The sequence below is a fragment of the Heteronotia binoei genome, chromosome 16, assembly GCF_032191835.1.
Source record: "Heteronotia binoei isolate CCM8104 ecotype False Entrance Well chromosome 16, APGP_CSIRO_Hbin_v1, whole genome shotgun sequence".
NCBI classification, from domain to species: domain Eukaryota; kingdom Metazoa; phylum Chordata; class Lepidosauria; order Squamata; family Gekkonidae; genus Heteronotia; species Heteronotia binoei.
The window spans coordinates 54599460-54733223 of NC_083238.1; the positions used below are offsets into that span (position 1 = coordinate 54599460).

General features: G+C 48.2%; 1 protein-coding gene across 1 annotated transcript; it reads right to left on the reverse strand.

Moving 5' to 3' along the window:
• Nucleotides 1–19239: 19239 nt before the first annotated feature.
• Nucleotides 19240–95005, reverse strand: LOC132585255 (nuclear envelope integral membrane protein 2-like). Its single transcript, XM_060257058.1, has 10 exons — nucleotides 94896–95005; nucleotides 32616–32812; nucleotides 31011–31126; nucleotides 29327–29555; nucleotides 28647–28719; nucleotides 25811–25904; nucleotides 24702–24816; nucleotides 22317–22542; nucleotides 21403–21579; nucleotides 19240–19563 (listed from the first exon to the last, which is right to left on the reverse strand). Exons 1-10 carry the CDS (start codon nucleotides 95003–95005, stop codon nucleotides 19335–19337), a joined length of 1566 nt encoding a protein of 521 aa, XP_060113041.1. The 3' UTR covers nucleotides 19240–19334.
• Between the last annotated feature and the right edge of the window lie 38759 nt (nucleotides 95006–133764).

Genomic DNA, 133764 nt, shown 5'->3' on the forward strand with positions numbered 1-133764 from the left:
CAGCCCTCGTTATATTTGTTTAGCGAGGGAGAGGCTGCTTTATCTTTGGCTGGAGCTAACGTGGAGGCCGGTTTTGAGCAGTCTCCAGGGGCAGCCAGGTGGGTGTCGGAAGGTGTGTCATTCGTGGGAGGTGGACGTCAAAAGGAACTGGGCTTGACTTGGAGAGGCAGGGTGGGTTTTCTTTTTGTCATACAGGTACTCAATATCTGGTTTCCTGAAAAAGAAAGACCAGCACGGATGGCTGTTCTGTTTTTAGCTGGCCCTCTCGCCTTGAAAATGGCACAGTATCTGCACACACTTAGTCAAGCTCCAATCTCTTTCTATTTGTTCTTCAGCTCTTTTGTCTGCAGACGTGAGCTAGTGGGTGGGGGGGTAGGTGGGTGGATGGATGGTTGGATGGATGAGTAGATGGATGGATAGGTAGATGGATAAATAGGTAAGTAGATAGAGAGGTGATGCATGTAGAGATGGATGACTAGAGAGATGGATGATAGATGGATGGATAGAAAGATGAATGATAGAGATTCAGATGGAGAAATGGATGATAGAGAGATGGATGATAGAGAGATGGATGATGGAGAGATGAATGATAGAGATACAGATGGATGATGGATGATAGAGATATGGATGGCTAGAGAGATGGATGATAGAGAGATGGATGGATAGAGAGACGGATGATAGATGAATGGATAGAGAGATGGATGGATGACAGATAGATGAATGGAGCTAGATGATAATAGATAGATGAGAGAGAGAGAGAGAGAGAGAGAGAGAGAGATGATGGATGGCAGATATGTAAATGGAGATAGATGATAGGTAGATGGATAGTAAGACAGATGGATGCATGGATGGATGACAGATAGATGGATGGATAGATGATAGATAGGTAGACAGACAGACAAACAAACAGATGTGTGAGTGGGCAGACAGACAGACAGACAGACAGACAGACAGACAGACAGACAGACAGACAGACAGACAGACAGACAGATAGATAGATAGATAGATAGATAGATAGATAGATAGATAGATAGATAGATAGATAGATAGATAGATAGATAGATAGATAGAAAGAAGAAGGGGCCATAGGAATGAAGTGCCAATGCAACCCTTCCTGCCCTCCTTCTCATGATCTGCCAAAGTTCTAGAACCAGCATTGCTGTCAGATGGCAGAGATCAGTTCCCCTGGAGAAAATGGCTGCTTTGGAGGGTGGATGCTGTGGCATCATACCTTGCTGAGGTCCCTCCCCCAAACCCCACCCTCCCCACAGGCTCCACCTCCCAAACCCCACCCTCCCCACAGGCTCCCAGGTATTTTTCCTACCCAGAACTGTCAACCCCACAGCCCTTCAGAGCAGAGCAGCGGAAGTTCAAAAGGCAGGCCAACCCTGCCTTTAAACCATTGCACCTGTAGGGTGTATAAAGTGGGGCTGCCAGCTCCCCCCCCCCGCCCACAGCAACTGTCCTCCTGCCGCCAATAGGGCTCTTTTTCAAGCAGGAGCTCCTCTGCATATTAGGCCACGCCCCTCTGATGTAGCCAATCCTCTAAGAGCTAAGAGGGCTCTTCTTACAGGGCCTACTGTAAGCTCTTGGAGGATTGGGAACATCAGGGAGGCGTGGCCTAATATGCAGAGGAGCTCCTGCTAGAAAAAGAGCCCTGCCCGCCAATCACCTGCCTGGTGGTGGCACAAAATGCAGGAGGACGTCAACAGCATCCTGACACATTGATGTAACTCGCCATATGTCCAGAAGTGACATCAGCACATTGGCGGTGCCGAGGACGCTCTGGTCTTTGGGCAAAACTCTATGCCATTTGAGTGTGGCTCAAATGCAAGAGCATTCCCCAGCAAGTTTTCCACCAGCTCGCAGATTTCTTGAAAATTTAACGATCGGCTCTTGTGAGCTGGTAGAAGCCAGTTCCATCCCACCATAAAGGACGGTGCTTAGGAGAACACGAATCAGGAGTTTGATCTCCTCAGATATAGGAGTGTGTGAAGTTCTCGTCTGGCGGGCTATCAGTGCCTTTCCATGTAACAGCTCTGGATCTGCCAGAAACTATTCCCTCAAAAAAAAATTTTTTATGGAATTTCAAAAACCAGATGAATATTGAACAGATTCACACCTAGTTTTAATGTGAGAGAAAGGGGCAAAAAGGGTGAAGGTTTGTTAATTAGCAGCTTGGACTGAATTATCATGTGTGTGCATGTGTGCGTAAAACTTTAAAGAAACATAAAAAATATAAGGGATATAAAAAGAAAAGAGGAATTAAATAACAAATTATATGTATCAAAGGTTATTCCACATGTCAGGGTATATAGAACAGATTTCTTCCCAACATCCCCTTCATTATAATTTTTATGACATTTTCTATAGAACACAATAGTCCTTACTTCAGTCATCTTACATTTCAAATTTTACAGCTCGGGTGGCCAACGGTAGCTCTCCAGATGTTTTTTGCCTACAACTCCCATCAGCCCCAGTCATCAGCCATGCTGGCTGGGGCTGATGGGAGTTGTAGGCAAAAAACATCTGGAGAGCTACTATTGGCCACCCCTGTTATAACTGATTTATTTTGCAACTATATTATTAATTTCATCATTACTACATATTCTATTCTATGTTATATATTTCCAGGGCTTTTTTTTGGTAGAAAAAGCCCAGTAGGAAATCATTTGCATATTAGGCCACACCCACTGACACCAAGCCAGACAGAACTGCATTCCTGTGTGTTCCTGCTAAAAAAAAAGCCCTATGTATATAATCATTTCTACATACTAGCTATAGCTTTTAATATATATGTACATACATACATACATACACACCAGTTTGGTGTAGTGGTTAAGTGTGCGGACTCTTATCTAGGAGAACTGGGTTTGATTCCCCACTCCTCCACTTGCAGCTGCTGGAATGGTCTTGAGTTAGCCATAGCTCTCACAGAGCTGTCCTTGAAAGGATGAATGGAAGTACTTCTTCACCCAAAGGGTGATTAACATGTGGAATTCACTGCCACAGGAGGTGATGGCAGCTATAAGCATAGCCAGCTTCAAGAGGGGATTGCATAAATATATGGAGCAGAGGTCCATCAGCAGCTATTAGCCACAGCATTTTATTGGAACTGTCTGGGGCAGTGATGCTCTGTATTCTTGGTGCTTGGGAGGTGGGGTGGCAAAGTGGGAGGGCTTCTAGCCCCACTTGTGAATCTCCTGATGGCACTTGGGTGGTATTTTTTGGCCACTGTGTGACACAGAATGTTGGACTGGATGGGCCATTGGCCCGATCCAACATGGCTTCTCTTATGTGACACAGAGTGTTGGACTGGATGGGCCATTGGCCAGATCCAACATGGCTTCTCTTATGTCCTTATGTCTGGGGCAGTGATGTTCTGTATTCTTGGTGTTGGGGGGCAGGGCAACAGTGGGAGGGCTTCTAATGTCCTGGCCCCATTGATGGACCTCCTGATGGCACTTGGGTTTTTTTTTGGCCACTGTGTGACACAGAGTGTTGGACTGGATGGGCCATTGGCCTGATCCAACATGGCTTCTCTTATGTTCTGGGAGAGCTCTTTCAGCCCCACCTACCTCACAGGGTGTCTGTTGTTGTGCAGGAGGAAGGTAAAGGAGATTTTGCGCCGCTCTGAGACTCTGAGATTCAGAGCAAAGGGCGAGGTATAAATCCAATATCATCATCTTCTTATTCTTCTCCTTTGTCGTCGTCGTTTAAAGAAAAGTCTATTATATGGGTTGGACTGATTGACCATGATTCATGTTTAATTAACTTTACACAGAATTCTAATTGAATTTTTAACTTGCCTTTGACCTCAATTTATGCAGTGGATTCTAATGCCGAGCTGCCTCTTTTGAGAAGTGTTTCACTGTTTCTGTGCATTGTTTTTAGTTGTCACAGCAGAGCACTGGATGAGTCCTTGTTCTTTGGAACTTCCTGCACAGTAGACACAGTTTCAGGTACGAGCACCAACCCAGTTCTTGCTTTGGTGGTCAAACCCCCGCCCCCCCCCCCCCCCCAAAATCTGACACCTTCTGCTACTCATACAAAACGTGAAAGCAAAAGAGGAGGGGACGTTGTTGAACAATGCCATGATGTCACTTCTGGGCAAGTGCCTGGAAGTGACATCACCCTGTCACATGTCACTCTAGGAATTTCCTCCATCTCTATGTTAAAAATTATAAATTGCTATAGTGTTGTGCAATCTGGTAATATCCCTTGTGGGTACAAACCACAGAAATCAGGGAAATGCCTAGAGGGTTATGTAACTCGGTGACAAAACTGTTTCAATCCAGCTGTAGACAGTCAAATGTGAAAACACCTCAGAATGGTCGCATGTATACATGGAAGATGAAGAGTTTCCACTGAGCCATAAAAGAAAGATTCAGGGAAGGGGGGCAGTTATCTAGCAGCTTCTAGGCCTAGCAGAAAGGGAAACAAAAGTGGATGATCATGGCAGAAGAACTGGTCCCTCAGATACAGGGTTGCCAATCCCCAGGTGGGGGCAGGGGATCCCCTGGTTTGGAGGCCAACCCCCCTGGTTCAGGGTCATCAGAAAGTGGGGGGAGGAAATGTCTGCTGGGCATTCCGTTATTCCCTATGGCGACCGATTCCTATAAGGTATAATGGAGAATTGATCTGTGGGTATTGGGGGCTCTGGGGCAGTGTTTTTTAGAGGTAGAGGCACCAAATTTGCAGCATAGCATCCAGTGCCTCTCCCCAAAATACCCTCCAAGTTTCAAAATGATTGAACAAGGGGGTCCAATTCTATGAGCCCCCAAAGAAGGTGCCCGGAGCCTGGGCTTCTATCCTGTTCACCAGTTGTGAACAGGGAGTCCATTTGTTCCACAGACTGTTCGCCAACCTGTTTGTGGCTGTCAGGTTTCTTCAGCTTCTCCTTCCCAACAGCACAATCCGGAGCAATTTCCTTTTCACCCATGAGCAATCTCACACAGCCTGATGGAGTCCTTCTTCCCCTGCCCCCCCCCCCCATTGCAATGGTTCCACCTGGCAAAGAGTTCAGTCCTTCACAGTTAATAGAAATCAGTCATAGATAAAGACTGTTTTTTAACAAAATCCTACCGTTTAGCGTAGGGTTGCCAAGTCCAATTCAAGAAATATCTGGGGACTTTGGGGGTGGAGCCAGGAGGCATTGGGGGTGGAGTCAGGAGCAAGGGTGTGACAAGCATAATTGAACTCCAAGGGAATTCTGGCCATCACATTTAAAGGGACAGCACACCTTTTCAATGCCTTCGTTCCATAGAAAATAATGACAGCTAAGGGCACCTTCTTTTGGGGCTCATAGAATTGGACCCCCTGGTCCAATCGTTTTGAAATTTGGGGGGTATTTTGGGGAGAGGCACTAGATGCTATACTGAAAATCTGGTGCCTCTACCCCAAAATACAGCCCCCCCCCCAGTGCCCCAGATACCCGCAGATCAATTCTCCATGATTTTTTATGGGAATAAATCTCCATAGGGAATAATAGAGTTCCCAGCAGACATTTCCCTCCCCCGCCTCCCGCTTTCTGATGACCCTGAAGCAGGGGGAGGGCCTCCAAACCAGGCGATCCCCTGCCCCCACCTGGGGATTGGCAACCCTAGTTTAGTGTTCATCTCAGTCTTGGATCCCCAGCCTTTTTTGATCCTCGGGGCTCCTTTGGAATTCTGACACAGGACAGTGGGCATGACCACAAAATGGTGGCTGCAGTAGGTGGGGCCAGTTACAAAATGGCTGCTGCAAGAAGCGGAGCCAGCCACAAAACATCAGGGATCAAGGTTATATATAACAGTAAATCGCCAACATTTCAAGCACAAGCTGTATTTAACGGTATGCCTTTAATCTGCATGGGCAATCCGAAGTCCTACTGGGCAAAACCCCCACTTAGTGTGATCAGGGTGTCTTTAATTGCCAAACAGGCTTTCCAAAAAAACTCTGACTCAGCAGAATCTAGAATCCTTTGAAATAATCACTGACAAGCATCTGTCTTTTGGCTTCAGGGAGTCTAGGATTACAAACTTGCCTTTTGTCATCAGTATAGCTTTTAAGTGTTTTTTTTTAAAAAGCAATCTTCCGATAAGCAAATCCAAATCCAGATAGCCTGGAGGGAGGGATTTACCTTGTTCCCGAACCAGATGTATCTTTTCTTCTGCACACGCCCGCTTTTCTCTCTGCATTGCATCTGTATAAATGCTAGATGCTCACCGTTTTTGTGGTTGCAGCATGGGTCAAAACAGGGGGAAGATAATTGTATCGCAAAAATGTCCTTGACTTTTTTTAGAATTATAGTTTAGCCCCCCAATGTTCAGGTACCTTCATGATTAAACCTGGTGTGATGAAAGGCGGTTATCAACCTTCCTTGAATGAAAAGAGGCTGTTTTATACTCAACAGGTTCCAATAATGACTTCCCATTATCTGGAAATAATACTTCATAATTGTTGCTGGGGTCCTTGGTTCATCAAAATGCATTTTGGTGGGGAACGCCTGAAGGGAGCCATAGTAACGGTGTCGCAAGCTGGAATTATGGAGCAACTACGGACAGCGAGGAATTCTCTTTCTCACTAAAATGAAGAGTAGAGGACAGTGCCCCCTGGTGGACAGCTAAAATCTGAACAATTGGTAGGGTTGCCACCTTCCAGGTGGGGCCTGGTGTTCTCTCAGTAGGGTTGCCACTCCCCAGATCCATTTGGGGGGGTTTCTCCCCACCCCTAAACAGCAATGTCCCCTGCTTGATATCGCTGACACGATGATATCCTGAGGATATGATGTCATCACACTGGGGATGTTGCACGGGGACGCTCTGATCTGAGGGCAATTTTACCATAGAGTTTTGCCCTCAAACCAGAGTGTCCCCGCATGACACTCCCAACATGATGACATCACTTCCACATGTTGCTGCTTTGGGTCAGAGCCTCTCCCCCTCTCCTGGAAGGCTCCCTGCTTCCCCCCATCTGCAAGAGGTAAGCACCTGGCAACCCTATCTCCCAGAAAGGGAACATTGGGGCAGGGATGCTCTATATACTTGGTGCTTGGGGGGACCACAGTGGGAGGGCTTCTAGTGTCCTGGCCTCACTGGTGGACCTCCTGATGGTACCTTGGTTTTTTTGGTCATTGTGCAACCCAGAGTGTTGCACTGGATGGCCCATTGACCTGATCAATTGTGGCTTCTGTTATATCCTTATATCTGAGGCAGTGATGCTCCGTATTCTTGGTGCTTGGAGAGGCACAGTGGGAGGGCTTCTAGTGTCCTGGCCCCACTGATGGACTTCCTGATGGCACCTGGGTTTTTTGGCCACTGTGTGACACAGAGTGTTGAACTGGATGGCCCATTGGCCTGATCCAACATGGCTTCTCTTATGTTCCTCTGTCTGGGGCAGGGATGCTTTGTATTCTTGGTGCTTGGGGGACACAGTGGGAGGGCTTCTAGTGTCCTGGCCCCACTGATGGACCTCCTGATGGCACCTGGGTTTTTGGGCCACTGTGTGACACAGAGTGTTGGACTGAGTGCCCATTGGCTTGATCCATCATGGCTTCTCTTATGTCCTTATTCCCGGGGCAGTGATGTTCTGTATTCTTAGTGCTTGGGAGGGCACAGTGGGAGGGCTTCTAGTGTCCTGGTCCCACTGGTGGACCTCCTGATGGCACCTAGGTGTTTTGGCCACTGTGTGACACAGAGTGTTGGACTAGATGGGCCATTGGCCTGATCCAACAGGGCTTCTCTTATGTTCTTAATTTCAACCCATCCATTTCACTGGATAAAACGGCAGCTTCAGAGGGTGACATCACATTCCTGCTGAGCTTCCTTCCCTCCTGAAACGCCACCTTCCTGAAGCAGTGCCCCCCACATCTCCAGGAATCTCCCAAACCAGAGTTGGCAACCTTAACAATGGTGCCAGCTCCAGCTGCCATTAAGGTTTCAGCAAACTTAGGTGAACTGCATAACGTTTTCAGGAACATCCAAAATACTTTTAACAAACTAATTTTGAGATAAACCCTCCAAGAAACTTTACTTGTAATGTCTCTACATGTGCATGTATTGAGTAAAGCAAATATCTGTCCCTGAATTTTGCATGAAAAGGAGTCAGACTCTGATGGAGGAACAGATGGGAGGAGCCAGGTGGAGAAGGTTGGGGGGAATTTGGGTTGCCATGTCCCCCGCAGCCTCCATAGAGTTTTCCTCTCAAATTGCTAGAGCATCTGGGAAAACCATTGAGTTTTCCGAGAAGCTCCTAGAGTGGCTGGAGCATGACGTCACCAGAGAAATGACATCACTTACGAGTGATATCATCATGCTGGCAATGTCGGGAGGACATCCCCTACTTGGTAGCCCTGGGGGAATACTGGCATCTCTGGTTCAAAGGACCTGGCAGGAGGTAATGAGAAAGGCCTCAGTCAGAGACCTCGGAGATCAGCTGCCAGTCTAAGTTGACAATACTGCCCTTGATGGACCAAGGGTCTGATTCAGTAGAAGGCAACTTCATGTGTGAATACAACTCTCCTGGTAGAGCATCTGCTTGGCATGCAGCAGGTCCCAGGTTCAATCCTCGGCATCTCCAGTTAAAAGGACCAGGAAGGAGGTGATGGAAAAGACTTCAGCCTGAGACCCCAGCGAGCTGCTGCCAGCCCAAGTAGACAATACTTTCCTTGATGGATCAATGTTCTGATTCTGTATAAGGCTAGGTTCATGTGTGAATACGTCTCTGCTGCAGAGGGCAACAGAGGCATCTTACATCGTGGAGAACGACATCAAAAATCATTGGTAAATTGATGGTGTGGCCTGCCTTAAAGCCAACTGTTTTAAGAACGTAACATAAGAGAAGCCATGTTGGATCAGGCCAATGTCACATAGAGGCCAAGAAACCCAAGTGCCATCAAGAGGTCCATCAGTGGGGCTAGAAGCCCTCCCACTGTGCCCCCCCCCCAGCACATGAACACAGAGCATCCCTGCCCCAGACAGAGAGTTCCAACAATACACTGTGGCTAATAGCCACTCTGCTCCATATGCTTATCAATTCCCCTCTTGAAGCTGTCTATGCTTGTAGCCACCACCACCTCCTGCGGCAGTGAATTCCATGAGTTAATCACTCTTTGGGTGAAGAAGGACTTCCTTTTATCAGTTCTAATGTGAGTGCTCAGCAATTCCATTGAATGCCCACAAGTTCTTGTATTGCAAGAAAGGGAGAAAAGTACTTCTTTCTCTACCTTCTCTATCCCATGCATTTATCTACTGTGAGATGACCTCTGCTTTGTGGGGGAAGAGAAATGTTCGCTTCTGTCTCTTGAAGGGTTGACTTGGCCTTTCCTCTCGCCTCAGTTTATTTGACTGCAGCAGGGAGCTAATTGTTTTTCCTCTCGTGAGTCACAGAATCTTAACTTGGGAAAATCCATTCCTACGTCCACAAAACAGAAAGGAAGCCAGTGCAATGGACATGTTAAAGCTCACGGCTCAGTTCTGTGGTCCGGCGCAAAAGGAAGAGCAAATAAAACCCATTCCTTGATATGCATAAATATTTTGCATTTATAACTTCCACAATAGGAACTTAAGAATGGGATTCGCTTTAATTTTTTTTTTTTTAAATCTGAGACAAAAATAGGAGTATCTCAAAATAAGGTGCTTCTGAAAATGGAAATTTCCATAGGTTTAGAGAGACTGTACACTGAGAGGAAAATACCCACTTTTTTTTCTTTTTGCATATGATGCATCTGGTTTGTAAGTATCTTTAAAAACCCTGGACAAAAGCCACAACCGCTCATTAATAAGGAATTTAGGTTTAGTGAAATTTCAGGTGGAAATAAAATAGGAGCCAGATCCGAAACAAGAGAGCAAATTAGCAAAGAAAACAAGTTTGGTAATAAACCGAACTCTATGCTGTTGATCAGACAAACTAATTATCTCAATTTTTTTTTCTGTAAATGAATATGGAATACGTGGGTTGAAAACCAAGCTGTCAGAAACAAATTTGAACAGTTGTCAAGATAAACAGACCAGAGCTATATTTTAATGCACACATATATTTTTTTTGGTCAGGATGAGATGTGTCAAAGTTCTGAAGTAAATCCCAACTAAAAGTGTGTGGATGTTCTGAGGAAAATCCCAGCTAGTAGTGTGTGGATGTTCTGAGGAAAATCTCAGCTAGAAGCATGTGGAAATTCTGAAGTAAATCCTAGCTAGAAGTGTGTGGAAGTTCTGAAGTAAATCCCAGCTAGAAGCATGTGGAAGTTTTGAGGAAAATGTCAGCTAGAAGTGTGTGGAAGTTCTGAGGTAAATCCCAGCTAGACATTTATGGAAGCTCTGCAGTAAACCCCAGCTAGATGTTTTTGTGAGACAAGGAGTTCCTTATAATGGGATCTCCACAAATTCAAAAGCCTCCTCCTAAAGGAGTGCTTCAAACTTAACTGAGTGTCATCATGGTAGAAAATGAAGTTTCCCAACTTCCTGGAGGAAAAAAAAAAGTCCTGTTCTTTTGGAAGAAGAAAAAGAAGACCATAGATTTATACCCCACCCTTCTCTCTGAATCAGTCTCAGAACGGCTTACAATCTCCTTTGTCTTCTTCCCCCATAACAGACACCCATTTCTGCGCATTAAACTTCTGTTAAAGGGACTGGGCTGCCCTGATGTGAATGACTCAGTCCAGTCTGGTCTCATCAGATCTCGGAAACTAAGCAGGGTTGGCCAAGGTTGATGTTGGTGTTTGGATGGGAGACCACCAAGGAAGTCCAGGGTCATTATTTATTTCATTTAATTGATGCAGAGCCAGGCAATAGCAAACTACTTCTGAAACATCTCTTGCCTTGTAAACCCTTTGGGGGTCACCATAAGTCAGCTGTGACTTAATCATAGAATTGGAAGGGACCCCCAGGGTCATCTAGTCCAACCCCCTGCACAATGCAGGAAACTCACAAATCCCTCCCCGTAAACTCACAGGATCTGTATACCTGTCAGATGGCTATCTACCCTCTGTTTAAAAACCTCCAAGGAAGGAGAGCCCACGACCTCCTGAAGAAGCCTGTTCCACTGAGGGACCACTCTATCACAAGCTTCTTCCTAATGTTGAGCCAGAAACTCTTCTGATTTAATTTCAGCCCATTGGTTCTGGTCCTAATAGTTCTTTCTGCCGCCACAAATGGATTGGCTATGTTTTTCCAGGCCTGTTGGCAAACCCATAGAAAAGGTGCTACTGTTGAAATCATTAGTCTTCAAATGCTATTTGTGTTCTTTTTGCTATATATGCATTTTACCCTAGTAATGATTATCTGGTAAGCTTTAGACGAATATGGTTATATTTTTGGTCTCCCGCTGTGCTTCTGCAAGTATTTGGGTTAAAAGCATATTATTATTATTAAACCTTGGAGGTTTTTAAACAGGCTAGGGGGGAGGGGTTTGTGAGTTTAGAGTGGTTCCTCAGTGGAACAGGCTTCCTCCTTGAGAGGTGGTGGGCTCTCCTTCCTTGGAGGTTTTCAAACAGAGGCTAGATGGCCATCTGACAGCGATGAGGATCCTGTGAATTTAGGAGGAGGGGTTTGTGAGTTTAGAGTGGTTCCTCAGTGGAACAGGCTTCCTCCTTGGGAGGTGGTGGGCTCTCCTTCCTTGGAGGTTTTCAAACAGAGGCTAGAGGGCCATCTGACAGCAATGAGGATCCTGTGAATATAGGGGGAGGGGTTTGTGAGTTTCCTGCATTGTGCAGAGGGTTGGACTAGATGACCCTGGAGGTGCTTTCCAACTCTATGATTCTATCCTATGATTCTGCATGACAGCTTAAAAGATCAGTGATTTGTCATTGGCATTTCAGCAACTGCCTCGACAACTATTCAAGAAGAATTGCACTTTATTTTGATAAAAGTTGCCCCTCCAGATAAAATATTAGAGCCCCCTCCTAAAATACTAGAACTCGAGGGCATCCAATGAAGCTGCTGGGCTGTAGGTTCAGGACAGGGTGCAATTCCGGCAGCATATATCATCTTCTAGATAGGGAAAATAGGAGGGGCCTTCGGTGCACTCCTCTGATGGTACCTCACATGCTTATTGCTGATTACAGATCAGCAGGGGTGGGATTCTAACAGGAATTAATTAATTCTCCTTTGCATATGAAGCCACACTCCCCTGATGTAGCCAGTCCTCCAAGAGCTTACAAAAATAGAGCCTTCTAAGCTCCAGGATTGGCTATCTCAGGGGGTGTGGCCTAATAGGCCAAGCTCCTGATAGAATTCTACCCCTGGTCTTGACACAGAGAGTGAATTAAAGGTGGGATTCGCCGCCAGAGGATGTAATGATGGCTACAGGAATACACAGCTTTAAAAGGGGATGAGATAGATTCATGGAGAAGAAGTTTCTCAGTGGCAACTAGCCTTGGTGACCAAAGTGAATCTCCACAGAGGTATTTTTTTTCTTTGCCCTACCTTGACTGGCAATGCCACATGAAAATCTGAGACCCAGTCTGGTAGGGGGAATTTGGGCACACTGTCTGGCTTCTGCGCATGGATTTCCTTTGCCGAATCCAGACAGGGGCATCGCTGTTGGCTCATTTCACAGGAATTAACGTTTGTATTAGACGATAATTGTTCTTTAAACGGCGCTCGCAACTTCTGGGGAGTTGCTCTTAAAGCATATGGAATTGGCCGGTTTCCCAAATGTAATATCTTCTCTCCCTCCCCCTCAACATGGTTATTGCCAGTTGCGTAGTGTGTCTACTGAAATATTCACAGTTCTGCTCCGGAAATAGCAAACGCATTGGGATGCAAAGTGTTACACGGGGTGGGGTGGGGGGAAATATGTCAAAGAAATACACATTTGAAACAGAAAAATGGGTAATCTGAAACACGTCAACAAATAATAGGAATGTTTGGTTTCTTTCACGTGTCACAAAAAAAGAAACAGACAATTCAGTTTTTAATCATGAAATACAATGAGTTTTTCCCCCTCATGCTGCTTGCGGAAGAGTAGTTAGGAAAAGATAAGGCAGGTAAGTCGGGTCGCCTTGTTTCTGGACTTGTTGAGTGACCTCCGACGGCTTTCCCTCTCGCTTTCATGTTTGTGTGGCTGCCTCCTCGTGCGTGTACTGCTTATGAAGAACCTGCCTGGCTCTCCCGGAATGGCCCAATACCCATGTTCCCTGAGGAGAAACTTCGCTCCCCTGCCCCTTGCCAAGTGTTCGCTTGACGTGTTTTCCTTTCCCCCTCTTTCCTAGCAAGCCAACAGTAGCCCTAGCTGTGAACCCAACGATCCTTCCAACCGGTCTCTGGATCCGAGAAACAGTGACGCTTCTGGGGATACTTCGGTACCTCCGGCCCCCCTCAGCCCCCAGCCCAGCCCTGACCACCCTGCGCCAGACCTGGCTCCATCGGACGGTGAAGCAGCGTCTTTGGCGGGCGAGCACTAGATTGAATTTCCTGCACCCCACCTGCCGTCTTGAATCCTGCTGCTGGACGGAGAGCCTGAAACCGCGGTTCCCTTCATCACCACCAGTAACTTGACAAGCTTTTAAAATATTCAAGGCCTTTCCTGTGACAAAACCCGGCTGGCCTGCTTTAGGGAAGGCTGAAAGCCAGAGAGGGAACAGAGGACGAGACCACGTTATTCGTAACCAGCGACGGCCGTTTCAAGATTTCACTTGACGAATTTGAGACCAGGCCTGCTTGGTCTGTATTCCTGTGTCGGACAGAAGATTGATCTTGATCGATTTGACTTTAATTTGTCTTCTACAAAAAGGGGGCGGGGGGAAAATAAAAGTTTGCTTTAAGTTTCCCAAGAGGAAGGTTGCATTACGGTCACCCCTCGCTTGATAAAGAGAACGTTTTGTGTTAGTTGTCGAGGGAAGGGGAAATCAGCTTTTCCCTCCTCTGTCTTAAGTTTCGCAGGACAAATAACTGATTTTCTTTTGTCAAAACTGGATAAACAACCGAAACGTCCAAGAAAAATACTAGCAAGTCCCTAAACGTGGAAGCAGGATAGAAATCTGTCTTTCATAAAGACTTCTGGGAAACCACGCACAGGTTTCAGCTAGTAAGGTTTTCCGTTAAACGCACGTCGGGACCTCTTCCAACCAATGAAGTTGCTATTAAATCTTCCGCCACCATGCCAGGGACTGTCAAGAAGGGCAATTTCGGGGAGAGTGACAAGTGAGGCACTGATGCACATTTCTTTACTTAGGAGTGTGCTAGTTTTAGGCTGAAGACAGGACACCCAATAGCGAGCAGGACTGTTTAGGCTGAGAGCATTTACAGGGGATATGGTAACCCTAGTCCAGCGAGGGGGGGGTCACCTATAGAAAGTCTCTCTCTCACTTTAGAGCTTTCCTTTTACCTCTGGAAGGGATAATGGGAACAGGGGTAGACACCTCTTTCCCTGATTTTGGACTTTGCTCTGCTACTGCATTCTCAGACAGGTGGTCCAATACGGTTTGGGTTTTTGGGGTGGGTGGGTTTGAGCCTAGCCCTCACAAGATGCAGGTTGGCAGTGCCGGTGGAAGAGAAGGGAGTTATCTAATGTTCACTGGAAGTACCTAGACCAAACGCTGTTGGAGTATATCTCTTGAGGGGCCAACGGCTTGTATCTTGCAGAAGTCTTCCTCCAGCCTATGGAGGTCTTCTCCGCATAGAAGAGCCCCTTCCGTGACGTAAGCCTTCCGACTTCGCCAGACAGAGTGGTAGCCAATAGACTGTGATTTCGGGGCACGGTATAAAGTTGATTAATTTGGGGAAGCATTTAAATTCACATTTCTACATAAATAGTGCCCGGGGCTACAGAGAAGGCCTAGGTGGGAAGTCCAAACGACTTCTGGAGAAGGAAAAGATAAACAGGGTTAACACAGGAGTATAGACACGGCTATAAGGGAAATGGGCACACACTGCATTTGAGGCGGTTGTTCTACACCTTTATGTTTTTGTCAGACACTGGCAGGATCGGTCTCTCGTGCATTTCTCGGTGTCGGATGATCCTCGCTTCCGCCATTTGCAACCGTGAGCGAAAGTTCAGCTTGAAGCGAAAGTCCTTTTGCTCAGGGGGCATCTAAAGCTGGGAACTTTTTTTTGTAGGCCTCGGCTCCGCAGAGCTGCATACTGCCTTTCTCGATTGTTAACTGTAAGATCCACAATGGGGATAGCCCAAAGCTGGATGGAGGGATGAAAAGGGGGAACTCACGGACTGGAAAAGAAGTTCCTCCAGGTCCCTCACGATCCCCCATGGTATAATGTGGGGCGTCCTCTTTTCCTAAGCCTTAAGGGAAAGTTGAAGGAACTGAAGTAGAATCTATCCGGGGGGACACGAGACCAAACACCAGAGATTAGTCACTAGCTATTATTTTGCACTTCAACTTAAATGTACTGTACTGTAAATTTCTCATGACTTGTCTTAAGTGTCCTTTAAAAAAATAAATCAGAAATGTATTTATTCTGTTTGTATCTGGGGGGAGCGGGTGGGCAGAATTGGCTAGGGAGTGAAGAAGCGAGCAATTGGTGGGCTTCAACACAAAAGGGGGGGGATGTTTAAAAAAAAAAGCAACTGGTTAACTAACTTGCAACAAGCTCACCAGGTGGAAACAGAGGGCAGCGCCCATCTTGTGAAAGGTCGCTGAGGACATGTGTCACATTTACACTCCTGGATTGTCTTTTGGGTCTGTCCTTTCATTCCACGTGGGCAGAGGAACTGTACACGGGTTTTCGTATTTGTGAAATTTGTTTTAAAACGTAGTGACAAAAAAATAATAATAAAATGATTCACTGGACAGAAAGCCAGGTGTGGGCATTTCTTTCACTTTTGTTTTATGTTACAGCCTGCTGAGGGAGAATATCCTTATTGACATGGAGGGGTGGAGGGAGGGACCGTGAAAGTGGGAAGGGGAGAACTGTTTTCCCTCGCCTTTACAGAGAACACTTCAGCGCTCACTGAAAATTGGTCATTTTTATTTAAAACATTGTATTTAAAACATTCACGAGCCACCTTTCTCGCTTCCGGAACGCAAGGTGGCTTACAATGTATATAAAACAGAAACACAGTAAAAAAAAAATGTTATGAACCCCACAGAAGTCACAAGGGCTTTTTTTGTAGCAGGAACTCCTTTGCGTATTAGGCCACACACCCCTGATGTAGCCAATCCTCCTGGAGCTTCCAGTAGGCCCTGTACGAAGAGCCCTGTAAGCTCTTGGAGGATTGGCTACATTGAGGGGGGGCGTGGCCTAATAGGCAAAGGAGTTCCTGCTACAAAAAAAGCTCTGGAAGTCACAGTATAGACACTCCAACTAAAACTGCTTCATTCAGAATACTATATACAGTTCCGGTCACTGTATCTCCCAAAAGGTCACTGCAGAGCTGGGAAAAGTAGAGGGCAACAAAGATGAGGAGGGGGCTGGAGCCCCTTCCCTAGGAGGAAAGGCTGAGGGAGGGGTCTGTGAGTTTTCTGCTTAAGAGACAACAAAGGGAGGGGGGGACATGACAGAGGTTAATAAAAATATGCATGGGTTCGACAATTATGCACAGAGTTGACAAAGAGAACTTTGCACCCTCTTCTAAAGGCTAGAACTTGAGGGCATCCAATTAAACTGATAGAAGACGATGGCAGATTTATACCCCGCCCTTCTCTCTGAATCAGAGACTCAGAACGGCTTACAATCTTCTTCCCCCCCACAGCAGACACCCGGTGAGGTGGGCTCAGCGGTCCCTCTAAGCTGAGTGAGCGTGAAATCGCAGATTTTTAGCCTCCAGCTCATGCATTTTGGTCTTCGCTCAGGAAAAAGGGCCCCAGAGCACAATAATTCATGCAGCAGCTCACAACTTTAATACCAGTAGCTCACAAAGTACAATTTTTGCTCACAAGACTCTGCAGCTTAGAGGGAACACTGGTGGGGTTGAGAGGGCAGTAGATTTAGGACAGACAGAAGGAAATACTGCTTTACCCTGGGAGTGATTAAAATGTGGAACTGGCTGCCAGAGGATGTTGAGATGGCCCCAGGAATAAACATCTTAAGATTCATAGAGGATAAGTATATCAGTGGCTTACTAGCTTTGGTGACTGAGGGGGAGCCTCCGCATTGTGTCCAGCCCTCCGTTACTTAGATATTCTCCTGACATGAATGTATGACAAGAATCCTGATTAGGAAAGAATGCAAAGCGGGCACTAATAGCAAACAAAAAAAAAATATGCCCTCTCTACATACTTTTTTAGCTACCAAATACAGGAGTTCTAAGGCCTAATTCTAGATCTTTCCATCATACATTCTTGTGGTAAAATATGCCTGCTCTAAAGGAAAAGACAGCCTTCCCTTTAGTCAAAAGCAACAGGAAACATAAGCAAATAATGTCTTGAGTTGGCAATTTTGTTGTTGTTCAGTCACACAGTTGAGTCCGACTCTTTGCGACTCCATGGACCAAGTCCCTCCTGTTTTCCACCATTCTCCAAAGTCTGCTCAAATTCGTGTTAATTACATCAGTAATGCTGTCCAGCCATCGCATCTTTTGCCTTCTGTCTTTCCCAGCATCAGGGTCTTCTCCAGTGAGGGCTCCCTTCTCATTGGGTGGCCAAAGGATTTGAGCTTCAGCTTCAGCATCTGACCTTCCAGGGAACAGTCTGGGTTGATTTCCCTTAGGACTGACTGATTGGATCTTCTTGCAGTCCAAGGGACTCTCAAGAGCCTTCTCCATCATCACCGTGCAAAAGCATCTATTCTTCTGCACTTGACCTTCCTTATGGTCCAGCTCTCACAGCCATACATTACTACGGGGAATACCATCACTTTGACTATATGGACTTTTGTTGGCAGGGTGATGTCTCCACTTTTTATTATACTGCCCAGGTTAGCCATAGCTGTCCTCCCAAGGAGCAAATGTCTTTTAATTTCATGGCTACAGTCGCCATGTGCAGTGATCTTGGATCCCAGAAATGTGAAGTCTGTCACTTCCCCTTCTATTTGCCAAGGTGTGATGGGGCCGGATGCCATGATCTTAGGTTTTTTGATGTTGTGCTCTCCTCTTTCACCCTCAACAAGAGGTTTAGATCCTCTTCCCTTTCTGCCATTAGAGTGGTGTCATCTGCATATCTGAGGATGTTGAGATTATAACCCCCATGGGGTCAAGATGGTGCCAACAGATGACATAAACCAGGGTTCCCCAACGTCGTGTTCCTGGGCACCATGTCACCATGTTTTTAGAAAGTGAGTGGGGCTTCTGCCCAAGAGGCCTTCTGATTGGCCACTGGAGATCTGACTGACTGTCCAAATTTTTAAAAAACGTTGCTTTCACTGCCACCATAGCACAAGACTCTTCGCTGTATGACTGCAGATAGGCTGTGTGTATTCAAGAAAATATTTTTAAACCTGTATGTTCATTTTAAAAGGCATCCTGAAAGCTTCTGCCCAAAATGTTTAAGTATTACATCAAAGAGTTAGATTTTGCAATTGGCTCCGCCTCTTGTGGCAGCCATTTTGTGGTTGTGCCCACTATCTGTTGTTAGAATTCCAAAGGAGCCTGCAGACCTAAAAAGTCTGATGTAAGTTGTAACTATGCAACCTATTCCAAAAAAGGGACCTTTGGAATTGATCACAGCAAACACACTTAGCTACACCTTCCTCTTGAATGATCTTTTCCACAAAAGAATATAATATTTGATGTCACAAAGGCAACAATTATGAGACCTGGTCTTCATCCGCCACAGAACTGTGAAGTGGAAAATGAGCCCCCACACTTCACACCAGAGGTGAGGAGAGCTGCAATTTTAAAAAATGCTCCTCTGCCTACAAACCAGAATATGACCACTTCAGAGATATTCTGGTTTAGCCCTTGACATACTGTGCTAGTTTCCCACTCACAGGGAATTAATAAAGTTGGGGATCTTTGAAGAACGTAATTGCCTCCCCCTCAGTCAGAAGCAATGCAGACCAATCGACCAGTTCAGTACTCTGCTACTTCATGCTGGATGGCTGCAGCAGGCCCTTGGTTTTCCCTCACATCTAGCGAGGAAGAATTAAAACAGTTTACTCAAATAACTTTGCAGTGCTTAATCTCTGCTGGTCTTTTCTGCTCGGAAGTCTACCCGGCACACCCTGATCAGCACCTTGGGTGGAGTTTGTAAGCGGAGACACTGGCTGGAGGCAGATTTTCCCGGCCAGCCTCCAGAGTTTAAAAAACACCTTCAGTTCATAGAACGGTACAGCTGGTTGAGGAGGCACCTTTGGGGATCGCAGATGTTCCTTCAAACCCCCCAGCAATCGTAGCCCGTGAGGGCCTGCCGTGTGAGGATACGTCTTTCAGAGATCATGGCTGCCCTCTACAGCCCAGCTAATGGAATTTCCCACCTTTGCACTGTGTATTTTGCCCGTTTTCTTTTAACAGAGAAGAGCAGCTCAAAGAAATTCTCTGCTATGAACGGATAAGCTGTTTCGTGACTGCGGTTGTTCCCTCTCTTCCTCCTCCTCTTCAGGAAAGGGACCTGTTTGTGGGTCCAGTTCTGACTCTGTCTCTGAGGTAAAAAGCTGTTCCTCTAAGAGGGCTCCTCCGAAACCGTACTGTTCGTCGTGGGCCCTTGCTTCTTCCGGCGACACGTGGGGAAATCCCAGTACAAAGTTTGCAAATCTGAAGGGAAAGGGAACGTGAGTGGAGAGAAATGTCAGACAGGAAGAAATCTAAAAAAAATTACCTGAGAGGACCAGTGTTCCCTTTAAGCTGAGGCAGTGTGAGCCGCTCATAGTTTTTTAGCCTCCAGCTCACACATTGTTATCTTAGCTCAGGAGGGATGGCCCCAGAGCAAAACAATTTATGCAGTAGCTCAAAGTTTTAATGCCAGTAGCTCACAAAATAAAATTTTTGCTCACAAGACTCCACAGCTTAGAAGGAGTACTGGAGAAGATCTATATGTACGGACTGGTAACTTCCGTTTTAATATATCTGAAGAAGTGTGCATGCGTACAAAAGCTTATACTGTGAATAAAACTTTGCTGGTCTTAAAAGTGTCACTGCACTCAAACTTTGTCCTGAGAGGACCCTGTTAGAGACGTGATCTGCGTTGGCTGTATGTATACCAGCCATTGAAGCGCTCGGAGCACTGTAATTTGATTATCACTTGGCTTCTGTGATGCCTACTTTCAAATTGTTACCTGGCAGCTCGGCCGGTTCTGGCTGAAATCCCGCCTTTCATGACCTGGGAACCACACACCAGAAGGACCACAGTTTTGGGTAGGAAGCTGTGTTGATCTGAAGTAAGAGCCATGTTGGGCCTGAAGTAACAGCGAGATTCGAATCCAGTAACATCGTTGAAGATTGGCAAGATTTCCAGGTTCTAAGCTTATACTCTGGAAACAGGGCTTTTTTTCAGCTGGTGTTTTGAGTTCTGGCTGGCTTGGTGTTGGGGGTGTGGCCTAAGATGTAAATGAGTTCCTGCTGGGCTTTTCCTGCAAACAAATCCCTGCGCAAAACAATGGTGACATCAGGGGGTGTGACGTAATATGCAAATGAGTTGCTGCAGGGCTTTTTGGACAAAAGAAATCCCCTGTGCAAAACAATGGCGACATCAGGGGGTGTGATGTAATATACCAGGGTGGCCAAGGGTAGCTCTCCAGATGTTTTTTGCCTACAACTCCCATCAACCCCAGCCAGCATGGCCAATGGCTAGGGCTGATGGGAGTTGTAGGCAAAAAAACATCTGGAGAGCTACCGTTGGCCACCCCTGTAATATACAAATGAGTTCTTGCTCGGCTTTTCCCGCAAACAATCCCTGCGTAGAACAATGGTACCATCAGGGGGTGTGGCCTAAGATGCAAATGAGTTCCTGCTGGGCTTTATCCACAAAAATCCCTGCACAAAACAATGGTGACATCAGGGGTGTGTGGCCTAAGATGCAAAGGAGTTCCTGATGGACTCTACAAAAAAAACCCCATGCATAACAATGGTGACAGCAGGGATGTGGCCTAATATGCAAATGAGTTCCTGCTGGGCTTTCTCTACCAAAAATGCTCTGCCTGGAAATCTTGGTTGGTCTTTTCAATGCTACTGAACCCGAATGTTGTTCTGAAAGACCGTCTCTTCTGCCCTCCTGCAGCAGCTTAGCTCCTCCCAGCAGGGGGGTCTCTATGCCATCCCTTCTTGCCGGGATCCCATCAGCCACTGCTGCGTTTGTGCCTCTTCAGTTGCTCTTCCTCTCTTTCACAACAGCCTCCCAGAGGAGGCACACAAGGCCCTTATCTTAGGGCTCTTTTTCTAGCAGGAGCTCCTCTGCATATTAGGCAACGCACCCCTGGATGTAGCCAATCCTCCAAAAGCTTAGAGGACTCTTAGTACAGGACCTACTATAAGCTCCAGGAGGATTGGCTACATCAGGGGGGCGTGGCCTAATATGCAGAGGAGCTCCTGCTAGAAAAAGAGCCCTGATCTTACTAATCTTCCAGTGACTTTGAGATGTCAAGAAACAGTTCTTACTTCTGAGGCGACTGCAGCTTGACCACGGCTACCCACGAGGGGAAACTGGGACTCCTGCAGAAGGCCCGCAGCTCCTCCAAAGCTCTGATGGTTTCTGCTTCGCCTTGTTCTCGGTACTCGTCTCCGGTCAGGTACCGAAACTCTGGCTTTTCCGGTCTGAAGTACCGATGGGCTTTCCTAGAAGAGAAGCAAAACAAGACAAGTCTTTTGAAACTGCTTTGTGGATACTGAAACCGGCAATCAGAAAAATGTGTCTCAGAGTACAGGCACTATAATAAACTGTACTCCTCCCCTTACGTCTCTTCATGCAGTGACATCACAACAGTGTGCATTTCCCTGCCGCACATCTCTACGTCATCAGACTCCCCTGGCTGGGGAAGAGAAACATACAACATTGTGATGGACTGCAGTAAGATGTATTGTATAAAATATGGGGATGACATTTTCAGCAGAAACCTTGTGTCTCCTGCGATGTCTAGTGATAAGTAAGGGTGTGCAACCCTTCCCCCCCAAAACACGGCTTTTTCCAGACTCAGGTCCATTAGACCTGAAAAATATTACTATTTTCCAACATTCCCTAATCCCGATATCAGTATGATATTGGGATTTGCATAAATAATTGGGAAGCCGGAATTTATTGGGCATTTTAAAACGCCTTCCCTTTCACTATTAAAAATAATATCGGCTTTTATTCGGGTCAGCTATATTGGTAGCCGAATCACATTGTCTAATCTGCACTATCAGCTGAATAAACACCTGAAAAATACCAATAAGATATTTTCCAGGTATTTATTTGGTTTGGTTTATCCTGAACACGCACCTCTAGTGATAAGCACCTGTTTTTCTTTCTTTTTTTTGGGGGGGGGGGGACCCTTCACAATAACAGGGCACTCTGTAGTCAGAAAGATACTAACCTACTGATGCTGCAGAATACTCGGAGTGGGTAATGCGCAATTTTTGAGCAGAGTAGGGTAGCGACCGCTGCATACGCGACCTGAGGGATGGCAGTGCCCATATAAATTAAAACCAAGCCTGTCGCCTGCAGCGTCCACATCAAGAGGTTCATACTTTGATCGCTGGCAAGTGGTCCGTGCTGGTAGCAAATGGCAAAGCTGACGACTCCGGCGATCAGGACGTATCCTGCAAAAAGCAAAACAAAAACTGTCAAAGGGACAAGTGAGGTTCAAATCCCAGAGCACCTGGGAGATCAAAAAGATTTCTGGGTTATAAATTTTTGAGAGTCAAAACTCCCTTTGTCAGATTTCAGGACATTGTGGACAACGCCCTTTAAAGCAGAGGTGTCAAACATGCGACCCTGGGGCTGAATCAGGCCCCCAGAGGGATTCTATCAGGCCCCCGAGCAACTAGCTATAATCTACTTTCTTCTCCCTATCTCTTGCTTCCTTCTGCATAACAGCTTGCTTTGCAAGGCTTGCTCAATCGAACAGGAGCTACAGAGCAAAACCTCTATTTTCTCCATTGGCTGTGGCTCCTCCCTTGGGGGGAAGGCAGAATTTGTTTTTCCAGGTTCTCTCAATCACACAGCAGAGCTATTGAGCCAAGCCTCTCTTCCTTCTATTGGCTGAAGCTCCTCCCTACCCTGTCTCCTAGGAAAGAAAGGAAAGAGCCAGAGCTTTCTTTGCCCATTTCCCTGGATCTCATGGGAGAGATACAAAGAAAGCATCTTTAAGACCAATAAGTGCTAACATTTTAAGCGTGTTTTAATTTTTTTTAAAAATAGACGTTTGTGTCCTTTATAAAAATTTTATCTCTGCTACCTAATCTTAAATAGGTACACACATGGCCCGGCCCGATTTGGCTTGGCCCAACCCAACATGACCCGGCCCAGCAAGGTCTCATTTATGTCAGATCCGGCCCTCATAACAAATGAGTTCGACACCCCTGCTAAGGAAATGCTTTACAGTTAAACTCAAGGATCCTACACACATTTTACTAGGGAGTGTTGTCCAGTATGTTCAATGATGCTAATTTCAGAGTAGGAATGCGGGGGGCTGCAGGCTTAGGACAGAGCAGGGGTCCCCAATCTTTTTGAGCCAGTAGGCTCCTTTGTAATTCTGACAGTGTGATAGGCCCAGATGTAAAATGGCTGTTGCAGGAGGCAAAACCTGCCACAAAATGGCCGCTGTGACTTAGCTTCAGTCACACAGTGAAGATTCTGGTGCTGTGGCAGCAGTTGCTGCCAAACTAACATTTTTTTTAAAAAAAAAACACAGCCAATCAAATCTCCAATGGCCAGTGAGGAGACCCACCTTGCTACACCCATTTTCTAAAAAACCTTGGTGGACACCAGGAAAGGTGTCAGTGGGTGCCATGGCGACAGGGGCACTGCTTTGAGGAACCCTGGGGTAGAGTCATGCTCGCATATTCACTGCCAGAAAGCACCAGATATCTCCCTTGTATAATGAAAACAATGCAAATATCTCCAACACTTAAATAATACACAAAACACTAGTATTACTTATGAAAAAAATTCAAAATGTTGTAACATACACACTGCCCCAGCAGGAAGTATGTACCACTGAGTCGTGAATATTACAGAGGCTGTAAGGCTCCAGAGAGAAGAAAGATTAAAATAAATATTTTTGAAGCTGACATATGGTTTAGAGAGCTTCAGAGTAAAGGCTTAAGCTATTCATACGTGCATCTCTTGACAAAGATACTAATCCAGATGGGAAATATAACGATCGAAATTCCGTGGAGAACATACTTTCTGTACAGTTGGAGAATATATTTATTATCACCTTTGAGTGTTGTACAAGTCTTTACATATTCCTTGAAAGCCTGGGACTATAATGGAACTTGGTGGCTTGGTTTATGTTATTCTGGATATTGTATTTATTGGCAGCAGTGTGCGTGTTACAGCATTTTGAATTTTTCTCTTAAGTAATGCTAGTGTTTTGTCTATTATTTATGTGTTGGAGATATTTACATTGTTTTCATTATACAAGGGAGATAGCTGGCGTTTTCTGGTTGTTTAGTCTTTCGTCCTGTTCCTGTTTTTTCATTGTTGTATATTCACTGCGGCAACACTGAGCGACAAATACTTTCGAACGTGGCACACTAAGGCACTGAGAAAAGCCACAAACTAGCAGAGCACTCGTCAAAGAAATGCTTTTTCTCCTATTAATGCTGAAATCGGGTCTATCAGAATGTGAATAACTGTCATTCATTTCAGACTCGGCGTTTCATGAACGAAGACAGCTATGAAACAAGAAATGCTAATCTTCACCTCTGTGTGCTTATTCTGACAGGATGGATGTCTCTGCTCATTCCCTTACCCAGTAAGTATTGCGTAGAATCATACCAGAGTTGTTTCAAATCCTCTTTCAAAGTGTAAAGGAGATAAAGAGAACAGAACCAGCAGCCGCTCATTAAAATCCAGAAGGTGCTGAGCTGGAGGGGTAAAGGAGAGAGAGATGAGCAGCTCTGTTGTAAATTTATTTATATATCACACAAGCCCATGCATAAGCTGGGACCACCCGTCACTAGAAACGGGATCTCCCCAAATGACTGCACAGTCTGACAGCAAGTTTAATGAGTACTTGGAAAATGGAAGACGAGAGAAGTTCCAGTTGAGAAGAAGATGATGATATTGGATTTATAGCCTGTCCTTCACTCTGAATTTCAGAGTCTCAGAGCGGTCACACTCTCCTTTACCTCCCCCCCACACAACAAACATCCTGTGAGGTAGGTGGGGCTGAGAGAGCTCTCCCAGAAGCTGCCCTTCCAAGGACAACTCTGCGAGAGCTATGGCTGACCCAAGGCCATTCCAGCTTCAAGTGGAGGAGTGGGGAATCAAACCTGGTTCTCCCAGATAGGAGTCCATGCACTCAACCACTACACCAACTGGCTCTGTCATGATCCTGGGCCTAGGGAGGCCTATAGGCTCCAAAGAAGCCTGACTAGGAGTTACTAAAGAAAGCCTACATCTCCCAGGATCCCTTCTTTCCTTCTGATTGGGTGGCAAGGTTTTGGAGGGAAACTAGCCCAGAGAGGAGTGGGACCTGGGAGGAAAGCATAGACGGGGTGTGTTCTTTCCTGAAGAGGCTGGAGGCAGGGAGGTTCTCCCTGGAACGCCATGCTGGAGGCAGGCTGTAGTCTAGAGCAGGGGTGTCAATTAGTTTGAGGGCTGAATCAGGCACCCAAGCAACTGGCTGTCATCCGCTACCTAACCTTAAGTAGGTACATACATGGCCCAGCCCAACAAAAGCTCATTTATGTCAGATCTGGCCCTCGTACTGAGTTCGACACCCCTGTTGCACATTTTCTTCCGGCGTCCAACATGAGTAAGAGCTCAGTTAACACCAGAAGCCTGACTAAAAGGGCAATTAATACTGGAAGACTGATATAATCTGCTTTATTTTAATACTAGCCCTGGAACGCTTACCTTGGGAATAAATCTTTTAAGCATCAAAACGAGGAAGACCAAAGTAGCGAAAACACCAAACGCAACTCCGGCAGAATAATAGAATGTGATGCTTCTGTTTAGAAAGATCAGAGCAAAAGCTGTTAAACCTTTGGTATAGAATTGCCAAATACAAGCTACATCTCCCAGGAACCATATGAACATATGAAGCTGCCTTATACTGAATCAGACCCTTGGTCCATCAAAGTCAATATTGTCTTCTCAGACTGGCAGCGGCTCTCCAGGGTCTCAAGCTGAGGCTTTTTCACACCTATTTGCCTGGACCCTTTTTTGGAGATGCCAGGGATTGAACCTGGGACCTTCTGCTTCCCAAGCAGATGCTCTACCACTGAGCCACCGTCCCTCCTGCATATGAAGCTGCCTTCTACTGAATCAGACCCTCGGTCCATCAAAGTCAGTATTGTCTTCTCAGACTGGCAGCGGCTCTCCAGGGTCTCAAGCTGAGGTTTTTCACACCTATTTGCCTGGACCCTTTTTTGGAGATGCCAGGGATTGAACCTGGGATCTTCTGCTTCCCAAGCAGAAGCTCTACCGCTGAGCCACCGTCCCTCTGAAACACTCACTGAAGCATCACCGAAACACTCACAGATGGGCAGTGGTTCAGGATAGACAAAAGGAAGAAGACGACAACTGCAGATTTATACCCCGCCCTTCTCTCTGACTCAGAGCGGCTTACAATCTCCTTTATCTTCTCCCCCCACAGCAGAAACCCTGTCTCACTTATTGCATCAATTGAGACCTTACTGTGATACATTAGCGTCTGGTATTGTGAACACCAATCCGGTTATTGTATTGTATATCTGTATTTATGCAATTTTAAAAAATAAATAGCAGAAAGAGCATTTACATTGTTGACGGACGACCTGTGTGTTTTTGGCGTTTGCTTTGACTATTACCACACAGAGTGTCCCTTTTTTACCAAATTAACAGAAGCTAAGAGGGTCGACCCTGGCTAGTGTTTGGATGGGAAACCACCAAGGGGACCCAGGGTTGGTACGCAGAGGAAGGCAATGGAAAGCCATCTCTGAAGTCAGCAGTGACTTAATGGTACTTTCCACCACAGCACGCAAGAAGAAGACTGCAGATTTCTACCCTGCCCTTCTCTCTGAATCAGAGACTCAGAGCGGCTCACAATCTCCTATATCTTCTCCCCCCACAATAAACACCCTGTGAGGTAGGTGGGGCTGAGAGGGCTCTCACAGCAGCTGCCCTTGCAAGGACAGAGGGGTTTACAATCTCCTATCTCTTCTCCCGCACCCCACAACAGACACCCTGTGAGGCGGGTGGGGCTGAGAGGGCTCTCACAGCAGCTGCCCTTTCAAGGACAACTCCTACAAGAGCTATGGCTGACCCAAGGCCATTCCAGCAGGTGCAAGGGGAGGAGTGGGGAATCAACCCCAGTTCTCCCAGATAAGACTCCGTGCACTTAACCACTCACCAAACTGAGCGGGGTATAAATCTCTGCTCTTCTTCTTATGCTAATTTGCTCAATGGCTTTTCCAGAAAGCGACGATACATTTATTTATTTAAGCAGTTTTTATCACCATTCAAGGCAGCTTACAATTTTGCCGTGTTCCAAGATCAGCTCAGAGCCAAAAGAGCATGAACAGAACTGTGAGAATGGACCCCTTTGGAGGCAGACACAGTTAAGATCAATTAGATTTTAGGTCAGTGTTTTTGATTTTAAAAGGCCTTCGTGCGCACAGATTTGGCTTACGGAGAGAAATTATACGGGCAGAACTTATTTGCTCAAACGGTGCCTCTACCGCTTTATGTTACACCAGGGGTGGCCCACAGTAGCTCTCCAGATGTTTTTTGCCTACAACTCCCATCAGCCGCAGCCATTGGCCATGCTGGCTGAGGCTGATGGGAGTTGTAGGCAAAAAAACATCTGGAGAGCTACCGTTGGCCACCCCTGAATTACACAATCAACTTCATAGCAACTTCTTTATTGTCATTTGTTTACTGATCTGTGAGAAACCCTGCACAGAGTAAATGAAATGTAGAAAAATAAAAAATAAAAACAGCCAGGGAAGCATAACGCTTAGAAGAATGGGTGCGATCTGCTCAAATTAGTATGCAGGGCTTTTTTTGTAGCAGGAACCCCTTTGCCTATTAGGCCACACCCCCTTGAGGTAGTCAGTCCTCCTGGAGCTTCCAGCATGCCCTGTACGAAGAGCCCTGTAAGCTCTTGGAGGATTGGCTACATCAAGGGACGTGGCCTAATAAGCAAAAGAGCTCCTGCTACAGAAAAAGCTCTGTTAGTGCGGATTTCACTGTGTTGGATCAGAGTGGTTTTCGTTATGCGGAGGCAAAGAGCAAAGCCGACTGCATGCAAGATCAGCAATTCAAGGCGATCCCAGTAAAGCTGAGGTCCTCAACCTTTTTGAGTCTACAGGTGCCTTTGGAATTCTGACACAGAATGGTGGGCGCCTCCACAAAACGGCTGTCACAAAATGGTGGCTGCAGGAGGCGGAGCCACCTACAAAATGGCTGGCACAGCTTAGCTTCAATCACACAGTGAAGATCCTTGTGCTGTGCTGACAGCTGCTACCAACGGTTTTTGTTTTTTGCTGTGGTGGCAGCTGCTACCAACGTTTTTTGTTTTTGTTTTTAAATCTGCACAGTCAATCAAATCTCCAGTGGCCAATTAGAATCCCTGCCGGGCAAAAGCCTCAACTGGCCCCGCCCACTTTCTAAAAACACTCGGTGGGCACCAGAAAAGGTGCTGGCAGGCACCGTAGAGCCCATGGGCACCCTGCCACGGACTCCTAGAGTAAAGCAAACTAACACTCACCTACTTAGGTTGTGGGCAAAATGGAAAAGAAGTCCTCCAGTCACAAACGTGAGGAAAAGTTTCTTATCCAGCACTGGAAAAAATAAAACATCAGGCCGTTAAAGTCCCAGTTTGTTGTTTTGCAGACATCTTTCCACTCACACAAGCTCTTTTTAGCCAGTTTGAGAGCCAGTTTGGTGTAGTGGTTAAGCGCGCAGACTGTTATCTGGGAGAACCGGGTTTGATTCCCCACTCCTCCACTTGAGGGGCTGAAATGGCCTTGGGTCATCCATAGCTCTCGCAGAGCTGTCCTTGAAAGAGCAGTTGGTGCGAGAGCCCTCTCAGCCCCACCCATCTCACAGGGTGTCTGTTGTGGGGGGAGAAGATATAGGAGATTGTAAGCTGCTCTGAGACTCTGTCCTTGAAAGGGCAGGTGCTGCGAGAGCCCTCTCAGCCCCACCCACCTCACAGGGTGTCTGTTGTGGGGAAGGAAGGTGAAGGCGATTGTAAGGCACTCTGAGACTCTGTCCTTGAAAGGGCAGCTGCTGCGAGAGCCCTCTCAGCCCCACCCATCTCACAGGGTGTCTGTTGTGGAGGGAGAAGATATAGGCGATTGTAAGCCGCTCTGAGTCTCTGATTCAGAGAGAAGGGCGGGGTATAAATCTGCAGTCATCATCGTCTTCTTTTCAGCTTCTACTCACTGGTTTGTTGAACGGTCACGGAGTAAGGCGCTTTGTTTTCTGGTTGGACCCAGAAGCAGGTTCGCTCCCCATACTGGGCCACGGTGACGCTGGTTTCATTAGACGTCCCCGATTGCCAAAAGTTTCGAACGAGGCACTTGAAAAAGGCAAGCAGAGTTTCGGCACTTTGGCAATGACTTTCTTCGGGGATCGACACCACCTTGAACGTGCCCATGCTGTTGATTTTCACCTGCAACAGACGTTCTCTGTGTGACGGGAGGATCAGAAACGGCACCTTGATGCCCACAAGCCAGAGATATGAGACTGGCAGAAATGAGGAAAAAAGCATCACGCCACATGTGCTAGTTTAACTAGTAAAATTGTACGAGCCGACAGCGGGGTTGTACTCAACAGTCATTTCGTAGAAAAAGAGGTGCCGGTGGTGAAACTGTGGCTCTTTCACACAAATTGTGACGCTCTTGAAGCCCCCACCACCCCGCTGGCCGGGTTGCCTCTTTAAATCACTTCTTCAAGCCAAGTCAGCCAAAGAATGGATTTAAAGTTGCTTTCTTTCTACCTCTCTCCCCCCAATCTATTTTCCCCTTCCTTCCACCTTGCAGCTCTCAAACATCTGCCATTCATGACTTGCGGCTCTCAAACATCTCACATTTGTTCATGGCTCTTATATTAAGCAAGTTTGGCTACCCGTGCTTTTTGGTACCAGGGACCAGTTTTGTGGGAGACAATTTTTCCACAGACCGGGGTGGGGGGGATGGTTTTGGGGTGATACAATTGTATGCTTTTATTTTGGTGTGGTGTAAGAGCCCCGTGGCGCAGAGTGGTAAAGCTGAAGTACTGCAGCCAGAGCCCTTTGCTCACAACTTGAATTCGATCCCAGCGGAAGCTGGTTCAGGTAGCCAGCTCAAGGTTGACTCAGCCTTCCATCCTTCCAAGGTCGATAAAATCAGTCTGCAGCTTGCTGGGGGGAAAGTGTAGATGACTGGGGAAGGCAATGGCAAACCACCCCGTAAAAAGTCTGCTGTGAAAACGTTGTGAAAGCAACGTCACCCCGGAGTCGGAAACGACTGGTGCTTGCACAGGGGACTACCTTCACCTTTTTATTTTGGTGTGGTGGTTATGTGTGCAGATTCTTATCTGGGAGAACTAGGTCTGATTCCCCATTCCTCCACTTGCAGCTGCTGGAATGGGCTTGGGTCAGCCATATCTCTCGCAGAGTTATTCTTCAAAGAGCAGCTGCTTGGAGAGCTCTCTCAGCCCCACCTACCTCACAGGGTGTCTGTTGTGGGGGGAGAAGATAAAGGAGATTGTGAGCTGCTCTGAGATTCAGAGTGGAGGGCAAGATATAAATCCAATGTCTTATTATTTGTATTACTACGTTGTAATATATGAAATAATTATACAACTCAAGGCACGGTTGCTAACAGACCACGACCCGGGACCAGTCCACGGCCCAGGGGTTGGGGACCCCTGCTTATATGTTTTGGTTATTTTACCAAACATAAAAATATTAGAAAGTTTGTCAGATCTTAGAGTCCAGCAAAATTCTCACAGGGGGCTTAAACAATGGAGCCCAGAAGCAAGTATTTGGGGGTGGGGGTAAAAAAGAAAGAGCACAATAAAATGTAGAGGTTCCAGAGCTCGGCTCCTGTGAGCTCCTGCCCAAAATGAGGACTGGATGTTGTACCTGAATACTTGACCACGTGTTTTTCAAATGTATCTCCCCCTTTGGAACGTAGCAGTAACAGCTCGACTCCGACGTTTGCAAGGTATCCGTTGCCTTCAAATTTCGACAATGACCGTCTAGAGAAAGGGAAAAGGAAGAGTATAAAGAATTCTGAAAATGTGTGTAAGATGCCCGCTGTTTGACATCTTGTAAATGATTTCCAATTCTTTCTCTGATTCTGAAGGGATTGCTCTACACTGCCAGGGGTGTCAAACATACAGCCCGGGGGGGCCAAATCAGGCCCCCACAGGGTTCCTATCAAGCCCTGAGCAACTGGCTGTCATCTGCTTCCTTCTCTCTCTCTCTTGCTTCCTTCTGCATCACAGCTTGCTTTGTCAGGCTCGCTCAATCACACAGGAACTACAGAGCAAAACCTCCATTTTCTCCATTGGCTGAGGCTCCCCCCTTGAGGAGGAAGGGGGGAGGGAGAGCTTGCTTTGACAAACTCAATCGCAAAGCAGAGCTACTGAGCCAAGCCTCTCTTTCTTCTATTGGCTGAGGCTCCCCCCTGTCCCCTGGGGAAGGAAGGAAAGATCCAGAGCTTCCTTGGCCCAGTTCCCTGGATCTCATGGGAGAAACACAACGAAAGCATCTTTAAGACTAACGTGTGCTAACGTTTTAAGCTTGTTTTATTTCTTTAATCTTTAATTGTATTTGTCTGTGTCCTGTGTCTGTGTCATCTTAAAGAGGAACACACATGGCTCGGCCCAACAAGGTCTCATTTATGTCAGATCCAGCCCTCATAACAAATGAGTTCGACCCCCCCCCCCCCTGCTGTACAGTATGCTTCCACAGTTTAAAGATGAAGCGCAGTGGTGGCCAAATTGTGGCTCTTTTACACATAATATGAGGCTCTTGAAGCCCCTCACCACCCCACTGGCTAGCTTGGAAAAGGCATTTGTCTCTTTAAATCACTTCTCTAAGCCAAGCCAGCCAGAGGCTTGGCGAATGCATTTAAAGTTGATTTCTTTCAACTTCTCTCTCCATCATAAGAACATAAGAGAAGCCTTGTTGGATCAGGCCAATGGCCCATCCAGTCCAACACTCTGAGTCACATAAGAGAAGCCATGTTGGATCAGGCCAATGGCCCATCCAGTCCTACACTCTGTATCACACAGTGGCCAATATATGTGTGTGTGTATATATATACATATATATACACACATACACCCACACACACATATATACATACATACACACACACACACATATATACACACATATATACTGTGGCTAATAGCCACGGATGGACCTCTGCTCCATATGCTTATCCAATCCCCTCTTCAAGCTGGCTATGCTTACAGCCGCTGCCACCTCATGTAGCAGTGAATTCCACGGGTTAATCACCCTTTGGGTGAAGAAGGCCTGCCTTTTCTCCGTTCTAACCCGACTGCTCAGCAATTCCATGGAGTGCCCACAGAGAAAGGGAGAAAAGGACTTCTTTCTCTACTTCCTCCACCCCGGCCAGCATCTTGTCAACCTCTATCATGACACCCCGAAGCATGGAACGAGGGGCGCGTCTCCAAGGCGCGCCCCGGGCCGCCTTTTGCCTCCCTGCCGCCCTACCCGCCGCCAAGGCCAGCTCGCCGCTCGTCGCCGCCCGCCCCCCGGCCTGCAAGCCCAGCTGCAGCAGCAGCGCCACCAGCCCCGCCGCCGGACACGGCCTCGGCCAGGCCAGCCTGCGCGCAACGGAGGAGGAGCGCATGGCCACCGCGCCGGATGGATGGAGAGGCGGCGCGGCGGGGGGGACCCGCTCGCTCGGGCTGCCGCAGGAGGAGGAAGCGCTGATGGCGGCAGCAACCCGGCGGTAGCTCCTCCTTCCTTCCTTCCCGCCTCGGGAAGGAGGCTAGAGGCCGGGCCGCTGCGGAGCCGGCGGCCGCCAGGAGGCAGGCGTCGCCGCGCGTAAAGCTGAGAGCACAGGCCTTCCCAGAGCGCGCTCCGAAGCCCGCGACGGACCTAGGAGCCAGCCCGCGGCCTCGAGGAATGATTTCTAGGATTGCCAAGCCCAATTCAAGAAATATCTGGGGACTTGGGGGGGCGGAGCCAGGAGACTTTGGGGCGGAGCCAGGGGCAAGGGTGTGACACACCCGCAGCCTCGAGGAATGATTTCTAGGGTTGCCAAGCCCAATTCAAGAAATGTCTGGGGACTTTGGGTGGGTGGAGCCAGGAGACTTTGGGGGCGGAGCCAGGAGACATTGGGGCGGAGCCAGGGGCAAGGGTGTGACATGCCCGCGGCCTCGAGGAATGACTCCTAGGGTTGCCAAGCCCAATTCAAGAAATGTCTGGGGACTTTGGGTGGGTGGAGCCAGGAGACTTTGGGGGTGGAGCCAGGAGACATTGGGGGCAGAGCCAGGGGCAAGGGTGTGATGAGTGCGATTGTACTCCAAAGGGAGTGCTGGCCATGGCATTGAAAGGGACGGCGCGCCTTTTTTAAATGCCTTCATTCCATAGGAAATAATGAAGGATAGGGGCACCTTCTTGGGGGGCTCATGGAATTGGATACCCCCTCAGTCCATTCATTTGGAAACTTGGGGGGGTATTTGGGGGAGAGGCACTAGATGCTATACTGAACATTTGGTGCCTCTGCCTCAAAGAACAGCCCTCCCCCAGAGCCCCCGATACCTCCAGATCAATTCCCCATTATACCCTATGACAGAGGTGGCCAATGGTCGCTTTCCAGATGTTTTTTGCCTACAACTCCCATCAGCCCCAGCCAGCATGACCAATGGCTGGGGCTGATGGGAGTTGTAGGCAAAAAACATCTGGCGAGCGACCATTGGCCACCCCTGCCCTATGAGAATCAATTTCCACATAGGGAATAATGAAGTGCTCAGCAGACATTTCCCTCCCCCCTCCCCAATATCTGGCGACTCTGAAGTGAGGGATTGGCATCTCTACTCACGAGTTGCTGGCAACTTCTTCAGAGTAACACAGACACACCATCCCAAGAGGAAGCCTTTCCAAGCGGAGTCTGAAGCCTCCGGAGGGGGAAAGTCACATGGTGGCTGTGGGGGCGGGGCTTCCCCCGGCTGACCAGCTGACTGGGGGCGGGAAGGAGCCTGGGAAAGCAGAAGAACCCCCGCTGGGACCTGGGGGTTGGCAAGTCTAGGAATGACACCCCCCATGGGGGCTGCCTTGCTCCCGAGGAGATGCAGGCAGGGAGCCATCCATCTGGGCCGGACCAACAGAACAGAGGGGGAGTCCAGCGGTCCATTGGAGACCAGCAAAGTTTTATTCGGGGGGCGGGGGCCAACAGCTTTCCTCGGCGTGCAGTTTGGTGTGGTAGTGAAGTATGTGGACTCTTATCTGGGAGAAATGGGCTTGATTCCCCACTCCTCCACTTGCACCTGCTGGAATGGCCTTGGGTCAGCCATAGCTCTCGCAGAGTTGTCCTTGAAAGGGCAGCTTCTGGGAGAGCCTTCTCAGCCCGACCCACCTCACAGGGTGTCTGTGGTGGGGGAGGAAGGGAAAGGAGATTGTGAGCCGCTCTGAGTCTCTGATAAAGAGAGAAGAGCGAGGTATAAATCTGCAATTCTTCTTCTTCTTCTGTCAGATTGACTTATACTGGAGTGACCAAACTATGGCTCTTGCACACATATTGTGTGGGGCTCTCGAAGCCCCCACCGCCCCATCGGCCGGCTTGGAAAAGGCATTTGTCACTTCTCCAAGCCATGCCTGCCGGTGGCTTGGAGAATGCATTTAAAGTTAAAGTTGCTTTCTTTCCACCTCCCTCTCCCTCCCCTCTGTTTCCTCCTTCCTTCCTGCCTTCCTCCCTCCCTTATCTTGCAGCTAGCAAACATCTGACGTTTATTCTATGCAGCATGTTTGTCCACCCCTGGCTTATGTTGTTGTTCAGTCGCACAGTCAAGTCTGACTCTTTGCAACCCCATGGACAAGGTCACGCCAGGCCCTCCTGTCTTCCACCATCCTCCGAAGTCTGCTCAAATTTGTGTTAGTTACATCAGTAACGCTGTCCAGCCATCTCCTCTTTTGCCGCCCCCTTCTCCTTTTGCCTTCTGTCTTTCCCAGCATTAGGATCTTCTTTTATACCCTGAATTAAATGTCAGTCTGAATGGTGCCAGTGGACTCAAACTTTGTTCTGATCCATCGTCCAACATGGCTACTCACCTGGATCTCCAACAGAATAAATTGGAGTCCATCGGCACCTTGAAGACCAACATAAGAACATAAGAGAAGCCATGTTGGATCAGACCCATCCAGTCCAACACTCTGTGTCACACAGTGGCCAAAAACCCCAGGTGCCATCAGGAGGTCCATCAGTGGGACCAGGACACTAGAAGCCCTCCCACTGTGCCACACCCCCCCCCCAAAACAGCAAGAATACAAAGCATCACTTTCCAGACATAAGAACATAAGAGAAGCCATGTTGGATCAGACCAGTGGCCCATCCAGTCCAACACTCTGTGTCACACAGTGGCCAAAAACCCCAGGTGCCATCAGGAGGTCCATCAGTGGGACCAGGACACTAGAAGCCCTCCCACTGTGCCACAGCCCCCCCCAAACAGCAAGAATACAAAGCATCACTTTCCAGACATAAGAACATAAGAGAAGCCATGTTGTATCAGGCAAATAGCCCATCCAGTCCTACATTCTGTGTCACGCAGAGGCCAAAAACCCCCAGGTGCCATCAGGAGGACCACTAGTGGGCCCAGAACTCCAGAAGTCTTTCTACTGTTGCTCCCTAAACACTAAGAATACAGAGCATCACTTTCCAGACATAAGAACATAAGAGAAGCCATGTTGGATCAGGCAAATAGCCCATCCAGTCCAACACTCTGTGTCACACAGTGGGCAAAAAAACCCAGGCGCCATCAGGAGGTCCATCAGTGGGACCAGGACGCTAGAAGCCCTCCCACTGTTGCCCCTCCCAAGCACCAAGAATACAGAGTATCACTGCCCCAGACAGAGAGTTCAATTTATTCCAGCGGTGTCAAATATGCATCCTGGGGGCTGAATCAGGCCCTCAAGCAACTGGCTGTCATCTGTGACCTTCTCCCTCTCTCTTGCTTCCTTCTGCATCACAGCTTGCTTTGTAAGGCTTCCTGAGTTGCATAGGAGCTACAGAGCAAAGCCTCTATTTTCTCCATTGGCTGAGGCTCTTCCCTTGGGGAGTAAGGGAAGGGAAGCAGAACTTGCTTTGCCAGGCTCTTTCAATTGCACAGCAGAGCTACTGAGCCAAGCCTCTTTTCCTTCTATTGGCTGAGGCTTCTCCCTCTCCTGGACGTCCAATGGGAGCCAGCATTCCAGGACTCGTGGCAAGAAATATCTATGAACTGATTGAAGCAGAGCTAGCCCAATACGAATATTCGACAAGGAAGACCAGTGAAACGGCTGGCTCCAGCGTGCAGCCCCGTCATTGGAATGCGTGAGGGTCTTTTGTGACTACTTTACCCACTTGCTGTTTCTAAAATATGGACTGGATCCTGATATAAACTTTGTGAGAATTGCAGTGGGGCTTGATATATACTGGAGATTCTTGAGTCTGCTCGTTTGTGGTTTATGCACGAGCCTTGTTGAAATACGAGATTATTATACATGTGTGTTGTTGCACTTTGTGAATGTTTCAGTTTTTGTACACTTTCCCAAAAACATTTTTTGGAACACTTTCCCTATGAAGAAAGGTTGAAACACTTGGGACTCTTTAGCTTGGGGAAACGTCGACTGCGGGGTGACATGATAGAGGTTTACAAGATTATGCATGGGATGGAGAAAGTAGAGAAAGAAGTCCTTTTCTCCCTTTCTCACAATACAAGAACTCATGGACACACAATGGAATTGCTAAGCAGTCGGGTTAGAACGGATAGAAGGAAGTCCTTCTTCATCCAAAGGGTGATTAACATGCGGAATTCACTGCCACAGGAGGTGGCGGCAGCTACAAGCATAGCCAGCTTCAAGAGGGGATTGGATAAAATATGGAGCAGAGGTCCATCAGTGGCTATTAGCCACAGTGTGTGTATATATATGTGTGTGTATATATATATATACTATTTTTTTTGGCCACTGTGTGACACAGAGTGTTGGACTGGATGGCCCATTGGCCTGATCCAACATGGCTTCTCTTATGTTCTTACTACACCAATTTTCCAGTAACCTATAGCCGTGTGCCTCTGTTTTGTTTGTTGGGTATCTACTCCACGGCTTCCTCTACATGTTATTTTATTTTCTTTCAATCGCTCAGCAGAGCTACTGAGCCAAGCCTCTCTTCCTTCTATTGGTTGAGGCTCCTCCCTCTCCTGGTTCCCTGGGGAAGGCAGGAAAGAGCCAGAGCCTCCTTTACCCAGCTCCCTGGATCCCATGGGAGAAATACAAAGAAAGCACCTTTAAACCAAAGAGTGCTAATGTTTTAAGTTAAAAAAAAAGCCCAACCTTTGTGTTTGTCTGTGTCCTTTATAAAATTTATATCTGTGCTACCTAATCTTAAATAGGTACACACACAGCCCGCCCCGACATGGCCCAGCCCCGACAAGGTCTCATTTATGTCAGATCCGACCCTCATAACATATGAACATATGAAGCTGCCTTATACTGAATCAGACCCTTGGTCCATCAAAGTCAGTATTGTCTACTCAGACTGGCAGCGGCTCTCCAGGGTCTCAAGCTGAGGTTTTTCACACCTATTTGCCTGGACCCTTTTTTGGAGATGCCAGGGATTGAACCTGGGACCCTCTGCTTCCCAAGCAGATGCTCTACCACTGAGCCACCGTCCCTCCCCTTTGACACCCCTGATCTATACCCTGTGGCTAATAGCCACTGATGGACAAAGTTTAATTCTGGGTAGAAGTTTTTCTGTGCGTGCACCCAAAAGCTTCTACCCAGGATTAAACTTTGTTGGTTTTCAAGGTGCCACGATGGAAGTCAAACTTTGTCCTATTACTTCCGAGTCGATCTGCTTAGGAGCGCTTCCCGGATTCGGGACCCTAGGGCGCTTGGGCTAGGCAGCTCCTGTCTCTGATTTCAAATAAAACGAGGCATCCTTTCCCGACAAAGGAAAAGTCAGACCTACCCGAGGTCATCTCTGACAAGTCTCATTGTAAAGACCCCTCCTATTTAAGCCGTGGTGATTGCTACTAACTAGGAATGTCCCTTTAATTCTGGGTTATAAACCTTTTTGCACATATGAATGGAAGTTTTCTCCCCAGAATAAAACTTTGCAGGTCATCATCATCATCATCATCATCATCATCATCATCATCATCATCAATCATTTTATTTATATCCCGCCCTCCCCGCCGAAGCAGGCTCAGGGCGGCTAACAACATAAATCAATACATTAAATTATACAATGATATTTAAAACAAAAACTAATTTGACAATTTAATTAAAATTCTAAAATTGATAAAATTAATACGCTGGTGCTATTACAATAGATGGTAAGTTTTCTTAGCAGTCTCTCTCTTAGTCGGTGAAGGCCATCCGAAAAAGGATGGTCTTGCAGGCCCTGCGGAACTGTTCAAAATCCCGCAGGGCCCGCATATCTTCCGGAAGCTGGTTCCATAGTTGTGGAGCCACAACAGAGAAGGCCCGGGCACGGGTACTCTGTAGTTTTACCTCTTTCGGCCCGGGGATAGTCAGCAGGTTCTTCCCTGCTGACCTCAGTGCTCTCTGGGGTTCATATGGGGAGAGACGGTCCCTGAGGTAGGCAGGTCTTCGAGGTCTTGGACTCCTTTCTGTGCAAATATATATGAACTGGGAGCTTTCGTGTTCTTACTGTGAACGACCGCTTGGGGGCAATAAAGAGCTTTCTGTGACTAGATTCCATTCCTGGGTGAATCCAAACTTCAGCCTTCATAGAAGTCGCTCCATGTGAAAAACCTCCAAAGAAGCAGCGATAGAGAAATTAGATTTTAAAACAACGTGCAGAACAGTCGTTGCATTCATTTGAAGACATGGGGAACAAAAGAGATACTTTTAAAAATAAATAAATAAAGAGGGATACATCAGGGATAAAGAGCCACAGAAGAGGTGATCCTCAGCTTACCTAAAATTCAGCACGGGTATCGAAGTGTTGTCGGAGACAGTGTTGGAGAGAGCAAACTACACATTCTGTGTTGCTCCTGCAGCCTTTTGGGGGTTTTGTTTTGTTTTGTTTTTAAAAGCCAGCAGCAGAGACTTGAGCATGTACACGTTGATCGGTGATTGAGTTCTTTGTACTGTGGCTCCAGTGAAAACAGCAATGAGAGAAGGCTGACGAAGGGTGAAACCAACGAAACCGTAGGAAATCCAGGAAGTACGGTCTTTTGATCTTTTTGTGAGAAGTCGTGCAGAAGGGCGCCCCTGTCTCCACCCGGATTCTGAACTGCAAGAAGCAGCTGAAGGCGGTGCCTCTGAGACTTGACTTTAGAAAACAGTCTGGGGGAGCGTCGTGTGGCCGTTCGTTCTATTATTTTGCTGTATGAACTTATTATAAACTGTGCACTGAATGTTTGTTTACACACTTTTTGTGTCTGAGTGATAATCCAACCGGTGAGGTTTTGAAGGATATATTGTACTTAATACACCATAGAATCATAGAATTGGAAGGGACCTCCAGGGTCATCTAGTCCAACCCCCTGCACAATGCAGGAAACTCACAAACACTTCCCCCTAAATTCACAGGATCTTCATTGCTGTCAGATGGCCACCTAGCCTCTGTTTAAAAACCTCCAAGGAAGGAGAGCCCACCACCTCCCGAGGAAGCCTGTTCCACGGAGGAACCCCTCTAAACTCACAAACACCTCCCCCTAAATTTACAGGATCTTCATTGCTATCAGATGGCCATCTAGCCTCTGTTGAAAAACCTCCAAGGAAGGAGAGCCCACCACCTCCTGAAGAATCATAGAATCATAGAGCTGGAAGGGACCTCCAGGGTCATCTAGTCCAACCCCCTGCACCATGCAGGAAACTCACAAACACCTCCCCCTAAATTCACAGGATCTTCATTGCTGTCAGATGGCCATCTAGCCTCTGTTTAAAAACCTCCAAGGAAGGAGAGCCCACCACCTCCCGAGGAAGCCTGTTCCACTGAGGAATCGCTCTAACGGTCAGGAAGTTCTTCATAATGTTGAGCCGGAAACTCTTTTGATTTCATTTCAACCCATTGGTTCTGGTACTACCTTCTGGGACCACAGAAAACAATTCCACACCATCCTCTATAGGACAGCCCTTCAAGTACTTGAAGATGGTGATCATATCAGCTCTCAGCCGCCTCCTCTCCAGACTAAACATCCCCAGCTCCTTCAACCTTTTCTCATAGGACTCGGTCTCCAGACCCCTCACCATCTTCGTTGCCCTCATCTGGACCTGTTCCAGTTTGTCTATATCCTTCTTAGAATGTGGTGCCCAAAACTGAACACAATACTCCAGGTGAGGTCTTACCAGAGCAGAGTAAAGCGATACCATCACATCACTTGATCTGGACACGATACTACTGTTGATACAGCCCAAAATTGCATTTGCCTTTTTAGCCACCGCATCACACTGTGGACTCATGTTCAGCGTATGATCCACTAAGACCCCTAGATCCTTTTCACACATACTACTGCTAAGACAAGTCTCCCCCATCCTATAACCATGCATTGGATTTTTCCTACCTAAATGCAGAACTTTACATTTATTCCTGTTAAAATGCATTTTATTGGTTTTAGCCAAGTTTTGCAGCCTGTCAGGGTCTTCCTGTATCCTGTTTCTGTCTTCTTCTGTGTTTGCAACCCCTCCCAATTTAGTATCATCTGCAAATTTAATAAGCATCCCCTTATTGCACAATACCTGTGCTATTGTATTACCCCTGGAGAAGATGGCTGCTTTGAAGGGTGGGCTCTAAGGCACTGAACCGTGCTGAGGCCCCTCCCCTCCTGAAACTCCACCCTCTCCTGGCTCTACCCCCAAAGTCTCTAGGAATTTTCCACCCCAGACCTGGCAACCCTACCTGGAAATCCCCTGGAATTTCACTTCCTCTTCAGACTACAGAGATCAGTTCCCAAGGAGAAAATGGCAGATTTGGAGGGTGGACTCTGTGGCATTGTACCATGCTGAGACCCCGCCCTCTCCTGGCTCCACCCCCAAAGTCTCTTGGTCTTTTCCAACACAGACCTGGCAACCTAAAGGCTGGTTTCTAAAAGCAACAAAGGGGTTTGAACTCTAAATATCTGTGGAGTCCTCTGGGCAATCCCACACATATGCGTCCATCCTCCTCGCCATGCACATCTGGAACATGAGGGGCAGAATGCTGAGGGGGCCACTTGAAGCAGAAAGAAAATAGCAGGCAGGAACCGGGTTCAGCACCTCTGCTGTTTCTTTGGTCCAAATACGCCTACCTCTGTGTGGTTCTTTGTTCAGAAGAAAGGTGCAGTCATGGTTGGGATGTGACCAAGGAGTTATAGCTCTGCTTTTTTTGTTCTGCCGCACAGTCAAGTCTGACTCTTTGTGACCCCCTGGACAAAATCACGCCAGGCCCTCCTGCCTTCCACCATCCTCCGAAGTCCGCTCAAATTCGTGTTTGTTACGTCAGTAACGCTGTCCAGACATCTCATCTTTTGCCGCCCCCTTCTTCTTTTGTCTTCTGTCTTTCCCAGCATCAGGGTCTTCTCCAGTGAGTGCACCCTTCTCATTTAGTGGCCAAAGGATTTGAGCTTCAGCTTCAGCATCTGACCTTCCAGGGAACAGTCTGGGTTGATTTCCCTTAAGACTGACTGATTGGATCTTCTTGCAGTCCAAGGGACTCTCAAGAGTCTTCTCCAGCACCACAGCTCAAAAGCATCTATTCTTCTGCGCTTGGCCTTCCTTATGGTCCAGCTCTCGCAGCCATACATTACTACTGGGAATACCATCACCTTAACTATACGGACTTTTGTTGGCAGGGTGATGTCTTTCCCAGCATTAGGGTCTTCTCCAGGGAGTGCTCCCTTCTCATTGGGTGGCCAAAGGATTTGAGCTTCAGCCTCAGCATCTGTCCTCCCAGGGAACAGTCTGGGTTGATTTCCCTTAGGACTGATTTGATCTTCTTGTAGTCCAAGGGACTCCCAAGAGTCTTCTCCAGCACCACAGCTCGAAAGCATCTATTCTTCTGCGCTCGGCCTTCCTTATGGTCCAGCTCTCATCTGGTCTTCAACAGGAACGCACAAGGCCCAGCTCAACAGAGAGAGCCAGTTTGGTGTAGTGGTTAAGTGTGCGGACTCTTATCTGGGAGAACCGGGTTTGATTCCCCACTCTTCCACTTGTACCTGCTAGCATGGCCTTGGGTCAGCCATAGCTCTGGCAGAGGTTGTCCTTGAAAGGGCAGCTGCTGTGAGAGCCCTCTCCAGCCCCACCCACCTCACAGGCTATCCGTTGTGGGGGAGGAAGGTAAAGGAGATTGTGAGCCGCTCTGAGACTCTTCGGAGTGGAGGGCGGGATATAAATCCAATATCTTCTTCTTCCAAAACATGGCCCAGCCCGACGAGGTCTCATTTATGTCAGATCCGGCCCTCCTAACAAATGACTTTGACGCCCCTGCTTTAGACGACCCAATCTACCTGGCCATAGCTTTGTCTTTCTCTCCTGTATTCTGGAAGCGGAGCCGATTCTTCCCCAATGGTGGGGGGGAAAATAATACGTTGGATATTCTTGCTGTTTCAGAAAAAGCACGAATCCTGCTGTCTCTTTGGGCGTTTGTAGAGAAGCTCGGTAAATATCAGGAACCCCTGGGGGGGGGGGGGACATCTCGAGGGGTTGTGGATCCCCAGAGGCCAAGCATCATTTCTCTGAGCTCGGTAGAGACGTGTACTGTTTTCTCTCTCAGCAGACAGACCTCTCCTATAATAGCTCTCATGAGTCACAAAAGAAGAAGAAATCTAAAATAGACCATGTCATGCTAATGGGGTTGTAGCAGGGATGCCAACCTCCATGCGGGGCCAGGAGATCTCCCAGAATTCCAACTGATCGGTGGACTACAAAGAAGAAGAAGAAGATGATATTGAATTTGTATCCATGATACCTAGGATATCTGTATTTTAACCTATAATACACGCTGTACCATTCATGTTGTATCATCTGTTTGTTTGATGGTTTTGAACATATATGAACATATGAAGCTGCCTTCTACTGAATCTGACCCCCCTCGGTCCATCAAAGTCAGTCTTGTCTTCTCAGACTGGCAGCAGCTCTCCAGGGTCTCAAGCTGAGGTTTTTCACACCTATTTGCCTGGGCCCTTTTTTGGAGATGTCAGGGATTGAACCTGGGACCTTCTGCTTCCCAAGCAGATGCTCTACCACTGAGCCACCGTCCCTCCAGGGTCTTACCGGTGTCCTGTTGTGCAAGACCTCCACACAAAAGGACTTTGGACTCTTCTGGACTGTGGATCAATATTGGGAGCTCTACGGAGCCATTAAGAAATTGTTCACTAATTTGTGTGGGTCCTCGAGGGTCGTTGTGAAACGGAGCGTTTGCTCTTTATGAACTGCTTTAAGTCTTTTTAATGAGTCAGCCCACAGGATTAAATGCATTCAGGAATTCATACAAGTCTTTTCTATAAGTTTGTGTATATAAGTGTTTGCAGCAATACAGGTTGTGTGCCCCTTCGGGCTTTTGGTTTGTTTGTGTCTGTTGCACACGCTTCTCGTTTGTCAGGATTCACCAACCTGGGGATTGGCAACCCTATCCGATTCCCACCCGGGTGACTGCCAAATGGGGGCACCTGAATCAGAAACTGTCCCAAGCCAGATTTGATTGACAGATGTCTCTCAGAAAGCTGCTAGAAAGGGCTCAGTTGGAGTCCCCGTCTCTTGTCTTCCTTCACATTCCTTCATTCTGAATCAAGTCAGATTACATTTGGCTGAGAAAGCCCTCTGCATATTTCTGAGTCATGGGAACATCTCACAGTCTTCAGCGCCACACCTTAAGGTGCATTTTTGTTTGTGAGTCATAATGTAGCAGAAAGCCTAGTTAATATAGGCCAGGGGTGTCAAACATGCAGTCCGAGGGACGGATCAGGCCCCCGGAAGGCTCCTATCAGGCCCATGAGCCACTCACTGTCATCTGCTTCTTTCTCTCTCTCTCTTGCTTCCTTCTACATCACAGCTTGCTTTCCCAGGCTTGCTCAATCACTCAGGAGCTACAGAGCAAACCTCTATTTTCTCCAGTGGCTGAGCAGCACAGGAAGCAACTTATGTACATAAGCTCACGATGCCCAGCCATTTCATGTTTTCCCTTGGGTCTTAGGCTCAAAGCATTGACCATGAGATTTCTGTAATGAATGTCAATAAATCAGAAGTAGGTTTGCAACGTACAGACACACACCGGAGCCAGTTTAGTATGCAGACTCTTATCTGGGAGAATTGGGTTTGATTTCTCACTCCACCACTTGCAGCTGCTGGAATGGCGTTGGGTAACCCATAGCTCTTGAAAGAGTTGTCCTTGAAAGGGCAGCTTCTGGGAGGGCTCTCTCAGCCCCACCTACCTCACAAGGTGTCTGTTGTGGGGGGAAAGATAAAGGGGATTGTGACTGCTCTGAGATTCAGAGTATAGGGCAGGATATAAATTCAATATCTTCTTTTTCTACCTGAGCAAGACCTGAACAGCATACTCAGGATTGCTACAGCACAGACATTGTCTCCCGATTTTGATGCAGTAATTCAGAGCAGGAGGTGTCAGTTATCAGAAACTGTTAAATAAGCAAAAATATTGCAAGAGTGCTAATCTCCTAAGCATGTTTTAAGTTTCACAAAATCTTTAATTGTGTTTGTCCATGCCCTTTATAGAGTTTATATCTCTACTACCTGGCATTACATTTTATGACACACATGGCCCAGCCCAAGAAGGTCTAATTTATGTCAGATCCAGCCCTCATAACAAATGACTTCAACACCCCTGATTTAGACGATCACCTGATGCCCAGGGGTACGCTTTCTGGGGGCCTGGAGATCTCAAGAGGCTGGACCCTGTCTACAAGCCGGGGTTACTAACTCCGGATTGAGAAATGGCTGGAGATTTTGGGCTGGAGAAAGAGGGCAGGGTTTGCGGGGGGAAAGGGCCTTCATAGAGACATAATGCCAGTAAGCCCACCGGCCACACAGCCATTTTCTCCAGGGGAGAGCTAGTTTGGTGTAGTGGTTAAGTGCGTGGACTCTTATCTGGGAGAACCGGGTTTGATTCCCCACTCCTCCACTTGCAGCTGCTAGAATGGTCTTGCGTCAGCCATAACTTTTGTAGGAGTTGGCCTTGAAAGGGCAGCTGCTGCAAGAGCTCTCTCAGTCCCACCTACCTCACAGGGTGTCTGTTGTGGGTGGGGGGAAGGTAAAGGAGATTGTGACTGCTCTGAAATGCTGAGATTCAGAGGATAGGGTGGGATTTATTTATTTATGCCAATTTCTAGGCCGCCCTTCCCCATAATGGGCTCAGGGCGGATCTCAAGCACAATAAAACAGTAAAATCCAACAGTAAAATCATAAGGGAGGGACAGTGGCTCAGTGGTAGAGCATCTGCTTGGTAAGCAGAAGGTCCCAGGTTCAATCCAAAGGTCTGATTCAATATAAGGCAGCTTCATATGTTCATATGTTTCTTGGAATCGCTTCCTCAGGCACATACATGCTCCCAGCTACTTATTTCAGGGGACACTGCTGCTTTTATGACACTCTCATTGAGCCCAGCACGGATCACTGGCATCTCCAAGCGCTCAGCCAGTGAAATCTGATGGCCAGAACTCTGTTTGGAGTTCAATGATGCTTGTCACACCCTTGCTCCTGGCCCTACCCCCTAAGTCTCCTGGCTCCGCCCCCAAAGTCCCCAGATATTTCTTGAATTGGACTTTGCAGAGTTCAGTTGGCAAGTGCTGGAACAAGCACGGGGTCAGATACACTGACGCAGAATCCCCGGTTTCTGATTTGATTTGGGGGAATCCACCGATTTCCTCCTGATCTTCCCATGGGCTGCAAAAGGCCTTGATCCCTGCAGGGAAAAAAAGGTAGCAAAACTTAATGGGTGTGGATCACTGCGACTGGGGATGCGCGCTGTCTGATTATGGTAGCACACTATTGAAGCTGCGGCTGACTATACTCATCCTCCTTCTCCAAACTCTGTGTGTGTGTGTATGTGTGTGATGTTCCCACTGGCAACCCAGAGGGTTGGTACGTCCAATTCAAGAAGTATCTGGGGACTTTGAGGTGGAGCCCGGAAACATTGGGGTGGAGCCAGGAGACACTGGGGTGGAGTCAGGAGACTTTGGGTGGAGCCAGGAGACATTGGGGTAGAGCCAGGAGACTTTGGGGTGGAGCCAGGAGACACTGGGGTGGAGCCAGGAGACTTTAGGGTGGAGCCAGGAGACTTTGGGGTGGAGCCAGGAAACACTGGGGTGGAGCCAGGAGATGTTGGGGTGGAGCCAGGAGACACTGGGGTGGAGCCAGGAGACTTTGGGGTGGAGCCAGGAGACACTGGAGTGGAGCCAAAAGACTTTGGGGTGGAGCCAGGAGACATTGGGGTGGAGCTAGGAGACTTGAAGGTGGAGCCAGGAGACTTTGGGGTGGAGCTAGGAGATTTTGGGGTGGAGTCAGGAGACTTTGGGGTGGAGCTAGGAGATTTGAAGGTGGAGCCAGGAGACTTTGGGGTGGAGCTAGGAGATTTTGAGCTGGAGCCAGGAGATTTTGGGCTGGAGCTAGGATACTTTGGGGTGGAGCCAGGAGACTTTGGGGTGGAGCCAGGAGACTTTGGGGTGGAGCAAGGTTGTGACAAGCATAACTGAAGTTAGTGCCTCCGGATGTTGAGGTTCCCTTTGGTCACCATGGCTAGTAGCCTTTGATAGGCCTTTCCACCATCAAACCATCTGGCCTTGTGGTCAACACAGGTTCCTAAACCTGTTGAGTTAATGAATGATGTGTTAAATTGATTTAATTGGGGTTTAGAATTGCCAACTCCAGACTGGGAAATTCCTGGATATTTTGGGAGTGGAGCTTGGGAAAGGCAGGGTTTGGGACCTCAGCTGGGTATAAATGCCATACAGCCCACCTTCCAATGCAGCCATTTTCTCCAAGAAACTTGAGCTGTATAATCTGGACTGTCCAGGGCCAGTGCGGGGTTTTTGGTGCCCTAGGTGAGACCTTCACATGGCCATTTCTACTTGAGCCTTTTAGCTGGAGGTGCCAGGGACAAGACCTTCACATGGCCATTTCTACTTGAGCCTTTTAGCTGGAGGTGCCAGGGACAAGACCTTCACATGACCATTTCTACTTGAGCCTTTTAGCTGGAGGTGCCAGGGACAAGACCTTCACATGGCCATTTCTACTTGAGCCTTTTAGCTGGAGGTGCCAGGGACAAGACCTTCACATGGCCATTTCTACTTGAGCCTTTTAGCTGGAGGTGCCAGGGACAAGACCTTCACATGGCCATTTCTACTTGAGCCTTTTAGCTGGAGGTGCCAGGGACAAGACCTTCACATGACCATTTCTACTTGAGCCTTTTAGCTGGAGGTGCCAGGGACAAGACCTTCACATGACCATTTCTACTTGATCCTTTTAGCTGGAGGTGCCAGGGACAAGACCTTCACATGGCCATTTCTACTTGAGCCTTTTAGCTGGAGGTGCCAGGGACAAGACCTTCACATGGCCATTTCTACTTGAGCCTTTTAGCTGGAGGTGCCAGGGACAAGACCTTCACATGGCCATTTCTACTTGATCCTTTTAGCTGGAGGTGCCAGGGACAAGACCTTCACATGACCATTTCTACTTGATCCTTTTAGCTGGAGGTGCCAGGGACAAGACCTTCACATGACCATTTCTACTTGATCCTTTTAGCTGGAGGTGCCAGGGACAAGACCTTCACATGGCCATTTCTACTTGAGCCTTTTAGCTGGAGGTGCCAGGGACAAGACCTTCACATGGCCATTTCTACTTGAGCCTTTTAGCTGGAGGTGCCAGGGACAAGACCTTCACATGGCCATTTCTACTTGATCCTTTTAGCTGGAGGTGCCAGGGACAAGACCTTCACATGGCCATTTCTGCTTGAGCCTTTTAGCTGGAGGTGCCAGGGACAAGACCTTCACATGGCCATTTCTACTTGAGCCTTTTAGCTGGAGGTGCCAGGGACAAGACCTTCACATGGCCATTTCTACTTGATCCTTTTAGCTGGAGGTGCCAGGGACAAGACCTTCACATGGCCATTTCTACTTGAGCCTTTTAGCTGGAGATGCCAGGGACAAGACCTTCACATGACCATTTCTACTTGATCCTTTTAGCTGGAGGTGCCAGGGACAAGACCTTCACATGGCCATTTCTACTTGAGCCTTTTAGCTGGAGGTGCCAGGGACAAGACCTTCACATGGCCATTTCTACTTGAGCCTTTTAGCTGGAGGTGCCAGGGACAAGACCTTCACATGACCATTTCTACTTGATCCTTTTAGCTGGAGGTGCCAGGGACAAGACCTTCACATGACCATTTCTACTTGAGCCTTTTAGCTGGAGGTGCCAGGGACAAGACCTTCACATGGCCATTTCTACTTGAGCCTTTTAGCTGGAGGTGCCAGGGACAAGACCTTCACATGGCCATTTCTACTTGATCCTTTTAGCTGGAGGTGCCAGGGACAAGACCTTCACATGGCCATTTCTACTTGATCCTTTTAGCTGGAGGTGCCAGGGACAAGACCTTTTGCGTGCAAGAAAGATGCTCTACCACTGAGCTATGACTCCCACCCCCTGGCTCTGTTAAAGTAGAGTAGGAAGGCTGAGTGGCAGCAGACAATTTCAACAGGAGCCAATTTTTAGAAACTGCAATTGGCTCCTCTTCAGCTTTTAATTTATCCCTGGTTAATTTATCTCTGCTGCTCAGGTTCCATCTGCTTTCGTGTTTCCTGGGTCTGTAACAGGCCCTGGGAATGCAAAACTGGCTGGGCAGCGTCTGCGCTCCATGGAGCTTCCTTTCCATTGGGGAAGGCAGGTTCCAAGGAGCACACACGCTGTGTCTGGAGAGCGGGAGTGCCTGGTGGCGATCCCAGGCCAGGTGGCACCCTAGGCAGCCACCTACTTGGCCTACTCCCATGCACCCGCCAGTTGTAATTCCAAGAGATCTCCGGGTTTCACCTGGGCAGGGCTCTTTTTCTTGCAGGAGCTCCTTTGCATATTAGGCCACGCCCCGTGATGTAGCCAGTCCTCCTGGAGCTTACAGTAGACCCTGTACAAAGAGCCTTGTAAGCTCTTAGAGGATTGGCTACATCAGGGGGGCGTGGCCTAATATGCAGAGGAGCTCCCGCAAGAACAAGAGCCCTGCACCTGGGGATTTGCAACTCAACTGGAGATGAATTCCATTTAAAAAAAATTTATTCTCCTTCCATTCAAATAACTCTCCATTTTTCCCCCCATATCACCTATTGTTCTTTTTTTGAAAGCCAGTAATAAAAGATAACAAAGCAGTTTCACTTGCTGCCTAGTCTCCCAATGACTAAGGACTCCCCCCCCCCCCCTTGGTCTTTTCCTTTCCCTTTTATGTCAGCCCTCGTTATATTTGTTTAGCGAGGGAGAGGCTGCTTTATCTTTGGCTGGAGCTAACGTGGAGGCCGGTTTTGAGCAGTCTCCAGGGGCAGCCAGGTGGGTGTCGGAAGGTGTGTCATTCGTGGGAGGTGGACGTCAAAAGGAACTGGGCTTGACTTGGAGAGGCAGGGTGGGTTTTCTTTTTGTCATCCAGGTACTCAATATCTGGTTTCCTGAAAAAGAAAGACCAGCACGGATGGCTGTTCTGTTTTTAGCTGGCCCTCTCGCCTTGAAAATGGCACAGTATCTGCGCACACTTAGTCAAGCTCCAGTGCCTCTTTCTATTTGTTCTTCAGCTCTTTTGTCTGCAGACGTGAGCTAGTGGGTGGGGGGGTAGGTGGGTGGGTGGATGGTTGGATGGATGAGTAGATGGATGGATAGGTAGATGGATAAATAGGTAAGTAGATGGAGAGGTGATGCATGTAGAGATGGACTAGAGAGATGGATGATAGAGATACGGATGGATAGAGAGATGGATGATAGATGGATGGATAGAAAGATGAATGATAGAGATACAGATGGATAGAGAGATGGATGATAGAGAGACAGATGGAGAGATGGATGATAGAGATATGGATGATAGAGAGATGGATGATGGAGAGATGGATGATAGAGATATGGATGGATAGAGAGATGGATGATAGAGAGATGGATGAATAGAGAGATGGATGGATAGAGAGGCGGATGATAGAGAGATGGATGATAGAGAGATGGATGATAGAGAGATGGATGGATAGAGAGACGGATGGATAGAGAGACGGATGATAGATGAATGGATAGAGAGATGGATGAATGACAGATAGATGAATGGAGCTAGATGATAATAGATAGATGAGAGAGAGAGAGATGATGGATGGCAGATATGTAAATGGAGATAGATGATAGGTAGATGGATAGTAAGACAGATGGATGCATGGATGGATGACAGATAGATGGATGGATAGATGGATGGATGGATAGATGATAGATAGGTAGACAGACAGACAAACAAACAGATGTGTGAGTGGGTAGATAGAGAGATAGAGAGATGATAGATAGATAGATAGATAGATAGATAGATAGATAGATAGATAGATAGATAGATAGATGATAGATAGATAGATAGATAGATAGATAGATAGATAGATAGATAGATAGATAGATAGATAGATAGATAGATAGATAGATAGATAGATAGATAGATAGATAGAAGAAGGGGCCATAGGAATGAAGCGCCAATGCAACCCTTCCTGCCCTCCTTCTCATGATCTGCCAAAGTTCTAGAACTGGCATTGCTGTCAGATGGCAGAGATCAGTTCCCCTGGAGAAAATGGCTGCTTTGGAGGGTGGATGCTGTGGCATCATACGCTGCTGAGGTCCCTCCCCCAAACCCCACCCTCCCCACAGGCTCCACCTCCCAAAATCTCCAGGTATTTTCCCCACCCAGAACTGTCAACCCCACAGCCCTTCAGAGCAGAGCAGCAGAAGTTCAAAAGGTAGTCCAGCCCTGCCTTTAAACCATTGCACCTGTAGGGTGTATAAAGTGGGGCTGCCAGCTCCCCCCCCCCCCCGCCCACAGCGACTGTCCTCCTGCCGCCAATAGGGCTCTTTTTCAAGCAGGAGCTCCTCTGCATATTAGGCCACGCCCCCCTGATGTAGCCAATCCTCTAAGAGCTAAGAGGGCTCTTCTTACAGGGCCTACTGTAAGCTCTTGGAGGATTGGGAACATCAGGGAGGCGTGGCCTAATATGCAGAGGAGCCCCTGCTAGAAAAAGAGCCCTGCCCGCCAATCACCTGCCTGGTGGTGGCACAAAATGGAGGAGGACGTCAACAGCATCCTGACACATTGATGTAACTCCATATGTTCAGAAGTGACATCAGCACATTGGCGGTGCCGAGGACGCTCTGGTCTTTGGGCAAAACTCTATGCCATTTGAGTATGGCTCAAATGCAAGAGCATTCCCCAGCAAGTTTCCCACCAGCTCGCAGATTTCTTGAAAATTTAACCATCGGCTCTTGTGAGCTGGTAGAAGCCAGTTCCATCCCACCATAAAGGACGGTGCTTAGGAGAACACGAATCAGGAGTTTGATCTCCTCAGATATAGGAGTGTGTGAAGTTCTCGTCTGGCGGGCTATCAGTGCCTTTCCATGTAACAGCTCTGGATCTGCCAGAAACTATTCCCTCAAAAAAATTTTTTTTATGGAATTTCAAAAACCAGATGAATATTGAACAGATTCACACCTAGTTTTAATGTGAGAGAAAGGGGCAAAAAGGGTGAAAGTTTGTTAATTAGCAGCTTGGACTGAATTATCATGTGTGTGTAAAACTTTAAAGAAACGTAAAAAATATAAGGGATATAAAAAGAAAAGAGGAATTACATAACAAATTATATGTATCAAAGGTTATTCCACATGTCAGGGTATATAGAACAGATTTCTTCCCAACATCCCCTTCATTATAATTTTTATGACATTTTCTATAGAACACAATAGTCCTTACTTCAGTCATCTTACATTTCAAATTTTACAGCTCGGATGGCCAACAGTAGCGGATGGCCAACAGCCATGCTGGCTGGGGCTGATGGGAGTTGTAGGCAAAAAACATCTGGAGAGCTACTATTGGCCACCCCTGTTATAACTGATTTATTTTGCAACTATATTATTAATTTCATCATTACTACATATTCTATTCTATGTTATATATTTCCAGGGCTTTTTTTTTGTAGAAAAAGCCCAGTAGGAAATCATTTGCATATTAGGCCACACCCACTGACACCAAGTCAGCCAGAACTGCATTCCTGTGTGTTCCTGCTAAAAAAAAAGCCCTATGTATATAATCATTTCTACATACTAGCTATAGCTTTTAATATATATGTACATACATACATACATACACACCAGTTTGGTGTAGTGGTTAAGTGTGCGGACTCTTATCTAGGAGAACTGGGTTTGATTCCCACTCCTCCACTTGCAGCTGCTGGAATGGTCTTGAGTTAGCCATAGCTCTCACAGAGCTGTCCTTGAAAGGATGAATGGAAGTACTTCTTCACCCAAAGGGTGATTAACATGTGGAATTCACTGCCACAGGAGGTGATGGCAGCTATAAGCATAGCCAGCTTCAAGAGGGGATTGCATAAATATATGGAGCAGAGGTCCATCAGCAGCTATTAGCCACAGCATTTTATTGGAACTGTCTGGGGCAGTGATGCTCGGTATTCTTGGTGCTTGGGAGGTGGGGTGGCAAAGTGGGAGGGCTTCTAGCCCCACTTGTGAATCTCCTGATGGCACTTGGGTGGGGGTTTTTGGCCACTGTATGACACAGAATGTTGGCCTGGATGGGCCATTGGCCCGATCCAACATGGCTTCTCTTATGTGACACAGAGTGTTGGACTGGATGGGCCATTGGCCAGATCCAACATGGCTTCTCTTATGTCCTTATGTCTGGGGCAGTGATGTTCTGTATTCTTGGTGTTGGGGGGCAGGGCAACAGTGGGAGGGCTTCTAATGTCCTGGCCCCATTGATGGACTTCCTGATGGCACTTGGGGTTTTTTTTGGCCACTGTGTGACACAGAGTGTTGGACTGGATGGGCCATTGGCCTGATCCAACATGGCTTCTCTTATGTTCGTATGTTCTGAAAGAGCTCTCTCAGCCCCACCTACCTCACAGGGTGTCTGTTGTTGTGCGGGAGGAAGGTAAAGGAGATTTTGAGCCGCTCTGAGACTCTGAGATTCAGAGCGAAGGGCGAAGGGCGAGGTATAAATCCAATATCATCATCTTCTTCTTCTCCTTTGTCGTCGTTGTTTAAAGAAAAGTCTATTATATGGGTTGGACTGATTGACCATGATTCATGTTTAATTAACTTTACACAGAATTCTAATTGAATTTTTAACTTGCCTTTGACCTCAATTTATGCAGTGGATTCTAATGCCGAGCTGCCTCTTTTGAGAAGTGTTTCACCGTTTCTGTGCATTGTTTTTAGTTGTCACAGCAGAGCACTGGATGAGTCCTTGTTCTTTGGAACTTCCTGCACAGTAGACACAGTTTCAGTTACGGGCACCAACCCAGTTGCTTGCTTTGGTGGTCAAACCCCCGCCTCCCCCCCCAAAAAAAATCTGGCACCTTCTGCTACTCAGACAAAAAGTGAAAGCAAAAGAGGAGGGGACGTTGTTGAACAATGCCATGATGTCACTTCTGGGCAAGTGCCTGGAAGTGACATCACCCTGTCACATGTCACTCTAGGAATTTCCTCCATCTCTATGTTAAAAATTATAAATGGCTATAGTGTTGTGCAATCTGGTAATATCCCTTGTGGGTACAAACCACAGAAATCAGGGAAATGCCTAGAGGGTTATGTAACTCGATGACAAAACTGTTTCAGTGTTGCTAACAAAGGGCTGTGACCATAGACTTTCAATCCAGCTGTAGACAGTCAATGTGAAAACACCTCAGAATGGTCGCATGTATACATGGAAGATGAAGAGTTTCCACTGAGCCATAAAAGAAAGATTCAGGGAAGGGGGGGCAGTTATCTAGCAGCTTCTAGGCCTAGCAGAAAGGGAAACAAAAGTGGATGATCATGGTAGGAGAACTGGTCCCTCAGATACAGGGTTGCCAATCCCCAGGTGGGGGCAAGGGATCCCCTGGTTTGGAGGCCCACCCCCCTAGTTCAGGGTCATCAGAAAGTGGGGGGAGGAAATGTCTGCTGGCACTCCGTTATTCCCTATGGCAACCGATTCCTATAAGGTATAATGGGGAACTGATCTGTGGGTATTGGGGGCTCTGGGGCAGTGTTTTTTAGAGGTAGAGACACCAAATTGCAGCATAGCATCCAGTGCCTCTCCCCAAAATACCCTCCAATTTTCAAAATGATTGAACAAGGGGGTCCAATTCTATGAGCCCCCAAAGAAGGTGCCCGTAGCCTGGGCTTCTATCCTGTTCACCAGTTGTGAACAGGGAGTCCATTTGTTCCACGGACTGTTCGTCAACCTGTTTGTGGCTGTCAGGTTTCTTCAGCTTCCCAACAGCACAATCCGGAGCAATTTCCTTTTCACCCATGAGCAATCTCACACAGCCTGATGGAGTCCTTCTTCCCCTGCCCCCCCCCCCCCCATTGCAATGGTTCCACCTGGCAAAGAGTTCAGTCCTTCACAGTTAATAGAAATCAGTCATAGATAAAGACTGTTTTTTAACAAAATCCTACCGTTTAGCGTAGGGTTGCCAAGTCCAATTCAAGAAATATTTGGGGACTTTGGGGGTGGAGCCAGGAGGCATTGGGGGTGGAGTCAGGAGCAAGGGTGTGACAAGCACAATTGAACTCCAAAGGGAGTTCTGTCCATCACATTTCAAGGGACTGAACACCTTTTCAATGCCTTCCTTCCTTCCTTCCTTCCTTCCTTCCTTCCTTCCTTCCTTCCTTCCTTCCTTCTCCTTCCTTCCTTCCTTCCTTCCTTCCTTCCTTCCTTCCTATGTTCTTATTTAGCCACAGTGTGTGTGTGTATATGTGTGTGTGTGTGTGTGTGTATATATATATATATGTGTGTGTATATATATATATATATATATATATATATATATATATATATATATATATATATATATATATATATATATATATATATATATATTTGGCTGCTGTGTGACACAGAATGTTGGACTGGATGGGCCATTGGCCTGATCTAACATGGCTTCTCTTATGTTCTTCCATAGAAAATAATGACAGCTAAGGGCACCTTCTTTTGGGGCTCATAGAATTGGACCCCCTGGTCCAATCGTTTTGAAACTTGGGGGGTATTTTGGGGAGAGGCACTAGATGCTATACTGAAAATCTGGTGCCTCTACCCCAAAATACAGCCCCCCCAGTGCCCCAGATACCCGCAGATCAATTCTCCATGATTTTTATGGGAATAAATCTCCATAGGGAATAATAGAGTTCCCAGCAGACATTTCCCTCCCCTGCCTCCCGCTTTCTGACGACCCTGAAGCAGGGGGAGGGCCTCCAAACCAGGGGATCCCCTGCCCCCACCTGGGGATTGGCAACCCTAGTTTAGTGTTCATCTCAGTCTTGGATCCCCAGCCTTTTTTGATCCTCGGGGCTCCTTTGGAATTCTGACACAGGACAGTGGGCATGACCACAAAATGGTGGCTGCAGTAGGTGGGGCCAGTTACAAAATGGCTGCTGCAAGAAGCGGAGCCAGCCACAAAACACCAGGGATCAAGGTTATATATAACAGTAAATCGCCAACATTTCAAGCACAAGCTGTATTTAACTGTATGCCTTTAATCTGCATGGGCAATCCGAAGTCCTACTGGGCAAAACCCCCACTTAGTGTGATCAGGGTGTCTTTAATTGCCAAACAGGCTTTCCAAAAAAACTCTGACTCAGCAGAATCTAGAATCCTTTGAAATAATCACTGACAAGCATCTGTCTTTTGGCTTCAGGGAGTCTAGGATTACAAACTTGCCTTTTGTCATCAGTATAGCTTTTAAGTGTTTTTTTTTTTAAAAAGCAATCTTCCGATAAGCAAATCCAAATCCAGATAGCCTGGAGGGAGGGATTTACCTTGTTCCCGAACCAGATGTATCTTTTCTTCTGCACACGCCTGCTTTTCTCTCTGCATTGCATCTGTATAAATGCTAGATGCTCACCGTTTTTGTGGTTGCAGCATGGGTCAAAACAGGGGGAAGATAATTGTATCGCAAAAATGTCCTTGACTTTTTTTAGAATTATAGTTTAGCCCCCCCAATGTTCAGGTACCTTCATGATTAAACCTGGTGCGATGAAAGGCGGTTATCAACCTTCCTTGAATGAAAAGAGGCTGTTTTATACTCAACAGGTTCCAATAATGACTTCCCATTATCTGGAAATAATACTTCATAATTGTTGCTGGGGTCCTTGGTTCATCAAAATGCATTTTGGTGGGGAACGCCTGAAGGGAGCCATAGTAACGGTGTCGCAAGCTGGAATTATGGAGCAACTACGGACAGCGAGGAATTCTCTTTTTTCACTAAAATGAAGAGTAGAGGACAGTGCCCCCTGGTGGACAGCTAAAATCTGAACAATTGGTAGGGTTGCCACCTTCCAGGTGGGGCCTGGTGTTCTCTCAGTAGGGTTGCCACTCCCCAGATCCATTTGGGGGGGTTTCTCCCCACCCCTAAACAGCAATGTCCCCTGCTTGATATCGCTGACACGATGATATCCTGAGGATATGATGTCATCACACTGGGGATGTTGCACGGGGACGCTCTGATCTGAGGGCAATTTTACCATAGAGTTTTGCCCTCAAACCAGAGTGTCCCCGCATGACACTCCCAACATGATGACAGCACTTCCACACGTTGCTGCTTTGGGTCAGAGCCTCTCCCCCTCTCCTGGAAGGCTCCCTGCTTCCCCCCATCTGCAAGAGGTAAGCACCTGGCAACCCTATCTCCCAGAAAGGGATCATTGGGGCAGGGATGCTCTATATACTTGGTGCTTGGGGGGACCACAGTGGGAGGGCTTCTAGTGTCCTGGCCTCACTGGTGGACCTCCTGATGGCACCTTGGTTTTTTTTGGTCATTGTGCGACCCAGAGTGTTGCACTGGATGGCCCATTGACCTGATCAGTTGTGGCTTCTGTTATATCCTTATATCTGAGGCAGTGATGCTCCGTATTCTTGGTGCTTGGGGAGGCACAGTGGGAGAGCTTCTAGTGTCCTGGCCCCACTGATGGACTTTCTGATGGCACCTGGTTTTTTTGGCCACTGTGAGACACAAAGTGTTGAACTGGATGGCCCATTGGCCTGATCCAACATGGCTTCTCTTATGTTCCTCTGTCTGGGGCAGGGATGCTTTGTATTCTTGGTGCTTGGGGGGGCACAGTGGGAGGGCTTCTAGTGTCCTGGCCCCACTGATGGACCTCCTGATGGCACCTGGGTTTTTTGGCCACTGTGTGTCACAGAGTGTTGGACTGAGTGCCCATTGGCCTGATCCAACATGGCTTCTCTTATGTTCCTCTGTCTGGGGCAGGGATGCTTTGTATTCTTGGTGCTTGGGGGGGCACAGTGGGAGGGCTTCTAGTGTCCTGGTCCCACTGGTGGACCTCCTGATGGCACCTGGGGTTTTTGGCCACTGTGTGACACAGAGTGTTGGACTAGATGGGCCATTGGCCTGATCCAACAGGGCTTCTCTTATGTTCTTAATTGCAACCCATCCATTTCACTGGATAAAACGGCAGCTTCAGAGGGTGACATCACATTCCTGCTGAGCTTCCTTCCCTCCTGAAACGCCACCTTCCTGAAGCAGTGCCCCCCACATCTCCAGGAATCTCCCAAACCAGAGTTGGCAACCTTAACAATGGCTCCAGCTGCCATTAAGGTTTCAGCAAACTTAGGTGAACTGCATAACGTTTTCAGGACATCCAAAATACTTTTAACAAACTAATTTTGAGATAAACCCTCCAAGAAACTTTACTTGTAATGTCTCTACACGTGCATGTATTGAGTAAAGCAAATATCTGTCCCTGAATTTTGCATGAAAAGGAGTCAGACTCTGATGGAGGAACAGATGGGAGGAGCCAGGTGGAGAAGGTTGGGGGGAATTTGGGTTGCCATGTCCCCCGCAGCCTCCATAGAGTTTTCCTCTCAAATTGCTAGAGCATCTGGGAAAACCATTGAGTTTTCCGAGAAGCTCCTAGAGTGGCTGGAGCATGACGTCACCAGAGAAATGACATCACTTACGAGTGATATCATCATGCTGGCAATGTCGGGAGGACATCCCCTACTTGGTAGCCCTGGGGGAATACTGGCATCTCTGGTTCAAAGGACCTGGCAGGAGGTGATGGGAAAGGCCTCAGTCAGAGACCTCGGAGATCAGCTGCCAGTCTAAGTTGACAATACTGCCCTTGATGGACCAAGGGTCTGATTCAGTAGAAGGCAACTTCATGTGTGAATACAACTCTCCTGGTAGAGCATCTGCTTGGCATGCAGAAGGTCCCAGGTTCAATCCTCGGCATCTCCAGTTAAAAGGACCAGGAAGGAGGTGATGGAAAAGACCTCAGCCTGAGACCCCAGCGAGCTGCTGCCAGCCCAAGTAGACAATACTTTCCTTGATGGATCAATGTTCTGATTCTGTATAAGGCTAGGTTCATGTGTGAATACGTCTCTGCTGCAGAGGGCAACAGAGGCATCTTACATCGTGGAGAACGACATCAAAAATCATTGGTAAATTGATGGTGTGGCCTGCCTTAAAGCCAACTGTTTTAAGAACGTAACATAAGAGAAGCCATGTTGGATCAGGCCAATGTCACACAGTGGCCAAGTGCCATCAAGAGGTCCATCAGTGGGGCTAGAAGCCCTCCCACTGTGCCCCCCCCCCAGCACATGAACACAGAGCATCCCTGCCCCAGACAGAGAGTTCCAACAATACACTGTGGCTAATAGCCACTCTGCTCCATATGCTTATCAATTCCCCTCTTGAAGCTGTCTATGCTTGTAGCCACCACCACCTCCTGCGGCAGTGAATTCCACGAGTTAATCACTCTTTGGGTGAAGAAGGACTTCCTTTTATCAGTTCTAACCTGAGTGCTCAGCAATTCCATTGAATGCCCACAAGTTCTTGTATTGCAAGAAAGGGAGAAAAGTACTTCTTTCTCTACCTTCTCTATCCCATGCATTTATCTAGTGTGAGATGATCTCTGCTTTGTGGGGGAAGAGAAATGTTCGCTTCTGTCTCTTGAAGGGTTGACTTGCAGTTTATTTGACTGCAGCAGGGAGCTAATTGTTTTTCCTCTCGTGAGTCACAGAATCTTAACTTGGGAAAATCCATTCCTACGTCCACAAAACAGAAAGGAAGCCAGTGCAATGGACATGTTAAAGCTCAGTTCTGTGGTCTGATGCAAAAGGAAGAGCAAATAAAACTCATTCCTTGATATGCATAAATATTTTGCATTTATAACTTCCACACTAGGAACTTAAGAATGGGATTCGCTTTAAATTTTTAAAAAAAATCTGAGACAAAAATAGGAGTATCTCAAAATAAGGTGCTTCTGAAAATGGAAATTTCCATAGGTTTAGAGAGACTGTACACTGAGAGGAAAATACCCACTTTTTTTTCTTTTTGCATATGATGCATCTGGTTTGTAAGTATCTTTAAAAACCCAGGACAAAAGCCACAACCGCTCATTTATAAGGAATTTAGGTTTAGTGAAATTTCAGGTGGAAATAAAATAGGAGCCAGATCCGAAACAAGATAGCAAATTAGCAAAGAAAACAAGTTTGGTAATAAACCGAACTCTATGTTGTTGATCAGACAAACTAATTATCTCAATTTTTTTTTTTCTGTAAATGAATATGGAATACGTGGGTTGAAAACCAAGCTGTCAGAAACAAATTTGAACAGTTGTCAAGATAAACAGACCAGAGCTATATTTTAATGCACACATATATTTTTTTGGTCAGGATGAGATGTGTCAAAGTTCTGAAGTAAATCCCAACTAAAAGTGTGTGGATGTTCTGAGGAAAATCCCAGCTAGTAGTGTGTGGATGTTCTGAGGAAAATCTCAGCTAGAAGCATGTGGAAATTCTGAAGTAAATCCTAGCTAGAAGTGTGTGGAAGTTCTGAAGTAAATCCCAGCTAGAAGCATGTGGAAGTTTTGAGGAAAATGTCAGCTAGAAGTGTGTGGAAGTTCTGAGGTAAATCCCAGCTAGACATTTATGGAAGCTCTGCAGTAAACCCCAGCTAGATGTTTTTGTGAGACAAGGAGTTCCTTATAATGGGATCTCCACAAATTCAAAAGCCTCCTCCTAAAGGAGTGCTTCAAACTTAACTGAGTGTCATCATGGTAGAAAATGAAGTTTCCCAAATTCCTGGAGGAAAAAAAAAAGTCCTGTTCTTTTGGAAGAAGAAAAAGAAGACCATAGATTTATACCCCACCCTTCTCTCTGAATCAGTCTCAGAACGGCTTACAATCTCCTTTGTCTTCTTCCCCCATAACAGACACCCATTTCTGCGCATTAAACTTCTGTTAAAGGGACTGGGCTGCCCTGATGTGAATGACTCAGTCCAGTCTGGTCTCATCAGATCTCGGAAACTAAGCAGGGTTGGCCAAGATTGATGTTGGTGTTTGGATGGGAGACCACCAAGGAAGTCCAGGGTCATTATTTATTTCATTTAATTGATGCAGAGCCAGGCAATAGCAAACTACTTCTGAAACATCTCTTGCCTTGTAAACCCTTTGGGGGTCACCATAAGTCAGCTGTGACTTAATCATAGAATTGGAAGGGACCCCCAGGGTCATCTAGTCCAACCCCCTGCACAATGCAGGAAACTCACAAATCCCTCCCCGTAAACTCACAGGATCTGTATAGCTGTCAGATGGCTATCTACCCTCTGTTTAAAAACCTCCAAGGAAGGAGAGCCCACGACCTCCTGAAGAAGCCTGTTCCACTGAGGAACCACTCTATCACAAGCTTCTTCCTAACGTTGAGCCAGAAACTCTTCTGATTTAATTTCAGCCCATTGGTTCTGGTCCTAATAGTTCTTTCTGCTGCCACAAATGGATTGGCTATGTTTTTCCAGGCCTGTTGGCAAACCCATAGAAAAGGTGCTACTGTTGATATCATTAGTCTTCGAATGCTATTTGTGTTCTTTTTGCTATATATACATTTTACCCTAGTAATGATTATCTGGTAAGCTTTAGATGAATATGGTTATATTTTTGGTTACCATCCACGGGCTAATCAGTTCTGGTGGAAGACACCATCAACTCACACACAACTTTTGATGACTCCAAAAGGTTTTCAATGCAAGTAACTTTTTTTGTGTGCAACTGAACAACAAAAATGGTTGCAACTCTCTGAGGCAGTGATGCTCTGTATTCTTGGTGCTTGGCGGGGGGGGGGGCACAGTGGGAGGGCTTCTGGTGTCCTGGCCCCACTGGTGGACCTCTTGATGGCACCTGGGGGGTTTTTTGACACTGTGTGACACAGAGTGTTGTACTGGATGGGCCATTGGCCTGATCCAACATGGCTTCTCTTATGTTCTTATGTGACACAGAGTGTTGGACTGCATGGGCCATTGGCCTGATCCAACATGGCTTCTCTTATGTTCTTATGTGACACAGAGTGTTGGACTGGATGGGCCATTGGCCTGATCCAACATGGTTCTCTTATGTTCTTATGTGACACAGAGTGTTGGACTGGATGGGCCATTGGCCTGATCCAACATGGCTTCTCTTATGTTCTTATGTGACACAGAGTGTTGGACTGGATGGGCCATTGGCCTGATCTAACATGGCTTCTCTTATGTTCCTATGTGACACAGAGTGTTGGACTGGATGGGCCATTGGCCTGATCCAACATGGCTTCTCTTATGTTCTTATGTGACACAGAGTGTTGGACTGGATGGGCCATTGGCCTGATCCAACATGGTTCTCTTATGTAACCTTCAGAAGTGGTTTGTCATTGCCTGCCTCTACATAGCCATCCTTGGCTTTCCATGGTGGTCTCCCATCCAAGTACTAACCAGGGGCAGCCCCTGCTTAGCCTTCTGAGATCTGACAATCCCTGGGTCATCCAAGTCAGGAAAATCAGTTCTAGATAGAGGTTTTTAAACAATGCTGAAAAATGAGGAGAAGGATGCTGGGATACCAAGGTTGACTGACTACCCTTGAGGGCATAGTGGGATCATTGTGGTAAGAACATAAGAGAAGCCATGTTGGATCAAGCCAATGGCCCACCCAGTCCAACATTTTGCCACACAATGGCCAAAAAAACAAGGTGCCATCAGGAGGTGGTAGAGTGGTTGGACTTACATTGAGGAGACCAGGGCATCAATCCTGGTTTCAAGGTCATGAAACTCATTGGGTGACCTTGAGCCAGTTACGCACTCTCAGCTAACCTAAGAGGAGGAATATAATGGGACAATCCCATCCATGTGTGTCATGCTGAGTTCCTTGAAGGAAAGGTGTGGTACACATGACTTGTTGAAGGGATGAATCATAAGCAAGATGGTAGAAGGAAGGCTTAACCACTCCTTTGTTCAGAGAGCTCCAAAACCACAATAGCAGAAGTATCTTTGTGAAGAGGGAGGTCTCTTAAGGGTGGGCCACTTGATGTAGCCAATCCTCCAAAAGCTTACCGGGCTCTTCTTGCAGGGCCTACTGTAAGCTCCAGGAGGTTAGGCTGCATCAGGAGGGTGTGGCCAAATATGCAAAGGAGTTCCTTCTACAAAAAAGCCCAGTTGGTACCACATGGCCTCTGTAGCCTGAACATAAGAGAAGCCATGTTGGATCAGGCCAATGGCCCATCTACTCCAACACTCTGTGTCACACAGTGGCCAAGAAACCCGTGCCATCAAGAGGTCCATCAGTGTGACTAGAAGCCCTCTCACTGTGCCTCCCCCCAAGCACAAGAATACAGAGCATCACTGCCCCAGACAGAGAGTTCCAACAATACGCTGTGGCTAAGAGCCACTGATGGACTTCTGCTCCATATGCTTATCCATTCCCCTCTTGAAGCTGTCTATGCTTGTAGCCGCCACCTCCTGTGGCAGTGAATTCCGCGTGTTAATCGCACTTTGGGTGAAGAAGGACTCCCTTTTATCCGTTCTAACCCGACTGCTCAGCAATTTCATTGAGTGCCCATGAGTTCTTGTATTGTGAGAAAGGGAGCAAAGGACTTCTTTCTCTACATTCTCTGTCCCATGCATAATCTTGTAAACCTCTCTTTGTAGTTCTCTCATGAACCACTTGCCTGACAAGGAGTCTTGATAACCCAGGGACTATTCCAAGAGGGGTGGCGCCTAGTGCCGCCATAATTTTTTTAGTAACTGTGGTGGTCTTTTTCTTTTCTTTTCTTGATATTTTTGTGGAGTTGGGGGGGAGGGTTGTGTGTGTATGCACCTGGAAGTCATGGTGACTTCCGGTGCCTGACCCCTATTGGGGGCCTGGAGGAAGAGCCGTGTAAGCTCTGGGATGATTGGCTACATCAGGCGGGTGTGGTCTAATAAGCAAAGAAAGGATTGGCTACATCAGGCAGGTGTGGCCTAATAAGCAAAGGGAGGATTGGCTACATCAGGCGGGTGTGGCCTAATAAGCAAAGGGAAGACTGGCTACATCAGGCAGGTGTGGCCTAATAAGCAAAGGGAGAATTGGCTGCATCAGGCGGGTGTGGCCTAATAAGCAAAGGAGCTCCCCCCTGCTTCAGGGTCATCAGAAAGCAGGGGGTGGGGAGGAAATGTCTGCTGGGCACTCCAATATTTCCTATGAAGATCGATTCCCATAGGGAATAATGGAGAATTGATTGGCGGGTATCTGGGGATCTAGGGGGGCTGTTTTTTGAGGTAGAGGCACCAAATTTGTAGCATAGCATCCAATGCCTCTCCTCAAAAGACCCTCCAAATTTCAAAAGGATTGGGCCAGGGGGTCTAATTCTACGAGCCCCCAAAGAAGGTGCCCCTATCTGTCGTTATTTCCAGTGGAGGGAAAGCATTTTAAAGGTGAGCGGTCCTTTTCAATGTGATGGCCAGAACTCCCTTTGGAGTTCAATTATTCTTGTCACCACCTGGCTTCTGGCTCCACCCCCATGTCTCCTGGCTCCACCCCCGGTCCCCAGATATTTCTTGAATTGGACTTGGCAACCCTACATGAAATGTCACTGCCCAGCTCCGCCTCTTCTGTGTCACCTTAGGTATCAGGTGTGTCTAAAACAAAGCTCGAGTCCAGTGGCACCTTGAAGTCCAACCAAGTTTGATCCAAGGTGTGAGCTTTCGTGGTCATGCAGACTTCCACAGAGAGATAGAAATGGAAGATAACCATTCAAACGTATAGACAAGAGGCTGAGCAGCAAATTAGCATATAACAGGATGAAGATATTTTATGATATTCAGAGTCAAAACAGGAATAACAAGTTAAGGTGATAAGGTTAATAGTTTTAATTTGATTAATTAATTACGGTAAAGTTATTTCCCCCTCCCCCGACTACCTAAGTCACAAGAACAAGAGTTTATTCTTATACCCTGCTTTTCTCCACCTTGAGGAGTCCCAAAATGGCTGACAATTGCCCTCCCTTCCCCTCCCCACAACGGGCACTTTGTGAGGCAGGAGTGGCTGAGACAGTCCTGAGAGAACTGTGACTGGCCCAAGGCCACCCAGCAGGCCTCCTGTGTCTCAAAATGGCTGACAATCGCCTTCCCCTCCTCGCTTCACAAGAGGCCCCTTGTGAGGCAGGTGGAGCTGAGAGAGTCCTGAGAGAACTGTGACTGGCCCAAGGTCACCCAGCAGGCCTCAAGGGTCTCAAAATGGCTGACAATCACCTTCCCCTCCTCTCCTCACAAGAGGCCCCTTGTGAGGCAGGTGGGGCTGAGAGAGTCCTGAGAGAACCAGGACCGGCCCAAGGTCACCCAGCAGACCTCAAGTGTCTCAGAATTGCTGACCATTGCCTCCCCTTCCTTTCCCCACAACATGCGCCTTGTGAGGCAGGTGGGACTGAGAGAGTCCTGAGAGAACTGGGACTAGCCCAAGGTCACCCAGCAGGCCTCCCGTGTCTCAAAGCAGCTGAAAAATGCCTCCCCTTCCTCTCCCCACGACAGACATCTTGTGAGGCAAGTGGGGCTGAAAGAGTCCTGAGAGAACTGGGACGGGCTCAAGGTCACCCAGCAAGGAGTGGGGAAACAAATCCTGTTCTCAGAATCAGAGTCCACCTCTCCTAACCACTATACCCTGCTGGCTCATGAAGTCTGTTCCTTTGGTTGGTCCAAGCTGGAACCATCGAAACTGTTGAGCATGTTCTCCTCTCATGCCAATTTTACCAGGAGATACGGGCCAGGTTAATTAGTCCCTTAATGATCAGACTTTTCCCTGCAGCCGCTGTGGCCGGACCTGCCTGTCCCGCATTGGTCTTGTCAGCCACCAGCGAGCCTGCAGCAGACGTGGACTACTGCACCTTTCTTAAATCTTCGTTCGTGAAGTCAAGCCGAGAGAAAGTAGATTCCAGGGCCATTCCAGTCTTTCTGATTCTGAGGTGACTAGGAAGTTTCTTTTGGGCGTGAACCCACAGATTACTGGTCCATGCGCAAAGTTTTTTTTCCAATTGCATGTGAAGTTCGCAAAGAGAGAGATATGTTCTGAAGCTAAATTTTAATTGCTATTTTATATACGCTATTCCTCTATTATTATTTTAAGTGATACTCGAATTATTTATTTGAAGTATTTTGTCTGTCTGTCTGTCTGTCTGTCTGTCTGTCTGTCTGTCTATCTATCTATCTATCTATCTATCTATCTATCTATCTATCTATCTATCTATCTATCTATCTATCTATCTATCTATCAGATTTATATCCTGTCCTCCCCTCAGGGCAGCTAACAACAGTTTAAAAACATTAGCAATTAACAAACATATCATATTGAAAATAAAATATATAATAAAACATTTTCATGCATATTAAAAGTTCAAGATGGCAAGTTTCTAGTTTCCATTATATTAGGAGGTGTGACATTTATCTGATCCATGTGGAAACTCAGGTAAAAGAGGATCGATAATGGACAGTGAATTATATTGTGCTTTATTGGTTCCATTGGTTTATTGGGGAGGGACGGTGGCTCAGTGGTAGAGCATCTGCTTGGTAGGTAGAAGGTCCCAGGTTCAATCCCTGGCATCTCCAACTAAAAAGGATCCAGACAAATAGGCATGAAAAACCTCAGCTTGAGACCCTGGAGAGCCGCTGCCAGTCTGAGTAGACAATAATGACTTAGAGAAGGACGGTGATGGTAGAGATTCTGCTTGGTAAGCAGAAGGTCCCAGATTCAACTCCCAGCATCTCCAACTAAAAAGGGTCCAGGCAAGTAGGCGTGAAAAACCTCAGCTTGAGACCCTAGAGAGCTGCTGCCAGTCTGAGTAGACAATACAATACTGACTCTGATGGACCGAGGGTCTGATTCAGTAGAAGGCAGCTTCATATGTTCATATGTTCAATATATGGAGAATGTATACCCTTATAAAATGAAGTATGTGAAGTCACATACTCAGCCAAAAACCAATGATCATTTGTTTCTGACAAGTTAGGACTATGGAGCGGTTTCATTAAGACAATTTGCAAGGAGCAGGGTTGCCAGATTCGGTTGCCAGCTCACATGGGCAGTAATGTATAGTGAGATGTCTCCATCACTGTCCATGTGGCCCAGAAGTGACGTCATCACATCCATGATGTTGAGGCGATGCTCTGGTATTTGTGCAAAACCTCTATGGTAAATTTGGCATCTACCATAGAGGTTTTGCCCCGAAACCAGAGTTACCTTGACATCCTGGACATGATGATGTCACTTCATGGTCATGTGGGCAGTGACATAAACCAACACTTACTTTAAGCTGTGGAGTCTCGTGAGCAAAAATTCTACTTGGAATTAAAGTGGTGAGCTCCTGCATCAATTAGTTTGCTCTGGGGCCATTTTTCCTGAGCTAAGACAAAAATGTGTGAGCTGGGGCTAAAAAAACCGTGAGCTAGCTCACACTAACTCAGCTCAGAGGGAACGCTGACAGACTCATCACTGCATGTCAGATGGAACTCTGTCTTTTTCGGGGTAAGTTCCTCTCCAACAGCCATCTGATCAGCAATGGGGAGGTGGGGCCTGGAAGCAGGCAGCCCCCACCTCCACCCAGGGAGATCTAGCAACCCTAGCTAGGAGAGTGGATCTCCTGGAAACCTGGATAAAATTGGAATAATATACCAGGAATGAATATCCTTATAAAACGAACAGTGAATTAACACAGTCAGCCAAAGCCTAAGATCATGTCTTTCTAATGTTAGGACTATTTTTCTGTAATCGTGTTTTTGGGATCATAAAAAACTGAACGGAAACTTTGCCTCGCTGCACAGTGAAAGGCAGTGCTTAAGTCCTACCCTTCCAAGGAATAAGAGCTGATAATTAACCAATTATTCATTAGTGGCAGGAGGTAATTAAGCTGAAAACAAAGGAGCAAAAGGAAAAATGCAAGAAGTGGGTTCTCTGTTGTAAGGTTCTTACTTCTAAGCAGATGTTGCTTCAGGGATCCTTTTTTAAAATGGGAGATGTCTTTCTTTATGAAGGGTTGTGTGGGAATTGCGTTTGAATTCCACTCACAGCTGAAGTATGAAACCACCTCCTCAGAATTGTATGGGACACAGGTTGGTAGGAATCTCAGATTTATTGGCTCTTCACCATACTACAATACCCAGGATCCTCTGGGGGAAGCCTTGAGAATTAAGTAGTATAAAAACCAGTATATGGCTCTTTCCACTTGGCAAGGTGGATTCTCTGTGTCATTTCTGTCACTTTTACTTAATTCAGACAGAGAGGGGAACCTCAAAAGAAATCCCTTTTCAGTTGAATAACTGAGCAAGTTCATACTCTGGACATTGGTCCATTCTGCATAGACAGCTTCTGGTTTTCACTGAAGTCAAGATGGTTGGAGTTTACTTCGAATGCTGTGCCTGCATTCAATATCTATCTATCTATCTATCTATCTATCTATCTATCTATCTATCTATCTATCTATCTATCTATCTATCTATCTATCTATCATCTATCTATCTATCTATCTATCTATCTATCTATCTATCTATCTATCTATCTATCTATCTATCTATCTATCTATCATTTATCTCTCTCTCTCTCTCTCCCCCTCCTTCTCCAATTTCTATTGAGAATTTCAGTGTATATATTCTACATTCCAATGAGAAAACCTGGGTAATGTTCTGGGATTGGTTTCTCCTGATTGGTTAGTTTCACACTGGGTGTGCCTTTTGAAATAGGAGATTCTTCCAGCTGAATTTTCTGTGGGATTGCCATTACTGCCTCTCCCCACCCCCTTTTCAGTAGTCAAGGAGTTTGCAATAGCCCAGCATCTTAACCAACCAAGCAAATGAGTCTGACAAAGGCAATTACTTTCCTATTCTCCTGTTTCAAAAAGACATATGTGGTGTGAAACTGACTGATAAGAACAGACCAATTAGCCTGTCAGGGGAGGGGAAGAGAAAAATCCAAGGAAATGTTTCAACTTTTTAAGGCTTGGAGGCGAATTAAGAAGGGGAGGGGGAAATACTCCTCTGAAAAACCACTCTTGGAAACTACAGAGGGTGATGTCAGAGGTGTGGCCTAGTATGCAAATGATGGTGATGTCAGAGGTGTGGCCTAGTATGCAAATGATGGTGATGTCAGAGGTGCAGCCTAATATGTAACTACAGCCTGGGCTTTTTTTTTCCTAGCAGGAGCTCCTCTGCATATTAGGCCACACCCCCTGATGCAGCCAATCCTCCTGGAGCTTACGTTAGGCCCTGTACTAAGAGCCCTCTAAGCTCTTGGAGGATTTGCTACATCAGGTGGGCGTGGCCTAATATGCAGAGGAGCTCCTACTAGAAAAAGAGCCCTGGATACCGTGGAGTGACAGCAGAATGCTGGGAAAAGGATGTGGAAGGAACTGAAAAATCCGATGGGACAGTGAAGTGAGTGTGCAAGTGAATACAGAAACAATTTTGAAGCGATGGAGGTGGGAGGCGAGAGCCATAGCAAGCACAAAAGCAGAAAGGGCCATTGTGATCCTGGCTTGTGATGCATATGATTGGGGCTTTTTTTTTTTTGTAGCAGGAGCTCCTTTGCATATTAGGCCACACACCCTCTGATGTAGCCAACCCTCCAAGAGCTTCCAGGGCTGTTAGTACAGGGCCTACTGTAAGCTCCAGGAGGATCGGCTACAGCAGGGGGGTGCGGCCTAATAGGCAAAGGAGTTCCTGCCACAAAAAAAAGCCCTGAATGTGATAAATGAAAGCAACAATAAGCAGACTTCCGATCTCTTCTTTCTTTTCTCGTATGTAAGACACGGCATAGAGCAGGAGTAGCCAACCGACAGCTCAGAAGCCACATGCGGCTTTTTCATACATACTTTGCAGTTGCCGGAGGTCAAAGATGCCGGCTTACTCTCAAGTAAGCGTGCTTAGCATCGGGATCTCAGTTTGGGTTTGTCAGTGTCCTATTACTTTAAGGTGAATTGGAACTGCCAAAAGATTGTGTCATCCTTGAGTACAGGTGCTATAGTGTCATCAGGTATGAGCCTTTAGCCAATTTGGAATGGGATTGGCTAAGGCGACTTGAAATGCAGTAGCCTGCTACCTGTTCAGTGTGGGATAGGAAAGGACGGATATAGCGTGCATACTGTTGGATGGATATTGGAATTGATGACTGTGGACTGTGTATTGACTATTCCATTGGACTGTGTATCTGTACTTCTGCCTGGCTTTATTGGATGTAAGTGTATAACTATTGGACTGCTTCTTGATTCTGATATCTGCCTGAACCCAATACAGTTCGTTGAACCGGCTGTCTGTGTGAGTGTCTTCCTTAGAACTGCAACTGAGACTGGTCTGACCAGAGTTACCCAGTGGGCGCTTCTACTACTACTCTGTCAAGGTTACCAAGTCCAATTCAATAAATATCTGGGGACTTTGGGGGTGGAGCCAAGAGACTTTGGGGGTGGAGCCAAGAGACTTTGGGGGTGGAGTCAGGATCAAGGGTGTGACAAGCATCACTGAACTCCAAAGGGAGTTCTGGCCATCACATTGAAAGGGCCCGTGCACCTTTTAAATGCCTTCCTTCCACAGGAAATAATGGATAGGGGCACCTTCTTTGGGGGCTCATAGAATTGGACCCCCTGGTCCAATCTTTTAGAAACTTGGGGGGTATTTTGGGGAGAGGCACTGGAGGCTATGCTGAAAATTCGGTGCCTCTACCTCAAAAAACAGCCTCCCCAGAGCCCCAGATACTGGTAGATCAATTTTTCATTATTTCCCAGGGGAATAAGTTTCCATAGGGAATAATAAGAGTTCCAAGCAGACATTTCCCTCCCCTCCCCCCATTTTCTGATGACCCTGAAGCGGGGGGAAGGCCTCCAAACCGGGGGATCCTCTGCCCTCACCTGGGAATTGCAACCCTAACCTCAGTCAACCTCATAGCGCTGACCCATAGGTAGGCAACTATTTCTGCCTTGTGTGAAGCAGGGAAGGAGGGGGAAATAGGCAGGCTTGCAAGCTCTTCTGCTCCACCACAGAGGTCACCTGGAGACCCAAAGTGGGGAAAGAGAGTGAAAGAGCTGAGCAAACCACTGGAAGGAGCAACAAAATTAAAGAGGGCTGCGAAAGGTTCCCTCTCAGTTTCATAGCTCTTGTAGGAGCTGTATTGGTGTCAATGCAAAGAGCGATGCATAATGATGCAAATGGTGGTCACTGATTTATATGGTACACGTGTGTTTCCTTCTCCCACTGGTGCCAAAAATAATTCTCTAACCTTTCCCTATACTGGTCTTATGGGGACTGTTATTCCCAGCTTTTGTTTGTAGTTTGGTGTAGTGGTTCAATGCGTGGACTCTCATCTGGGAGAACCAGGTTTGATTCTCCACTCCTCCACATGTACCAGCTGATATGACTTTGGGTCAGCCACACCTACCTCACAGGGTGTCTGTTGTGGGGGGGGGGGGGAAGGGAAAGGAGATTGTAAACTGCTCTGAGACTCCTTCAGGTAGTGAAGGGCAGGTTATTAATCCAGTCTCCTCCTCCTCCTCCTCCTCCTCCTCCTCCTCTTCTTCTTCTTCTTCTTCTTCTTCTTCTTCTTCTTCTTCTTCTTCTTCTTCTTCTTCTTCTTCTTCTTCTTCTTCGTCCTTCCCTTCCCTAAGGACATAGGGAAGGACTCCGCCCTCTCCAGGCTCCACACCAAAAATCTCCAGGTACTTTCCTAACCAGAGCTGGCCACCCTAAACCCAACTACCTCATTTGAAAACAGCAGTGATGGAGAAATATTGCTAGAAAACCACCTGAGGGGAGGAGCAGAAGCCCTTGGTTGACTTTGTCCAGGTTCTGGACCAAACAAAGGTGAAACTTGCCTCATTTCAATATCAGAAAGAAAACCACCTTGACGAGTTCTGATCCTTGAGATGAAATGCAAAGGGAGCGGCTTACAGCTACACCCAAATGATTCAGTTGGCTCCATGCCTCAACCCGCCACCCCCGTCAAGAAAGCTGAAGGTGTCCCTGTAACATCTGGCCCTTCCTCACAGCCTTCCTTGGATTGAGTGCAAGGTTTCTCGGGATAAGCTCAGCCAGGTGTTCTTCCAGGGCGATGTGAGGCAGCCAGTGCTCGCCCAGCAAGAGATGTAGTGATGAACTTGCTTTCTGTGGCATCCAGGCATTTGCAGCTGCATGCAGACACCGGGAGAATGCCCACGCTGCCTTGCAAAGAGTGTCCCAGAGGCCTGTTTCCATCGTTGTGGGTCTTCATTCAAAAAGTGGCCATGAGAGCAGAGTCAACTGTGGTCACGCATGCTTTGAGAATATCCAGATTTTGCTATTGCATATTAATAATTTCTGCCCTCTAGGTTGGGCTACTGTAACGTGTTCTACCTGGGGCTGCCCTGGAAGGCAACTTGCAAAATTAAACTGGTGCAAAATAGAGTTCCTTGTCTTTGGACGGAAACAAGTTATTGTAAACCTGTAGTGTATTGGGAGCTTCAAATAACCGTTTGTCGGAAAAGCTCCTTGCAGCTGAAATTCGATTGGCGACCTTTGCAGAGCCAGCCAATCATAATATCCGTTTGAATGAAGCCAATTGTTGGAGAGGCTCCTTGCAGCTACATTCAGAGTGGCCGCCCTTGCTGAGCCAGCCAATCAGGTAATATCCATTTGAAGGAAGCCCATTGTTGGAGAGGCTCTTTGCAGCTACATTCAGAGTGGCTGCCCTTGCTGAGCCAGCCAATCAGGTAATATCCATCTGAATGAAGCCCATTGTTTGAGAGGCTCCTTGCAGCTCCATTCAGAGTGGCCGCCCTTGCTGAGCCAGCCGATCAGATAATATCCATTTGAAGGAAGCCCATTGTTTGAAAAGCTCCTTGCAACTATGCTCAGAGTGGCCGCCCTTGCTGAGCCAGCCAATCAGGTAATATCCATTTGAAGGAAGTCCATTGTTGGAGAGGCTCCTTGCAGCTACACTCAGAGTGGCCGCCCTTGCTGAGCTAGCCAGTCAGGTAATATCCATTTGAAGGAAGACCATTGTTGGAGAGGCTCCTTGCAAGTACACTCAGACTGGCCACCCTTGCTGAGCTAGCCAATCAGGTAATATCCATTTGAATGAAACCCATGCAAATGCACCCAAGCATCTGTTTTTCTATTGGGTTGTTTATTGATGGAGGTGTGTTTGGGTGGAGTTTCTATGTATATAGTTGCAGCTAGCTGCATGTGTTTTCAGTTGGGTTTTCACTAATAAAAGAGCTATGTTGGAATCTCTATAGAATCTGACCCACTACTTTTCATAACCTATGACTCCTGGACTAAAGGAGCTTAACAAGTTGCCTATTTGTGGACGTGATTCAAAGGGCTGGTTCTCACCTTTAAAGTCCTGGGATCCAAATACCTGAAGGACTGCCTTTCCCTCCATGAACCAATTACATTTCTCGCTTACTATTCCATCATAAGAACATAAGAGGAGCCATGTTGGATCAGGCCCATTCGACTTGGCAACCCTATGCAAGCCTACCTATTCCCCCCTCCTTCCCTACTTCACACATGGTGGAAAGAGTCACTTATCTGTGGGTCAGTGAACAGAGGCTGATTGGGGTCCCAGTGCTAAACATGCTCATTCGGGAGTGTAAGCCCGCAATAAGTTCCTCCTTGACTTCTGGGAGCCACACAATGTGTGTGAAAGAGCCGCATGTGGTTTCCAAGCCATAGTTTCCCATCCCTGCGTTACAGGACATGCTTTCTGGAGGAAAATATATACGACTCTGTCTCTGTTCATGTTAACATAGTTCATGTGTCTCAGTGCGATGTGCATGTCAGTACGGGTGCTTTTATTGTCCTATAAATTACAATGTGGCTGCCTACACCCCCCCCCCCCCGTGAACTGATTTATTGGCAGAGGAAGAGATGGCCCGGGTTTGAATCCTGCCACCTTGTCGCTACTCATTGAGTAGCAAAAGGCGAATGTTGCTTGCCTAGGGTTGCCAAGTTCAATTCAAGAAATATCTGGGGGCTTTGGGGGTGGAGCCAGGAGACTTTGGGGGTGGAGCCAGAAGCAAGAGTGTGACAAGGACCACTGAACTCAAAAGGGAGTTCTGGCCCTCACATTTCAAGGAACCACACACCTTTTAAATGCCTCCCCTCCATTGGAAATAATGAAGGATAGAGGGCACCTTCTTTTGGGGCTCATAGAATTGGACCCCCTGGTCGAATCTTTTTGAAACTTGGCAGGTATTTTGGAAAGAGGTCCCAGATGCTATGCTGCAAATTTGGTGCCTCTACCTCAAAAAACATCCCCACAGCCTGAGATACCCGCAGATCAATTCTCCATTATATCCAATGGGATCAGTTTCCATAGGGCATAATGGAGTGCCCAGCAGACCTTTCCCTCCCCCCTCCCTAGGGCTGCCAAGCCCACCCGGTACAATAGGTACCATAGAGTTTTTACCTCTCAAATGGCTAGAGTGTCTGGGGAAACCATAGAGTTTTCCCGGAAACATCTAGAGCGGCCTCGCATGCATGGCGCCATTTTGATGATGTCACTTCCGGATGATGTCATCGTGTCACGAGCGCACTTTGTGCGCGCGCAAAAGTCCTCCACTTCGGGAAGCAGGGGATTTGGCAACCCTACCCCTCCCACTTTCTGATGACCCTGGAGCGGGGGGAGGGCCTCCAAACCAGGGAATCCCCTGCCTCCACCTGGGGATTGGCAAACCTATGTTTGCCCCTCTTCTAGCAAGCTGTCCCTTTTCCAGGGGTCATTTTGTAGAAAAATAGGTGGTGGAGCTCATCCAGGGATTGTCACGCAGCTGCACCTACTATTCAATGGACAAGGTGGGAAGGAGGAGGAGGAGGAACTCTCAGAAAGGTTCAGGAGCTGTGCTCCTGTGAGCTCCCACTGAATCTGAGGCCTGCCCTTTTTTTTAAAAAAAAATGTGTGTGTTCCATAAATGTGCTTGTGCTTCCTTGCAAACCGGAGGAAAACAGGCCCACATGGAACAGGTCAGAATTCTTGAAGACTTCCCCAGCTGGGCTTCTGTCTCTGGCTCAGCGGTAGTCAGGAGGCGATCCTGCCAGAGCCTTGCCAGCCACTGTGCCCGCCTCCGCCCCCGCAGGAGCGACGCCGTTTGATCTTCCTTCCTCCTTCGCTCTCTCTGTAATTATCAGAGCATCATCTCTTATAAAAGGGATAAAACAAGATTTATGACGAAGCCCGGGCAAAGCTGGATGTCTTCTCCGGCGAATGTAGGAGGAGGCGGGTTGGCGTTGGTATGGTTCCCATCCTCAGTCGCCTGGCATGGTGCCACACAGAGTGGGAAGAAGTGCTGAATCTCATTTCTCAGCGCTTGGCACTTTCTTTAAGGCTGAGCGTATCAGTCTTCCTGCTGACTCCTCCGGTTGGCCCGATCGATAAGATAAGGCAGAGCCAACTGCTGGGTTGCCCATGGGCCAAGATCCGCGGCAAGTGGCAGGCAGGTGAGGGCGATCCACGTTGCAGAGGTCTCTGAGGCCATTTCCTGCCTCGTGCATTCTTTCCTCTCTTGGAAGGCCCCGCCCCTTCCTCCGACTGGCCCTTTCCCACAGAGATCGTGGAGGCCAGCGGTTCTAGGGTGGCCAGGTCCTCCCCCTCTGTTATGTATATGAATCTATGGCTGAGAACAGACGGGCCTTTTGGGGCGGCAGGGAGGAGTCCCGAATCAGGACGGCCCAAAAAGAGCCGTTCCGAAGCCTCCCCACGCTCACCTGCATGCCGCCGGCATTCCGTCCGTGAGGTGGCTGGGCGCCGCCACACGGGAAGGTGACCCGAAAGCTGGATTCCTTTGTTTTCCCAGGGGGAGCAAGCGCTGCTGTGCATGAGTGCACCAGCGCTCTGATTGGTTTCATTTAAAAAAAAAAACCCAGCAGAGTTTGGGGCAGCTTGACAGCTCCAGACTGCCAAGTCGCTTTGCGTGCGCCCTTCCCCGTCCAGATGGCAATCCGGCGACTGACGGACGGCTCAAATATTTGCTACCACTTTCAAAGTGGAAAGCCCGGAAGCTGTTTGCGCGTGGAGGGAGTTTTTGGGGCTGACTTCAGAGGTGTCTCTGGGTCAGCCCAAAGTGCAATCAGTGTACCAAATGGTGTTCCTGCCTGGCTCATTGGAGCCTGAAGGACTGAGTGTGGGGACTTGTGAACAATGGGCAGTAGGATCCAAATCTCAACTGCCCTGCTCCAATCACAGGCCCTCGGCTGGTTTGAATGACCCAATCACATGCTAGTGCAGGTACCCAGTGTTGTACCTAGTTGGCCCAGCAGACCCCATTTACCAGTTGAGTTAGTGCAGCTACTTACCATGCTGTACTCAATAAAGAGCTTGTTATCACTACCACCCCGCCTCTTCAATGCCTAAGAATCCACTATATCAAGGGTGGCCACCGGTAGCTCTCCAGATGTATTTTGCCTACAACTCCCATCAGCCCCAGCTAGCATGGCCTGATGGGAGTTGTAGGCAAAAAACATCTGGAGAGCTACCATTGGCCACCCCTGCACTATATAATACCCCCCCTCTGGCCACCAGTGGGGGATGGAGGGGTAAGGTTGATGGATCCAGGTTGGGAAACTGCTGGGGATTTGGGGATGGTGCTTGGGGGAAGGCAGACACCTCAGTGTGGTACATCAGCATAGAGTCCACCCTCTGAAGCATCCATTTACTCCAGGGGAACTGATCTCTGTAGCCTGGAGATGAACTGTATTTCTGGAGGATCCCCAGGTCCCACCTGGAGGCTGGCATCCCTAGGATGGATGGATAGATGATAGATAAGGACATAAGAGAAGCCATGATGGATCAGGCCAATGGCCCATCTAGTCCAACACTGTGTCACACAGTGGCCAAATAAACCAGGTGCCATCAGGAGGTCCAGCAGTGGGGCCAGGTCACTAGAAGCCCTCCCACTGTTGCCTCCCCAAGCACCCAGAATACAGAACATCACTACCCCAGATAGATGGATAGATGGATAGATAGACGGACGGATGGATGGACAGATGGCGGACGGACGGACGGACGGACGGATGGACAGATGATAGATCGATAGATGATAGAGAGGGGGGATGGAGGAAGAAGGGAGAGGTGGAAAGAAAGCAACTTTAAATGCATTCTCCAAGCTACTGGCTGACTTGGCTTGGAGAAGTGATTTAAAGACAGAAATGCCTTGTCCAAGCTGGTCAAGAGGGTGGTGGGGGCTTCAAGAGCCACACAATACGTGTGAAAGAGCCACATGTGGATCCCAAGCCACATTTTGGCCACCCCTAACCTGGACCCAGTAGGTGATGGGAAAGACATCTCTGCCTGAGCCCAAGGGTGGAATTCTAGCAGGGGCTCCTTTGCATATTAGGCCACACCCCCTGATGTAGCCAATCCTCCAAGAGCTTACAAGGCTCCTTTTTGTAAGCTCTTGAAGGATTGGCTTCATCAGGAGAGTGCGGCCTAATATCCAAAGGAGCTCCTGCTAGAATTCCACCCTCATCTGGAATGGTATTATTTTCTGACATATAATACTACAGAACCAAATAGCTACGAATTTTTCTTCATATTTTTCAAGAGTTTGACGAAATTTTACTTAAAATCAAATGATCCCACAACCAGGCTCACAAAGATTCAACGCTTGGAGGTGTTTTATCGAGCCATTTTGCCCGAATTGCAGTTTTGGCTGTTGATAACAAGATCAAAATCAGTTCAGTGTTACTGTATCTAAAAACACGATTCACCAATTATCGAAAAGTATCGCCACTGGGCCAAAAGGAAGAGTAATTAGAGTAATATGCTGTATTTGTCGAATAATATTTTTCCAGAATTGGCTAATTAGAGGACAAGACCACCAACAATGAAGACCACAATTTATTTTACAGGTGGGATCCACTGTGTGGTTAATACAATGAAGAGTGGTAGGAAGAAGGTACCATCTCATTAACAATGATGTATTAAAACCTTATTTTGAATTGATACAGAGCTCGGATAATTCCATACGTTTCCAAATGGTATTCTTAAGTCTCCTTTGACAGTCTTTCTGCCATTGGATTTGATGGTTTAAAAGATGTCCATCTCCTTTATTACTTAATATTTTGTATATTTTGGAAGTAAGCCCTGATATTTGTTTGATTGAGAAATGAGATGCTCAAATTCACTTTGAGGTCTCTTTAGACCTTCCCTTTCTAATGTGGAACTTCTACTCAAGGCCCAATAGGTCTTACCTAACTAACTACCAATTAGCATAGACAAACAAACAGATTAACCTCAGGTGTGTCATACATGTGGCCCAGGGGCTAAATCAGGCCCCCAAAAGGCTCCTATCAGGTCCCTGAGCAATTGGCTCTCGTCTGCTTCCTTCTCCCTCTCTCTTGCTCTTCCTTCTGCATCACAGCTTGCTTTGCAAGGCTTGCTCAATTGTACAGGAGCTACAGAGCAAAACCTCGATTTTCTCCATTGGTTGAGGCTCCTCCCCCTCCTGGTCCCCTGAAGAGTGAGGGATACAGCCAGAGCTTCCTTTATCTAGTTCCCTGGATCCCATGGTAGAAACACAAAGAAAGCACTTTTAAAACCAACAAGCGCTAATATTTTAAGTATGTTTTTAAATGTTTTTTTTTAGTCATGTTTGTTTGCATCCTTTTAAAAGCTTATAACTCTGCTACCTAATCTTAAATAGGTACACACATGGCCCAGCCCGACATGACCCGACCCAACAAGGTCTCATTTATGTCAGATCCGGCCCTCATAACAAATGAGTTCGACACCCCTGGATTAACTCTTTCATGACATCAGGTATGCAACTTGCAAATGCTCCACTTTCCCATCACCAATTGCCTGGTCCTTTTAACTGGAGATGCCGGGGATTGAACCTGGGACCTTCTGCATGCCAACCAGGGGCTGGGGCGGTTTCCAATATTGGAATGAAGGCAAGTGACATGAATTATGAACACCACTGTCAACCTAATGACAATGTCTCTATGCAGAAGATCAGTTCATACGGGAGATACTATTTCTCATTTCCCGTTTTTGGCAGGAGAAAATTCACTTTCAGTTTCTCGTGCAGAGATCAGTAACTGTGATCGCAAGAGCTGCGTCCCCAAACTGATGGACAGGAGTCAATAAAGAAATACAGAAGCAATGAAGCAATTCGATAGCAGTGCTGATAAGAAGAGATCGTATCGATATCATTATTATTTTCATCGGCCTGGCCAAGCATTTCCTGTTTTTTTTTCTGAACGCCAAAGAGGTTACAACTAAGAGCCTATCTGGGTGAACTTGGATAGATCAGACGTGAAATATGTCATCTAATAACCATTGATATTTCCATTACAGGTTTCCAAAATATGGCTGATTGTGTAACGGGCGGTATGAATCACCTGGCATACAGCTAGGCGAGATAAAGAGATACAAAGCATTTCTGGCATGGGAAAGCTGAGAGTTTGTGAAGGGCCAGCAAATCTGTATCAGCATAATAGGATAGCACAAACTAGGCCTTTAATTCAGCAGGAGCCTTTCTGAGAGTTCCTCCTCCTCCTCCTCCCCACCTACCTACCTCGTCTATTGAATAGTAGGTACACCTGCATAACAATCCCTGGATTAGGAGAGCGGGCAGCCAGCCAGCCACCAGGAGCTTTGCCACACCCCCAGCAGCCGTCATTAAACCCTGAAGAAGCCCGCGCCACCCTTTCTCCACTTCTGATGTGATTTTGGGCGGTACGTGGCTTGCTGGCCTTTTGACTTGTGTGGAGGCAGCCCAGGAGAGCCTCAGGTGAGTGAGACCTGCTTGGGCTGGCTGGATCTCTAGCTAGCCCAAGCAGGTCTCGCTCGCCCGGGGCTCTCCCTTCTTGCATCAGGTTGCTTTTGATTGGTGGGGGGGTGGCATATGCTAATGAGTTATGCTGATGAGCTCCACCACCTATTTTTCTACAAAACGACCCCTGGCGCAAACTCTTTCAGGAGCTACTTGAATGCTCCCTCGTAGTTGGTACTCTGTTGTTTTGAAACAAAGCCACTCGGCGACAGCGCTTCTGAGCCCTTTATTTTTAAAACTGTGTTGAAGAACATTTTCCAGTGGGCATTCTGTGGGTGGAGGACGTGAAGTTCATAAGAGAAGAGGAAGGTGCTGAATCCCAGCATGGAGTCGGCTGAGTGGAAAACAATCGTCATTTGAGTCACGAAAGAACTAATAATGATCGACAAGAGTTTGAATAAACAATTTGAGGCCTTTATTGTAGTCCCCCCACACACACGAACACAAACCTAGTTTCCCTCCCCAGTTATTGCCAATTAAGCTAGCTTGCTTCTGTCTCCGCAATAATTTGACGTGCAGAACTCACCTACAGGGACCGACGTGAAAGCTGCCAGACTTAGATAGCCCCCTTTGATGGTTTATAAGAATTGTTTTTATGTGTGCTGCATAATGCAGTTCCAATCCACTTCAGTGTCCGTTTACACCCACCTCATAGGGTGTTGCGGGGGAGTGGGGAGACAAAGGAGATTGCGAGCCACTCTGAGACTGAGATTCAGAGTGAAGGGTGGGATATAAATCCAATATCATCATCGTTTTCTTCTTTTTCCTGAGCCCTGTGGTGCAGAGTGGTAAAGCTGCAGTACTGCAGTCGGAGCCCTCTGCTCACGACCTGAGTTTGTTCCCAGCAGAAGCTGGTTTAGGTAGCCGGCTCAAGGTTGACTCAGCCTTCCATCTTTCCAAGGTGGGTACAATGAATACCCAGCTTGCTGGGGGGGAAGTGGAGATGATTGGGGAAGGCAATGGCAAACCACCCCGTAAAACGTCTGCTGTGAAAACGTTGTTAAAGCAACGTCACCCCAGAGTCGAAAACGATTGGTGCTTGCACAGGGGACTACCTTTACCTTTAAGACAAAATTGTGTGAGCTGGAATCTAAAAAACTGTGAGCTAGCTCACACTAACTCAGCTTAGAGGGAACACTGACTATATGTATGACATACAGGTTAAATTTGGGCCTTATTCTGGAGTATCTTTCAGATACTCATTCGACTTTATCTTTCAGAGCTCATTCAACTTTATTTTAAAAAATTTTTAAATGCACCTAATAAAATGTGCTCTACCACTTGTCACCAGGGGTCGGTTTGTAGAAAAATAGGTGGCAGAGCTCATTAGAATAACTCATTAGTATATGGTCAGCAGGGAAGAACATGCTGACTATCCCTGGGCCAAGGGAGGCAAAATTACAGAGCACCTGGGCACGGGCCTTCTCTGTTACAGCCCCGTGTCTCTGGAATCAGCTCCCAGAGGAGGTGCGGGCCCTGCGGAATCTGGACCAATTCCGCAGGGCCTGTAAGACCATTCTTTTCAAGCAGGCCTTTGTAGACCGCTGACAGGATGGCTGTTCAACCCACCAAACGATTTATCTAGTGATCTCTGCCATTATATAAATGCACAGAATAACATCAGGAACATCACCACCGCCGTTAAACTAAACTATGGAATGGCTTAGACAACCGGAACTGGTTTTAGATATTGTTGTTTTAAATTATTGTATAATTTAAATGCTGTTTTAAACTTACTATATATTGTATAATTTTATTGAACTTGTTGTTAGAAGAAGAAGAAGAAGAAGAGGATATTGGATTTATATCCCGCCCTCCACTCCGAAGAGTCTCAGAGCGGCTCACAATCTCCTTTACCTTCCTCCCCCACAACAAACACCCTGTGAGGTGGGTGGGGCTGGAGAGGGCTCTCACAGCAGCTGCCCTTTCAAGGACAACCGCTGTGATAACTATGGCTGACCCAAGGCCATTCCAGCAGGTGCAAGTGGAGGAGTGGGGAATCAAACCTGGTTCTTCCAGATAAGAGTCCGCACACTTAACCACTACACCAAACTAACTCTCAGGGTTAGCCGCCCTGAGCCTGCCTAGGCGGGGAGGGCGGGATACAAATAAAATTTATTATTATTATTATGCCGTTCCCCCCCCCCACCAGCCAAAAGCAACCTGATGCACGAAAGAGAGCCCCGGGCAAGCTAAGCCTGCTTTGGCTGGCTAGAGATCCAGCCAATCCTAACAGGCCTCGCTCTCCTGGGGCTCTCCTGGGCAAGTGCAACACCCCCCCCCCAGTCAAAAGTCCAGCAAGCCACCTGCTGCCGAAAATCACGTAAGAAGTGGAGAAAGGGTGGCGTGGGCTTCTTCAGGGGTGAATGAGGGCTGCTGGGGGTGTGGCAAAGCCCCTGGTGTCTGGCTGGCGGCCCGCTCTCCTAATCCAGGGATTGTTATGCAGCTGCATCTACTGCTCAGTGGAACAGGATTCAGTGGAAGAGGCTTCCTCAGGAGGTGGTGGGCTCTCCTTCCTTGGAGGTTTTTAAACAGAGGCTAGATGGCCATCTGACAGCAACGAGGATTCTGTGAATTTAAGCGGAGGTGTTTGTGAGTTTAGAGCAGTTTAGGCTTCCCAAACCTCCCGCTCTAGCGGGAGACTTCTGGGTTCACAGCCTCATCTCCCACTCTTCAAAACTCTGGAAGCGGGGGTGGGGGGTGGAGGGGGGGGGAGAACATACCTTTAGGCTTCATGTTATAGAGCTCCTGAGCCATTTGCAAAATGTCTGCCCCTTTAAGGCTGGGCAGGAAGCAGGAAGCAGAAAGGGCTTCTGAGAACGGCCCCTCCCTTTCTTTGCTTTCGTTTTCACAGGAAGTAGAGTTGTCCGGAGGAAGATCTGGTAAGTGTGTGTGTGTGAGAGGAAGGGGGCAGGGGATTCCCTAGTTTGGAGGCCCTCCCCCCCTTTAGAAAGCGTGGGGGGGGGAGGGAAATGTCTACGAGGCACTCTATTATTCCCTATGGAGAACGATTCCCATAGGGAATAATAGGAAATTGATCCGTGGGTATTGGGGGCTCTGGAGGGGCTATTTTTTGAGGTAGAGGCACCAAATTTTTAGTATAGCATCTAGTGCCTCTCCCCAAAATACCCCCCAAGTTTCAAAACGATTGGACCAGAGGGTCCAATTCTATGAGCCCCCAAATATGGTGCCCCTATCCTTAATTATTTCCTATGGAAGAAAGGCATTTTAAAAGGTGTGCTGTCTCTTTAAATGTGATGGCAAGAACTCCCTTGGAGTTCAATTATGCTTGTCACATCCTTGTTCTTGGCTCCACCCCCAATGTCTCCTGGCTCCACCCCCAAAGTCTCCTGGCTCCACCCCCAAAGTCCCCAGATTTTTCTTTAATTGGACTTGGCAACCCTAGAGCAGTTCCTCAGTGGAACAGGCTTCCTCGGGAGGTGGTGGGCTGTCCTTCCTTGGAGGTTGTTCAACAGAGGCTAGATAGCCATCTGACAGCATTGAGGATGCTGTGAATTTTGGGGGAGGTGTTTGTGAGTTTCCTGCATTGTGCAGGGGGTTGGACTAGATGACCTTGGGGGTTGGACTAGATGACCCTGGGAGGTCCCTTCCAACTCTATGATTCTATGATTCTATACTTAATGGGCAAAGTAGGTGGGGCGGAAGAGGGGGAACCCTCAGAAAGGTTCAGGAGCTGTGCTCCTGTGAGCTCCTGCTGAATCTGAGGCCTGCTAGTCACTGTATTTTTTCTTTTAAAAATGTTACACTCTTTTGTGGGATTAAAATTAAATTGTGGGGTTGCTGTTGTTGTTTTTATTGTTAAAACCTCTCGAGTGAGATTTTCTTCCCGGCATTTTTAACGGAGAGCGTTCGGGCTCTTCTGTTCCCCTCCGGAACATCCAGTAATTACATCCTGGTATATATAGCGGCATGACACACCGTGTTCTCTTGAACACCCCCTCAAAGGTTAGGCTGTGGTGTTGGGGCCTGAGAGGAAGCTATGTGGAAGCTGTGGTGAGCAACAGCCGGCAGCGAGCGCACTCCTCGGCAGTGTCGTGTCCTTCCCTGCCCACTGCCTTCGGTGGATTTAGAAGGGCATAATTCTACTTGGGAGTGCTGTGGGACAAAGCGAGGGAGATACCAGCGGTATGCTGTGGTGATATATCCTGTCAAACAGACCCATATATTATGGCTTGGCAGAAAGAGCGCAATGTTCTGTCTAATTTCTGCCCCCTACTGAGTCTAGCAGTTCACAGCCTGAGCAGAACATAACCGCTGTAATCTTAAAAAGAAGAAGAGATTGGATTTATACCCCACCCTTCATTCGGGGTCTCAGAGGGGCTTACAATCCCCTTTCCACCCCCCTCCCCACAACAGAGAGCCTGTGAGGTAGGTGGGGCTGAGAGAGCTCTGACAGAAACGGCTCTTGAGCAGAACAGCCCTGTGAGAACTGTGACTGACCCAAGGTCACTCAGCAGGCCACACGTGCCTCAAAGTGGCTTCCAATCTCCTTTCCCTTCCATTCCCCACAACAAACACACTGTGAGGTAGGTGGGGCTGAGAGAGCTCTGTGAGAACTGCTCTTGAGAGAACAGCTCTGAGAGAACTGTTGACTGACCCAAGGTTGCTCACGTGTGCCTCAAAAGTGGCTTAGAATTGCCTTCCCTTCCTCTCGCCACAACAGACACCCTGTGAAGTAGTAGGTGGGACTGAGAGAGCTCTGACAGAAACTGCTCTTCAGAGAACAGCGATGAGAGAACTGTGACTGGCCCAAGGTCACTCAATGACTGCAGGTGGAGGAGGAGCAGAGAATCAAACCTGGTCCTCCCATATCAGAGTCCACAGCTCTTAAGCTTTACACCAAAATGCTCTCAACATGGCCAATGAGTGGCGTAACAAGATCCTGAGCAGGTCCAGATTGCTGCTGAGCGAGGCTTCTGGTGTTCATGAGCGGCAGCTAACCTGCACAGCTTGGAGGGGACACCCTCTAGGAGAATAATTCTGATATTAAAAGAAGAAGATATTGCATTTATATCCCACCCTATACTCTGAATCTCAGAGTCTCAGAGCGGTCACAATCTCCTTTACACCTTCTCCCCCCATCTGTGAGGCAGGTGGGGCTGAGAGAGCTCTCCCAGAAGCTGCCCTTTCAAGGACAACTCCTAGGGGAACTGTGGCTTAAACAAGGCCATTCCAGCAGCTGTAAGTGGAGGAATGGGGAATCAGCCGCGGTTCTCCCAGATAAGAGTCCGCACGCTTAACCACTACACCAAACCGGCTACTACACCAAACTGGCTACTAGGAAAGGAGAGGTCAAGTTAGTACACATCTCAGTTTTTAACCAAGGGCTTAACTGCCCATTTGGGTTGTTAATAAGTTGGGTCAGGGGTGCCCAGGTTCAAATTGCCATTCTGTCATGAAAGCTTGCTGGGTAACACTCAACTGTGCTGCAGAAGGAAGCAAGAGAGAAAGAAGGGAGCAGATAACAGCCAGTTGCTCGAGGGGCTGATTTGGCCCCCGAACTGCACGTTTGACACCCCTGCACTAGCTCCTTTGCAGATCAGCTAACTCAACAAATCTACGTCAGACTTGCATCAGCAGCATAAATCACAATGGGTCGCCATGTTTATTTGTAGCAGTCGAAAAGAATAAGAGTCTGGGAGCCCCTTGAAGACTAACAGAACTTAGCCCTCACCCGGATAGGCCAGGCAAGCCTGGTTTTGTCAGATCTCGGACGCTGAGCAGGACTGGCCCTTGCAAGTACTTAGAAGGGAGATCTCCAAGGAATACCAGGCCTGAGACGCAGAGGTGGGCAATAGTGAAGCCAGCTCTTTGAAATGTCCAAGCCCCGCTGGAGGTGGCCAGAAGTCGCCATGACTTCTAGGCGCACAAGTGGGGTGGAATTGTTTTCTGTGACCCCAGAAGGTTGGACCAGAACCAGCGGGTTGGAATTAAATCAAAAGAGTTTCTGGCTCAACATTAGGCAGAAATTCCTGGCATAGTGGTTCCTCAGTGGAACAGGCTTCCTCAGGAGGTGGTGGGCTCTCCTTCCTTGGCTAGATGGCCATCTGACTGCAATGTAGATCCTGTGAATTTAGGGGGAGGTATTTGTGAGTTTCCTGCATTGTGCAGAGGGTTGGACTAGATGACCCTGGAGGTCCCTTCTATGATTCTAAGTGCACGTGTGCACACACACAAATACTGAAAAAGAGGGGGAAGAAAGTCTAATGAAATTTGTAGTAGGAGATGAACTTTCGTGAGGCGCCAAAGCTCAGAGCCTACCACAAATTGCTGTTAGCTCAAAAGTGATATAAGTTTCCCCGTAATCTCCAATTTGAAAGAGAGAAAAAACAAGCCAACAAAAGACTTCAGATTCCGTTTTCAAGCGCTGAACTCTGTCGATACAAAAATGTCTCAGCGCTCCAATTTTATTGTACCTCAAAGAATACCATCTCGGATGCATCCGTGTACCTTTGAATACATGTCGAATGCTTATTGATTTGTACCTCGCTACCTCAGCAATAAAACAACCATTCTCCACCAAAGTTTGATATCGGGGAAGGGGAGCAGGGGATAAATCGATGAGCTATTGACTCGATCCCGGTCTCAACACAAACACAGAGCGTTCGCCCACAGAATCACAATGGTGATTTTCTAGTTCTTTTCACAACGCCATGGGAAAGACACGAGTACCCGGTGCTGGCCTGCGGACTGCTGGAACGGTCCCTTCCCAACAATAGCCGCGCTTCAGAGAATTTGATGACTTATTTTCATTTTCTAAAATAAAATAAAAAAAAAACCCCAAAGGGAAGAGAACAAAAGGCACTGCTTAACAAAAAACAAAAAAACCCCACACACAATGTTACTTTGTAAGATGGAGTAAAACAAGGCTTGTTTTAGTCTATGCTCACCCCCCACCCCTGTTATAATGCTGGTTGGCTATATCATTTCGCCCACCGGGGGTAACCTTAAACAGTTTCTTGGGTAACCTTTGTTCTCTTCCCCATGAATTTGTTGAATGGGCCTATTAGACCACCGCAAATCTTTGCTAGCTTGCGTCTAATGGTGGGGGTGGGGGAAGAAAAGAACATTTCTATTCTTCTGTGAAATTTCAGTGGGGAACCGTCTCGTGTATCATCTCCCCTTCCCCCCCCCCCCAAGGGTCTACAAATACGAAGAAACACTTCAGCCTCACTACTCAGCGGCGTTCCCCATTCAGTGGGAGCTCACAGGAGCGTCTGAGAGTTCCTCCTCCTCCTTCTGAGAGTTCCGCCTCCTTGTCCATTAAAAAGTAGGTGCAGCTGCATAACAATCCCTGGATGAGCTCCATCACCTGTTTTTCTACAAAACGAGCACTGGATTTATCTATTGTTGATCTCTTGTTTTTCAGGAGGTCCCCCCCCCATTTGTGCCCATTTAAATTTATTCCTGTACATTTATTCCACCCCCACCCACCACCTAGAGCTCCGTGGCGCAGAGTGTTAAAGCCGCAGTGCTAAGCTCTGCTCACGACCTGAGTTCGATTCCAGCAGAAGCTGGGTTCAGGTAGCCGGATCGAGGTTGACTCAGCCTTCCATCCTTCCGAGGTCGGTCAAAGGAGTCCCCAGCTTGCTGGGGGGGACGCGTAGAAGACTGAGGAAGGCAATGGCAAACCACCCTGTAAAAAGTCTGCCTTGAAAACGTTACGAAAGCAACATCACCCCAGAGTCGGAAACGACTGGTGCTTGCACAGGGGATCTTTCCTTTCCGCCCACCCCCAAAGGCAAGGGTTCCTGCGTGCTCTAGTTGGTGGAGGGGGATGTGTTTACTAAACTTCAGAGTTTTGAAAAAAAAACTTTCTTGATGGGCAAAGCACCAGATTTCGTGGAAGTGACTCATTCCTTTGGCTTGCTCTTTGCCATCCCGGGAATCATTTTTCACTCAACATAAAAAAAAAAAAATCACGCTTGTTTTCCTTTACGAAGAGTGCCATTCCCAAGGCAACATAGATGCCAGGCAGGGATCCTGGCACAACAGCTTGCAGCAGCCAAGTCCCCTTGCTACAGAGGGGCCTTATCTACATCTTCCGGGGTTGGCAAGTCCAATTCAAGAAACATCTGGAACTTTGGGGGGTGGAGTTAGGAGACTTTAAGGGCGGAGCAAGGGTGTGGCAAACACATTTGAATGCCAAAGGGAGTTCTGGCCATCGAGGGACCGCAAGCCTTTTAGATACCGTCCCTTCGTTGGAAATAATAAAGAAGGCGGGGGGACCTTCTTTGGGGGCTTGTAGAATTGGACCCCCTGGTCCAATCTTTTTGAAACTTGGGGTGTCTTTGGAGGAGAGGCACTGGATGCTATGCTGCAAATTTGGTGCCTCTATTTCAAAAACCAGCCCCACCCCAGAAGAACCCCAGATACCCATGGATCAATTCTCCATTATGCCCTATGGGAATCGGTCTCCACAGGGAATAATGGAGTGCCCAGCAGACATGTCCCTCTCCCCACCCCCGCTTTCTGATGACCCTGAAGCAGCGGGAGGGCCTCCAAACTGGGAGATCTCCTGCCCCCATCTGGGGATTGGCAACCCTATTATCTTCCTTTTCTTACTGGATTTCAGAATGGGAGAAGGGTAGGGTCACCAACTTCCAGGTAGAACCTGGAGCTCCCCCAAAATTACAATTGATCCCCAGAGAGCAGTTCCCCTAATGAAAATGGCTGCTTGCTTTGGAGGATCGATTCTCTTGCATTATGCTCTGCTGTGGTCTGGGCCCTCCCCCTTCTTCCCCAGGCTCCACCCCCAAATCTCTGGAAATTTCCCAGCTTGGCGTAACCCTAGAGAAGATGGAATGGACCCAATGAGACTGAATACGGCCCAGGATTTTCCTGTGGCTTTCTGGCTTCCCCAGTTTGATTCATGGGCCTACAACAGCTGATTTGGGAAGAAATGAATTCTGTCAGGCGACAAAAGATTCCTCGATGGTGCTCCATAGGGTTGCCAAATCCCCTGCATCTGCAGGTGGGGGACTGTTCCTTGCGCATGCACATCATGCGCAGTGCAATGACATCACTTAGAAGTGACGTATCGTGCTGGGCACATTGCACGGGGAGCTCTAGGAATTTGCTGGAAACTCTGTGATTTTGCACAGGGACACTCTAGCAATCTGGGGAGAACTCTATGGTACCATAGAGTTCCCCCCAAAATTGTTAAGCGTGTCCCTAAGCAAAACCATAGAGTTCCCAGCAAATTCCTAGAGTGTTCCATGCGATGTGCCCAGCACGATACGTCACTTCCGGGTGACATAATCACACCACGCAGCAAAGGGCTCTTTGGCGGGTGGGGATCCACCTGGTGGCCTCCTACCTGCAGGTGAGTTGGGGCCCACCAAAATGGGGGATTCCCCTTGCCCCTCGCGGGAACTTGGGAGCCCTACACCTGAATATTCTTTACCCATTGAGAAGATCTTCTGAATATTCTTTACCCAATGAGAAGATCTTTGAGAAGATCATGCGCTCTCCACCACAGAGTCTGAGTTCTTTGATGGGTTCTTTACCACTGAAAAAGCAGCTCTGCAAATTTACTCGTGAGATGCTCAGTTCTGCTCAACGGGATCTACCTGTTCCAGTTGGCCTGCTACAGTGGATCTCCTCCAGATGTTCTATGAGACTCACTCACCCACACCCAATGTTTCTTCTAAGCTGAGGAGTCTTGTGAGCAAATAGTCAGCTTTGTGAGTTACTGGCATGAAAGTTGTGGGCGAGCAATTTGGCTACTGCATAAATTAGTTTTCTCTGGTGCTATCCTTCCAGAGCTAAGATTTTTATGTGAAAATACGTGAGCAGGAGGCTAAAAATCTGTGAGCTAGCTTGCACTAACTCAGCTTAGAGGGGATACTGCACAAACCCCTTCTGCACGCAATACACAACTGGCAGACGACAGTGAAATACGTCTGCTCTGAGCACTGCAAATTTAATTTGGTGATTTAATTTGGTGATTCTATCACTCAAAAAGATCTGTGAATTTGCATTTGGTGAACTTGTTTCGTCCTTTCCGTCTTCTGTTTTCCACTTTTCTCATCAGTAATTTACCTTTAATTTTTTTTTTAAAAAAAAAAAGCTCCAACCCAGCTCTTGTGGTGCATTTTGACTATCTAACCGGAACTGTCATCTGTCATTGATTTACCAAGCCAGTTTGCCTCAAGTAGTCGCTTATTAACAACTCTTAGCTTTGTACTGGTAACAAGGAAAGGAAAGGTCCCCTGCGCAAGCACCAGTCGTTTTCGACTCTGGGGTGACGTTGCTTTCACAATGTTTTCACGGCAGACTTTTTATGGGGTGGTTTGCCATTGCCTTCACCAGTCTTTTACACTTCCCCTCCAGCAAGCTGGGTACTCGTTTTACCGACCTTGGAAGGATGGAAGGCTGAGTCAACCTGGAGCCAGCTACCTGAACTCAGCTTCCACCAGGATCGAACTCAGGTCATGAACAGGGAGCTCAGACTGCAGTACTGCAGCTTTACCGCTCTGCCACGGGGCCGCTAATGCCCTAGAGGAAAGGAAAGGTCCCTTGTGCAAGCACCAGTCGGTTCCGACTCTGGGGTGATGTTGCTTTTACGTTTTTACAGCAGACTTTTGATGGGGTGGTTTGCCATTGCCTTCCCCAGTCATCTACACTTTCCCCCCAGCAAGCTAGGTGCTCATTTTACCAACCTCAGAAGGATGGAAGGCTGAGTCAACCTGGAGCTGGCTACCTGAACCCAGCTTCCGCCAGGATCGAACTCTAGTCGTGAGCAGGGAGCTCAGACTGCAGTACTGCAGCTTTACCACTCTGCGCCACTGGGCTTCAGGTAGTCGCTCATTAACGACTCTTAGCTTTGTACCGGTGACAAGACAGCGGTCGCATTTCTGCCCCGAAGTTGTCGAAGTCTTCAACGGATCAAAGAAACTGTGTTGACAATGCTATTCAAAATAATTCCTTGCAAGAGAGGGGGGGAAATGGAGGGGAAAATATGCAAGCCCATTAAATCCAAGTCGCTGGTCTTGTTTCTCTCCAGTTTGGCCTTGTCCTTCCAGCTCCTCTGCCGTTCCTCAGAAGTGGGCCGAAGAGGCTGGAATCAGATCAGACAGGTGGCATCGCCAGCTGTATAGCGGAGGAGGCACTTCCTGATTACGACCACGCTGAAAACACTGGCAAGGGAGAAGATGCTGGAACATTCAGCCACCTTCTCATTTACTTACAAAAGGATCTCAGGATATATCGAATGTCTTTGCAAGTCTGCAGCGATGGGTGTTTTTACGCTGGCTGTTTGTGACTCTCTTATCACCGCGTTGGAAACTCACCTTTTACGTTACCTAACATTCTCACAACTGTTTTGCGTCGTTGCTGCCTGAAGCATCTACATTTGTTTCGGTGAGATGGGTTCCGGCGCTGCTGCTGCTGCAACGTTTTTCTCGAAACTAGTTTTGATCCGGTCGTTTCTCTGCAGGCATTTCAAACTTGTATTGTAGAAGTTTTCATGCGTTTTAAAAGACTCTTTCAAAAGCCGCCACAAAGTGCATGTAATGTACTCAGTGATGAGACGTGTTGAAGGCAACATACTTTATTGGCGAGTACATCACAAGAGAGAGAATGGCGGGCCGGGTCCCGATTATATACATGCCCCGGAACAACCCTCCGTGAGGCCAGGTCCAATCCTGGTCAGTTAAACTTCCCGCCACAGATCTTGATTGGCGGTGCGTATTAGCAAGCTACATCCGGGGTCGCCTCTGTAGCGTGTGCTGTGCTGTACATAGGGATTAGAATGCAGGACATAACACTCCTCCCCCCCTAGTTCAGGACACATAGTCTTTCAAGTACGCCGGTGCCCGGAGTTCCCTGGTCGACCTCCTCGGGGTTGGTTGGGGAGTCGGTGCGGCCGCTGCGGCTGGCGGTTTCCCTTTGTTGAGGTGTTGCCGGACACTGACTGGCCGTCGCTTGTTGCTTGTCTGGAGTCTCTTCTCTGGTGGGGTCGCTTCCACCGCTGTGGTGCTCTTCCCCCCGTGCAGTCGGTGCGGCCAGCATGGGCAGGGTATTTTCCGGGGGTTGCTGTCAGTTCTTCCCCGCTTCCCCCGCCCCCCCCCTGTGGCGGTCGGTTCCTCTGGCAAAGTGCGGTGGCGCAACTGATTGATATGCCTCCTGAGAACCTGGCCCCCCTCTGTCGAGACCTCGTATGAGCGGGACCCGGTCACACGCAGCACCCGGGCGGCTAAACACTCCAGGCTGCTTGCGAAGTTCTTAGCATACACCGGGTCCCCTGGGAAGAACCCCCTGGCGGCTTCCCTGGTTTCGGGGGAACTGCGGAGGTCAGTGGCCCGGTCGGGATGTAGCCTATCTAACCTCGTGATCAATTTCCTCCCCATTAGTAATTTGGCAGGGCTTGACCCGGTGACGGGGTTGGGGGTGATTCGGTTGTCAAATAGGAAGGCTGCCAGGCGGTGGTCCCAATCACCCTGTACAATATGGCCCAGGGCCTCTTTGGTGGTGCGCACCAAGCACTCAGCCTGGCCGTTGGTGGCCGGATGGAAGGGGGCAGACCTGATGTGTTGAATGAAATATCTATTCAAGAAATCCCGGAATTCCCAGGAGGTGAAAGCGGTCCCATTGTCCGTGACCAGGGTATCGGGGATTCCGTGTGTGCAAAAGACCCTTCACAAGGCTCGGACCGCTGCTGCTGTGGAGGTGGAAGCTACGGGGATCACCTCTAACCACTTGGTGTATGCATCGACCAAGATGAAGAATATCTGGCCCTGGTATGGCCTCGCAAAATCTAAGTGAAGCCGGGACCACGGCCTCCTGTTGGACTCCCAGCGGTGGACAGGGGCGCTAGGCGGATCGGGCCGGGACTCTTGGCAGGGTTGGCACCTTCTCACCCACCCCTCTATCTCGTCATCCATACTCAGCCACCATACGTAACTGCGTGCCAGGGCCTTCATCCGCACTATCCCCGGGTATGTTTCGTGTAAAGCCTCTAACACTTGCTTCCGCAGTGAGAGGGGGGCCCCCACCCTGCTACCCCAGAGTATGCACCCCTTGTGTGAGGACAGCTCGTCTCTGCATGATGCGAACGCCCTGAATTGTGGGTCCAGCTTGCCCTTGGGCCATCTCCTTCCCACCCAGTCCAAAACACGTGCGAGTATACGGTCCCTCCCCGTGGCCTGAGCCACCTCAGCGGCGTGGAGGGGCTGCTCGGGCAGAGTCTCCATAAGCATCACATGGTGGGCAGGGGCGGGATCTGGGTCCGTTGAGGGTAATGGCAGGTGGCTGAGGACGTCAGCGTGTCCCATGGCCTTGCCTGGGCGGTGAACCAGGGTGTATGTATACGAGTTTAGGAACTGGTTCCACCTCAGGACTCGGTGTGATACAATTTGTGGGGTCTGGTGGTCTGGGGCGAGGAGGCCCAGGAGCGGCTTATGATCCGTGGCGATTATGAAGCGCCTACCATACAGGTAGTCGTTGAATTTATGCACACCCGCCACAATCGCCAAGGCCTCCTTGTCGATCTGAGCGTAGTTGCACTCTGCGGGGGTCAGGGTCCTCGAATAATATGCCACAGGAACCTCCCTCCCGTCTGGAAGTTGGTGCCCCAGGACTGCGCCCACTCCGTACGGGGAAGCATTGCACGCCAAAATCAATGGTAGGGCTTCATCAAAATGGTGGAGCACCGCATTGGAAACAAGGAGGTCTTTGACTGCCTGAAAAGCAGCGGCCTGCTGCTTCCCCCTGACCCACGGGGCGTGTTTATCGAGCAGCCTGTGAAGGGGTTCCGTGATGGCCGCTTTGTGGGGCAAAAAAGAATGGTAAAAATTTAATAATCCCAAGAAACTTTCTAGCTTCGCCTTGCACGTGGGGGGTGGGGTGTGTACTATCCTCTGTCAGGTGGATTCCATCGGCATCTACCACAAACCCCAAGAACTCCACCCTCGGCACCCCTAGTGAACACTTTTCCTTTTTTACTTTCAGGCCCGCCGCCTGGAAGCGGCGGAGCACCTCTCTCAGGCGGCTGCTGAACTCCTCCACGTCTGGGGCCGCGATCAAAACGTCATCAAAGAACGGTTGCACTCCGGGGATCCCTTTGAGAAAAGAGTCCATTATGCTCTGAAAGATCCCTGGAGCTACACTAACCCCAAATTGCAACCGCCGCACCCGAAAAGCTCCCCTGTGGGTCACAATAGTTTGAGCCTCTGCTGTCTTGGCATCTACCGGGAGTTGCTGGTACGTCTGGGCCAGGTCTAGTTTTCCAAAAACCTTGGAACCCGCTAGGGCCGCCAGGACGTGGCTGACCACTGAGACGGGGTATGGGTTGTCCTGTAGCGCTTTATTGATAGTGCACTTGTAGTCAGCGCATATTCGCACATCCTCGTTCGGCTTCACTGGGGTGACTATGGGTGTTTCCCAGGCAGCATAGGATACCAATTCCAGCACTCCCTGAGCCATGAGTCGGTCCAGCTCTGCTTCTATTTTAGGTTTTAGAGCAAACGGAACTCGCCTGGCCTTCAGTCTTATCAGTCTAACGAGGGGATCGAGAGGTAAGGTGATGGGCGGCCCCTTGTAACTCTCCAAGGTCCCATCAAAAACTTCGGGGAATTCCCGGCACACATTCTCGAAGTTATTCGTTTGCATCTGCTGCACCCCCACTAATTGAATACCTAGCGGTCTAAACCAGGCCAGCACCAGTAATGTGGTGAGCTGGCGCTTAACCACTAGAATGTCCAGTGGCCCCTTGAAGTTCTTCCTCTCTACCTGTACCATGGCCCAGCCCAAAATGTGCACGGGGTTTTTCTGAAAGTCCCGCAGTATAAAATCAGCTGGTCTCAATTGGAACCGGCAACGGGGGCACAGTTTTCTTAGGATCTCCTCTGAAATTATAGATATGGAGGAGCCCAAGTCCACCTCCATTTTGCATGGAGCGCCCTCGATTAGGACCGAAAGTCTAACTTTGTCGGGGGCGGTGAGGGGCAAGTTCATTACCTGCAGGCTGGTCGATGCTGTTGTATGAGCATTGGTTGAGTCATGGTGAGCGACCTGGTGTCTGCGAGTTGCCTTGGCCTGGCAAGCCCGCCCTATGTGGCCCACCTTCCCGCAGTTCCTGCAGTCCATGTTGCGATAGGGGCAGTCCCGTCTCTCGTGGGGTTTGCCACACTTGCTGTTGGTCGGTCTATCTGTGGCTAGTTGCTGCGTGGGGGCTCTCGGGCCCATTCCTTGTTGGCGATGGAGCTGGAAGGCCTCTTCATCCTCTGGGTCGCCGGGCGCCATCTCTTCCTGGTGGACTTCTCCTCTCGGATTGTTGTATGCTTTGGTGGTTCTTTCAAACGCGGTTGCTTCGTTGAAAGCTTGTTGAAGGGTGAGCTCCTCCTTTGCGAAGAGCTTTTGCTGCAGCCTTTCGTCTCGGAGGCCCCATACGAATCGGTCTCTCAAGGCTTCCTCCCGCTTGTCGAAACCGCAGTTCCCTGCGATCTGGCGGAGAGCGGCCAGGTAGATGGCAGCCGTTTCTCTGGGCCCTTGATCTCTCTTGTGGAAGAGGAATCGGCGGGCGAATCTCCCCATACATTCTCTTGGTGAGCTTCGTAGGGGCCGAGAGACCTCTGGCGATCTTGAAGGTGGCCTCCCCGCAGACGCTCAGGAGTACGTCCCTCATGCGGCTGTTGTCAGTAATCATGTTTGCGCATAGGTAGCATTCGACCCGCTCCGTATAGGTCTCCCACCTCTCGGGGTTGGCGAGGTCGAACTCAGCAAGATGGCCCGTCGTTACACTCGGGTTCGCCATGCTGGTGGCGGGCGATTCTGTCTCTTGCGGCTCCGTGCCTTCCTCGTCTCTGGCCAGGTCAGCGACTTCCCGCTTAGGGAGTCCTCCTAGCTAGATCCCATCCTCGTCGCCAGTGTAATGTACTCAGTGACGAGATGTGTTGAAGGCAACATACTTTATTAGTGGGTACATCACAAGAGAGAGAATGGCGGGCCGGGTCCCGATTATATACATGCCCCGGAACAACCCTCCGTGAGGCCAGGTCCAATCCTGGTCAGTTAAACTTCCCACCACAGATCTTGATTGGCGGTGCGTATTAGCGAGCTACATCCGGGGTCACCTCTGTAGCGTGTGCTGTGCTGTACATAGGGATTAGAATGCAGGACGTAACAATGCAGTAATTTGCATGAGAACTGACAGCACTTGAAATTTTTACATATCATTGCTTGCCTCATCTTGTAAGAACATAAGAACATAAGAGAAGCCATGTTGGATCAGGCCAATGGCTCATCCAGTCCAACACTCTGTGTCACACAGTGGCCAATATATGTGTGTGTGTATACACACACACACACATGCATACACACACACACACACACACTGTGGCTAATACCCACTGATGGACCTCTGCTCCATATTTTTATCCAATCCCCTCTTAAAGCTGGCTATGCTTGTAGCCGCCACCACCTCCTGTGGCAGTGAATTCCACATGTTAATCACCCTTTGGGTGAAGAAGTACCTCCTTTTATCCGTTCTAAGGGCAATTTCATTGAATGCCCATGAGTTCTTGTATTGTGAGAAAGGGAGAAAAGTACTTCTTTCTCTACCTTCTCCATTCCATTCATAATCTTGTAAACCTCTGTCATGTAACCCCGCAGTCGACGTTTCTCCAAGCTAAAGAGCACCAAGCGTTTTAACCCTTCTTCATAGGGAAAGTGTTCCAACCCCTTTAATCATTCTAGTTGCCCTTTTCTGCACTTTTTCCAATGCTATAATATCTTTTTTAAGAACATAAGAGAAGCCATGTTAGATCAGGCCAATGGCCCATCCAGTCCAACACTCTGTGTCACACAGTGGCCAAATATATATATATATATATACACACACACACACACACACACACATACACATATACACACTGTGGCTAATAGCCACTGATGGACCTCTGCTCCATATTTTTATCTAACCCCCTCTTGAAGGTGGCTATGCTTGTGGCTGCCGCCACCTCCTGTGGCAGTGAATTCCACATGTTAATCACCTTTTGGGTGAAGAAGTACTTCCTTTTATCCGTTTTAACCTGTCTGCTCAGCGATTTCATCGAATGCCCACGAGTTCTTGTATTGTGAGAAAGGAAGAAAAGTATTTCTTTCTCTACTTTCTCCATCCCATGCATTATCTTGTAAACCACCTTTTTGAGGTGCGGTGATCAGAAATGTACACAGTATTCCAAATGAGACCGCACCATCGATTTATACAGGGGCATTATGATACTGGCTGATTTGTTTTCAATTCCCTTCCTAATAATTCCCAGCATGCCGTTGGCCTTTTTTTTATTGCAGTCGCACATTTTTATTGCAATCGTAATTTAAATGTGTATTGTGTTTGCAGTGTTGACTCGATTGCCAAGCAAGCGTATACATTCAACTAAGCACTGGTATTCTGGCTGCCCTCTGATCAGAGACACCCCCCGCCCCAAATTGAAACGCTTTCAGCAGGAAATATAGAAGTTTGGCTACGCAAAATGAGCAGAGCAAATCCACAAATGTAAAAGGGAAATAATTAAAGTGGAATGGCAGCAGGCGATTTGAAGACTCTAAAACTCTGGATCAAACGGGATGTAAAAACATCCAACGTCTCCTGAAAGATTTTGGGCTCTTTGAAAAGCAGGGCGGGAGTCTTGCCTAATGGGAAGCGGCCATGGTCTGAACATGCGTGTCAAGTCCATGAACTGAGGCAGAGCATAGTTCCAGAAGGAAGTCCGGAAACAAGAACCTAATGTCATAGGACAGGAAATGCTGACTAGTAAAGTGAACTGCTGCTGGATTCAGGATTATTTAATCAGAAGGAAGCCTCCAAGGAAACAGGCTAAATAGGGGTGTCAAACTCATTTGTTATGAGAGCCAGATCTGACAAAGGAGATCTTGTCGGGCCGGGCCGTGTCAGGGCTGGGCCATGTGCGTACCTATTTCAGATTAGGGAGCAGAGATATAAACTTAAGGACACAGGCAAACACAATTAAAGATTTTTAAACCCCTCCCCCGAAATAAAACATGCTTAAAACATTAGCGCTCATTGGTCTTAAAGGTGCTTTCTTTGTATTTCTCCCATAGGATCCAGGGAACTGGGCAAAGGAAGCAGTGGCTCTTTCCTTCCTTCCCCAGGGGACCAGGAGTGGAGGAAGAGCCTCAGCGAATAGAAGGGAGAGAGGCTTGGCTCAGTAGCTCTGCTGTGCGATTGACAGAGCCTGGCAAAGCAAGCTAGCCTCACCCAATGGAGAAAACAGTCTTTGCTCTGTAGCTCCTGTGCAATTGAGCAAGCCTAGTAAAGCAAGCTGTGATGCAGAAGGAAGCAAGAGAGAGGGAGAAGGAAGCAGATGACAGCCAGTAGCTCAGGGGCCTAACAGGAGCCCTGTGGGGGCCTGATTTGGCCCCCAGGCCGCATATTTGACACCCCTGGGCTAAATGGTTGTCTGAAATACATGGCGCTTTGCATTCTGGCTCTTTAAAAGCTAAGGTAGAACCAGGGCTTTTCTTTTTCTTTCTCTTTTAGCAGAAACACACAAAAAGTCCTGAGTAGAATTAATCCCCCCCCCCCCCCATCAGTAATATTTATCAGCAGGTCAACATGCTTAGCATCTGGTTATTGGGATATTTGGTTAATACACAGCAGAATTTTTTCCAGGCATAGAAGCGAGACCCTGAGTGCAGTAAACCAGGCACTTCTTAAAAAAAGAAAAAGCCTCTCATGAACTCATTTGCATATTAGGCCACACCCCTGACATCACCATTGTTCCACACAAAGCTTTTCTGTAGGAAAAGCCCAGCAGGAACTCATTTGCACATTAGGCCACACCTTCTGATGCTAGGCCAGCTGGAACTGTGCTCCGCTGCGTTCCTGCTAAAAAAAAAAAAGCCCTGGCAGTAAATAAATCTCCCAAAAAGTATATTGCAAAGGTGAACTTACATTTATTCAAGTAGATTCAGTTCACATTCAGGTTGCAGCCAAAAGGAGTCTAAAGAGCACTTTCCCTATCACAAATGGCCAGCTTGTCTGGCATCATGTGTGTGAAGTATGAGGGGAAGGAGAGGCCTGCAGAAACGGGTGTCTCCATGGAAGGCCATGAGGAAATGTGTGTCTCTATGGAAGGCCATGAGGAGAAAGAAGCTTAGTCTAAAGAGTACTTTCCCTATCACAAATGACCAGTATCATGTGTGTGGGAGTATGAGGGCATGGTCTCTACAGGAGAGACCTGCAGAGACGTGTGTCTCCATGGAAGGCCATGTGCAGAGACGGAGAGGACAAAAGGGGAGAGGAGGGATCAGAAGGCTGCTCCCAAGCTAAGAGAAAGAGAGGCATCCTATTCAAGGAGGTAACACCTATACACACTTAGGATGATGTAGCACCCCACAATGTTCAGGCATGCTGAGTCGCTCACTCCCACACTGATTGCAGAGATGTTTGAATACAAGCTTGGCAACAGCCACCAAGAGCATTGATGGATCAGACCAGTGGTCCATCTAGTTAGGGTTGCCAATCCCCAGGTGGGGACAGGGGATGCCCCGATTTGGAGGCCCTCCCCCCGCTTCAGGGTCGTCAGAAAGTGGGGGGAGAGGAGGGAAATGTCCGCTGGGAACTGTATTATTCCCTATGGAGATTTATTCCCATAGAAGATCATGGAGAATTGATCCGTGGGTATCTGGGGCTCTGGGGGACTGTGTTTTGGGGTAGAAGCACCAAATTTTCAGTATAGCATCTAGTACCTCTCCCCCAAATGCCCCCCAAGTTTCAAAATGATTGGACCAGGGGGTCCAATTCTATGGGCCCCCGAAGAAGATGCACCTATCCTTCATTATTTCCTATGGAAGGAAGGAACTGAAAAGGTGTGCCGCCCCTTTCAATATGATGGCCAGAACTCCCTTTGAAGTTCAATTATGCTTGTCACAGCCTTGATCTTGGCTCCACCCGAATGTCTCCTGGCCCCACCCGCAAAGTCTCCAGATATTTCTTGAATTGGACTTGGCAACCCTACATCTAGTCCAGCATCCCCTCTCAGTCAGTGGCCAAGCAGTTTCTCTGGAGGGCCACAAGCAGGGCACAGAGGCTGAGGCCTTCATAAGAACCTTAGAAGAGCCCTGCTGGATCAGGCCAGTGGTCCTTCTAGTCCAGCCTCCTGTCTCTCACAGTGGCCAACCAGTTCCTCTGGAGGGCCAACAACAGAGCAGAGAGACCGAGGCCTTCCTAAGAACATCAGAAGAGCCCTGCTGGATCAGGCCAGTGGTCCTTCTAGTCCAGCCTCCTGTCTCTCACAGTGGCCAACCAGTTCCTCTGGAGGGCCAACAACAGAGCAGAGAGACCAAGGCCTTCCTAAGAACATCAGAAGAGCCCTGCTGGATCAGGCCAGTGGTCCATCAGCATCCCGTCCCACACAGTGGCCAGCCAGTTCCTCTGGAGGGCCAGCGACAAAGCAGAGAGGCTGAGAGCTTCCCTGAAGTTGCTTCCTGGCACGAGGTTTCCTGCCTCCAAATGCGGCGGTTCCCCTCAGCGACCATGGCTAGTAGCAACTCATAGGCCTCTCCTCTATCTCTTTTGAAGCTGTCTATGCCTGTGGCCATCGCTACATCCTCTGGCTGTGGTTTCCTCATTTTAATTGTTTGTTGGAAAAAGTATTTCTTTTGTTGGTCCCAAATCTACTGCCACCAATTTTGTTAAATGACTTCAGTGTTCTTGTATTTTGAGAGAGCGAGAGAGACAGACAGAGAGACAGAAAGAGAGAGAGAGACAGAGAGAGAAACAGAGACAGAGAGGGAGACAGAGACAGAGAGAGAGCCACAGAGAGAGAGAGACAGAGACAGAGAGACAGAGACACGGAGACAGAGAGGGAGACAGAGAGAGAGACAGAGAGAGAAACAGAGAGACAGACGGAGGGAGAGAGACACACACAGTGAGAGGGACAGAGACACAGAGAGAGAGAGACAGAGGGAGAGAGACACACAGAGAGAGGGACAGAGACAGAGAGAGGGACAGAGACAGAGAGAGAGACAGAGACACAGAGAGGAGGATGTTGCCTGCTTGTAACTCAAACATTGCCATCCTAATCAAAATTATACCTTTTTGAGTCAAAGGATGTCATTTTGCTTAGGACAGCAGTGTTCGGAGCAAGACTGCTAGTGGTGGTTCGTACCTCTAGCATATTGCCTGTAAGTGGTTAAGACATACAGTCCACCTGCCAGGCGGAAACAGGCAGGCAGAGGCCACCAAGCTTCCATCACAGCGTGTTCTGCTTTCCCACACACTGGGAGAGAGAGAGAGACACCTGAGACGATTAAAGTTACAAACTGAAGAAATCACCTCAGGGTGCCAGCGAGATGGCAGCGACTGATCGCTCAGAGCCAAACGCCCACGACAAGGGTGCTGAACCACGCTCGCTGTCAGTCAAACCCGTTTCTCTCTCCTTCTCTGTTGCCATCTCTGTGGGGTTTTTTTGCTGATCAAGGAATTCTTGAAAACAAATAAATATTTTCGGCCGCTCGAAGGAGACGAGGCATCTCTCTGGAGAAGTACAGCAGTGTTCGAATCTTGCGATGCTGGTTCGGTTCTTAACAAATCGAAAATTCCTTTCATTTTTCTCCTCAGACATCCGCCCTGCCTTTGGCAGGCCCCTTCGACTCTTCTCATTTGTTATTCTCACAACCTCCTTGAACCGCTGCCTGTTTCCATGCAACAGCCGGCCTGAAGAGAAGTGAAAACTTTGCCCTGGGTCAGAACTGAAGCACTTTGGCAGAGTGCGTGGGAGCCCTTCGGGAACCTTTGCAGCGTTTCATTTAGTTCTAATCAGCCTTGTTCATTTCTTCTGTCACCAGCAATAACTTCACAGTTTTTGCCTCTTTAAAACATGGTTTTGTATATTTCTCTGGAGAGCACGAATGTTCTGCACATTTCCCTGCTGAGTAGGTCTGCGTCGAAGATATCTGCTGTCTCTTCGGTATCAGGTTCCCAATCCCAGGCCGTTGTGGAGGATAAGTCTCTCAGGAGAATAGGCCTATCAATGGCTACTAGCCCTGGTGATTGAAAGGAACTTTCATATTCAGGGACACTAATCCTCTGAATCACAAGCCAAGAGGAAACATCAGGAGAACGCCTTGGCCTCTCTGCCCTGTTGTTGGCCCTCCAGGGGAACTGGCTGGGCACTGTGTGGGACAGAAGGCTGGACTAGGTAGACCACTGGTCTGATCCAGCAGGGCTCTTCTGATGTTCTTTGGAAGGCCTTGGCCTCTCTACCCTGTTGATGGCTGTCCAGAGGAACTGATTGGCCACTGTGTGAGACAGGAGGCTGGACTAGATGGACCACTGGTCTGATCCAGCAGGGCTCTTCTTGTTTTTTGGAAGGCCTTGGTTTCTCTGCCCTGTTGTTAGCCCTACAGAGGAACTGGTTGGCCACTGTGTGACTCAGGATGCTGGTCTAAATGGACCACTGATCTGATCCAGCAGGGCTCTTCTGATGTTCTTAGGAAGGCCTCAGCCTCACTGCCCTGTTGTTGGACCTCCAGAGGAACTAGCTGACCACTGTCTGAAACAGGATGATGGACTAAAGCAGGGGTGGCCAAACTTGCTTAACGTAAGAGCCACACAGCATAAACATCAGATGTTTGAGAGCCACAAGACATGAGCATCAGATGTGATGTCAGGGGGTGCGGCCTGATATGGAAATGAGCCCCTGCTGGACGTTTTCTACACAAAAAGCCCTGTAGGAAACAATGGTGATGCCAAGGGGGTGCGGCCTAATATGCAAATGAGTTCCTGCTGGGCTTTTCCTACAGAAAAAGAAAGAGGCCTGGTTAAATGTCCTCATGAGATTATACTATAATGTCATCTGACTGCTGTCAAGTGATGCTTAAAACTGTTTTAATCTATTATTGTTTTTATTAATACGTTGTCACCTGCCCTGAGGCCTGCTGTAGCAAGGGAGGGCAAGTAAAAAAATAAAATGAAATAATACATCTCCAAGGACTGCCAAACCCAGAGTTCGGAAGCATAACAGGCGAGAAGGCCTTTTGACCCTGAGCTCTGCTGAGGAGGGGTAGGGGTTATGGTCACCAGTAAATGTAAACCTGGCATTATATTTCATAGAACACATAGCCTAGCATGACAGAGTGACATTTACATCAGATCTGGCCCTCATAACAATTAAGTTCGACATCTCGGCAGGGGTGGAATTCTAGCAGCAGCCCCTTTGCATATTTTAACAGGGATAAATGTAAAGTTCTGCATTTAGGTAGGAAAAATCCAATGCATGGCTATAGAATGGGGGAGACTTGTTTTAGCAGTCGTTTGTGCGAAAAGGATCTAGGGGTCTTAGTGGATCAGACGCTGAACATGAGTCAATGGTGTGATGCGGTGGCTAAAAAGGCCAATGCAATTTTGGGCTGTATCTACAGAAGTATCGTGTCCAGATCATGTGATGTGATGGTATCGCTTTACTCTGCTCTGGTAAGACCTCACCTGGAGTATTGTGTTCAATTTTGGGCACCACATTTTAAGAAGGATATAGACAAGCTGGAATGGGTCCAGAGGAGGGCGACGAAGATGGTGAGGGGTCTGGAGACCAAGTCCTATGAGGAAAGGTTGAGGGAGCTGGGGATGCTTAGCCTGGAGAGGAGGCGGCTGAGAGGCGATAGGATCACCAAGGACTTGAAGGGCTGCCCTATAGAGGATGGTGTGGAATTGTTTTTTGTGGCCCTGGAAGCTAGGATCAGAACCACTGGGTTGAAATTAAACCCAAAGAGTTTCCGGCTCAACATTAGGAAGAACTTCCTGACCGTTAGAGCGATTCCTCAGTGGAACAGGCTTCCTCAGGAGGTGGTGGGCTCTCCTTCCTTGGAGGTTTTTAAACAGAGGCTAGATGGCCATCTGACAGCAATGAAGATCCTGTGAATTTAGGGGGAGGTGTCTGTGAGTTTCCTGCATTGTGCAGGGGGTTGGATTAGATGACCCTGGAGGTCCCTTCCGACTTTATGATTCTACGATATTAGGCCACACAGCCCTGAGGTAGCCAATCCTCCAAGAGCTTACAAAAAAAGAGCCTTGTAAGCTCTTGAAGGATTGTCTACCTCAAGGCTGTGTGGCCTAATATGCAAAGGAGCTGCTGCTAGAATTCCACCCCTGCCTCTGGGTAGGGTTTTCAAGGCAACAGACAAACAGAGGTGGTTTGCCATTACCTGCCACTGTGTTGCAACCCTGGACTTTTTCAGTGGTCTTCCATCTAAGGACTAACCAGAGCTCACCCTGCTTCGCTTCGAGATCTGATGTGAGCAGGCCAGCTTCGTCTATCCAAGTCAGGGCCTTATCCATTGTTACACTTCATTCATCGTGTCCTTTCTGTGATAGTTGCTTAGCATAGATTAGGGTTGCCAAGTCCAATTCAAGAAATATCTGGGGGCTTTGGGGGTGGAGCCAGGAGCAAGGGCGTGACAAGCACGACTGCACTGCAAAGGGAGTTCTGGCCATCACACTGGAAGGGACCGCGTGCCCCTTTTCAATGCCTTCCCTCCAGTGGAAATAATGAAGGATAGGGGCACCTTCTTTGGGGGCTCATAGAATTGGACTCCCTGGTCCAATCTTTTTGAAACTTTGGAGGATGTTTTGAGGAGAGGCGCTAGATGCGATGCTGAACATTTGGTGCCTCTATCTCAACAAACAGCCCCCCCCACTCGAGTCCCAGATTTGTTGTTGTTCAGTCGCACAGTCAAGTCTGACTCTTTGCGATGCCGTGAAGCAAGTCACACCAGGCTCTCCTGTCTTCCACCATCCTCTGAAGTCTGCTCAAATTCGTGTTAGTTGCATCAGTCATGCTGTCCAGCCATCTCCTCTTTTGCTGTCCCCTTCTCCTTTTGCCTTCTGTCTTTCCCAGCATCAGGGTCTTCTCCAGGGAGGGCTCCCTTCTCATTGGGCGGCCAAGGGATTTGAGCTTCAGCTTCAGCCTCTGACCTTCCAGTGAATGGTCTGGGTTGATTCCTGTTAGGACTGACTGATTTGCTCTTCTTGCAGTCCAAGGGACTCTCAAGAGTCTTCTCCAGCGCCACAGCTCAAAAGCATCTATTCTTCTGCGCTCGGCCTTCCTTATGGTCCAGCTCTCAGCCACACATGCATACACATGGATCAACTCTCCATCATACTCTTTGGGAACTGGTCTCCATAGGGACTGACGGAGTGCCCAACAGTCGTTTCCCTCCCCTCCCCCTGCTTTCTGATGACTCCGAAGGGGAGGGAGGGGCTCCAAACTAGGGAATCTCCTGTCCCCACCTGGGGAGTGGCAACCCTAACATGGATAGGATTGCAATTTCAGACTCCAAACTGCCTAACAGGCTCCATCCTTCGTTCGGTCCCTCATATCAACAGAGGGGAAAAAAATCTCAGCTTCTTTGGGACTATTATAGAAACGCTAAGCTGAGCGCATCGTGTGCATATGCAAAGCCTCATCGGCCCCGCGGTGTTAAAAGCAAACAGCTCAGAATATTTTCTTCGCACACCCGGGCCCTCTCTTCCGAAAATATGGTTCAATATACACTTCCAAAATAATTCTGTTCGAGCGGAGACCTTATCAGCTAAGCAGCGGTAAGCTCACTGAACGAAACAGACCGTGCTTAGGGAGGAAAGGCACTCTGCACTTCTGGAGTGCCATTATCCTCTTCCTCCTTCTCTTCTGGGGACTGTCAAAAAGAAGCTAAGGGATGCATCGTGGGAGATTTGCTTCAAGAACCTCTCCGGGGAGCCCTTCCAGCTGCTGTGCTGGCAGCTGAGTCGAAATGCTTCTGAATCTTCATGGCAGATTTCTCCTTCCCGAGGACAAGCAGGCCTCAGATTCAGCAGGAGCTCACAGGAACGCAACTCCCGAACCTTTCTGAGGGTTCCCCCTCTTCTTTTCCAGTCCCCACCTACCTCATCCATTGAATAGGAGGTGCAGCTGCATAACAAGTTCGATGAAGAAAGGTTGATGGAGCTGGGCATGTTTAGCCTGGAGAGGAGGCGGCTGAGAGGGGATAGGATCATCATCTTCAAGCACTTGAAGGGCTGTCATAGAGAGGATGGTATGGAATTGTTTTCTGTGGCCCCAGAAGGTAGGACCAGAACCAATGGGCTGAAATTACATCAAAAGAGTTTCCGGCTCAACATTAGGAAGAACTTCCTGACTATTAGAGTGGCTTCCTCGGGAGGTGGTGGGCTCTCCTTCCTTGGAGGTTTCGAAACAGAGGCTAGATGGCCATCTGACAGCCATGAGGATCCTGTGAATTTAGGGAGAGACGTTTGTGAGTTTCCTGCATTGTGCAGGGGGTTGGACTAGATGACCCCGGAGGTCCCTTCCAACTTTATGATTCTATGAACAATCCCTGGTTTAGGAGAGCAGGCAGCCAACCAGCCACCAGGGGCTTTGCCATGCCACCAGCAGCCCTCATTAACCTCTGGAGAAGCCTGTGCCACCCTTTCTCCATTTCTTATGTCACTTTGAGCAGTGGGTGGCTTGTTGCCTTTTGACTGGGGGGGATGGCATCTCAGGAGAGCCCCAGGTGAGCAAGGCCTGCTTGGCTGGCTGGATCTCTAGCTAGCCCAAGCAGGCCTCGCTTGCCCAGGGCTCTCCTTTCATACATTGGGTTGCTTTTGGCTGGGGGGGTAGTGGTGGCGGCATGTGCTAATGAGTTATGCTAATGAACTTCACCACCTATTTTTCTACAAAATGACCCTGATCACAACTTGCAGCTGATTCGCCTTTCAATTTTTATGGGGTTTTGCATGCAGATATTTCATTCAGCACTTCTCTTTTTATTACTCCGGCTTTGATGCTCAGCCCACCCTCTTCTCAAGGTAGAGGTGCTTCCGATCAAACACGGTACACAACATTGATCAGAAAACCACCTTGGAATCGTGTCTTTAAAGAACCGCCTACTGCCATTTTCTTTTCTTAAATATTTTATTGTCGTTTTCAATTTACTGATAAACCATCAAGCGTCACTGTGTGGGCTTAGCATTACTGCCTACACATGAGTTACAAATTAAGAAAGGGGGGGGCATGTAATAAAATAAAACAAAGTTCAAACTCAGCCATGAGAAGGGAAGAGGCAATTCAGAACACATCACGATTCAAACCACAACTCCTGTATCTTTGCTGTCTAAATTAGGGTGATTAATCCACAAAGTTCCCCAGAAAAGAAGATGGAGGAGGAGGAGGATAAGAAGGAGGAGGAGAAGGAGGACGAGAAGAAGAAGGAGGAGAAGGATGAGAAGGAGGAGGAGAAGAATGAGAAGGAGAAGGAGGAGGAGGAGAAGATAATGGATTTATATCTGTTCTACACTCTGAATCTCAGAGCGGCTCACAATCTCCCTTACCTTTCTCCCCTACAACAGACACCCTGTGAGTTAGGTGGGGCTGAGAGAGCTCTCATGGAAGATGCCCTTTCAAGGACAGCTCTGCGAGAGCTGTGGCTAACCGAATGCCATTCCAGCAGCTGCAAGTGGAGGAGTGGGGAATCAAACCCAGTTCTCCCAGATAAGAGTTCGCACACTTAACCGCTACCCCAAACTGATTCTTTTTACACCACAGCAGTTTTGATTTTGTTTTTTAAAACAGATTATTGTGCATTTTATATTTTGTGTGTCAATTTAGCTAACTCGGTCCGTTACAAACTTCCCTGTTCTCCCTAACATTCATGCAAATACAAGATATTTCACTACTTTAAGTACAAGCATGCTGTTACTATCTTTTTACCCCCAGAGTGATCCGGAACTCTCCTATGTTATACTCGCAAAACTCCTCCTCTATTGGCAGAGTTGCCAGACCTTGCCAGAGTTGGGTGATTCTCTGCCCCCCCCGCCTCTGAGGAGCAGTGAGAGAATTTCTTTCCTTAAAAATGGTTGAGTTGACAGGGTAATGTCATTTCCAAGTTTTCTCTGAAAAACCTGTCAGTCCTCTCTAGGAATCATTGCTTTTACTGAAGAGTTTCCGGTAATTGCTAGAAAGGTATGATGTCACTTCCAGGTTTCCCCAGAAGTGACATCATGGAATCACTGACGGCCACATCCTCGTGTTCTTGCCTTCCCAATCTTTCCCTTTCGGTGCCCTGGCATCCGTAGCGCTATCACGAGGCCTCCCAGATAGCCAATGACAAACATCTCACTGGGGATTGGCATATGTGGTTTCCCATAATTCCACAGGACTTCAAGGCAGTCCAACAAAGGAGCGCAAAATTGTCACTGTCTTCATCCCATCGCTGCCGTTTTCAGTGCAGTTCTCGGCAATTAACATTTTACTGGTGTTTTCCAATACAAAGAACAAACGAGATTGCAAAGGAAGGATGTAAATAACATTGTAAATAACACTGCGGCGCAGTAAATAATATTGACTATAGCTAAGTAAGAAGTATGTATAAACAAGCTGTAAACCGTATTGGACAAGAACAGAACAGCCACAGGAAAATAAAAGATAGGAAACCTAGCAAGTAGATTAACATCAAATTATGTAAGCTGCCATAATCAATCAGTTATGGAATTTAAAGAATATCAGGGCAAAGAGTAACGTATGCTATTACTATTATAAAGTGTGCCTTCTGCAACAGTAGTATGCGCCTTGTGCAAGACGTAGCTTGCACAAACAGAAGAGGTAAGAAGATATTTCAAAGGGGGGGACCATCGCATGCTTCTAAGCTAGGGTTGCCAAGTCCAGTTCAAGAAATACCTGGGGACTTTGGGGGTGGAGCCAGAAGCAGGGTTGTGACTAGCATAAGTGAACTCTAAAGGGAGTTCTGGCCATCACATTATTTCCATCGGAAATAATGAAGGATAGGGGCACCTTCATTTGGGGGCTCATAGAATTGGACCGCCTGGCCCAATCCTTTTGAAACTTGGAGGGTATTTTGGGAACAGGCATTGGATGCTATGCTAAAAGTCTGACGCCTCTACCTCAAAAAACACCTCCCCCAGAGCCCCAGATACCCACGGATCAATTTTCCATTATAACCTATGGGAATCGGTCTCCATAGGGAATAATGGAGTACCCAGCAGACATTCCCCCCCCCGCCACTTTCTGATGACCCTGAAGTGGGGGGAGGGCCTCCAAACCAGGGGATCCTGGTTTAGGATTGCACTCTTAGCATTCCCTGATTTAAAACACTTTTATTATAATGTAATATATTGTGATATACACGTATATAACATCTTCTCCACCCCACCCTCATCTTTTGTAACCCCCAGCAGCGCATGTCCCCTTAGCTAACACCCCCATCTTGCTGTTTAATCTAATTTGTTATAAGGAAATAAATTCAGTTTATTAAAGAATCTTTCTCCAAAAAACCCAAAAGTTACAATTATAATCCTCACTCTTAGCATTCCCTAGGCAGATTTTTTTTTTGCTTCGTCTTTCCAATATTAGACACACTTTGGAATAAAAATCTGCAATGATTTTCTATTAAAAAGGAACACACGGAGATGTTGCTGACAGATACGTAAAAAAAAAATGTGTTTATCTTCAGACAAACGATTACCCAGAAAAGCTTCCCATTTACTTTTATGTTTGTCTGTCTCCAGTGGCAGCTTAGATATCCTTAATAAATCTTTTGGAGGCAAACGTTTTTTCATCTCGTTCAAAGTCAGTACATGTCAATATTCGTTTTTGGTTATCCGCGATGGTGTTTGCTTTAAGAACATAAGAACGTAAGAGAAGCCATGTTAGATCAGGCCAATGGCCCATCCAGTCCAACACTCTGTGTCACACAGTGGCAAAAAATTTTTATATATACACACATACTGTGGCTAGTAGCCACTGATGGACCTCTGCTCCATATAAATCCCTGAGACCACAGCAAAACAGCATTAACTAGAGAAATAGATCAAGATGGGTGGCCATGGAGCGCTTTTTAAAAATGTAGCAGGAACTCCTTTGCATATTAGGCCACACCCCCTGGTGTAGCCAGTCCTTCTGGAGCTTACAGTAGGCCCTATACAAAGAGCCCTGTAAGCTCCAGGTGGATTGGCTACATTGTGGGGTGTTGCTTAATATGCAAAGGAGTTCCTGCTACAAAAAAAGAGCCCTGGGTAGCTGCTTCTGAAGAAGTGAGCAGTGACTCACAATAGCTCCTGTTGTTGCTGTTGCTCAGTCGCACAGTCGAGTCCAACTCTTTGCATCCCTGCGGACCGAGTCACGCCAGGCCCTCCTGTCTTCCACCATCCTCCAAAGTCTGCTCAAATTCGTGTTAGTTACATCAGTCATGCTGTCCAGCCATCTCCTCTTTTGCCGCCCCCTTCTTCTTTTGCCTTCTGTCTTTCCAGCAACAGGGTCTTCTCCAGGGAGTGCTCCCTTCTCATCGGGCGGCCAAAGGATTTGAGCTTCAGCTTCAGCATCTGGCCTTCTAGGGAACAGTCAGGGTTGATTTCCCTTAGAACTGACTGATTGGATCTTCTTGTAGTCCAAGGGACTATCAAGAGTCTTCTCTAGCACCACAGCTCAAAAGCATCTATTCTTTTGCGCTCGGCCTTCCTTATGGTCCAGCTCTCACAGCCGTACATTACTACTGGGAATACCGTCGCTTTGACTGTATGGACTTTTGTGGGCAGGGTGATGTCTCTCCTTTTTATTGTACTGCTCCTCCCCTGCCACAAATTTTGTTCGCCTGAACTCTTGCCCTTGTCTACTGCATTAACCATACACGTATTAAGAACATAAGAGAAGCCATGTTGGATCAGGCCAATGGCCCATCCAGTCCAACACTCTGTGTCACATAAGAACATAAGAGAAGCCATGTTAGATCAGGCCAATGGCCCATTCAGTCCAACACTCTGTGTCACATAAGAACATAAGAGAAGCCATGTTAGATCAGGCCAATGGCCCATCCAGTCCAACACTCTGTGTCACATAAGAACATAAGAGAAGCCATGTTGGATCAGGCCAATGGCCCATCCAGTCCAACACTCTGTGTCACATAAGAACATAAGAGAAGCCATGTTGGATCAGGCCAATGGCCCATCCAGTCCAACACTCTGTGTCACATAAGAACATAAGAGAAGCCATGTTGGATCAGGCCAGTGGCCCATCCAGTCCAACATTCTGTGTCACATAAGAACATAAGAGAAGCCATGTTGGATCAGGCCAGTGGCCCATCCAGTCCAACACTCTGTCACATAAGAACATAAGAGAAGCCATGTTGGATCAGGCCAGTGGCCCATCCAGTCCAACACTCTGTGTCACATAAGAGCATAAGAGAAGCCATGTTGGATCAGGCCAGTGGCCCATCCAGTCTAACACTCTGTTTCACATAAGAACATAAGAGAAGCCATGTTGGATCAGGCCAATGGCCCATCCAGTCCAACACTCTGTGTCACATAAGAACATAAGAGAAGCCATGTTGGATCAGGCCAGTGGCCCATCCAGTCTAACACTCTGTGTCACATAAGAGAAGCCATGTTGGATCAGGCCAATGGCCCATCCAGTCCAACACTCTGTGTCACATAAGAACATAAGAGAAGCCATGTTGGATCAGGCCAATGGCCCATCCAGTCCAACACTCTGTGTCACACAGTGGCCAAAATAATAATAATAATATATATATACACATATACACACTGTGGCTAATAGCCACTGATGGACCTCTGCTCCATATTTTTATCTAACCCCCTCTTGAAGCTGGCTATGCTTGTAGCTGCCACCACCTCCTGTGACAGTGAATTCAACTGCATATGATATTAACTTTACTGCCTTGAACTGGATAGCCCAGGTTAGCCTAATCTCATTAGGTCTCAGAAGCTACTTATTTATTTTATTGGATTTCTATCCAGGCTCAGGGCGGCTCACAACAGTAAAAGCATTTACAGGTTAAACATTAACTAATTAAACATCTTACAATAAAACAATTAAAACATTTTAAAAATAGTTTGATGCTAATAATAACAATACATTCCAGTAGTTTCAGTCTTCTTGAGTACCCTCATATGTGGCTATCGACTAAAAGCAAGTTGAAATAAAGCTGTCTTGCAAGCCTTGCGGAACTGAACAAGGTCCCGCAAGGCTCTTGCTTCTTCTGGTAGTTGGTTCCACCAATACGGGGCCGCTACAGAGAAGGCTCTCTCCCAAGTGATCTTCAGTCTTGCCTCCCTTGGCCCAGGGATCGATAGTTTCCGTGTCCTTGATCTGAGTACCCTCTGGGGAACATGTGGAAAGAGACGGTCCCTAAGGTAGACATGTCCTCGGCCATATAGGGCTTTAAAGGTAATAACCAGCACCTTGTAGCGAATCCGGTACACTATCGGCAGCCAGTGCAATTCCCGCAGGCCAGGCTGTATGTGCTCCTGCATGGGGAGTCCCATAACAGCCTAGCTGCTGCGTTCTGCACCAGCTGCAGTCTCCAGATTGGAGACCAGGGCAGCCCCATGTAGAGGGCATTACAGTAGTCCAATCTCGAGGTGACCGTAGCGTGGATCACCGTTGCCAGGTCGCCACGGTCGAGGAAAGGGACCAACTGCCTTGCCCGCCTAAGGTGGAAAAAGGCGGATTTGGCAGTGGCTGCTATCTGGGCCTCCATTGTCAATGAAGGCTCCAGTAGCACCTCCAAGCTTCTGACCTTCGGCTCCACTACAAGTGGCACACCATCAAAAGCTGGTCGGGGGATTCCCCTTCCCAGGCCGCTGCAGCTCAGGCAAAGGACCTAACCAGGGTCAGCCCTATCTGCAGGGCTCTTTTTACAGCAGGAACTCCTCTACCTATTAGGCCACACACCCCTGATGTAGCCAATCCTCCTGTAGCTTACAGCAGTCCCTGTACGAAGAGCTCTGGAAGCTCTTGGAGGATTGTACGGCCGCCAAGTTCCTGAGCCAGGTGGGGTTTCCCCCGCCCCGTAGGTTCCCAACCCACCATCCTGCATTGGGCCGATCCTCCCTCAACATCGCTGGCGTGATGACATCATTCACAGCTAGGTCATTGCGACGTCGCGCGTTGGCCGCTCTAGGAGCTTCTGGGAAACCTCTATGGTTTCTCTGGATGCTCTAGCAATGTGGGAGAGAAAACTCTATGGTACCTATTGTAAAAAGCCTGAGGCCGCGGGGGACTTGGCAGCCCTAGAGGATTGGCTCCATCAAGGGTGAAACCAGATCAGGAAAACGTTCCAGCACATGTGGAATGGCTGCATCCCCCCTTTTACTGCTTTCTCTCAAGAGCAAACTTCCACGTCTCTCCTGTTTTAAAATCGATAATGTCAGGGCTTTTTTTTGTAGCAAGAACTCCTTTGCATATTAGGCCACGCCCCCTGATGCAGCCAATCCTCCTGGAGCTTACATCAGGCCCTGTACTAAAAGCCCTGTAAGCTCTTGGAGGATTGGCTCCATCAAGGGGGTGTGGCCTAAGATGCAAAGGAGTTCCTGCTACAAAAAACACCCTGATAACACAGAATTTGCAACAATGATGAACTCCTTTGCATTTTAGGCCACGCCTCCTGATGGAGCCAATACTCTGGGAGCTTACAGTAGGCCCTGTAAGAAGAGCCCTGTAAGCTCTTGGAGGATTGGCTGCATCAAGGGGGTGTGGCCTAATATGCAAAGGAGTTCCTGGTACAAAAAAAAAATAACCTTGCCTGTATGGAATTTGGATGAGAGACCCCCAAGGAAATACAGGGTCGTGACGCAGAGGCAGGCAATGGCCAGCCACTTCTGAATGTCTCTTGTCTTGAATCCCCTACTGCGTTGTCATAAGTCAGTCGTGACTTGATGACAGTAAAGGTAAAGGAAGTCCCCTGTGCAAGCACCAGTTGTTTTCGACTCTGGAGTGACGTTGGTTTCGCGACGTTTTCACGGCAGGCTTTTTACGGGGTGGCTTGCCATTGGCCTTCCCCAGTCATCTACAAGGAGCCCCGTGGTGCAGGGTGGTAAAGCTGCAGTACTGCGGCCTGAACACTCTGCTCATGACCTGAGTTTGATTCCGGTGGAAGCTGGGTTCAGATAGCCGGCTCAAGGTTGACTCAAGAAGAAGACTGCAGATTTAAACCCTGCCCTTCTCTCTGAATCAGAGACTCAGAACGGCTTACAATCTCCTGTATCTTCTCCCCCCACAACAGACACCCTGTGAGGTGGGTGCGGCTAAGAGGACTCTCACAGCAGCTGACCTTTCAAGGGCAACCTCTGCCAGAGCTATGGCTGACCCAAGACCATTCCAACAGCTGCAAGTGGAGGAGTGGGGAATCAAACCCAGTTCTCCCTGATAAGAGTCCGCGCACTTAACCACGACTACACCAAATTGGCTCAGCCTTCCATCCTTCCGAGGTTGGTCAAATGAGTACCCAGCTTGCTGGGCGGAGGGGGGGAAAGTGTAGATGACTGGGGAAGGCAACGGCAAACCACCCCGTAAAAAGTCTGCCATGAAAACGTCATGATGCGACGTCACCCCAGAGTCGAAAATGACTGGTGCTTGCACAGGGGACCTTTCCTACTTGATGACAAACCCCCCGCCCCCCCCCCCAAAAAAAACAAATCTTCTGCATGCCAATCAGATGTTCTTTCACTGATCCGCAGCCCTGCCCTTCAGGTGAGATTGCATGGGAGAAGCTGGTCAAGAACTAATTCGTTTTCACACTGAAGGCAGTTTATGTTCAGTGTCTGCAAAAATAATTAGTTTGTTTTCAAGACACTAAAGACACCAGTGTCAGCGAGAGGTGGCATCTCTGTGACTCTGTTCTAAGCAGGGGTGGAATTCTAGCAGGGGTGGAATCCTAGCAGGAGCTGCTTTGCATATTAGGCCACACCCCTTGATGTAGCCAATCCTCCAGGAGCTTACAAGGCTCTTTTTTGTAAGCTCCGAAAGGATTGGCTACATCAGGGGGTGGGGCCTAATATGCAAAGGAGCTCCTGCTAGAATTCCACTCCTGGTTCTAGGAATTGGAAAACGCCGCCAAATAGACGCACTCAGCACCGAGGAAACGCTGCAGAACTGCCGTCTACTTTTCCAGCGTTTCCCAGAGGATACCTCAAGAAGCCGAAGAGAGATAATCCTTTTTCCCGCGGAGTGGACGGTGGTGTGTAAATGCAGCTTATCGGTTCACAGGATTTGTGGGTTTTCATACTGTTTCAAAATAAGTTGGCCAGCAGTGTCAGCGCGATGAAAGAAATGAACATTTATATTCTGCAAAATGATGCCTCTAATGCGCCGTGCTCAACTTCACTCTCTTAAAAAGCCATTTCTCTTTCTCTAGCATAATCGCCGCAAGGATCCTTTACGTGAATCAAAACCAAAGCTAGGGAGGGAAAAATCCCCTTTTGTTAATATCAGGGGTGGCCAAACTGAGGGTCGGGAGCAACATGTGGCTCTTTCAAACATATTGTGTGGCTCTCAAAGACCCCCCCGCCGCATCAGATGGCCTGGAGAAGGCATATAAAGTTAATGTTGCTTTCTTCCCACCTCTCCCTCCCTTAGAATCATAGAGTTTGATGTGACCTCCAGGGTCATCTAGTCCAACCCCCTGCACAATGCAGGAAACTCACAAACACCTCCCCCTAAATTCACAGGATCCTCATTGCTGTCAGATGGCCATCTGGCCTCTGTTTAAAAACCTCCAAGGAAGCAGAGCCCACCACCTCCCAAGGAAGCCTGTTCCGCTGAGGAACCGCTCTAACGGTCAGGAAGTTCTTCATGTTGAGACGGAAACTCTTTTGATTTAATTTCAACCCATTGGTTCTGGTCCTACCTTCTGAGACCACAGAAGACCATTCCACACCATCCTCTATATGACAGCTCTCCAAGTACCTCCCTCTATCCATCTATTTTCCTTCCTTCCTTCCTCCCTCCCTTCCTGTCTTGTTTCTCAAACATCTGCCATTTATTCTATGTAGCTCTTACATTAAGTAAGTTTGGCCACCCTTGATTAATGTAAATGTTAAAAGGACGCCTCCCCTCCCCAATCCTGTACTATATTAAATGTTGACTTGCTTGCCGGGCGGCGGGATCTATCAATATTGTTCTTCTAAAAAATAACCTTCTGCCTTTTCTGTTCCAAAATGATGGCAGGGCTCACCCAACCAACCATAGAGGCCCCCCTGGTTACTGCCTAGAGCAGGTGTGTCAAATATGCCGTTTGGGGGCCGAATCAGGCCCTCGAGCAACTGGCTGTCGTTTGCTTTCTTCTCTCCCTCTCTCTTGCTTCCTTCTGCATCTCAGCTTGCTTTGCTAGGCTTGCTCAATCACACAGGAGCTACAGAGCAAAGCCTCTATTTTCTCCATTGGCTAAAGCTCCTCCCTTGGGGAGGAAGGGGGAGGGAGAGCTTGCTTTGCCAGGCTCTCTCAATCACACAGCAGAGCCAAGCCTCTCTTCCTTCTATTGGCTGAGGCTCCTCCCCTTCCTGGCTTCCTGGGGAAGGAAGGAAAGAGCCAGAGCTTCCTTGGCCCAGTTCCCGAGATTCTATCGGAGAAATATAAAGAAAGCACCTTTAAGAGTGCTAATGTTTTAAGCATGTTTTATTTTTTAAAAAAATTAAAAATCTTTAATTGTGTTCGTCTGTGTCCTTTATAAAGTTAATATCTTTGCTACCTGGCATTACATTTTGTGACACACCTGGCCCCACCCAACAAGGTCTCATTTATGTCAGATCCAGTCCTCATAACAAATGAGTTCGACACCCTTGGCCTAGAGAGCCAAAATCCCCAGGGGCACCTACAGAAGCTGAGCACAGCTCTTGCAGAGAGAGAAGGGGGAAAAAGCAATTGCCTGAACTTCAAGATGGTTCTGGTGGTTTTTTTTTTTTTACACCCACTTCGATGTGAGGCAGGGATTCCAATCAAGGTGAATCACGACGCCCCGAGAAGCCGGGAGAGCTCTTGAGTTAGGAGTAGCTCACATAGGACCCAGGTTGTGTGACAATTAAATTACTGGAATGGAGGGAAAGAAATGACCCGGTCACCTCTTCATCATTTCATGTGCTATTGTTATGCTGTTCGGCATTCGATGAGACACCATTAAGGGGGTGGCGACATTTCAATTCACAAAGCAGAAAAAAAAAAACCCTTGGACCGGCCCTGATTAGGGACCGCTGCTTTCACCGTTTTTTTTTAAAATACCCTTAATAATCACAAGTGTCCAAATGACAAAACTTAATGTTCCGGAGCGTTCGGGGGGGGGGGAGGAGTTTTGCCTGGGGGGTTTAGGCCCTGAAGCCTGAAGGCCTACTTCCCTTCCCACTCGGCCGAACACCCTTTTCTCTGAAGGGAGGTTTGCACGGGGGACGAAAAAACCCGTAGACGAATGACTGTAATGATATTTCACAACTGTAATTATCATTACTGTTGTGCCTGAGGGTATGCGCAGGAACACTTTGTGTGGGAGGAGAGCAGACCGCCCTGTGAATGCACTCGTAGCTTCGTAGGGCAGCGAATCACGCCATTTTCTCATGGGAACGGAACGTCGCTCTGAGGAAAATGCTGCTCACACTTTCTAGGACATCTTTTGCGTGCCTAGGAGCAAGACTTAACAAGGGGCGGATCCCTACTCCAAGGGCATTTTTTTGTAGGAAAAGCTGAGCAGGAACTCATTTGCATATTAGGCCACACTGGGGTTAGGGTTGCCAATCCCCAAGTGGGGGCAGGGGATCCCCCGGTTTGGAGGCCCTCCCCCCCACTCCAGGGTCATCAGGAAGCGGGGGGAGGGGAGGGAAATGTCTGCTGGGAACTCTGTTATTCCCTATGGAGATTTATTCCCATAGAAAATCATGGAGAATTGATCCGCGGATATCTGGGGATCTGGGGGGGGCTGTTTTTTGGGGAAGAGGCACCAAATTTTCAGTATAGCATCTAGTGCCTCTCCCCAAAATACCCACCAAGTTTCAAAAAGATTGGACCAGGGGGTCCAATTCTATGAGCCCCAAAAGAAGGTGCCCCTATCCTTCATTATTTCCTATGGAAGGAAGGAATTGAAAAGGTGTGCCGCCCCTTTAAATGTGATGGCCAGAACTCCCTTTGGAGTTCCATTATGCTTGTCACAGCCTTGATCCTGGCTCCACCCCCAAAGTCCCCAGATATTTCTTGAATTGGACTTGGCCACCCTAACTGGGGTTGCCAAGTCCCCAGCTTCCTGTACCATAGAGTTTCCCCTCCCAAATAGCTAGAGCATCTGGGAAAACCATAGAGTTTCCCCAGAAACGCCTAGAGTGGCCCCGCGTGTGTGCTGCCATTTTGATGATGTCACTTCCGGGTGATGTCATCATGCCAGTGACGTAGGGGGAGGTTCCCCCCGCCGGCCCAATGGGTTGGGAACCCCACCCGGATCGGGGGCTTGACAGCCCTAGGCCACACACTCCTGACATCACAATTGTTCCACACAGGGCCTTGTAGAAAAAGCCCAGCAGGAACACATTTGAATATCAGGCCATCCCCCTGATGCCACCATTTTTTCATGCAGTGCTTTTTTTGTAGAAAAAGCCCAGCAGGAACTTATTTGCATATCAGGCCGGACCCCCCCACAGAACCATTGTTTCACACAGGACTTTTTTTGTAGAAAAAGTCCAGAAAGAACTCATTTGCATATTAGGCCACATCCTCTGATATCACCATTGTTCTACACAAGGCTTTTTTTGTAGAAAAACCCCAGCAGGAACTCATTGGCATATTAGGCCACACACCCTGTTGCTAAGCCAGCCGGAACTGTGTTCCAGTGCGTTCCTGATCAAAAAAAGCCCTGCCGACTCCTTGTCAAAATCCCCTAACAGGGATCACTGCCATTTTCTCCGAAATCACCAATGTCACAGTCACAGCTAGGGAAATACCTGGAGATTTTAGGGGTTAGGGTTAGCCTGAAGAGGGCGGGGTTTGAGGAAGGGGGGACTTCGGTGGGGGGGATAATAAAGAGTCCTCCTTCCAAAGAGGCCATTTTCTCCAGGGGAACTGATCTCTATTGCCTGGAGAAGAAGAAGAAGATGAAGAAAATATTGGATTTATATCCTCAGGGGGCAGTGCTCTCTCCGATGCTGTTTAACATCTATATGCGCCTCCTTGCCCAAATTGCCAGGAGGTATGGGTTGGGTTGCCATCAGTACGCTGATGACACCCAGCTCTATCTACTGATGGACGGCCGGTCTGCCTGTACCCCAGAAAATGTGGATCTGGCGCTGAAGGCCGTGGCAGGGTGGCTTAAGCTGAGTCGACTGAAGCTGAATCGGACAAAGACAGAGGTCCTTTGCCTGAGCTGCGGCGGTCCGGGAAGGGGAATCCCCCTACTAGGTTTTGATGGTGCGCCACTTGAAGTGGCACCCAAGGTCAGAAGCTTGGGGGTGCTACTGGAACCTTCATTGAAAATGGAGGCCCAGATAGCAGCCAGTGCCAAATCCGCCTTTTTCCATCTTAGATGGGCAAGGCAGTTGGCCCCTTTCCTCGACCGTGGCGACCTGGCAACAGTACTCCATGCTACGGTCACCTCGAGACTGGACTACTGTAATGCCCTCTACATGGGGCTGCCCTTGTCTCAAATCCGGAGACTGCAGCTGGTGCAAAATGCAGCGGCTAGGCTGTTATTGGGGCTCCCCATGCAGGAGCACATACAACCTGGGCGGCGGGAACTGCACTGGCTGCTGATAGTGTACCGGATTTGCTACACGGTGTTGGTTATTACCTTTAAAGCCCTATATGGCCGAGAACCTGTCTACCTCTGGGACCGTCTCTTCCCATATGTTCCCCAGAGGGTACTCAGATCAAGGACACGGAAACTATCGATCCCTGGGCCAAGGGAGGCCAGACTGAAGATCACTCGGGAGAGAGCCTTCTCTGTAGCGGCCCCCTATTGGTGGAACCAACTGCCAGAAAAAGCAAGAGCCTTGCGGGACCTCGTTCAGTTCCGCAAGGCTTGGAAGACAGCTTTATTTCAACTTGCTTTTAATGGATAGCCACACATGGGGATACTCAAGAAGATTAAAACTGAAATGACTGGAATGTATTATTAGCACCAAATTGTTTTTAAAATGTTTTAATTGTTATATCGTTTAAGGTTTTAATTAATGTTTAATATTTCTACATGTTTTCACTGTTGGGAACCACCCTGAGCCTGCTTCGGCAGGGAGGGCGGGATATAAACCCAATAAAATAAATAAATAAATCCTGCCCTGTACTCTGAACCTCAGCGTCTCAGAGCGGTCACAATCTCCTCTACCTTCCCTTCCCGCAACAGACACCCTGTGAGGTGGGTGGGGCTGAAAGGGCTCTCGCAGCAGCTGCCCTTTCAAGGACAATTGTGATAACTATGGCTAACCCAAGGCCATTCCAGAAGCTGTGAGTGGAGGAGGGGGGAATCAAACCTGGTTCTCCCAGAGCTGAGAGAGCTCTGGCAGAAGCTGCCCTTTCAAGGACAACTCCTGCGATAAATATGGCTAACCCAAGGTCATTCCAGAAGCTGCAAGTGGAGGAGGGGGGAATCAAACCCAGTTCTCCCAGATAAGCACTTCACCACCACACCACTTCACCGCCACACCAAACTGGTGATCACTTGTAGTCCCAGGAGATCTACAGCTACCACCTGGAGGCTAGTATCATTACCTAGCTGGCTGGCTCAGGCTGAGTGGGCTGAAGTTGAATCCAACGAAGACTGAGGTCCTTTGCGTGGGCCGAGACGGACCAGGAGGGGAGATCATTCTGCCGGCTTTTGACGGTGCGCCACTGATACCAGTGCGCAGGGTCAAGAGCTTGGGGGTGCTACTGGAATCCTCGCTATCAATGGAGGCCCAGATAGCTGCCACCGCAAGATCCGCCTTCTTCCATCTCAAGAGGGCGAGGCAGTTAGCTCCCTTCTTGGAACGCGACGACCTAGCAACTGTGATCCACGCAACGGTCACCTCAAGATTAGACTACTGCAATGCCCTCTACATGGGGCTGCCCTTGTGTCGAACACGGAGACTTCAGGTAGTGCAGAATGCGGTGGCCAGGCTGCTGGTGGGACTTCCTAGACGGGAACACGTGCGGCCTGTGCTGCGGGATCTGCATTGGCTGCCGGTCGTCTACCGTGTTCGTTATAAGGTGCTGGTTATTACCTTTAAAGCCCTATATGGCCGAGGACCTGCCTACCTCAGGGACCGCCTCTCCCCATATATTCCCCAGAGAGCACTAAGATCCAGCTCCCAAAACCTCCTACAAATCCCTGGGCCAAGAGAGGCCAGACTGAAGATAACCCGGGAGCAAGCCTTTTCACTAATGGCCCCTCGTTGGTGGAACCAACTTCCAGAGATGGTGCGAGCCCTGCGGGACTTGAACCAGTTCCGCAGGGCTTGCAAAACCTCTCTTTTTCAGCTCGCATTCAGACCAGGACCAGACCAAATTGATTAATTATTGTAACTTTAGCCACCTTATGTATAATTGAAACTGATGTATGACAATGTGTAATTTGTGACTGATAGAAGTACAGCACCTATTTCTATCTATTTTTATATTTTTAAACTTTAATTAATTTATGTAATTGAACCATATTTTAAATTATTGTTATCTGTTTTAACCAAATCATGGGTTGCCATGTCTGTGAGCCGCCCTGAGCCCGCCTTCTGGCGGGGGAGGGCGGGATATAAGAATAAAATTTACTTTACTTTACTTTACCTGAAATTAGAAAATACAAATATCCAAACTGCAAATATTATTATTATTAGTCCCAGACCAATTTCGCACTAGCGCTCGTTCCGGATGGAGAGCCCTTTTGCTCCCGGCGCTTCTGTTTTCACACAAGCTGCCGCAGAGCTGCGAGTCAGCTCACCGCTTTCCTGCGGCAAGTGAGATCCTCTTACAAGCAGTTTCTGCTTGCTGCAGGAAAGCAGCATGCCAATTCGCAGCTCCAGGGCAGCTTGTATGAAAACGGAGAGAAGTGCTGGGAGCAAAAGGGCTCTCCGCCTGGAATAAGCCCTAGTGCAAAATCGGTCTCAATATACTGCTTACCCAGACTTTTTATCTATGTGGACTGTATGTCTTACAAAGAGCCCCGTGGCGCAGAGTGGTAAAACTGCAATACTCCAGTCAAACTCTCTGCTCACGACCTGAGTTCTATCCCAGCACAAGTTGGGTTCAGGTAGCCGGCTTCAGGTTGACACAGCCTTCCATCCTTCTGAGGTGAGTAAAATGAGTACCCAGCTTGCTGGGGGGGAAAGCGTAGATGACTGGGGAAGGCAATGGCAAACCACCCCCTAAAAAGTCTGCCGTGAAAACGTGAAAGCAACTCCACCCCAGAGTCAAAAACGACTGGTGTTTGCACAGGGAACTACCTTTACCTTTTATAGACCCCCGTGGCACAGAGTGGTAAAACTGCAGTACTGCAGTTCTAAGCTCTGCTCACAACATGAGTTCGATCCCGGCGGAAGCTGGTTCAGGTAGCCGGCTTGAGGTTGGCTCAGCCTTCCATCCTTCCGAGGTCGGTCAAATGAGTCCCCAGCTTGCTGGGGGGAAAGCGTAGATGACTGGGGAAGGCAATGGCAAATCACCCCATAAAAAGTCTGCCGTGAAAACGTTGTGAAAGCAGCGTCACCACAGAGTCGCAAATGACTGGTTCTTGTACAGGGGACCTTTCCTTTCCCGGATGCCAGCCTCTAGGTGGGACCTGGGGGCGGGGGGGAGGAATCTTCTGGAATGACAGCTCATCTCCCAACTACAGAGATCATTTCCCCTGGAGAAAATGGCTGCTTGGGAGAGTGGGCATTATGGCACTAAGCCCCGCTGAGGTCCGTGCCTTCCCCAGGCTCCACCCCCAGATCTCCAGGACTTTCCCAACCTGATGCTTGCACAGGGGACGACCTTTACCTTTTTATGTTTTACTAAGTGACTGGAGTTGATGATTGCCAGTTAGTGATGGAAAAATTGGGAGTTTTTTTTATGGATTTACGAATCTTTGCAGAGTTATGAATATTGCTATAAAAATTGGGAACGGTAGACTGATACCAAATTCTTTGCAGTGGTCCCGCTGGAGAGAAGTTAGATAGAAGATTACAAGATTATGCATGGGATGGAGAAAGTAGAGAAAGAAGTACTTTTCTCCCTTTCTCACAATACGAGAACTCGTGGGCATTCCATGAAATTGCTGAGCAGTCGAGTTAGAACGGAGCAAAGGAAGTCCTTCACCCAAAGGGTGATTAACATGTGGAATTCACTGCCACAGGAGGTGGCGGCGGCTACAAGCATAGACAGCTTCAAGAGGGGATTGGATAAACATCTGGAGCAGAGGTCCATCAGTGGCTATTAGCCACAGGGAATGGATGGAATTATTTGACTGGGCAGTGATGCTCTGTATTCTTGGTGCTTGAATATAGGTCGTGATGTTCTGTATTCTTGGTGCTTGGGGGTGGCAACAGTGGGAGGGCTTCTAGTGTCCTGGCCCCACTAGTGGACCTTCTGATGGCACCTGGAGTTTTTGCCAATGTGTGACAGAGTGTTGGACCCAATGGGCCATTGGCCTGGTCCAACGTGGCTTCTCTTATGTCTGTGGAAGTTATGCTCTGTATTCTTGGTGCTTGGGTGGGGGGGGGCACAGTGGGAGGGCTTCTAGTGTCCTGGCCCCACTGATGGACCTCCTGATGGCACCTGGGTTTTTTTTGGCCACTGTGTGACATAGAATGTTGGACTGGATGGGCCTTTGGTCTGATCCAACATGGTTTCTCTTATGTCTGTGGAAGTGATGCTCTGTATTCTTGGTGCTTGTGGGGGGCAACATTGGGAGGACTTCTAGTGTCCTGACCCCACTGGTGGACCTCCTGATGGCACCTGGGTTTTTGGCCACTGTGTGACAGCGTGTTGGACCAGATGGGTCATTGACCTGGTCCAATGTGGCTTTTTTTATGTTCTGATATTGTCTTAAGTGAAATATGAAACAAGTTAGTTGACTCCTTGTTTGGGATAGTCTTTGGAGAGGATCTTGGTACCCTAAGAAGTGAAGACTAAACTTTACTCGACATTGGGATCCCACCCCCTTTGAACTGCCAAGTTCCCAAGGGGGGGCGGGGTATCCCCTGTTTTGGCAGGCCCCATCCCACTGGCGGGGAGGAAGCCGTCAGGAGAATCCCCACCCTCAAAGAGTCCCGTCGTTGTGCGGCATGTGCGGTGCCTGGAAGTGATGTATCGTGCTGGGCATGTTATGCGGGGACACTCTAGGAATTCGTGGGAAACTCTATGGTTTTGCGCAGGGACGCTCTAGCAATTTGGAGGAAAACTCATAGTTTTTCCCTAAAATTGCCAGAGCATCCTCGTGTGAAACTATAGAGCTTCCTGCCGATTTCTAGAGCGTCCCCACACGATGTGCCATGGGGGAATTGGCAGCCTTATTGTGGTGGGATTTGTGTTTATACTGGAATAGAGACTTTGGGACTTCTGAGCATATAGGCTTCTGGTGTATCTGGCTTCTGGAGAGCCTGTTTGGTGTAGTGGTGAAGTATGCAGACTCCTATCTGGGAGAACCGGGTTTGATTCCCCACTCCTCCACCTGCACATGCTGGAATGGCCTTGGGTTAGCCATAGCTCTGGCAGAGGTTGTTCTTGAAAGGGCAGCTGCTGTGAGAGCCCTCTCAGCCCCTCCCACCTCACAAGGTGTCTGTTGTGGGGGTGGAAGGTAAAGGAGATTGTGAGCCGCTCTGAGACTCTTCGGAGTGGAGAGCGGGATATAAATCCAACATCTTCATCTACCTCACAGTGTGTCTGTTGTGGGGGAGGAAGGTAAAGGAGATTGTGAGCCTCTCTGAGACTCTTCGGAGTGGAGGGCGGGATATAAATCCAATGTCTTCTTCTTCATCATCATCTTTGCAAGAACACCGGGCAAGACACCTGCAGTGCTGACATTCCTGCCTGTCCATATTATGTAGGAAAGGAAGGTGTGGCAAACAGCTCATGAAGACCCGGCTGTTCTGTAGCTAGCTGGCACTCGAACTGTTTGCCTTGGGACTGTTTGTGTTGAGACGATGCTGGATTGCAGGTGCTGCCGTGGCACAGATGCCAACAAACCCTTTATGCAAACCCATTTTCCATGCATTTCGCAGAGCTGCAGTTTCAGAGTTTGAATTTAAGCAAGGCTTTTTCGGCCGATTAAGCCCAGCAGGAACTCATTTGCATATTAGGCCACACCCCCTGACCCCAAGCCAGCTGGAACTGCATTCCTGAATGTTCCTGCTAAAAAAGAAGAAGCAGCAGCCCTGGATTTAAGAAAATTGAATGCCATGAGTTTAGGCAGATCCTGAGAAGGCGGACATGAAAGGATGAGCCAATGCTTGGCTCTCATGGCCCTTTCTTATATGCCCGGCGTAACGCCAACCACCACTTTGAGGTCAAGAAAGAATTTTCCTCCAGGCCAGGTTGGCCCAGGGACACTGGCAGCTTTTTGCTTTCCTCCATAGAACAGGGGTCAATGGGCGAGTGGGGGGCATCGGTGAATTTCCCACATTGTGTGTGTGTGGGGGGGGGTGGGACTAGATGACCCTTGAGGTCCCTTCCATTATGTGGGCTCTCCTTCTTTGGAGGTTTTTAAGCAGATAGCAGATAGCCATCTGACAGTTGTCTCCTCTCCAGGCGAAAAATCCTCAGTCTTCAAGACAATACGAGACGTGTCACCATCCCTCTACCAAAATAACACCTCTCTCTGCCAATGGATTGCCTGGCTCTAGAATTGAAGAAGAACTGCAGATTTATATCCCGCCCAGAGTCTCAGAGTGGCTTACAATCTCCTATATCTTCCTCCCCCACAACAGACACCCTGTGAGGTGGGTGGGGCTGGAGAGGGCTCTCCCAGCAGCTGCCCTTTCAAGGACAACCTCTGCCAGAGCCATGGCTGACCCAAGGCCATTCCAGCAGCTGCAAGTGGAGGAGTGGGGAATCAAACCCGGTTTCCCAGATAAGAGTCCACGCACTTAACCACTACACCAAACTGGCTCTCTACAGGGAAAGGCTGATTCAAAATCTTTCTGAGTTGTTCGCTGAGACTGTTATATTATTGGACTCAAACGTAGTTTACAAAGGGTTGGCAAAGAAATCAGCCGCTCGGCCCTCCAATGAAATACATATTTATTTATTTTATACCCTGCCTTTCTCCCCAACAGTGGCCCAAAGTGGCTTATATCGTTCTCTCCTCTGTTTGATTTGCTCAATAACTCTGTGAGGTGGGTTAGGCAGAGAGCGGGTGACAGACCAAAGGTCACCCAGCGAGTTTCCAGGGCAGAGCAGGGATTCAAACCTGGGTCTCCAAGATTCTAATCTGACACTGTAACCCAGGGGCGTCAAACATGTGGCCCAGGGGCCAAATCAGCCCACCAGAGGGCTCCTCCCAGACCCCTGAGCAACTGGCTGTCGTCTGCTTCCTTCTCCCTCTCTCTTGCTTCCTTCTGCATCACAGCTTGCTTTGCTAGGCTTGCTCAATCGCACAGGCGCTACAGAGCAAAACTTCAGTTTTTTCCATTGGACGAGGCTCCTCCCTTGGGAAGGAAGAGGGGGAAACAGAGCTTGCTTTGCCAGGCTCTCTCAATCGCACAGCAGAGCTACTTAGGCAAGCCTCTCTTCCTTCTATTGGCTGAGGCTCCTCCCCCTCCTAGTCCCCTGGGGAAAGAAGGAAAGAGCCAGAGCTTCCTTTGGCCCAGTTCCCTGGATCACACAGGAGAGATACAAAGAAAGCACCTTTAAGATTGAGTGCTAATGTTTTAAGCATGTTTTATGGGGTTTTTTTTTTTAAAAAAATCTTTAATTGTATTTGTCTGTGTCCTTTATAAAGTCTTTGCTACTTAATTTTAAATAGGTACACACATGATCTGGCCCAACATGGCCCGGCTCGACAACGTCTCAAATATGTCGGATTTGGCCCTCATAACAAATTAGTTTGACACCCTTGCTGTAACCACTATACCAGGGGTGGCCAAACTTGCTTAATGCCACATAGAATAAACGTCAAATGTTTGAGAGCCGCAAGACATGAATGCACAGGAGAGAAGGAGAGAGAGGAGGGAGGGAGTGCATGAGAATCCAGTGATGCGGGATAAGCCTGTTTTTATTCCGAACGTTTCTCCCTGCCCTGCGAATTCCCTGCAGGCCTGGCGTTTCTAATCCGGGCGATCCCTCCAACAGGCATTTCCTCTACAGAATCTGAACTCCAGGGACAGCCTGCTCTGTGTGAGATCTCTCTTTGTGAAACTGGTCTTTTTGGATTTGGAGAGAAAACTTAGGCCGGTGTGCTCAAATCAGACGGGTCTGTACAGTGGGGTTTACTCCCAGGAAAATGATCCTGGGGATTGCACTTTTATTTTGCAGCTCGAGAACGAGACGTTCTTCAGCAAATTAACAAGTCAGCTTGCAGGGAAAGAGAAGTGTGTTGCCAGGGTGGAATAGTGGTTAGTGGGGCTTGCTTTTTTTAGCAGGAACACAGTTCCGGATGGCTTGACGTCAGGCGGTGTGGCCTAATATGCAAATGAGTTCCTGCTGGGTTTTTCTTCAAAACCCTGTGTGATGCAATGGTGGCATCAGGGGGTGTGGCCTAATATGCAAATAAGTTCCTGCTGGGGTTCCCCCCACAAAAAACCCTATGTGAAACAATGGTGTGTCAGGGGTGTGGCCTAATGTCTAAATGAGTTCCTGCTGGGCCTTTACCATAAAACGCCCTGTGTGAAGCAATGGTGACATTAGGGATGTGGCCTAATATGCAAATAAGTTGATGTTGGGCTTTTTCTACAAAAACCCTGTGTGAAACAATGGTGATCTCAGGGTTGTGGCCGAATATGTAAATGAGTTCTTGCTGGGGTTTTCCCACAAAAAAAGCCATGTGGAGCAATGGTGACACCAGGGGTGTGGCCTAATGTGCAAATGAGTCCCTGCTGGTTTTTTTCTACAAAAGCCCTGTGTGAAACAATGGTGATTTCAGGGGTGTGGCCTAATATGCAAATGAGTTCCTGCTGGGGGGTCCCACAAACAGCTCTGGGCGGAGCAATGGTGGCACCAGGAGGTGTGGCCTAATGTGCAAATGAGTTCCTGATGGGCTTTTTCTTTAAAAAGCTCTGTGAGACAATGGTGGCACCAGGGATGTGGTCTAATATGCAAATAAGTTTTTGCTGGGCCTTTTCTAAAAAAAAAAAAAAAAAAAAGGCCTGGTGGTTAGGATGTCAGATTAGGATCTGGGAGAGGAGTTCAAGTCCCCACTCTGCCATGAACCTGGCTGGGTGACCAGATTCTCTCCTCTTAATCTACCTCACAGGGCAGGAAGGAAACTTTAAATGCATCCTCCAAGCTGCTGGCTGGCTTGGCGAAGTGATTTAAAGAGACAAATGCCTTCTCCAAGGTGACAAAGGGGGCGGTGGGGGCTTCAAGAGCCACACAATAGGTGCGGAAGTGTCAGACTGGCCATCTCTGAGCTACACGGTAGAGCAGATGCGTCTCCCAGATCTCAATTCAACCCCCTAAGAACTACAACACTCCAGCTTAACTAATCAAAGAAAGGGGTTGGTACCAGTGTGTTTCACCCATGCCACGACCATAAGGCCAAATATATCTGTCTACGTCTAGCTACGCCTGTCAACTTCTCCGTCAGACATCAGAACAAAGCTTGGCTGCGCTTTCCATATCCAATGTCACAATAAACCCTTGGAGGCAGGCAAACTAGGTGCTTGCCTGGGGCACCGGGAGGGCGGGGGAGCCCAATTCGGCACACCACCCTCCCAGCGCCCTAGGCAACCGCCTAGTTTGCCTAGTGGGCGAGCCGGCCCTAAGTTCACATCCCTGACCCGGATAAGCCCTGTCTGACCCGATGTAAACAAGGTCAGCCCTGGTTAGCCCTTGGTTGGGAGACCCCTCCGGAAGTCCAGGGTTGCTACACAGAGGCAGGAAATGGCAAACCACCTCTATTCACCTCTTTCCTTGACCTGGTTGGTCCAGGCTAGCCCAATCTCATCAGGTCTCAGTAGCTAAGCAGAGTCAGCCATGCTTAATACTTGGATGGGAGACACCCAAGGAAGTTCTGGGTTGCTACGCAGAGGCAGGGTTGCGATGCAGAGGCAAGAAATTGCAAACCATCTCTGTTCACCCCTTGCTTTTGTCCTGGATGGCCCAGGCTAGACCAATATCATCAGGTCTCGGTAGCTAAGCAGAGTCAGCCATGGTTAACAATGACCGTGAGGTCTTCATAGAATCATAGAGTTGGAAGATACCTCCAGGGTCATCTAGCCTAACCCCCTGCACAATGCAAGAAACTCACAAACACCTCCTCCTAAATTCACAGGATCTTCATTGCTGTCAGATGGCCATCTAGCCTCTGTTGAAAAACCTCCAAGGAAGGAGAGCCCACCACCTTCTGAGGAAGCCTGTTCCACTGAGGAACCACTCTAAACTCACAAACACCTCCTCCCTAAATTCACAGGATCTTCATTGCTGTCAGATGGCCATCTAGCCTCTGTTGAAAAACCTCCAAGGAAGGAGAGCCCACCACCTCCCGAGGAGGAAGCCTGTTCCACTGAGGAACCACTCTAAACTCACAAACCCCTCCTCCCTAAATTCACAGGATCTTCATTGCTTTCAGATGGCCATCCAGCCTCTGTTTAAAAACCTCTAAGGAAGGAGAGCCCACCACCTCCCGAGGAAGCCTGTTCCACTGAGGAATTGCTCTAACGGTCAGGAAGTTCTTCCTAATGTTGAGCCAGAAACTCTTTTGATTGAATTTCAATGCATTGGTTCTGGTCCTACCTTCTGGGGCCACAGAAAAAATTCTACCCCATCCTCTATACCAGGGGTGGCCAACAGTAGCTCTCCAGATGTTTTTTGCCTACAACTCCCATCAGCCCTAGCCATTGGCCATGCTGGCTGGGGCTGATGGGAGTTGTAGGCAAAAAACATCTGGAGAGCTACCGTTGGCCACCCCTGCTCTAGATGACAGCCCTTCAAGTACTTGAAGATGGTGATCCTATCACCTCTCAGCTGCCTCCTCTCCAGGCCAAACATGCCCAGCTCCTTCAACCTTTCCTCATAGGACTTGGTCTCCAGACCCCTCACCATCTTCGTCGCCCTCCTCTGGACCCGCTCCAGCTTCAATGCCAGGGAGACGCCCAAGGAAGTTCTGGGTAGCTACACAGAGGCAGGTTGCTACACAGAGGCAAGCAATGGCAAACCATCTCTGTTCACCTCTTGCTTTATCCTAGATGGCCCAGGCTAGCCCAGTCTCATCAGATCTCAGAAGCTAAGCAGGGTTGGCTGAAGTTAATACTTGGATAGGAGATGCCCAAGGAAGTTCAGGGTTGCTACGCAGAGGCAGGCAATGGCAAACCACCTCGGAATGTCCCTGGCCTTGAAAACCCCATGAAGGGTCAACATAAGTTGTCTGCAACCTGAAGACAACCCCACCTCAAAAAACTCTGGAGAGGCGGAATGGGATAACGGTGAGACGTTAGACCAGGAGGGGCCAGACTGTGGCTCGGGAGCCACATGTGGCTGTTTCTCACATAATGTGTGGCTCTCGAAGCCACCACTGCCCCGTCAGCCATCTTGGAGAAGGCATTTGTCTTTTTAAATCACTTTGCCAAGCCAGCCAGCAGCTTGGAGAATGCATTTAAAGGTAAAAGTTGCTTTCTTCCCACCTCTCCGCTTTTCTTTTTCTTTCTTTCTTTCTTTCTTTCTTTCTTTCTTTCTTTCTTTCTTTCTTTCTTTCTTTCTTTCTTTCTTTCTTTCCTTCCTTCTTTCTTTCTTTCTCTTGCTGCTCTCAAACTTCGGACATTTATTTGATGTGGCTGTTACATGAAGCAAATTTGGCCACCCCTGCGTTAGACCGTTGGACTAAGACCTGGGAGTCCTACCCCGTTGGGTTGTTGTGAGGATAAAGCGGCGGAGAGGAGAACGGCACAAGGGGGGGCCTACTGGGGAGAAAGACAGGGAATGAGCAAAGCAAATAAAACGGGTCATTAGATCTCTTCCTCTCCCTTGGAATTTTTACACATTTCAATTAGCTTTCACTGCTGAGCGTGCAGGTCGGAGCCTGCAGGAGAAGCGTTTATGCAAGCGTGCCTGGCTGCCGTATGATACACACCTCTCTGGGAGAGAGTCACCGTGAACCACGGGGACGCCGTGACGGCTTAACAGCTGTCTCAGCACCACCCTGGGCTCTGTTGGAATAGGCTGGTTTTAATGCAAGCAGCGAGCTAAGCAGTTTCCCAGCATGGCAAAACACAGCCAAGTTGCATGCATCGTTCGTCAGAAAGGCCTTTCTGTTTTAAAAGAATTTTTAAAAATGCAACACAGGCTGCAAACTAGAGCATGTGTTATTCCTTCAAAATAACAAGACACATTCCTTCCATATTTGCTAGGCTATGGAACCCTTAGAGAAGGGGTGTCAAACTCATTTATTAGGAGGGCCGGATCAGACATAAATGAGACCTTGTCGGGCCGGGCTATATCAGGCTGGGCCGTGTGTGTACCTATTTAAGATGAGGCAGCAGAGATATAAATTTTATAATGGACACAGACAAACACACATATATATATATATTTTAAAGAAAACTTAAAACATTAGTGCACTTGTTGGTCTTAAAGGTGCTTTCCTTGTACCACTCCCGCAGGATCCAGGGAACTGGGCAAAGGAAGCTCTAGCGCTTTCCTTCCTTCTCCAGGGGACCAGGAGAAGGAGCCTCAGCCAATAGAAGGATGAGAGGCTTGGCTCAGTAGCTCTGCTGTGTGATTGAGAGAGCCTGCCAAAGTAAGCTCCTCCCCTCCTCCCCAAGGGAGAAGCCTCAGCCAATGGAGAAAATAGCTGTTTTGCTCTGTGTAGCTCCTGTGCGATTGAGCAAGCCTGGCAAAGCAAGGTGCGATGCAGAAGGAAGCAAGAGAGAGGGAGAAGGAAGCAGACGACAGCCAGTTGCTCAGGGGCCTGATAGGAGCCCTCCGGGGGCCTGATTTGGTCCCCGGGCTGCATGTTTGACACCCCTGCCTTAAAGTGTGCCAAATTAAGTGGGAGAGCATCTCTTCTCTTGAAAGGGGGAAAAAAGGAAGGCGTCTTTCCAGATCTGCGTTTGCCGCCATTGAAGAAACTTTGTTCAATTGCAAGTCAGGTCCCCAGGTCCCCCCTGGTCAGGGGTGGAATTCTAGCAGGAGCTCCTTTGCATATTAGGCCCCACCCCCCTGACGTAGCCAATCTTCCAAGAGCTTACACAAAAGAGCCTTCTAAGCTCTTGGAGAACTGGCTATATCAGGGCTGTGTAGCCTAATAGACAAAGGAACTCCTGCTAGAATTCCACCCCTGCGCCAGGTCATTGGGGGTGGATTGGGGGTGGGGGTAAGGTTGCCAAATCCAGGTTGGGAAAGTCCTGGTGCCTGGGGAGGACAGGTACCTCGGGGGGGGGGGGGGTAAAACACCATAAAGCACACCCTCCAAAGCGAGGGGGGGGCAAATTTGCTTAATGAAAGAAGACGACTGCAGGTTTATACCCCGCCCTTCTCTCTGAATTACAGACTCAGAGAGGTTTACAATCTCCTAGATCTTCTTCCTCCACAACAGACACCCTGCGAGGTGGGTGGGGCTGAGAGGGCTCTCACAGCAGCTGCCCTTGCAAGGACAGAGGGGCTTACAATCTCCTAGATCTTCTTCCTCCACAACAGACACCCTGCGAGGTGGGTGGGGCTGAGAGGGCTCTCATAGCAGCTGCCCTTGCAAGGACAGAAGGGCTTACAATCTCCTAGATCTTCTCCCCCCACAACAGACACCCTGCGAGGTGGGTGGGGCTGAGAGGGCTCTCACAGCAGCTGCCCTTGCAAGGACAGAAGGGCTTACTATCTCCTAAATCTTCTCCCCCCACAACAGACACCCTGCGAGGTGGGTGGGGCTGAGAGGGCTCTCACAGCAGCTGCCCTTTCAAGGACAACCTCTGCCAGAGCTATGGCTGACCCAAGGCCATTCCAGCAGGTACAAGTGGAGGAGTGGGGAATTGAACTCGGTTCTCCCAGGTCAGAGTCCGCACACTTAACCACTACGCCAAAACGGCTCTCAGAGCCACAGAGAATGTAAAGTCAGATGTTTGAAAGCAAGCAGGCAGGCAGCAAGGAAGAAAGGAAGGAAGGCAGGGGGAGGAAAATGGGAGGGAGAGGTAGAAAGAAAGCAACTTTAACTTTAAATGCATTCTCCAAGCCGCCAACTGGCTTGGCGAAGTGCTTTCAAGAGAGACACGCCTTCTCCAAACCAGCCAAGGGTGGGCGGAGGGCATCAAGAGCCCCATAATATATGTGAAGGAGGGCGTAGGGTTGCCAGATCGAGGTCGGGGAAGTCCTGGAGATTTGGGGGTGGATCCTGGGGAGGCCAGAGACCTCAGCGGGAGACAATGCCACAGAGTCTCCCCCTCCAAAGCAGCCATTTTCTCCAGAGGTACTGAATCTCTGGAGTCTGGAAATGAGAGAGAGAGAAAGAGGGATGTGTGTGTGGGGGGGGGGGGGAGGGTGCTGGAATCTCCTGGAGGTCTGGGGGTCGAGCCTGGGGGAAAGTTTGGAGATTTTGGGGGTAGAGCTTGCCCCCACTCCCAAAGCCCCCAGGGATTTTCCAACCCAAACCTGGCAACCCTAGCGGCATCCCGAGGGTTGCCAATCCACAGGTGCGAAGCAGGGCAGACCCCGTTCTACAAAAAAGTCAATTTCAGTGACATTGACAAGAATATGCTGTAGTTGCTCATTAATGAGCAACTACAGGATATTCTTGTCAATGTCACTGAAACTGACTTTTTTGTAGGGGGGGGGCGCTCTCCTAATCCCCAGGTGGGGGCAGGGGATCCCTGGGTTTGGAAGCCCTCCTCCGCTCCAGGGTCATCAGAAAGCGGGGGGAGGGGAGGGAAATGTCTGCTGGGCACTCTATTATTCCCTATGCAGACTGATTCCCATAGGAAATCATGGAAAATTGATCCGAGGGGTATTAGGGGCGCTGGGGAGGCTGTTTTTTTGAGGTAGAGGCACCAAATTTTCAGTATTTATTTTTCGCATTTCTATCCCGCCCTCCCCGCCGGAGCAGGCTTGGGGAGGCTAACAACATTGAATATCAGCAATAAAACAATAAAAACAATTACAATAATATCAGTTATAACTACACAATTTACAATTTAAATTATTAATGCAGTTTGAAAACAACAGTTATCGCATCCAACGCCTCCCCCCCCCCAAAAAAAATTCCATCCAAGTTCCGAAAAGATTGTCGGGGAGGGGGGTCCAATTCTTTGAGCCCCAAAAGAAGGCACCCCTATTCTTCATTCCTTCCAATGGAGGGAAGGCATTCCAAAGGCGGGCTGTCCCTTTTCACACGGTGGCCAGGACTCCCTTTGGAGTTCACTTACGCTTGTCACACCCTTGTTCCTGGCTCCACCCACAAAGTCTCCTGGCTCCACCCCCCCCAAGTCCCCAGATATTTCTTGAATTGGACTTGGCAACCCTAGGCATCCCCAAGTCTCTTTGGGAATCAGGGACAGAAGGCGGGTGCCTGGGTTCCACCCTCCCCCCATGCTGCAGCTCCTCCTCCTGA

What these genes read in the sequence shown, in the direction of transcription:
- LOC132585255 (XM_060257058.1), bottom strand. Translation starts at nt 95,005, where the DNA reads ATGATTACTGACAACAGCCGCATGAGGGACGTACTCCTGAGCGTCTGC. An exon ending in TTCTACGCAATACTTACTGG is followed by an intron (nt 22,543 to 24,701) that starts GTAAGGGAATGA and finishes TGCTTTTTGCAG; the next exon opens with GATACGTCCTGATCGCCGGA. An exon ending in GTATTCTGCAGCATCAGTAG is followed by an intron (nt 21,580 to 22,316) that starts GTTAGTATCTTT and finishes CTTCTCTTCTAG; the next exon opens with GAAAGCCCATCGGTACTTCA.